Source organism: Phacochoerus africanus, chromosome 6, assembly GCF_016906955.1.
Source record: "Phacochoerus africanus isolate WHEZ1 chromosome 6, ROS_Pafr_v1, whole genome shotgun sequence".
NCBI lineage: Eukaryota > Metazoa > Chordata > Mammalia > Artiodactyla > Suidae > Phacochoerus > Phacochoerus africanus.
The window spans coordinates 5,659,064-5,803,242 of NC_062549.1; positions in this window are offsets into that span (position 1 = coordinate 5,659,064).

Here is a 144,179-nt window from a genome sequence, read left to right on the forward strand (position 1 = left end):
GGGGCAGTCAGGGATCCTAGTAAAATGTTTGTGTTTTTCCTCTGAGTAACTAATAATCTTTTCTTTTTCTTCAGTGTTTTTCAATTCATCTTTGTTCAGTTGAGCATATAGGAATGAGTTACCTGCCACGTGCTAGAAAATAGTGATAAAACCTAGGCGATATAGAGCTGAATAGTTGCTCTGGGTTTTGAGTACTGTATATAAAACCTATGGGCCAGAGAGAGAGATTGGTGCATCCTGGCTCCCATCCATCCCCACTCACCCCATCGCCCATTTGCATTAACTGCAAGGGAAAACGACAGAAATACAGCCTATACTGCTTATCACTTAGGCTCACTGTCCTCTGAGACTCCCAGCCGTCAGCTTCCCATGGACACAATCAAGCAAGCACCGTCTTCCTCACTGGCCGTAGATGAACACTTGCCTGCTGTGGCTAACAGTTCCCTCCAAGAATCCACAGCAAGCTCTCAGACACGTGGTAGGATAGGGATTCCAGAAACAGGTTGCTTGGATTTTGTTTCAAGCCACACCGCTTTCTCGCTGTACATCCCTGGACAAGTTAGTTTATATCTTTATGCCTTAGTTTCCACATGTGTGAAATGATGACAGTAATATTTCCTGCCTCAGAGTTACTGTGAAAATTAAACAAGCCATTAACCATGAAGTGGTCACTTCCGTGGTTGTCCATTTATAATAACAAATATTATAATGATAATAATGTTCTCATTATCTTACCTGATGTAAGGTAAAACCTGGTGCCATTCACATCTTTCTCACGCACTTTCTCACTTCTGTACCTTGAGTATATCTTTGTTTCCTATCACCAATGTAGATATCTCAGTAGCAATGATGTTAATACACTTAATAATTTTTTTTTTGTCTTTTTGCTATTTCTTTGGGCCGCTCCCACGGCATATGGAGGTTCCCAGGCTAGGGGTCGAATCGGAGCTGTAGCCACTGGCCTATGCCAGAGCCACAGCAACACGGGGTCCGAACCGCGTCTGCAACCTACACCACAGCTCATGGCAATGCCGGATCGTTAACCCACTGAGCAAGGGCAGGGATCGAACCCGCAACCTCATGGTTCCTAGTCGGATTCGTTAACCACCGCGCCACGACGGGAACTCCCACTTAATAATTTTATCAAATGTTTCCCGTGAACCAGACACTGTGATGAATGATGAGTTATGTAATTTGGGTCTCACAATATTTTTCTTAGGCAAGTCATACCATTAACCACATTTTATAGATGAGCCTTGGAGACGAGATGAAGTCCAGCTAAGGCACACTTTTTTTAGAGAAGTGAGTGATGGTTCAAGCCCGCTCCCAAAGTCTGTTGTTATTTGTGAATGTCCACCACCCCTCGGAGTTAGGTCCTTACATTCCCAGCTTGCGCTGTCCTGGGCCTCTCCCGTGTGGTCTGTCTTCCTTCACTTCATCCTGTGTGAAGTGGATGTTGAGTAGATTGTCTAAAAGCAGATCTAACGGTATCATCCCCAAGCTTGAAATACTCTGATGAGTGTATCAACAGAATAAAGTTTAAACTGCAGAATGTGATCCAGTGGCTCCTTGTATCTGCTGTAATCCAGCTAGTGCATTTCCATCTCTTCCCCCGCCCTAATGTTTAATTGCTGTAACCCAGGGCGCTGCTGGAATATACCTTGATATTTTCTCCCTCCGCGTCTTTAGGTGTCTGTTATCTTTTCCGAGTTTGTTTCTACTGTTCTGCCTGACTCCCTTTTCCACTGTAAAATCCCTACTTAGTCTTTGAGGCTTGACTTTATCAACCAACGGTGAAGATTTTCTGACCTACCTGAGATGAATCGAATGCTTCTTTATTAAAACTTTCAGTGTAGTCTTTTCTTCTTAAAAAAAAAATCTAGAGATCACGGCATCTGGTGCCCCCCCCCCCGCCCCCCAGTATCTGGGCTGTGTCGTTGCTCGATACAGTGCTTCACTTCTCCTGATAGCACAGAGTTTGGCACACAGTGAGGTTTAATCAACGTGGCCCCTCTTGAATTATGTAGCTGTAGCAGGATGAACTAAAACTGTCACTGCTGCTCTTGGGGGCGGATAACTTATGTGAGACTTTAAAACACGCTGTTTGAACAGAGCACACCGTTAACACCAGACGACCGGGCACAGGAAGGAGCACGCCGTGAGTCACGGTTGTAATTTCGTGAGCAATACGGTGAGGCAGGTTCATAGGACGGATATGGATCTTCCGTGTAGACTGCAAGGAAACTTATTCGATTAAATGAATTGTTTCTACTAGAAAATAATTTTAATGGTCGAAAATTGTGTTTTCTTTTATATTTTTTGGAGGAAACGTGCTTCTCTGTCACTGGCAGAGAAGTAGGTTTGTTGCCAGGAGATGAGAAATGTTTAAACAGAACATTTCCTACTGAACACCCTCCCACATCTGAGGAAGACACTATAAGACGTAAGAAGGGACCAAGTCCAGGTCTCCGTTAGGTGGCGGAGAGACCTTGGCAGGTCCTGTAGAAGGAAAAATGACTTCCAGGAGGCAAGGTAGGACGAAGCGCTAGGCAGGAGCTCAGCGAAGGGGTGATATTCAATTAGTCTACTCTCCAAGTGCCTATAAACAAGAATCAGATCAGTTACAGTTACTGTATCCCTTTTAATGGAAGAAGACGACATTGTGTTTTAGGTGAGGGATTGTAAGCAAGGAGGTATTCAGAAAGTGGATTCTTCTCTGTTCACCTGATAAACGCTACCTGATAAATTAGAAAGCGAAACATCCCTAGGCATTGACTTAGACTAAGATGGACAGACATGTGTGTATGAAACCTTCTTCCCTTTGTGGCGGTTCCAGCACCAAGAGCAGTAGCTGTGGACTATATTTCTTGTCTAGAAATACATGGCATCGTGCACCAGCTCCATGGATTTTATAAACAGCGTGGGGATAGCGATTAAATACTAAGGATAAGAACATCTTCCGTGTACTGATTGTCTCTTTTGCCTGATACCATGCTTCCTCACGATAATATCTTCATTTGTTATATACAGGTACTACTGTCAATATAATTCCAGCATTCCCATTGTGTAGGTTAATAGATTAAGGTAGCCTGTTACTGAGCTGACTTGAGACTAATTTTTGATACAGTGGCAGAGTTGATATTTGAATCACAATCTATTTGGCTCCCAAGCCCATAGGTTTTCTCAGTCAAGTATCCTTTGATTACTAAGCAGTTTTCTGCTGGTATTCATAGATGGTCCTGTCTTCCAATAAAGAGGCAAAAGGCATTGCTAGATTGAGGAAGGAAGTGAGGAAAGGAAGTATGTTTGCCTGGAACCATAAAAAAGGAAGGACCAAAAGGAAGAAAGATGACAAAGAAAAGAAAAGGATAAGTGAAAAGTTTCCAACTAAGAACCCAGGTTTCTCACCAGATGGTTCCTAAGAATAAAAGGCCTAAAACGACTTAGAGAGGATTTTCCATGAGGCAAAGTTATGTCTCCTAAAAATTCTCAGCTTGGTGAGTGCAAATTAAATATAAAAATAGGCATTTTTCATAACATCCCCTATGTAATCTTGTACATTTCAAACTTCAAGAGAAAATTGGATAAAATTGAGTGGAACTGTCAAAATGTATGGGCCTAATCTGATGCAGCCATCACTAAGACAGGGGATTTGCTGGTTGGAGCTCAAACACTTCTTTTTGCCTTTAAAATCATCTTTCACGGCTCTGAGCACCCACCTCCTGTGTCCCTAGACCCAGCGCATCTTGCCTTCAGGGACTGTGATGGCTTCTTAGCATCTACTGCCTAAGCTAATGCCCAGCCCACAGCTGGTTCTCACTAAAGTTCCTATTTTTCTTCAAATCCAGCTTCTGCCACTTACTTTCTGTGTCATCTACAACAGGTTACCTAATCACTGTAACCCTCCTTGTCTCAGTTTCCATATCTGAGTTCAAATAGCAATGGGAAAAAAAAATTTGTCTCAGAGAGTTGTTGACAGCAGTGTTTGAAATAACATGTAAAATGCATGGCACAGTAGCTGGCTCTGTGCTGCAAAACAGACTCAAGGACGGAGCTTGGAAAACACGCAGGAAGGAATAAAATATTTCCACTGATTTCAGAAAATCTGTTATCCAGCAGGAGGGGGGGTGCATTTAAAACAAGTTGTTTCAGTAGAATGAGCTCTAAAGTCAGGCTTGGCTTGAAACCTGTTTTTTTTTTTTCTCCTTACTGGGTGATCTTAGAATGTTACTTAAAATCCCTGTACCTCATGGTCAACTTAAGTAAATGGAGGCCATGGTACTTGTCACAGGGAGGTGCCATGAGACTGAGAGATATTGTGGGTTAAGGACTTTGCAGAAAGTGGGGTGTACTGTAGGTACTCACAAATCACATGCCTTATCATCATCATTAATTCAAATAGCATGAAGTCATGGAAGCAGTAACCCAAGGATGTTTATAAAACACATACATTGGGAGTCATACATGTATATATAAGATGCTATGATAATTTAGGAGAAGAGAAGGTGCATTTAGTTGGACACGGGAGGGCATAAAAAATAGTAAGATTTCAAGCAACAGGTAGAACATGGGGAATATTTTAAGCAGAAAGAATGTCTTTAACAAAATGATAGGTTCAGGAAGCTTGGCCTGAATTTATGTAACAATAATTTGTTCGTTTTTAAACACGGAATAGGATGCATCATAACGAAAAAGACTGAGGTTTTTATTGTGTTTACCCCATAGGTCATGGGGAACCACTGAAGTTTTGAGAGCAGGGACAATTGCTAGTGAAGATGTTTTGGAAGGATAACTGCAAGCAAGCTGCAGATTTCAAATGTGGGGAAATATACCAGGGGTAAGAACAGTTGAAATAAGGTGTCAGCAGTCCAGCTAGCAAGAAAGCAGTGGTAATGGCTACCATGATTATTTACTATGTGTCTGGTAGGCACTGAGTACTCTACCTGCATTGTTTTCTACATCCTCACAATTATGTGCCGTTGTAATCTGTGTTTTGTAAGTGAGGAAACGAAGGAGTAGAGACATTGAGTTAAAACTCTTAAGTCATTCTTCAGCTGAGTCATTTGGGGCCTAGGATTCAAATGAAGCATGTTTCACATCAAAATCCATATTCTCAAATGGTTTCACCCACTGGGTTACATTTTTAAAATTCCACAGGAAGAGACCATTTAAAACCCATTGTCCATGAGGACACTGTCTGGCCATTTAAAAGAAATGCACTGTTTTGTGGTTGCATTTGTCTCCCTGCTTTGGGACACAGCTTTGAAAAGTTAAACACATGCTGATTTACTGCATAGTAAACACATAATTTTATATATGTCAGTATGTTTATAAAAACATATATTTATATATGTATGTGATTTGTTTGTTGAATGACTGAGTGAGCTACCATGCATCTTTTCTGCCAGACCTCTTAGGCACGGGAGGTGCAGGCACCAATATTCAGGGTCTCTCCCTCAGCTAGTAGTTCTTCCATGTCAGTGTGTGGAAGAGGCGTGATACCAGGCATGTTCTTGGAGAGTGACATGATCACTCTTCCTGTGTCTACTTTGTTCTTCAAATCCTGCAGTGACCTGACAGTGGTCCCTTAAGATTAAGGTCGACCTCAGGAACATGGCAGAAGAAGCCCTTTTGGCAGGGACGCTGGTTAGCTTTCAAGACTTAACCTTTTCTGCTTTTGCCTTATGCCTGGGGCCAGCACACTGAGTTTTTAGAAGTTGCTAAAACATGTCATGCTATTTCATGTTTCCTTAGCTTTTTCTTGTCTCTTCTTTGATCCGGAGTCCTTTTACACGCTTTAATATGGTTTTTCCTGGCAAATAAAGTCCTCTCCCTCTGCTGCCTCCCAAGTGAACTCTCCCTGGGACTGTGCAGCTCACAGCACATGGTTGGTGGCTCTTCCTTTTCCAGCACGTTGCCCTTCCCTCCACTCTCCACCCCCGCCCCCCCCCCCCCACTGTGCCACAAGCATCTCTTTCCTGCTTTCTCGGCACCCAACACTATGCACAACCCATGAAAGTGAGACAAAATATTCATTGAATTGAAATACTTATGACACTGAACAGTGATGATTTAAAAATATTTAGTTGCCTATATATATTTATTTTCTTCATCAGAGAACTATAAACTAATCGAAGACAGTTACCTTAGTATCCATAGTTTGCAGCTGCTTAGAACTGTCTGTTCTCTAAATGGATAATAACTGTTTGGTCCTAAATTAAAACCCTACTCCGGATGTACTGCTTGTTCACTTCATCTCACCACCACCCTAAGCACGGTCATTAGACCACCACCATCAGAATTTCACCATCGAAACCAGCAAATCATCATCATCAGACTAACTTTTGTTTGGAGGCCAAATTATAAATGCTTTGGAAAAAAGATACAAGGTTGAAATCTGACTTACCAGTTACTAGCTTCATGATCCTGGGCAATTTGTTTATTTTTTAAATATGTTATGAAGTCCAAGCTTGTACTGCTTACCACACGGCAGGCCAATAAATTGAGAGGTGGGTTTTTGGGGCAAGGAAGAGTAACTTTAGCATATGAGAAGAGGTATCCCAAAGAACCATTTAACCAAGTTAAATTCAGGGTTCTTTTATACTAAAAGGCGAGGGGGTATGGTTGATTGGTGCAGACTTCCTGGGGTTGGGTCCTTTGTTTTTGCAGCTGTCCACCTAGGTCAGGTCCCAAACCTCCATCAAGACAAATGTGATTCTCTGTTCTGCAAATTTTATCTCTATGTAAATGGAAAAGTGTTATACCTTTAAAGATCAAAGACTTTAGAATGGGCTCTTCTGTATATTTCAGGCGTAGGCAATATCCTTAACTTGTAGCAAAAGCAATAGGATGAAAAGGTTATATAATAAAAGAAACAGATCCAGTTTGGGTCAGATTTGTTCTTCCCAATTACACGTAGACATAATAATGCCACATTATAGCCATATAATGGTGATTAAATTAGAAAGGACTGCAAGCGATACAGTGATAAGACCAGAATAAGGGGTAAATGCATGGTATTTAGCATTTTGCATCATTTAGCATTACCCTGGTGACTCAGTGACTTCAGCACCATTTCATGTACTTATCGGCCATTCATTTTTCTTTTTGTATAGTGTTTATTCAAACTCTTGCCCATTTTTATTACTTTTAATGATTAAATTGTAGGAGTACTGTATACAAGGTATATGTGTGTGTATTTCCTCATTTTATGTCATCTCATTAACTTTCTTTTTTTTTTTTTGTCTTTTGTTGTTGTTGTTGTTGTTGTTGTTGTTGCTATTTCTTGGGCCGCTCCCGTGGTATATGGAGGTTCCCAGGCTAGGGGTTGAATCGGAGCTGTAGCCACCGGCCTACGCCAGAGCCACAGCAACGTGGGATCCGAACCGCGTCTGCAACCTACACCACAGCTCACGGCAACGCCGGATCGTTAACCCACTGAGCAAGGGCAGGGACCGAACCCGCAACCTCATGGTTCCTATTCGGATTCGTTAACCACTGCGCCACGACGGGAACTCCCTCATTAACTTTCTTAACAGTAATTTTTGAAAACCAGAAATTTTATTTTTATTTATTTATGTTAAATTGAAGTATAGTTGACTTATACTATTATAATAGTTTCAGGTGTACAGCATAATGATTCAATATTTTTATCGATTATGCACCATACTAAAAGCTTTATTTTAAAGATGGCAAATTGATATATTTTAATGTCTAGATTTTTTTTAATGTCCTAGTGTGGTATTGCCTACCTCAAGCTAATAAAAGACATTCTGCATTGTTTCCATCTAGAAACTTTTTGTTTCTAACTTTGAAGTTTAATTTATGATGCATTTGGAATTAATTTTTCTATATGGGCTGAGATAGAGTTTAAAATATTCACTTCAGATAAATGAAAGTGTGTGTCCACAAAAACTTGTACAAGCATATTCATAGCAGCATATTTAAAATAGCCAATAACCAGTAAAATAACAAGTGTCCCCCCAAACAGAAATTAATAAACAAAGAATGTGTCACACTGACACAGTGGAATACTGCTCAGTATTAAAAAGGGATGAGCTACTGAAATATAAACACTGTGCATGAATTTTAAAACCATTCTGCTGAATTTTAAGAAGCCAGGCACAACAAGAAATTAATGTATGATTGAAGTTTGTTTCAATTTGTGACGTTCAGGTGCATACAAAACCAACCCAGTGCTAGATATCAGAAAATATTTAACCAAGGAGGTAGAATTAATTGACTGTAAAGCATCAGTGGGGGGGACTTTCATTATATGTCATATTTTAGATAGTGATGCATGAGTTTATGCAGTTCTTGAAATCAACAAATAATATAAAATCTACACATTCCATTTCAAAAAGGTAAAAATTAACTAATTAATTAAAGACAGGAGTTACTGGTTACCATGGTTTTCTGCATCCACCAGCCAGTTAATGAAAGAACTGGTGCTAAGATTTCTCCTTCCTTCAGAAGCTCCTACTTCCTCTCCTCTGTTTTGGAGGAGGTTTACTCTTCACCTTGGCTCCCTGCAAGTCAAAATCCCCCTCCTCTGGGTGTGCAGCCACAGCTCTGCTGCCCCTGGTCTTGCATGAACTGTGGAAGGATGCCAGATGTCAGGAAACCCGCCCCATCCTTGCCCTCCCCTTGTAAACTCTCATTGCCACTGATCCAGCTAGCTTCTAAAAATTAAAGTTATGAATTTAGTTTATTTATAAATTTTTCATGGAGGAAACAGAAGCTCAAAGAAGGTCAACAAGTTTCAAGATTACAGAAATGATATTTTTAAGCACTAAAACCCAGGTCTGTGTGAGTACAGATATGCTTGTTCCGCTAATGCATGACCAGAGGACAAGAGTCATCTGGAACAGAGTTGCATCTGGAGGGAATGGTCCAATAGCATCTACCTGTTCAAAAACAGAGCAAACAATTTTAGCCTTTCAAGATTTCTATGTGATCAGTACAGAAAAGCAAATGCATTCCTGTCAATTAGAGGAAAATTATGTTAATTTACTGTATATTAAATATGTTTTTGTCTCTAGGTCCCAAAGTGGTAGTGAGTTTCGTGTGTCCAATGTCACTTCCCTCTTGTTTATGTATTATTACTCAATAAATATTGATTAATTCATTTATCATCTATCAAACATGAATATGTGAAAATCCCACCATGACTGTATAGAAAAAAAATATGTAAAAGTATAAGAGAGAAGTCCATATTCAACACATATTTTGTTTATTTTCTTCTTGCCTAACTTTATATATTCATAACATATAAAAGACAAAATCTCATTCTTTGAGCATTTACAGCTGAGTTTGGGGAGATAAAAACATTTCTTTTTAATGTATTTTTTCACTTTTACACTACTTTATCAACATGTTTAAAGATTTAAAAATAACTAACAAAAGCCAAAAAGGAACCGTAAAGACAAAATTAACAAGCAAGTAAAATGATCTCTGTATTAGTCAACAGAAGTCTCAAACATAACTAAAGAAATGTAAACAGGAATAATAGTAAAAAAATAAAATTAGAGGTAGTCTTGTTCACAAAATATATTTACCATTTCCTACAAACTTGCTATAGTTTGGCAATTAATTTCATTCTGCTTTTGCTGGTAGTCCCATCTAAGAGGGAAATACAGTATTCTGCAGTTCCATTTTAAGAGAAACAGTTGCTCAGTAGAAAACAATTATTACCAAGACCACTATCTCTTAACAAATAAGACTGCCGTGTAATGAAAAATATTGTCAGTTATATTGGAAAGAGGAATACTTTTAATTAAAATATTCAAGAAGATAGACAAAATAGCACCAAGGCATAAAGCATAAATACTAATTCAAAAAAAAATTTAGCTGTGACTCACATCAGTTTCAAATATTAGTAGAAATATAATTTATCCATTCTCAGAGCAGCAGAACTGTCTTTAAATCAGCTGAAAAATAAGTCTTTATAACCGCTGGACACCTGTACATCAGAATTTGTGACAGATACCGATAAATTTTCTATCTGCAACCAAGATTTTAAAATTCCACCAAGACAGATGATAACTCTAAGAAGATTGTAATAGGAATTAAAAGAGGCAAAGACTTCTGCTTCTGGCTCTGGAGGACTAGATTGTATCAGATTAATATTCCCAAGGAAACAATTTGAAAACCTGGATAAAATTTTTTAAAAGCATATGTGTTTGAAGCCACCGCAGAGCTACAAAGCTTGCAGAAAATGTTCTATATGTAAGGAAAACATAGAAAGATAACCCAATATGTATGCTGATTTTCCATATTAGGAATTTACTAATTCATTAGCCATGGCTGAGAGGTTGAAATGTAGAACGGAATTGGGGGAAAAACTGAAAAGCCAAAATGACTGTTCTGAAGGTCTGGGAAGATCCAAGCTGGGTGACAAGATCCACCAGGAAGAGGGTCCCTAATAACCATGTAGCCTCTCACAGGGGCTGTGAGACAGTAGCCAGACTGTGGAAGGAAAGAGACTATTCCATCAGAGAAGTAAAAATAGCAACCCGTGTACCCTTTAGCGGACTGACCGTTCTCCGCGTCTTGTCATTGCCCACCCAACCCCGAGGGCGTGCGGTCAGGTCGTGGAAAATTGGAGAAGCCTTGTCTTCCTCTCTAACACTCAAAAAAAAAAAAAAAAAATCCTGGTCATGATATTTTTTCAAGTTTCAAGTAGTATACATTTGTATGTCCTTTAATACAGTCAAGTTTGTATTTCCTTGAAATTTTTAAAGACTATTTGAAAAATACATCATAACAGTCTGTGGATAAGTCCTCTTCTGGGAAGATGGAGGAGGTACACTATTCTTTGTTCCTCCTGCTCAATAAAAGCTTTGGGCATTATGTGTACATCAAGTAAATCAAACATAAAAATCTCTGAAAGATGGGGAGAAGAAGGCATATCGCCTAGGGACTATCAGGTCCTAAGGAATGACAAAGTCCCTGACTTTGCTTTTGACCTCACGTGTCCCCGACTTGGAGTTGAGGAGGCCAGCAAACCAGAAACACACACACACACACACACACTCACACACACACACTCTCTCTCTCTCAAGTTGAGGAGGCCAGCAAACCAGAAACACACACACACACGCACGCGAACACACACTCTCTCTCTCTCTCTCAAGTTGAGGAGGCCAGCAAACCAGAAACACACACACACACACACACACACGCACGCGAACACACACACTCTCTCTCTCTCTCAAGTTGAGGAGGCCAGCAAACCAGAAACACACGCACACGCACACACACACTCTCTCAAGTCTGTTGTTTCTAAAGGACCAGGAATGGACAGCCTCACAAGGCAGAAAATCTTTTGACAAATAACTCTCAACTTCAGCCAAACTGAAATACCTGTGTCCCGCTCTGATTTACACCTGTAAAGTCCCTGTGAGGAGCCTTGACTTCTGCACTGGCCCAGCGAAACTGAGCAGCAACCTGAACATTAAAACCCACCTATCAGCAAAAAATGCATCACAGAGTTAACTTTGAAACGTGAAAGTTAGTTTTTGGAACGGCACATAAGATAAAATTCTCAGCATGTAGAATATCACAGATGTTCTTAGATTTGACACCCCAAATCATGATGCATAGAAGAAGAGGTCATAAATTGACCTTTATCCTAATGAAAAAGATACGCACTATGAAAACTCCTGTTTAGAAGATGAAAGCTCAGGCTGCAGACTCAGAGGAAATAGTTGCAAGCCTCATATCTGTAGTTTCTAGTCCTGTAAAAACTCTCAAATCTCCACAGGGGGGGAAATCCAGTTAAAAAATGGCACAGGATATAAGCAGCCATTTTCCTGAAGAGGATATAGAGATAGCAAATAAGAACGTAAAAACCCTCTTACAATCATTAGCCACTAAACAAATACAAATTAAAACACAATTATTTACCCCTACCCTTCCTTCCATCAAAATGACGAAAATAAAGATACGGTTACAACACTAAATGCTAGCAAAGATGTGGAAATACTGAATTATTTGTGCATTGCTGGTGGGAATGCAAAATGTTGTAGATACTCCAGAAAACAGTTCCGCAGATTTTTAAAAGACTAAATGTAAAAACCCCCATATGATCCAAGAGCTGCCCCTTTGGATATTTACCCCACATAAAGAAGATGTTACACAAATCTGAACACAAATGTTCATATTAATTTTGTTCATAAAAGCCCCAAACTAGACAGGACCCAGATTCCTGCAGTTAGCAAATGATTCAGTAAATTGTGGTACATCAGTGTCATGGAGCACTACTCGGCAATAAAAAGGAAGAGGTTATTGATTCACCCCACACCTGGATAAATCTCTAGAGAATTCTGTTGTGTGAACAAAAGTCAAATTCAAAATACTACATACGGTAGGGTTCCATTTCTGTAACATACTGGAAATGAGCAGACACTTGTCAATATTTTGGTCTATGATTTTAGAAATCAGGAACACATTCTTCACTTGACTTCCAGTGAAACGGAACGTTTGTTGGGCATCTCACAACATAACTTCTTTAGAGAAGGAAATGAAGTCTAAAATGTGCGAAAAAATCAAGAGTGTAAACATAAGTTGATATACATCCAGTTGATTTTAGTTACTTTGTTCCATTCAAAAGACACATACATACATTTTTATTTCGTTTATTTTTGGTGTAAGTAGTATGTTCACATGGTTCAAAATTCCAAGTGTTAAAAAGCGTTTGTAATGCAATGAATCTGTCCCTCAGTGTTTTCTTTTTTGCTAGACAACCTCCTAATTTATTAATTTGTTACATATCCTTCAAAAGTGTTTTTGTCCTATCCCTAGAGCTTCATATAATTTTAATTTATCTATGTTTATCAAGTAAGTCTCCAGATTTCTTATTTCTTTCACCTGCAGCACTTCAAATATTTTCTTTTTTTTCTTGCTCATAGTCTTCTCCTTACAATACCCTTCCCATATCAAGTGAGGTGACATCATATTGCTTACTTTCTGTTTAAAAAACTCTCCATTTTTTTTTTTCCTTTTACAAAAATAAATGAAACCTAAACTAACAATGGCATCTACTTCATGTAATTTGCTTCCTGCCCTTCCCTCTGGCATCAATCCAAACACTCCCCTCTCTTCAAACACAAGGACTTTGCTATTCCCTCTGCCTGGAGTCCTCCATCCCCAGATCTTCTCATAGCTGGGCTTTTCAGGCTTTCAGAGCTCTGATGAAATAATCACTTTTCTGTAGAGGCCTTCTTCTTTTTCCTTCCTTCCGTCCTTTTTTTTTTTTTTTTTTTTAATTTTAATGGTCACATCCACAGCAAATGGAAGTTCCTGTGCCAGAAATTGAACCTGAACTGCAGCTGTGACCTACGCTGCAGCTGTGGCAGCTCCAGAGCCTCTAACCCACCGCATGGGGGCAGGGATCAAACCCCCACCTCTGCAGTGACCTGAGCTGCTGCAATCAGGTTTTTCACCCACTGCGCCACAGTAGGAACTCCATGGAGGCCTTCTTTATGTGCGTCTGACATTGTCAGCCAGTCCCCACCAACATCCCCTGTTCACTCTACCAGATTATTACACTTAATTTTCTTTGCAGCAGTCCACCATCTAAATACTCTTTTGCATGTTGGTTTACTCTTTTTTTTTTTTTTTTCAATCTGACTCATCTCAGAAACATATGTCTGATCAAGATCAGGATAGGAAAATCACTTGCCTTGTTGATCACTGTATGTTCAGATCCTAGCACAGGACTTGAATACCAAGGGTAATTGAGAAAATATTTGTTGAATGAATAAGTGAATAAATAAACCACTAGATAATTACTACACAAGTTATAAGGCTACCACTTAACACTACTTAGACAAGTTATATAACCTCTGTGGGATATTTTTGTTGTGTCTAAATGGGCAAAATGCAATATTACTCAGAAATTCATACTATTCCATGATATATTTAAAAAGAGATATTAAGCTGGTTCTAACTCTTTTCTGCCTTTCTTCCTAAGATCCTCATAGATAGATCCTAGGGGAAGAAGAGGAAGAAGACAGAGGCGGAGGAGGAGGGGAGAGGGAGGGCAGGAAGGGGAGGCGGGAGATGGAAGGGAGGAGAGAGAGGTACAGGGAAAGAGGAAGAGACAGGCTAAAATCTGAAGAAATACTAAATATAGTCAGTTCATGGGGTGTGCAAACTTTCATTCAGTTATTCAACCACATAGTGTTAAATGAGGGATCCTGCCAAGGTAATGTCAGAGTTTTCACAAAATTTGACATACGTACTTTTGTAAATTACGAGGCTTATTTAATCACAAAGAGACAGTTATTTTGAGGGGTGAGTTAGGCATTTTTTACAGAAATAAAGGAACAACCACTGACTGGTTTGGAGAGCTCTGGTACCTAGTCTGTGTATTTCAGACTACAGGCCAGCACAAGTTAGCACAAAACAGACTGAAATGATGTAGGTGGGTCAGGTTCTTTTTGCCAAAGTGTAAGTCAACTCAATTTGGAGACTATACAAGTTGAGGACTGATTTTGGCTGCATGTGACAGAAAAATGAAATAGCAGTGGATTAAAGATGACGACACCTCTCCATCTACTCAACCCAAAATGCATCGCAGACTTGCATTAAACTTACTACATCAGATTCAAACTCTAGGGTCTCCGAATGTCATGGGAACTTCTCCATCCAGTTTGCAGCTGACTCTTTGCCAGCTAATGACTTTGCAGAGAAGAATCATTTTAGTATAGATAGGCTTCTGCTTTATAGACTTGAGTTTGCCATTTATTAGGAAATGCCTATTCCTTAAAAACTTAGTGGACAGCCAGCATGTTTTTCTATACTTATTTTTTGTGCAAATAACCTCAGTCAAAGATGTTGTCACAACAGTGATTTCAAATATGATAATTTTTGCCTCTTAGCCTTGAACCTCTCTGGTCCATTCCTCCTTTTCTTCTTTTAGTAGCTTACGGCCATTTGATACTTTTGGTTCAAGTGAGAAATCCACTGACTCAGTGCTGCTCTTCCCAAAGTCTAGGGGGAATGCTTGAAGAGTTGGTGGGGCCTTTGAAAAAGATTTTGTGCCACATTCTTTTTTTTTTTTTCTTTCTTCGTTTTGGAGCCACACCTGTGGCATATGGAAATTCCCAGGCTAGGGGTCAGATTAGAGCTGCAGCTGCCAGCCTACAGGTGCTCTGGTGGCCGTTCTCCAGTGATCCCTTATGATTGTTTAAAGTTTCTATACAAAAACATTTTTTTCCGACTTTATAGTGCTACAAATAACATTACTCTCAATGAGCTTAGAATACAAGCCACACACATATAGCATATCCCTGAACACGGCGAGGTTTCCTCCTTGTCATGCTGCAGAGTGGCGTATATGATATGATACGAGTTGATCTCCATCTTGCACAAGTTGAACATGTATTCCATTTCACTTGGTCCTGACTTATACTTCTTGTCCAGACTTATTTATTAATAGTTCTCCCTGTTACTGTGAAAGAGTCTGAGTTTGGAAGATAAATTATGTTTACTTTCCTCTTGTCTGACTTTGCTGAGTGGATCCAGAAGAAGCTATATACAGATCACCATTCTAAATGTTTTCTGTAATGTTGCCCAAGACTCATCCTTGGCCTTCGCATGGCCTGAGTCTAGAGATAAAGCAGACAGTAATTAGGCAAACAGTCTGAACCTGTCTGAACCTTGACAGGTCACAGGCTCTGCAGACTGCAATGGCTAGACCCTTCTGCCTGCTGATAAACCCTTTCCACTGCGTTAATACCACATTTTCGATTCTCATAGCAATAGCATGCTCTGTTTTACACCAAATTCTCTATTAGCTAGTGATTAACTTTGTGTTTAAAAAATACCTAAAGGAGAGTGACTTACACAAAAATGTTCACTTATTTCAGCACAAGGAGGTTGAGTGGTGTTATCTTTCCATGCTAGGCTAATGGTTTTCAAAGTGCACCCGTGGACCCAAAGATCCCCACGACCCTTCCAGTGGGGTGATGAGCCTGCACTATTTCTATAACAATACCAGCAGACTGCGTGCCTGCGTGCCTTTCGTGAGCGCGGGCATTAATGATACAAGAGAAGTGGCTGAAGTTGTTGGCATCTTGGTACTAATCAAGGCAGTGGAAGTACCTCTGCTAGTAAACATACATCTTTTTATTGCCTGATGCTTAAACATGTAAGGAAAAAAGTCTATTTTGCTTTAAAATTCCCTTGATAAAGCAACAAAAGTGTTAGTTTTATCAAATTATGAGACTTGCATACTTAGAATATTCTGTGTGGCAAAACCAAAAGTACATGGAAGGCATTTCTGATGCATTCCTTAGTGGTTGCCTCAAAAAAATGTTGTGTGTTTGAATCTTAAGCTGAACTATATGCCTTTCTCTGGAACACTATTTTTACCTGAAAAAATAACTTGGAGACAGACTATTTGTTTTTAGACTTAGGTGTGTGGCAGATTTTACCTCAGGAACAAACTAAGTGAATGTGTCTCTTAGAAGAAGTAGACAATTGATACTTTGTCACCAGTGATAATATTTGAGTTCATGAATGAAAATAGAATTTTGGAAGAATTGTTTCTCCTACTATGAGGTTGATTGTTTCTAAATAGACTTTTCTTATGGAAATATTGGGAATATTAACAAATTTGTTTTTATGTTTTATAATTAAATATGTCAACAGTAGGAAGATCTATATACAGTGAACTAATATTTTTAAATGGCTAGTGCATGTTGCAAAATCATGGATGAGTAAAAGACCTACTCAAAATGCAAGATAGACTAATGGATGTTTATGTAACAGAATACAAAGTTTTTAATATAGATTTTAGATTCCGCATTGCAATTCATTTTTAAGAAACTTAACACTAATCAAGTTTGGTTTAGGATCAACAAAAACATCCATAATTATCTAAAATGGTTATTAAAGTCTAACTGCTTTTCTGTCTGAAGCCAGATATTCTTTATTATATTTAAAAAGTAAAATAAAATAAAAGCTTACAACAAGTTGAATGCAGCAGCTGACATGTGAATCAAGCTGTCTGTTATTAAGCCAGCTATTACAATTTTCTTTCAAAAATCTAAAGCTAATGCCACTGTTCTCCCAAATACTTTAATTTAGAAAAATATAAACATGTAAAGCACATTTTGAAAATATAAACACATAAAAACATGCTATTCATGTTAACTTGTGATTAATAAAGCTATTTTAAATTAATAAATAATGAATAAGTAAAATAATGAGTATATAAATAATAAGTTGGTTTTATTAAAACTAATAAATACATATTTAATTATTGCTTAATTTAGAATTTCTAATATGCTGATTATCAATAGATATAACCTGTATAAGCATACACTATTTGAAAATTCAGTAGAGGAATCTTGAGGCCAAAATATTTGAGGGATTCTGTTTTATAAGGCAAAGAATTACAAACTGAAAAATATGACCCTACCTTTTTTTATGAACACATAAGTAACTACAGATTGTTAAAACCAAGAAGGTTAAAACAGAAGAGAATATTTTGATGTCTACTGCTACCTTTTTAAAAGACTGAGAACCAAAAATTTTTTTAAGTTTTCCCCAAAGTAAAAATGTTAAGAGATTCAGGCAAGGGTCATTAGAATGGCCCATTTTCTCAGAAATGTATTCTTTTAAGTTAGAGAAAGTAATAATTATGGCAAAATTCTATATCTTACATGGTAATAAAATGGTTAGAGTAACTTGACAAAAAATTAATTTGGGTGTCAAAAGAGCTTTTTAAAAGAATATATCTTTTTTTGGAGGGTGAAGGAGAAAAGGATAGTTTTATTGCTTTGCCAACAGCAGGCTAATGCGTTAAATACTCTGTTCTCCCACTGGGGGAGATTAGGAGGCAGTGGTATAGTTTGGGGAGTAGAAGATAGTACTGCAGATAAGGATCAGGGTAGAGGCCAAATCGCATTGTTTCTCAAAGCTGGAGTTTGGTGGCTCCAGGACTGGTTCTGGTGGGCCTCCTCCTTCCGGGAATGAAGACTGCTTCATCAAATAGTGCTTCCGTTTGTTGGGGGTTTTAGTTCTGCAGAAAGGCTCAGAGTTACTGTTATGTACATTCCTTGGGGAGGACTCATGACCCTGCCCCAAGGCTGCGCTATTGTCTCGTGACTGCTCCTCCCTGGTCTCTGGATCCTGTATTTTGACTAAATAATCTTAGTTGTAAGAGTCCGGAATGATCAAAATATGACTTGGAAGTAAATAAAACTGAAGCACCTAAGAATTATAAATGCAGGTATGTTTATCATAATATCATTTATAATAATAATATACTAGAAACAATGTATATACCTGTGAGTAGTAGCAATGGGATGAACTGTAGCTGGAAAAAGCACCTTAATGAAGTGAACGTGGATACAGAACGACTTACTGTTGGGTGTGGTCATAGGACGAGACTGCAGATTGACTCAGGAGCTGGACTGGAGCAACCGGAGGCTCCGCAGCCCTTCCCTGTTCCTGGAATGTGTGCACTCCTCCGTTTTTTTTTGTCAACAGCAGGAGCTGTTCCAAGGATGCAGCTGTGAGAGGCATGTCTGCTGGAGACCCTCTGCATGGTGTACGTCGCTGAACCCCACTGAGACGTCTCTATAAACTTTTCAAGTTCTAGAGGATGGGTGGAAAGATCTACGTAACTGGTGACAGGCCTGCCGTAAAAATCCGCTGCTTGTTCCACCTGCTGCGTACCAGCCTGGAGTGACCAGTTTCTTTCCTCAGGCTCCCCTTGTCTTCTTTGCCAACAGTGACATTAGACAGAAATAAAGACACAGCTAGAACAGTACTGAGGTATGTGTAGTTTTAAATACATCTCTGAGGAAACAAACAAACAAAAGAAGCATAAAATAAATTACACATTAAATTCAAGATGTTGGAAAAGAGTCACCTAGCCAAACCCAAAGGAAAAGAGACAGGTACTAAAGACAGGGGCATGACGTATAAAGTAGAAAATACAGCAACCAAAACAATAGCACATACTTATACATTAAGAAGTCATACTTTAGAAGTAAATTAGATAAATTTTTGGTCTGGAATATTCATTGAGAAAAAGAGATACATCGGAGACTAAAAATTAATATTATGGACCACTATATACTAATAAGTTCTAAAACTAAAGGAAATATGTAACTTTATAGATATTATATGTCAAATCTGATAGAAAACAAATAGAACATTCATAAGCTAATATGTATTAAATAAATTAAATTAATGGTCAAAAACCTTTCCTTCTACAAACTCCAAATAATAGTATCAATAAATGTTCACACTATGCCATACTTGTCTGTAAGAGTTAAATTGTTCAATAAAATAGAAGGAAGAAACCTAAGCATATGAGCTAATGAAATTATTATTTGATTAAAAACCAAATGAGGAAGATGCATAAAATAAAAATTAAGTTCATATATCAATATACAATCAGAAATTGTAAGTAAATATTAGCTACACAAGTTATATATTGTATTACTGCTCTCAGGAAACAGTAGAATTAAATTAGAAATTGATAACAGAAAGATAACTGGAAAATCAAAAATATGTGGAGATAACATGTTGAACAAATGAGTCAAAGAAAGAAAATATCAAGAGAAATTTTTTTTTTTTTTTTTTTGCTTGTTGCCTTTTCTAGGGCCACTCCCGCGGCATGTGGAGGTTCCTAGGCTAGGGGTCGAATCGGAGCTGTAGCCACCGGCCTACGCCAGAGCCACAGCAATGCGCAATCCGAACCGCGTCTGCAACCCACATCACAGCTCATGGCAACGCTGGATCGTTAACCCACTGAGCGAGGCCAGGGATCCAACCCGAAACCTCATGGTTCCTAGTTGGATTCGTTAACCACTGAGCCACAACGGGAACTCCCAAAATTAAGAGAAATTTTTAAATATTTTGAAATAAAAAAATCAGGCTTTGTGAGAGTCACTGAAAGCAGTGGTTAGGGAGAAATTGATAGCACTGAATGCATATATTAGAAAATAGAAAAAGATCTAAACTCAATAATCTAAGTTTCTACCTTGGAACATTAATAAAAGAACAAATTAAATTCAAAATAAGTAGAATTAAAAAATAGTAATATCAAAAAAGCAGAAATCAGTAAAATTGAAAACAAGAAATCAATAGAGAAAATCAATGGAAACCTAAGCTGGTTCTTTGAAAATATCACTAAAATCAAGAATAATTAGATTAAGAAAATAAGGGAGAGGAAACAGATTGCTAATTTTTGAAATGAAAGAAGAGACGTTGTTACAGATCCTCTAGGAATCAAAATAATAAAAAAGGAATATTATGAACAGTTCCAGGCCTAAAATGTGGAAACCTAGATGAAATGAACCAATTCTTTGAAAGACACAATCTTCCAAAACTCACACAAGAAGAGGTAGACTATCTCAATAAGCCTAAATCTATTAATGAAATTAATCCGTATTTAATAATCTCTCAAAACAAAGTACCAAGCCCACGTGGGTTCACCAGTGAATTCAAACAAACATTTAATGAAGAAATTATACTTATTCTCTATAATACCTTAGAGAGGGTAGAAGCAGAGGAAGTACTTCCTAACTCATTCAGTAAGGCCAGCTTTACCTTAATACTGAAATGAGACAAAGATGTCGTAAGAAAGGGAAACTATAGATCAATATCTTTCGTGAACATAGACGTAAAAGTCCTCAAATATTAACAAATTGAATCCATCAATATGTGAAAAGAATTATGCACCACCACCAAGTGGGGTTTATCCCATGAATGCAAGGCTTATTCAACGTTCAAAAATCAATTAATGCAACAGACTAAAAAAAAAAAAAAATCACAAGGTCACATCAATAGATGCCAAAAAAAATTGACAAAATCCAACACCTGTGCATGATAAAAACTTAGTAAACTGGGAATATCAAAGGGCTCTTCTTATGCTGCATAAAGCCAGCTACCACAAACCTGTACCTAACATCATACTCAGTAGTGAGAAACTCGAAAGTTTCCCACTGAGATCAGGTACAAGCAAAAATGTCCTGTGTCTAAAGGTATCATCTAACCACTCAGGATGAAATGGACCTCAGGTCTCACCCCTTTATGATTTAGAGGATATTTAAGATTGAATTGATTTTGAAATGAGTTAAGACTTTGAGGCTGTTGGCATAGAATGAATGTATTTTGCATGAATTTGGGGGTACCAGAAGCAGAATATTAGGGATTGAATGTATGTGTCCCCTCAAGACTCATATATTAAAGCCATAACTACCCCCCCCCCAGTGTTATGGTATTTGGGAGTGAAACCTTTGGCAGATAATTAGGGTTAGATGAAGTCATAAGGGTGAGGCCCTCAGGATGGGATTAGTGGCATTATAAGAAGAAACACAAAGAGCTTACTCTCAAAAATCTCCTGAGATGCAGGAAAAGCAGATCATGTGAGTACACTCTAGATGGCAACTACCTACAAGCCAAGACATGAGGCCCCAGGATGAAACCTACCTTCCCAGAATCTTGATCTTGGACTTCCCAGCCTCCAGAAGTAAGGGAAATAAATTTTTGTGGTTCAAGCCACCCAATCTTTGGGACTTTGCTATAGCAACTCAAGCTGTAGGTTTTTTGATTCATACATAGAGTGACCATGAACATATGTGACCTTGAGACTTGTTTCCTGGTCTAAAACAGGAATAGCAAGCAAACTCACTTGACTGTTATATAATTAAGGATATAAGTATGATATAATTAAGGATGTCAGGATGTGAGCTATGAAACTAGAGTCTCTAGATTGACTCTCTTTTTCATAATTTTATAACTATAAATATTATGGCAAGTCAGGCAAACTACTTCTCTCATTTGCTTCCTCATCAGAGAATTGGGCATTATAATAAAACCTTCCTCATAGCATTGTTGTGAAATTACAGGAATAAGTGGTATTTGTTACAGTGTTGTGCTACGTAGTATGTGCTCAGTCCATGGTACCTGAGGAGAAGTGTACATTCAGATAATATTCATTTTCTTTACTTGGCTGTATCTTTACATGTTCAACTTTTGTATTACATCCTTCAGCCTCTGACCCACCTTCTTTCGCTCCCAGCCTTCAGGGTCCTCTAATCCAGCCCCAGTTGTAGAGTCTTAGAGCAACTCTCCTGCCCACAGGAGATGTTTGGCAGCAGCAGAGTGCAATTAAAATGCAAGAGAGAAACATAGGAAATATTTAAAAAGGGGGGGAGCTGCCTCTAATTTTAGTTTGCCTACTAATTAGCAAAGTAATTAAAAAGCACATGAGCTAAGTTGACAGATCTGCAATGTGGGAGTCCTGAGTAGCGGCTCCCTGTGGTGAGGAGGGGTGACTGATGGGCCCGCCCTTTCTTTCTTTCTCCTTTGGGGGCTTTGGCAAAGAGTGTGTGTGTGTGTGTCTGTCAAAAGCCCAGATCTCAGTGTCTGCTTCAATTTCAGCCGCAGCACTGCTGCTTCCCACTACTACATTAATTTGCAACCCAGGAAGACATTCAGATACGTAAATTTAACTCCCACAAGAGCCTTGTGAGATTGGCAGGGTGTATTTTCCCCATTTTACAGATGAGGAACTTGTATTCTATTCCAAATAGACCATGATCTCCTTAGGAGAGGAGGTCCTATTATATGTACATGGGAATTCTCCAACATAGGAACCTGGCTGGGGAAGGCGTGAATGAATTAGTGAGTGCAGGCAGGAGGCACACGGATGTTTCAGGGCTGGCGGGTGGCAGACCTGTGTGTCCAGTAGCAGGCTGTCCTACGGGCTTCACCAGTTACCTGCTTTGCAGCCGTCAGCAAATGACTGTCTGTCTGAGGCCTTGAGGGAGGCTTAATAGAAAATTATTAAAAACGCCTGGGACAGAGGAACTGCACATTAATGCCAACAGTCTTCACCTTCTGCTTCACCTTGTTTCAGGACTTACCGATTTTAACCAGCAGTGTTGGCAGCTTGCCTGGTGTAGAACATGAGTTAATGTGATGGCGAGATGTGGAAATATCCTGTCAGCAAAGAGGAATTTTGATTTATTAGCTCCTTGTCATCCAACACATGGTATCATGTGCAATTGTCCAGAAAATGTAAACTACCTCATTCAAATTAAAACTAAATATTTTAGACCCTGGCCTCATTTGGCATAAAAAAGAAAGAGCATATTTGAAGCTACTACTACAAATGAGCAAGCTCAATAATTCTTTCCACATATATGCTGTCATTCAGTCTAGTCCAGCCTGGAAAATGGGCATTGCTAACTCTAATTTGACAAATGTGTACATCAAGGGTCAGAGAGGATGGGTGTTTTTCCAAGGCACATAGTTAGAAGATGAGGTTAACATTTAACCAGAAGTGTCTTTGCTTCTCATGTCAACATACACCTGTACACAAGCATGTAGTGTGTGTGTGTGTATGTGTGTGCAGATACTTACTGTATGCCAGTGCTTATTTGTAACTTTTTATCATCTTGAACTATTTCCATAAAAGTAATCTCAGATGTTTCTTTAATTTTGTTCACTGGGTTTCATGCTTCATTTTCTTTTTCTTTTCTTTCTTTTGTGTTTTTAAGGCCGCACCTGTGGCATATGGAGGTTCCCAGTCTAGGGGTCAAATCAGAGCTGTAGCCACTGGCCTATACCACAGCCTCAGCAAGGTCAGATCCAAGCCGCACGTGTGACCTACACCACAAGTCACGGCAACACCAGATCTTTAACCCACTGAGTGAGACCAGGGATCGAACCTGCATCCTCATGGATGCTAGTCAGGTTCGTTTCCGCTGAGCCACAGTAGGAACTCTGTCTGTTACGGCATCTACCCAGCAGCCCTGTGCTGCAGCGTATCAGCTCTGGCGACAGCCCCATGGCTGTAGGGTACCAGCTCCGGCAGCTCTGTGGCTGCAGTGGATCAGCTCTTTTACCCGGCGAGACGCCAAGGGAGCACTCGGAGAGGTGGAGAACTCAGGTTTATGACGCCGGAGTTCTCTGGAGATCGCTCTCCAGAGTCTGAGCCCGGAGGAGGGGTTTCCCAAGGCTTTTGTGGGCTACGTCTTCCGGGTCCAAGCTTGGCTTGTTGGACCGGAGTGACGTCAGGCAAGGTAGTAGATGCGGAAACAAATTGACAGAAGCAGGTGCGTGGGGGAGGGGGGTTGGGGCCGTTGGCTGGACTTTGCTTAGTCATCATGGCCGGGGTCTCTCCTTTGTACATTTTCATTGGGACATTTTCTCCTACACATCATGCTTCATTTTCTTCTAAGAATGATATATCCCTTGCAGCAAGTATATGAAAATATGTTAATCTGGCTATTTTCTGTAAAGGATGTATAGTGAATCACACAGTATGATTAATAGAACAGCCTTAGGGAGGGCTCACCTGGATTTCTCTTCGGTCAAATTCTCCTGAGCGTCTCCCTGGGTTCTGCTAAGTTCTTCTCTGCATGGTGTGAACATTTTAATGTGGGTCGGGGTCTGGAAGAGGGCACTGCAGTCAAGGAGCATCTGTGGCTGGAAGGCAACAAAATGCCCCCTGAGAAGCTGGTCAAAGGTAGGGATGCATGATTCAGGTGAGGAAGCAGCAGAAGGATGCTGTAAGGTCCCTTATATTTTGTGGATCTTGTTAAAAAAAGGGGCATAATTCCAGCTCTGTTGCTTGCTGGCTACACACCCTTGGGAAGGATACTTAACCCTTTCAGAGCCACATTTTCTTATCTACGAAAGGGATGGAGAAAATGAAATGCATTTTGAGTGTTGTTTTGAGAATTATATATGCCTGATGTACAAAATCAGGGCTCAATAAATGTTCTCTATTTCCACAGTTTTTATTAACCACAAATTTCAATATTTACCTTTTATTGTGAGTAAAACATAAAAAGAAGGTAAATGACATGCTCAAATTCACCAAAATAAAAAATGGTAGTTTTCATAATATGTGAGTCTAACATTTACCTTCGATACCATTTTCCATCTTGGCCACTGCTACCAAGACCAGCTCAGCAGGATGGGGCTGAAGAACCCGTGCTGTGAAAAAAGTTAACATAAAACAAGACACAGAGGTATTTATCTTAAGTAAAGGTGGGAACGGGGCACTCAAGATCTCAGGGACCAAGAGCCCTGCCTTAAGAAACCACACTGCTTTTATTGTGCTCTTGAGGATTAAGTCAAGTGAGAAGGGGGCTATAGGTAGAGGATATAGGGTTTTTTTTTTTATTATTTTATAAGTTCTTTTATTATTTTAAAAGTCACTTAGCTGGTAGATGGTTAAGCTTCTACTCTGACCTTTAGGTATTTAACAATCATTAGCATTTGAGTTAGCTATCTATGCACAGCATTTCAGAGAATCCTCACTGTGCTTCCACAAAGGGCTTGCCTATTTGCACCTTGGTTCTCTTTGCTAATGCATATTCTGCTAACCGCTCATAAACCACTTGGCCATGAGGTTCCTCTTCCTCTTATTCTTTAGAGGACATGTCATGCTTGTGCAAATGGTGTGCCAATCTGCACAGGTCGGCATGCCTAGACCAACGCATTATGTCCTCATTCAGCTTACCCGATGAATAACTTATGCCTTTAGGTCTTTGTTCTTAAACTTAAGGCATTTGCCGGCACTGTGACTGTTTTTCAAGCAGGAAGATGGGGTAAAGTAAAGCAGGACAAGAGGGGGTTTTCAGCAAAGAGGCTAAGAAAAGATTGTAGAAGCATGTCTCGCGACACACTGCTACTTATCTAACCTTGTTTTTCACATTTTCTTGATCTTGATCATCAGTGGTCCATTGTCCTTCCCTGTTTTTTTTTGTTTTTGTTTTTTCCTGCAGGCGCCTGTCACTATCAAACATACTCCATATGCTAGTTGTTTGTGTTTTGACTTTCTCTGTCTCCTTAAGAGAGTATTCAGCTCCATGAGGGCAGAATCTTTTTTTTCCATTGCCTACCTTTTGTGGCGGGAAAAGTGTTAGGCAAGTAATGGAAACCCAGTAAATATTTGTCAGTTTAATAACAGACAGATGTACAACTTCTGAATGGTAGAAAATAAAGACAAGTTCATCTTACTGCATAGGGTAATCTAGGTGAAGTTTTATTGAAGAAATGTGGGCGAAGGAGCAAAAAGACATTTCTGGCAAAGACTCGAATAGGAACAGAACCATGAGCGTAGGCGTGGATCTGTGCGTGGACGAAATGTTGCTTTCACCAGGGAAGATCAGAAAGACCTAAGATTGGCAGATGAGAGATTCTTCCCATTTTGATTTTTGAAATGTGCATTTCTTACAAATAGTCATACTTGATCACCCGATAGATCTGAAACTAAAAAAAAATTTCTAAACACTGTTTCTCCAAAGTTGAATAGGAAACATGTTCTTTTTCTCTTTAGTAAGGTTAAACAGTTGGCTATATCAATCAAGAACGTTTTATGAAACGAGAGATGGTACAGCATAGTCAGGCCTGATGTTTAGTGAAAGAAGGCACTTGCTTAGGCAAGGAACTGGAGCAGAGCTGCCCTCCTCACCACCCCAGCTTTCCACCTGCACCTGGCGCCCTTTCTTCCCCTGAAGGAGCCTTGATCTGCTCATTAGACATGCAACGAAGAACTAGCCTGTGGAGCATGCATTCATATTCATAAGTCAGGTCTGCTGGAATTTTCTTTTCACATTTTACTCTCTGGGAACTCATGGTAACAAGGACCAAATAACCAAGCAGCACAAATGGGACCCATATGTGGGTCCTTGATTCAGCCTTCCCCAGCCCTGTCTCCACACTGCTGTGTGGTGGTCTTTTTTAGCAAAATAATAGGACTGCGTTCCTCCTCCACTTAAAAACCTTTCAAAGGCCATATCCTCTGTAGAATAAGGTGTAAGTTTGTTTGTTTGTTTGTTTTTAATATTCCATTTTAGGAGTTCTGCTGGTTGCTCAGCAGGTTAAGGATCCAGCTATTGTCACTGCAGCAACTTGGGTCACTGCTGCGGCGTGGATTCCATCCCTAGCTTGGGAACTTCCATATGCTGTGGATGTGGCCAGAAAAATTATTTCATCTTATTGTGTAAGGATCTCAATTACCTAACCCACCACATTCAGATTTTTTTCTTTGTATTTCCATGAGTACATTTTTAATAGACTCCTGGTGGTATAATCTATACAGAATCAACTGCACATATATAAGGTATATATTTGGATAAGTTTTCACCTCTGTATATATCCTGGAAAGCATTAGGATGGTCAGAATAATGAGCATACCTCCATCATCCCTACAGTTTCCTCACAGGCCTTTCTTATCACGTCCCTTCCTGGCCTCATGAAACCACTGACTAGCTTTCTTTCACTAAAATTTAGTTTCTATTTCCTAGAGATTTTTATGTCTTTTCCATTTCTACCTTTTCCTTGGTTCTCTTTTCTTTTTTAACTGACAAATAGAACTGTAAAAAAGATATGCTACTACAACAATTCACGGGATGTGTGTCAATGTCACTTCAATAAGAAGTGACAAAGTAAAAAATCATCTAAAAAGAAGTATTCATATGAATCATCAATAACAAACCCTGATATTCATTATGACTTGATAGTTTCTAGAGCATTTTGTATTCATTATCTCATTAGACTCTCATACTGGTGAGATTGTTAACATTATCTTTTAGAGATAATGAAGCAGGTCATCTAATATTGGACTAATTTCGCCATAGTTTGCCTTTCCCGTAATGTCATTTAAACAGAATCATACAGTGTGGAACCTTTGATACTGGTTTAGCCCGGCAGCACATCTTTGAGATTTATCCCTGCATCTATAGCTTGCTCTTTTTATAGTTGCTTAGTATTCGGTTGTGTAGATATACCCTTTAATTTGCCCATTCACCCGTTAAAGGACATTTGGGATGTTCACAGCTTTGGCAGTTTAGAGCTGCTAGAGAAACGTTGTAGAAGTTTGTTTGACTATAAGTTTTTATTTATCTTGGGTAAATACCTAGAAGTAGAATTGATGGTCAAATGGAAGAAAAATATGCTTACTGAACAGTTTTCCAAAGTGACACTACCATTTTGTCCCATCAGTCGTGTGTGACGATTCCAGTTGTTTCGCATCCTTACCAGCACTTGGTATTGTTGTTTTAAAATTTTAGTTTCGACTTTGTTTGCCATCCTCATAGATATGTAGCAGTATCTTATTTTGGTTTTAAATTGCATTTCTCTAATGGCCAGTAATCACAGCATATTTTCCTGTGAATATTTGCTATCTCTATATCTTCCTTGCTGATGTGTTTGTTCAAGCTTTTGCTAATGTTTATTTTGATTGGGGGATTTTTTTTCTTATTGCTGAGTTTTGAAGATTTTTATGAAAATGAGGGAGGGATTCCCATTTGACATATGACTTTGGACTTCAGACTATATACTCTCCCCCCTCTCTGACTTCTTGACTTAACCTAAATCCCCCAATGTCATCACAATTCCCATTATGCTTCTGGATATATTGCCCAGGTCCCCTGTATGAATATCACCTTTCACTTTAAGCCAGTTTCCAAGGATCCCTCACCTGAATAGAGACCCCCTGAATGATGCCTTTTCCAGCTCATACGGAACTTGGAGATGATATTCAGTTAAAATAATGCTTTCATAGCAGTGGACTATCAGAAAGTAGGGCAGAAGGGTTGAGTATCAGTGACGCGCTGTTATAGCTGGCTTACACTGTACATCTCTCTGACCCTGGTTACGTCATGTGGGTAGCTTGACATTGGTCATCGAGGTGGCATTTACTCCCGTAGAGATCTGAAAATGTGACCAATCATAGCTCGTTTAAATGGAGTGCTATGGGCTGAGTTGTGTCCCCGCGAACAGTATAAGTGGAATTCTTACCCACAATGTGACTATATGAGGAGATAAGGCATTTGCAGAGGTAATTAAGTTAAAATGAGGTTACTTGGGTGGGCCCTAACCTAATAGGACTGGTGTCCTCATAAGAAGAGGCGATTAGGACACAGCCATATAGAGATCACGTTAAAATACTGCGAGAAGACTGCAATCTACAAGCTAAAGAGTGCGACATTAGAAGAAACCAGCCCTGATGGTATCTTGATCTCAGAATTCTAGTCTTAGAAACAGAGAAATCTAATTTCTATTGTTTAACCCACCTGGTCTGCAGAACTTTGTTCCAGGCAGCCTTAGCAAACTAATACAGAGGATAAGTTCTTCAGATTTATCAGCACATCATTGCCAAAAACCCTTCAAAGAGTATTAAAATGATTCTGCTAATAATAAACGTCACCTTTAAAAACAATGATGTTGGCCATTTACTGTGAGAGAGCTCGTTAAATGCCAGCTGCTCTGCTTGAGGCATGCTGTCACAATAATGACTGTCCCCCCTCCCTCCGCAGGGGCAAGGTGGGTGGGATAAGAAGTGGGTACGAGCAGGAGGCCCGAAGCGATAGCAGAGAAGTAAAAGAGGAATACAATGGGCTTCTGTCCTTTTCCACTCATTAGCTGTGCAGCACGTGGCTATTCCTTCCACTCTTTGGTCCTCACATTCCTTCTCTGTAAAGTGGAATTGTGAGATTTCACGGGGCTGGGACCGCATGCACCTACAAGCCCATTCATCCTTATCGTTCTTTCAGTCCATGTTTCCGTGATTTTAAACAAGGGCCAGTTCTCAGTAACACCTGGTACAGGTAAAAGGCATAGCTCCTTCTCTCACGGTACTTACAAATAATTGACAAATAATAAAATACTGATGGCCATGCCTTGGGAAGTAGTATGAAACACGCCGTCAACAACATTATGGAGACAAGCAGCCTTTGGAGTCCCTTCATATCTTTAACCAGCTCTCCTCCTCCGCCGGTGGCCACATCTGGTACCAATCACAGAAGCACAGAAAGCACAAGGCAGTTTCTTTCGCTCCCTTGAGCGGGGTTACTGTCACCTACTGCCTGGTTTCCCAGATTGCATTTCTGCCGCAGCCATCTCCCAGAACACTAGTTATTGGTTGCTCCACTGGGCTGCAGAAATACAGCATATCCCACTTCACTGCAAACATGACCTCAGCCTCTGGGATCAAGGAGGTTCTGCCAGAAGCAAATCTGTTTCTTTTTCAACCATACACCATTTCTCTGGATGATGCCTGCCTCAATTCACCATTTCATTCCATGTCAATTATTTCAGAAACTGCCTGGTTGAAATACATTCTGCAGGGGTGGGTGTGGGTGTGTGTGTGTGTGTGTGTGTGTGTGTGTGTGTATCTTTCGTTCTTCTTCAAATTTTGTATTGGTTGAGCCTGGCTCTGAAACTAGGTTACTTCTGGTAAGCCTCTAGAATTTCATCCAGGGCTTATTTTAGACTGTCGAAGCTATGAAATTGGACTCCACTCTTGTGAGAACTGCCATCACCAATAGAATTTTTAGTAGTTTTATTTTGGGTCAGATGCAAAAAAATTTTGAGGACAGCTTGTCTGTTGGCATCAATTCTGATTTAATACTGAGGGAGAGTCACAAACATATATTTTTTAATGGAATAGATATGAGTCCTCTAATCATTCTATCACTGTATCAATCCTTTATTTTCTACCATGTTCCAGGCACTGTTCTGTGTCTTTATTATATAAAAATAATTGTGCCACCATCACTTCTTGCAAGTAAATAAAACTCATATCAGAAGTATAGATGTATAAATAATCACATGTACATGTTATTGATGCATGAAGAAAAGGGCGTACCCTATTATACAAGAGTAAAGGGACTCTTTATCTATAATGTTTAGGTGAGTCAAATAAGACTTCACAGAGAGATGCCTTAACAGATGTTATCATTAGGTTAATAGCATAACATAGAAAATAAGATGTGTGGCATACTATCCTATTTTACAGATGAATACCAAGACAATCGTGGCATAAAGGCAGGAAAAGAGCATTGGTGTCAAGAAGACCTGGGTTCAAATCCCATCTCTACCACTTACTGATACAGTACTTCTCAAATTGGGTTGCATGATTGTTAGGATGGTTTACTCTCCCACAGGGTATGGTGTCATTACATCTCCAGAAAGTGGAAAAATGCAGCCCAGCGGGGTGGCAGTGGTGTACAGATCTGGGATGCTATTCGCAGGTCACCTCAGCCCTTTGGTACCGCACATGTTGCAAAGGGAGTAACTGCCTTTCACCTCTGTTCAGTCAGCATGTTTTCCATCCTTGCCTTTGATTCATTTCACTCCTCTAAGCCCCCCTTCCACAGCAACTCAACCCCTCCTCAATGGGAGTTTTGTTCTCACAATGGCTGGGAATACGGGGACCCAGTCATGCGGGACGGGCCACACATAACTTGAGAGAGCCAGATTCTGATTCTTTTTCCCTGTGACGTTGTACGTGTGGTGGTGGATTGCATTATTGGCAATGCAGCACTATTATAACTTAGCTCTAAGTCTTCAAACCAGGTAGAGCCTCCAACTTTTTTCTTCTTTTTCAAAACTGTTTTATTAGCCTATGTTCCTTGCATTTCTGTGTAAATTTTTAAATCAGCATGTCTTTATAAAACATTGATAATTTTGATAGGCATTGCATTGACTCTATATCTATGTTAAAGTTGAGAAGAATTGACGTTTTAACAACTTTAGCCTTCAAGTCCAAAACATGATATATTTTCCATGTGCTTAGAACATACTTTCAGCAGTGTTTTGTAGTTTTCAGTTTAATGTCTTTTGCATATAGATCTATGGAAAAGAAGTTCTGTACTAATGTATACCTTCTATGGATCAGTTCTAAGTATCATTCACATTCCTTGACTCCCTAGAACTTCAGGCAACACAATAGCATTTTCACTTGCTTTCTTTGCTCCTATTTTTTGCTGCTTGTCCTAAAAAGAGAAAACAGCTGCTAATAGACAAATTAACGTTAGCAATTAAAAGCCAGTGAAAGTGCAAATATTTTAGCAAACTTGAGAAAATGCATTAGCACTGGTCTCATGCCACCAAAAGTGCCATACATTTCTTAATCTTCCGGAATTTTTAGAACAATATGTTAAAACATTTGCTTTATTTTGAATTTTCCAAGAGAAACTTGTATTTTCTGCTAAGATTCTTCTCCTTCTTCTTCTCCCTCTTCTTCTTCCAGCTTTGAGAAGTGATGCATATGTTTATCCTCTTGACATTAACAGTAGTTTCATGGGTCTATACTTATCCCTAAACTCATTGAATTGTATACATTCAATGTGTACAGCTTATTTATATGTCAATCATAACTCAATAAAAATAAACACAAAGATAAAAACTATCTTTTAGAAATACCTATTCAAATATTTAAGGATCAAGTAATCCATCGCCAGCTCCAAGGTGATATGAGATGGGCACTGGGTGGAGATAGAGAGAAAACATGGTTTGCGACTAGGTGGTAATTAATGAATCTGGGTGAGGGACGTGGTAATTAATTCTCTCTAGTTTTGTTACGGCATCTACCCAGCAGCCCTGTGCTGCAGCGTATCAGCTCTGGCGACAGCCCCGTGGCTGTAGGGTACCAGCTCCGGCAGCTCTGTGGCTGCAGTGGATCAGCTCTTTTACCCGGCGAGACGCCAAGCGAGCACTCGGAGAGGTGGAGAACTCAGGTTTATGACGCCGGAGTTCTCTGGAGATCGCTCTCCAGAGTCTGAGCCCGGAGGAGGGGTTTCCCAAGGCTTTTGTGGGCTACGTCTTCCGGGTCCAAGCTTGGCTTGTTGGACCGGAGTGACGTCAGGCAAGGTAGTAGATGCGGAAACAAATTGACAGAAGCAGGTGCGTGGGGGAGGGGGGTTGGGGCCGTTGGCTGGACTTTGCTTAGTCATCATGGCCGGGGTCTCTCCTTTGTACATTTTCATTGGGACATTTTCTCCTACAGTTTGTGTATGTTTAAAGTTTTCTACAGTAAATTTACTGAGTTCTCAAAAATATATACAACACATGGTTCTTAGTACAAAAAAAAAAAAAGAAAAGAAGAGAAAAAGGCTTCATAAAGGAGAAAAAAATTGATAAGTGGATTTGAAGGATGCAACCACAGAGGAGAGAAGAGGACCAAGGAGCCCTGGGGAGACATTTAGTTTGCAGAACCCATATTTTATTTGGCAGCAGCCTCAAAGGTTTTGTTTTTGTTTTTCTTATTTGATGGGCTCTTTAAGAGCAGGTGGAGTGGGGAGAAAAAAGCAAAGAGAAAAGAGACATGGTTAATTGAGGAGTAGCAAGGACCTTGCAAAAATAGCTGCATCAGAAATTGGATTAAGCAATGTGTCCTCGAAAAATGAGATCACATTCAGATGAATAAAGCTAGATGACAAGCCCTCAGTAGACTAATTAAGAGAATGGGTTAATAAAATTACAGAGTCATTTAAAGTTACTTAGGAAGTGTGTGGTATAACTAGAAAAACAGAAGAAAAAAAAAGAGCAAGAATGACTATGCTAAACACGTATGTTCGTATACATGTGTGCACATACACGCATACTCATACAGCTTACCTGATAGTGGGTGTCCTCGAATCAAATTGACACTTTATTTAGTCTCTAGGTTGGTGATATCCCTTGTTGATCAAGTTCAGAATTAGTAACAGCTATTTCTTCATTACACATGTTTTCTTAAGTGTTGGCTTTTTTATCAAAATTGGAAATCAGTATATCCTCAATTATTGTGTAAAGGATTTTAAATATTTTAGAAACAAATTTTGCTAGATTAAATGGGTTTTGAATTCATCTTTTCATTCTTCAAAGCACAATTTGTTGACCTTAATATTGAATTTCCTTTCTTTGCATTTATATAGTGGAATATTTTTTTCTGAGCTTGAATCCCAGCATCTTTTTAATAAGTTACTTACCAAAATGTGACATGATCTTAAGAGGTTTTGGTTTTCTTTTATAATGTGCATGTACCGAGTATGACGACTTATCGTTTTAGTGTTGGAAAGGGTAACAAGGAGGCATCAGGGCGGAAATGAGAGACACTGGAGAAAGTGAATGAGAACAAAAGGCTGGAAGAGGATGCAGGACCCTTAACATAGTAAACCCCTAGCCAGGTGTTCTCAGCCTGTCTTTTCTGACGTATAGCTAGCTCAGTTCATCATTCCCATTTCACGGATGAATAAAATGAATTCAGAGAGGTAAGTCCATTTTCACGTACAGTAATAGAGTCCAAGTCAGAAATCAGGCATGCCATGTTGACTCCACCCTTTCAGCCTTTTATCAAAATTAAACGATCGCTTTTTTACTATAAACATTATTTTCCCAATCAGACTAATAGTACGAGTAATCTGTAAAGATTCCATTTTCTCCTGCTGCTACTTTGATTTTTTTTTTTTGTCTTTTTGCCTTTTCCGGAGTCGCTCCCACGGCATATGGAGGCTCCCAGGCCAGGGATCAAATCGGAGCTGTAGCTTCTAGCCTACACCAGAGCCACAGCAACGAGGGATCCGAGCCACATCTGCAACCTACACCACAGCTCACAGCATCGCCGGATCGTCAACCCACTGAGCAAGGGCAGAGATTGAACCCGAAACCTCAAGGTTCCTAGTAGGATTCGTTAACCACCTCGCCACGATGGGAACTCCCTCCTGCTGCTACTTTGAGATTGCATGCCCTGATTCGTGAAATGCGTTGATCTTAAAATCCCTTTAAACCCTAGAATTTTTCAATATATGACTCCAAAAATTTGCAAAAAATTTCTGGGTGTTATTTTGTGTGCCTAGTAGATCTGTAGGAATTAATCATGGTTTTTTGCCAGCCAAGATATAATTAAGAAAACTTTAAGAAGCACAATAATAGTCCAGGCTGTCGGCCACATGCTGGGATATAAAAATGAAGGACATCACCACTGCCTTTCACAAGTTCATAGAGTTACAATGAGAAGAAGGAAAAGAAAAAACAGGTGAAGAAACAAATTCGATGTCAGGGGAGCTCAGAGAAACAATGACAAAACTTACCTCTAATTATGTTCAGGTTGCCGTTAAAATTAAATGTTTTAAGTATTTAAATATGTCATCACAGTAAGTCTTGGACATCCAGGGTGTGTTTTATACTTACCAGGTACCTGTCTCCTTTCAGACTGGCCCTATTTCAAATGCGCAGGGGCCATATGTGCCTCCCAGATTGAACAACGCAGCTCTGAAGGTTTGAAATTATATTTACCATAAAGGAATAGAGCAGTTCTATTATGAAAAAGGTCTAATTATTTTTCCATAGCAATAAATAAAGCTGTAATTCTCCCACGTATTTCTTGAGTTAAGAATTAAATTTTTCTCCTACTTTAAGAATACCCAGGGGATCGTGATTGGGAATGTACTTCCACACGTGTGTGTGAACAACACGGGACTGAATCAGGGTCAAATGTTAGTGAAAGCCTAGGTTTAGGAGTCACCGCTCTATCTAATACAGTTGTCTTTAAATTCTGTTCCATTAGGCACAGTGATAAAGAAATCCGATGACCAGATGATGGGGCAAATTTTAAAAATAAAAAAGCGTACATTGTTGTCAGCTCCTGCTTCTTTTCTTTCTCCTCCATTTGGTGTCTCCACATCCTACTGTTTAGATTTATTTATAGATGCCACCGAAATTTCCAAGCCCACTATCGTTCCAAGGCTGTAATACTGAGCTAACACGTGATGTACAGCACTCTTCTGCTTACCTTCCCAACACCGCCTATCAAAATCTGTACGTCCTGGACTAAATCTTACCTACTGGTATTTCCTTATTACGTTATGTGAAAGAAGGTGGTATTATCCTCATTGTTGTTACTGTGATGAGAGTAACATGATGACACACAGTTTAGGAGAATTGTCTTTGCATAAACTGCACACTGCTTATAGGAACGCATTTCGTTTCCTCTACTTATTTTTTTAAATGCCCCCTGCTATCCCTCACTTTCATGCTTGGCGCATTTGATTGAATATTCTTTTGCTAACTGGTAATGTTTCGAGGCCCATCCCATGTGTAGTTTGTTCCCTCCCACATTTGATACCAGTCAGGGAACAAGTCAGAAGAGGAGGAGGCCCTTGTTCCGGGATCCTTTAGAAGAAGAGAGCTCAGACAGCTCAGTCTCCCTTCTCTCTTTCTGCCGTGTGAGGGCATAGCAAGAAGTGGCCGTCCATAAGCTAGGAAGAATCTTTACCAGAAAATGAATCTCCGAGCACCTCCATCTCAGATTCCCTGCCACCAGAACTGTGAGAAGTAAATTCTTGTGGTTTAAACCCCGCAGTCTTGCTCATTTGTTACGGCAGCCTGTGTCGACTCATATGCCTTGTACCCATCCCTCCTCCGTATCTAAGTCTCAGTTTCATCATCTATAAGGTGGATGTCGGCCACTCTATCACATCTTCCTTGTAGGGCTGTGTAGAGAAACTGAAAAACAACTAAAATCATGTCCTAAACATTGCTTTGCAACTTGTACAGAAACTATATAAGTGAAAAGGCTGACCATCAGTGGTGTTTCAGTTTATCTTGTTTTTCCTCGGGAATTCCCATCTTCCCACGCTTGGCCATCTGCTCCCATGGTCACTGCTTATTAAGGAGTGTTGCGACATTAAAGTAACATGATCGGTGATCAGAACATAGATTAAAGAGCTGCAGGGGCACCACTGGCCGAGTGGTGTTTAAACTGAATTAGCATCCCATGGGCAGCAGGAGCACCACAGAGAGTCCACACAGCCCATCCGTCAATGGAGACTATCAGCAGACCTGGGTCGGAAGCAGCCCAGCACTGATAACCCTGTGTGACCTTGGCCAAACCACTTAGCGTCTCTGAACTTCAGTAGTAAAAGCTGCTAAATCATATTAATAAGAGCTCTTATCTTACAAGCCTGATGTGAAGAAAAACAGAAAACCTCCACAGCCCTGACAATTCATTTACTTCATGGAGAGGCCATGAACAATGTTCTATTAGGAGAAAGGGGAGGGGCAGCGGGGGCCCAGACCTTGGGGAGGTTCTGGAGCCCATGTCAGTGGACGCACATCCGAGGCAGGAGTTTTCCACTTACTGACGCATCATTCATGCACTTCGTTTAACAAACATTATGAATTCTTTTTGGAGGTGGGGTTGCAGAACAGAAAATATTCTTATCCTCATGAGAACAAAACAAAACAACAAAGTCTATCAAGTAATCTATTCCATCAGATGTAGGAAGTACTATGGAGGAGACTCAAATAATAATGACAAATATATAAATGATGTGTGAAAAGGAATTTTGCAGGATCAGCACTAGAAGCCTTCTAAGAAAGGAAAAGTCAGTTGCAGGAGCCCTGGCAGAAAAGAATGTAATGTTTAAGAAGAAAAGCAAGAAAGCTGGTGTGACGGGAGCACATGGTGTGAGGCGGGTTGCGCCAGGAAATAAGCGAAGGCAGTCAACTTCATCAGCTTTGGACAGATTCTTATACATTTTAAATACACTTCTGCAGAATTTTGTATGTTACGCTTAACAGACTGGGGTTTTGTCAGGATACCATGGAATTCTGTATGCAGAAGCAAACTGCATCCTGAAATTATAAGAAACCTTTTAAATGGTCAGAAGACAGCTGAGCATGCCTCCTGGTTCCAGTTGCATTCTTTTCGGATGAATAACCCACCAACTACTCTTCTACTTTACATCTCTGAAACACCTTGAAAGAGTCGTGCACATTCAGGCCCATGTGGAGCATAATGATTCAATATCTTTATAGATTGTACACCATAAAAAATTATTATACAATGTTAATTATATTCCCATGATGTATGTTATGTTCCCGTGACTTATGTGTTTTATAACTGGTGGTTTGTACCTCTTAATCCTCTTCACCGAGATCACCTCTCCTCCTAAACCTCTCCCCTCTGGCAACCAGTAGCTTGTTCTCTGTATCTGTGACTCTGTTTTTTGTTTTGTTGTATGGTTAATTGGTTTTGTTTTTTGGAGTCTGCATATAAGTGAAAACATAGTATTTGTCTTCCTTAGTCTGACGTATTTCACCATGCATAATATCCTCCAATTCATGTTATTGCAAAGGGCAATGCTTCATCTTTTTTATTACTGAGTAATATTCCTGTGTGTGTGTGTGTGTGTGTGTGTGTGTGTGTGTGTGTGTGTGTACACCATATCTTCTTGATCCATTCATCTGTTGATGAATGCTTATATTGCTTTCATATCTTGGCTGTTGTACACAATGCTGCTGTGAACATTGGGGATCCTATACATTTCGAGTTAATGTTTTCATTTTCTTTAGGTAAATACCCAGGAGTGAAATTGCTAGATATAATGGTAGCTCTATTTTTAATTTTTTGAGGAACCTACTTTCTATAGTGGCTGTAACAATTTGCATGCCCCACCACAGTATTCTAGGGTTTCCTTTTCTCTACATCCTCGCCATCACTTGAGGTTTCTTATCTTTTTGATGACAGCAGTTCTGACAGGTGTGAAATGATACCTCATTGTGATTTTAATTTGTATTTCCTTGATGAGAGTGATGTTGAGCATTTTTTCATGTGCCTATTGACCATCTGTATGCGTCCTTAAGAAAAATGCCTGTTCAAGTCCTCTGCTCATTTTTTTTTTTTTGTCTTTTTAGGGCCTTACCCGTGGCATATGGAGGTTCCTAAGCTAGGGGTTGAATCAGAGCTGTAGCTACCAGCCTATGCCACAGCCATAGCAATGCAGGATCTGAGCTATATCTGTGACCTACATCACAGCTCATGTCAACTCGGGATCCTTAACCCACTGAGCAAGGCCAGGGATCAAACCCACGTGCTTATGGAAACTAGTCAGGTTCATTAACCACTGAGGCACAACAGGAACTCCCCCTCTGCTCATTTTTATTTATTTATTTATTGCTTTTATTTATTTTTTTATATAATAATTTTTATTTTTTTCCTTATAGCTGGTTTACAATGTTCTGTCAGTTTTCTGCTGTACAGCATGGTGACCCAGTTATACATACATGTATAGATTCTTTTTTCTCACATTATCATGCTCCATCATAAGTGGCTAGATATAGTTTCCAGCGCTACACAGCAGGACCTCATTGCTTATCCATTTCAAAGGCAATAAATTGCATCTATTAACCCCAAGCTCCCAATCCATCCCACTCCCTCCCCCTCCCCCTTTGCAACCCCTCCAAGGCCATTTTCTTTTCTGTGAAAAGGTTCATTTTTGCCATATGCTAGACCAGATATAAGTGATAACTCTAACCCTAACCCTAACCCTTTTTCTTTCTGACTTACTTCACTTAGTATGAGAGTCTCTAGTTCCATCCATTTTCCTGCAAATGGCATTATTTCGTTCTTTTTTATGGCTGAGTCGTATTCCATTGTGTATATATACCACATATTCTTAATCCACTCATCTCTTGATGGACATTTAGGTTGTTTCCATGTCTTGGCTATTGCGAATAGTGTTGCAGTGAACATGTGGGTGCGTGTGAGTGTCTTTTTAAAGGAAAGTTTTGTCGGGTATATACCCAAGAGTGGGATTGCTGGGTCATATGGTAGTTCTATGTATAGTTTTCTAAGGTACCTACATACTGTTCTCCATAGTGGTTGTACCAGCTTGCATTCCCACCAACAGTGCAGGAGGATTCCCTTTTCTCCACACCCTCTCCAGCATTTGTTATTTGTGGACTTATTAATGAAGGCCATTCTGACTGGCGTGAGGTGGTATCTCATGGTAGTTTTGATTTGCATTTCTCTTATAATCAGTGATGTTGAGCATTTTTTCATGTGTAGTTGGTCATCTGTATATCTTCTTTGGAGAAATGTCTGTTCAGGTTTTTTGCCCATTTTTCAATTGGGTTGTTGGCTTTTTTGCTGTTGAGTTTTATAAGTTGCTTGTATTTCTAGAGATTAAGCCCTTGTCACTTGCATCATTTGAAAGTATTTTCTCCCATTCTGTAAGATGTGTGTTTTTTTTGTTTGTTTGTTTGTTTGTTTGTTTTTGGTAGTTTCCTTTGCTGTGCAAAAGCTTGTCAGTTTGCTTAGGTCCCATTGGTTTATTTTTGCTTTTATTTCTGTTGCTTTGGGAGACTGACCTGAGAAAACATTCATAAGGTTGATGTCAGAGAATGTTTTGCCTATGCTCTCTTCCAGAAGTTTGATGGTTTCTTGTCTTACATTTAAGTCTTTAAGCCATTTTGAGTTTATTTTTGTGCATGGTGTGAGGGTGTGTTTCAGTTTCATTGATTTGCATGCCGCTCTTCAGTTTTCTCAGCAATACTTGCTGAAAAGACTGTCTTTTTCAAATCAGGTTTCTTTTTTGATGTTGCATTGTGTGAGTTCTTTATGTATTTTGGATATTAACCCCATATCGGACATCTTGTTTGCAAATGTTTTTTCCTATTCAGTAGATTGCCTTTTTGTTGTATGGATGGCTTCCTTTGCTGTGAAAAAAAATAAATGGGAAGATAATGTGTTCACATATTGAATGAATTAATTTTGTTAAAATTTTCATACTACCCAAAGCAACACACAGATTTCAATATCGAAATATCCATGGAATTTTTCACAGAACCAGAACAAATAATCCTAAAATTTGTATCAGACCACAAAAAAACCCAAACAGTCAAAACAATCTTTAAAGATGAAGAACAAAGCTGGAGGTATCATGCTACTTGACTTCAAACTATACTACAAAGCTATGATAATCAAAAGAATATGGTACTCGCACAAAAACAGAAACATAGATCAATGGAAAAAAACAGACAGCTGAGAAGTAAACCATGTACCTAGGATTAATTATTAGTCTATTACAAAGGAGATAAGTCTATACAGTGGGGATAGAGATAATCTCTTCAATAAATGGTATTGGGTAAACTAAACAGCTACATGTAAAAATATGAAATGTAGACCACTTTTCACATCATATACAAAAATAAATTCAAAATGAATTAAAGCTTAAATATAAGTCTTGAAGTCTTAAAACTCCTAGGAGAAAGCATGGGCAGTATGCTCTTTGACATTGATCTTAGCAATGTGTTTTTTTTGGACCTGTCTCCTCAGGCAAGTGTAACAGAAGCAAAAATAAACAAATGGGGTCACAGTTGGTTTTTTACTTAAGAATAAACTTGTGATTTTCTTCCAGCAACATCATTCTCCAAAAAATGAAGTAGTATTCTACCAGTGTCTGAATTTTCACCATCGGTGTTTTTGATGTATCCAAAAGTACATTCTATGCAGAGAAAAAAACACTGAAAGTTTATTTTGGCTTTAAAAATTAATATTTAATGCATCAAAATCACAAAATCAAAAACCCCATTTTTGTGCTTTTGAATTTACAAATTTAATTTATAAATAATTTTATTTTCTTTTATAAATCTAAAAAAATTAAAAAAAACTTTTAAGTCAGCCTTTGCAACTTAAAGTCCATTGCATGTTTTAAACTTTATCAATTGAATGTGTTCCTATTTATTAAGTACTTCAATTCTCTAGTAAGCTAAGCTTCCCACTTAACTAACTTCTATAAATCTCATAAATCAAAAGTGTAAGATATTCTAATACTTTTCATAGATGTAGTAACATTTTCTTAGACTATTCAACTTAGAATGACAAGCAAAATCAAAATTTCAGTTCCACATTTTAAGTTGGAATGAATTTAATCTGCTAGATACTCTACAGTGTCAAATTATACTTTAATATGCCAAATTCTCCTAAATTATAAGTGATTAAAATGTCAAATAAGCTCATATTATTTTCAAACTTAACATGAAAATATTAACACCCTGAGTTGTAATTCACATCATCATTTTCAGAGTTAAGTGTGTCATTTCCTGTGGTTAAACTACTCACTCACGCATCAATACATTCCTACAACCATGAGTACTTACCATGTGCCAGGCACTACTTAGGATGCTGGATCTAAAAAAGAAATATCTCCAACCTCATGCAACATAAATACGAGGGAAATGCAAAGGCAGAGAGACTAACAAAAAAAAAAAAAAAATAACTGGATTAACATGAGAGAAGGATCACCATGAACAAAAAGGCCTTGGGCAGGGAGTCCCCGAGCTACCAGGGTGGCACAAAAGATAACAATTAGGAAAAAAATTAAAGAAGTCAATTTGGGACCTGAGGCCGGTGGATTCCTGGTGGAGGGACGAACAGAGGCGGAGGTTCTCAATGTGACAGGCATGTAGGAGGACGGCCAAGGTCAGTGCGGCTGGAACAGGTGGTGGCAGGAGAAAAGGAGGGGCTGGGGTCAGGGAGGGGACGGGGTCCAGGCTGTGTGGGGCCCATCTGGCCAGTTCTTCTGAAGGAGAAGGAATCTCAGGGCAGAGTTAAGGAGTGTCACAATGTGACATGACATAGCAGGATGCCTCTAGTGCTGCAGTAAGACAAGATTGAGTAGGTATGGAGTGGGGAGTGCCAGGGCAAAAGCTGGGAGACAGCTGAGAGGACTATGGGCAGCAGTGTTGCAGGTGAACCGCCATGGTGGTTTTAACCACAGTGGAAACAGCAGAGGTATAGAGATTCTAGGTACATTAGAAGGATCTGCTGGTACTTTAGGGGTGAAAGTGAAGAATGACTTCAAGATAGTAGGCCTGAGCCACTGGCAGGATGAGATGGAGGAGACCACAAGAGAAGGGAAGGTGGAGGGCTCCATGTTTGGGGCATGTCAGGTTCGGGAACTGAGCTGAACATCGGGTGGAGAGGCCTTATCGGCGGTTAGATCGATGAGCCTGGACAGAAGAGGTTCTGTGCTAAGCAAATTTGGGAGTATCTGTTTACCAAATGAACTGGAACTACATATTAACCCAAATTTTCATGGGAACCTGAGACTTGGAGCTTCAGATAGTAGGGGTGATTTTATTCTCATCCTCTTTCTCTATGTGGATGAACGTGGGAAAGACCTCTAAGGCCGTGTCCTGCCAGTGGAGTCTTAGATCCCATGGATTCAGCTTGTACGTAAGCTAATGCTCAAGCCAGTTTGTGTGTGTTTTTAAAGCCATTCAATAGAACTCAATTTATCTCTTTATTGTCTGGCCCTGTTTTGAAATCTTTTTTAGGTCCTTCCCCTCTGACAGGGCCACCATTCCTATGGATATTTATTTATTTTTTATTTTTTATTTTTTTTGTCTTTTTGTTGTTGTTGTTATTGTTGTTATTGTTGTTGTTGTTGTTGTTGTTGCTATTTCTTGGGCCGCTCCCGCGGCATATGGAGGTTCCCAGGCTAGGGGTTGAATCGGAGCTGTAGCCACCGGCCTACGCCAGAGCCATAGCAACGCGGGATCCGAGCCGCACCTGCAACCTACACCACAGCTCACGGCAACGCCAGATCGTTAACCCACTGAGCAAGGGCAGGGACCGAACCCGCAACCTCATGGTTCCTAGTCGGATTCGTTAACCACTGCGCCACGACGGGAACTCCTCTTATGGATATTTAAACTGATGTGGTTGGATTCTCTTTCTATCTCATGATCTTTCTGGAATTAAGGTCTCATCTCTAAAAACAGCTCAACAAAAAAATCACCCACATCACTTTCTTCTTTTTTTTTTTCTTTTGTCTGTAAACCCTGCTTTCTCCAGAATTCTGTATGAAGATGCAAATACTGGGAGTGGGGCAATACTTCAAGATCAATCACACTTTGTTTTTTTCTTGATCTGAGAGAGCTAAGGTAGAGAAAAAAAATCTTTGAGCTTTTCCATGTTTCGTGTGAATCCACAGGGTGTTCAACGTTCGCCATGCTTATTTGGAGGAGAATGAGCTTTTGCAAGCCGTGCGTAACATAGTAGGAACATGTATCCTCTCTCTGAGCTTAGTCACCTGGCTACTCAACCACCTCCACTGTGAGCCATGTAGCCAAGAGGGAAAAATGCTTTCCTAAGTGTCTAAGTGGTGTTATATAAATCCATTGGTACAAACCTGTGCCTTTTACTTAAAATACATCCACCCCCAAACTCCCCATAAGGCCATCTTGCCACAAGTTTACGAAGTCCCTGATGATTAGAAGAGGGAGAACTGTTGGAGGAAGGGCTGCTGGAGCTGGAGGGGAGATCTGAGCAAAGGCAGAAAGGAGAAAACTTAAACACAAGACCCCACTTAGAGTCACGATCAGACAGTATGGGTTCCTTCAGTGCATTAAGAAAGGTGAGCTTGCATTTAGTATCACTTACATAAGAAAACTGAACCAGGAGCAACCAAGGTGCATATGGTAAAACAAATCTAGTAAAAAGTGGCGGAACAAGTTTTAGTCCTGAAATGAGTACATTTTCAACCATTTGGAAAACTATTTTCTAAGGATTCCAAATAACAGAAGTTTTGCTGTAGAATAATACAATATTATTTCTAACAGAAAGCTTCAACATCATTTACTTTAAGTGGAAACAGGTCCAGAAAGAGTCAGTGATTTTTCCAACATCACACAGCTTGTTAATGTCAGAACCTCAATGAAAATTCAGGAAAAAAAAAAATGTCCAGGATGGAGTTTTATTCAGTCACTTTTCGAGTTAACATTTAACTTTCTATTCTTTTTTTCTGATTATTGTGTGATTTTTTGCTTGATTATAGTGTGATTTTTAAAAAATAAGTGAAAATGATATTTGTGTGATTTTTTGCTTGATTATAGTGTGATTTTTAAAAAATAAGTGAAAATGGTATTTGTCGTTTTCTTCATTTACTTCATAAAATGTTTTGTTTTCATTTATTTGTTATCATCTAGGTCAAATTTTATCTATCAAGGAGCACATGACCTGAGGCCAATTTTGAACGTGGCTATTTTTGCCACATCTTTAGTGTTCTCTAATGAGCCACACTGCTTTCTTTTCTTTTAAGGCCTGGTTGTAAAGGCGTCTTGTATGCAACTTTGTGCATTTCCCCATTAAGTAAGTCTGTCTTCTCATTGGCTAGTTTTACTGCATTTGCACCAGTCTCTCAAGTGAACAACTTCAAAACCTTCTTTCTTTTGACGATGCCCTGTACATCTTAGTGGGTGTGTATTTTCCTACATTTGCATTCTCACTCTTTTATTCTTAGTATAAACTTTTCTAACCTAGGGATAAATTTAGGTATAAAAAAATAAGAACAGGGTTCTTGTGTTTAATTACTACATCAGGACTTTATTTTTCAAGTAGCTATCTTGTTTGCCAGTGAAATATGTAATTACTATAAATCTAACATTTTCCCGAACATTTTGTTACATTTTATTTTGGGAGTTTGGAAGGCATCTTCCTAGAACATTTTCCTGTTCAATCTTAAAATAACCTAGTATAATAAACACCATTAGTTTAATCTGGAGGATCAAGGACTGCGCACTACGTGGCAGTACTGAAGACCAAACGCATTTCTCACTTCCTCCAAAATGTTCCAGGGTTCTGTGTGTGGACCAGTGGTCATATCTGTCTCAAGCCTCTTCCAAAGACAGTAATTATGATGAAGAATTGATAGAAAAAGCATTCATTTTTAGTGGATATTATCTATCTACTAAAAGTCAGTTGCTTGAGGGTTTTTTTTTTTTTCCCCCTCATTCTGAACATTCATGATGTAATTTATAGGAACTACACCAAGCAGTACAGGTATCTTAATAAAGTGAGCTGCACATTCTGTCACCTTTTTGTGACACCTCAAGATCACCATCATGAACAGTAATTATCAAATTACTGTGTCTAACTCGTGTGTCAGCTCCACTTCCAGTCATTAAAACTCTAGATAAGATCACCTGAAATTCCATTCTATACATTGTGGGAGCTTTACTGTTCTAACCAAAACTTATGCAGGTCAGAGCCATGAGTTCCTCCTTCTTCCGAATTATCATTTCAGGTGATTTGTTTTCTCTACAAGTTACTCCTCCTCATTCTTCCTTCCATGAACTGCAAGTATATATATATATACACACACATGTATTTTATATATATATAATATAGAACACACATATATGTGTGTATAAATATATAATATACACACACACACAGACACACAGACACACACACACAGACACACACACACACAGACACACACACACACACACACACACACACACCAGAGCTGAGTTTGAGTTTGAGCGCAGGAGCTGAAGCGAGCTGAGTCCTCAGAGTAGTAAGTCTGTGCTCTTGCATCTGCTTTACGGGATGCAGCGGGCTGAAGGAACCCGAGTCTTTTCCCCACATTAACACTTTCTAGAGCGGAGGAGCCTTTCTTTTGGTAGCATGTGGTAGCACTCATGGGTACTAGCATTTTCAAGTTTAACAAAGAAAATCTTCCAGTTCCCAGCTTATTTTCCTCCATTTTACTTTCTTATCTAAGGAGTCGGTTTCTCTGCTACAGTAATTTCCAGATTTTGTGATGCAGAATCTGGCTTGGGGAGAGAAGGGCAAGACCAGATCTCTCGTGTTAATTATCTCATTTATACATCCATGGGTCTTGCCTTTCTTTCCTATGAGTGCAGAGCCACATCTGTTTTGTTCATTTTTCAACTTCCCATGCCTAGAATTGTGGTCAGCATATAGAAAGAATTTAATAGTGAGAAGTATATTTTTCCATTCCATTTTTTTATACAGTAATTACATGTACGTTGTATCCTAACCATGAGCGTGGAGAAAATCAGTTTGCCTGAAGAAGGAAAACAGGATGGCAGAAGGATCTATCATTTCTTCTATGCCCTCTAGATTTCAGGCACTGTGTTAGACATATTATATTTACCTAAATGTGTAATTTAATTCTCCTAACTTCCCAATGGAGTAATCACATTTAGAAATAAGAAAACATTAGCTTAGCTATGTTAGGTAAGTACTCCAAAATCTCATAGATGGTAAATTGCAGAGTAGATAAGAATGCAAAATCATTTTTCCTGATTTATATGGTTTTCTCATACTGATTTTCTAATGTGATCAACATAACAACACTGCAATAGCATGTATCTATTTGCTGACAAAGAAACTGAGACCAGGAGAGGAGAAATAACCTCTCCAGAGTCGCATGGCTGGCATGTACTTGAACTCTGATTTCTGGTAGAGGCAGACCTCTAACGATAGGTTAGAGCCCCGTTCCTCAGCTTGGGGCAAACCATCAGCATGAGCAGCAGCACACGGTAGCTTATTGAAATGCCATATCTGAGGGTCCACTCTAGGAAGGCTAGGAATCGTCCTAGGAATTTGTATCTCAAGATCCAAATGAGGTTTCTGTAGGATGTGGATCCAGTAGGCCACATAACCCAGATCGTATCTGACAAGAATGCCAGCTCCGCACACCAGCCTGAAACCTTTCAGTCATTTGTGCTGATTCCTTAGAACATCACCAGTTTAAACTTCAGAGGTGGTGTGAAGACCCTGGACACATCAGAATGTAATGTTTGGAAAACCTTGGCATGTAGCTTCAGGACCAGACACAATGTATCACAGGAATCATCATTTCCCTGTGCTTCTTCTCCATCTAAAATGAGATAAAAGACTGATGGAAGATGCTCCTGGCACTCTCTTAATGGATGCTAATTCCAGGCTTGCTTTGGACAAAAGGAAACAGATGAAGAAGGCAAAACACAATAGAACTCACAGATGGGCTTCTGGAACAAGCAAGGTGGGCTGGAGAGGGCTTTGGTGATTAAGACACAACACTATAGAACTTGCAGCAGTTGAAGCTGTCTGTTTCTCTTCTAGACACAGTGTGAAAGTAATTATTCAAATGTAAATTGTATGATTTTTTTTTCTCTCTTAAAATGGCCTTATTCACGGTAAACACAAATTCTGACAAATGAATCCAACTGAACATTATTCTGTAGATTCTTCTTTATTTTCTTATCTCTCTTTTCTGCTTTTAATGGCACTCTCCTTTTAGATGTGACTTTGCAAATAAAAAAACATGTAACATCTGGAACTGCTTAAAATCAATTTCTTTTCTCCTTTATTTTTTTCTGTTCTATAACTAAAAATGGACTTTCCAATTTGCATCATGCTTTTCTCCTCTTTTTCCTTTATAAAATAAATAAATAAATGCCATCTGGTCTAACAGCTCAGTTGCCAATTACCAGCCTGAGGCAATCCAAAACTGCCAGATAGTCAACGCAGAAAATATGGTTTCAAGAAGAAATGCTAACAGAGCCCTTGCTGTAGTATGGCTTGGCACCCTGCCAAATTACCACCCCATGCAAACACCATCTTATCTCCTAGCGACTTGCAAGAAATCCTCGAAATTTGCATTATGGTATATCAGCACCTTGACTTAGCCTAATGAAGATGTCTTAGAAACTCAACTGTTTCATAGTTAGTGAAACATCTTGACAGCTCGGAAAATCAGATCAGCATTCTTCTGACGAAGCTGTGAAGTTTGCAAGTGACTACATTTTCAGCTTGTTAATTTTCCTCAGATCACAGTGTCTTTTTGGTCAAGGCCATTGGGAAAGGCAGCTCCTCCCTGTTGTATCCAGTTGAACTGATGTCGCTGGGTCCACAGACAGTAGTCAGTCTCATCAGGAAATAATCACTTAGCTACCTGATCTAGGTACTAGTTTGGCTGTTTAGTTAAATTACTTCAATGGAAGGTTTAGAGTTACCGCTGAGCCTTCACTCCCCTTTATCCTGCACATCTAAAGCCCGATAACTCCTAGAAAGTCTACTCCCAGTACTGACCCCTTCCTATCCATTGTCTTTACCGCTATCTAGATTCAAGCTATTAAAATCCTTCTCCTGGTTCCCATTCGAAACCTTCTGCCTGGTCTTATAAAGCCTGTTCTCTCTCCATCATGGCTGTGGCCTTTGGAAAATATACATCACCTGCTTAATATGAGGGAACGTCTTTCCATTGAAAGAATAAAATCCAGAATCCTGAAATTGGTGAAAGGTTCTCTATGAACTGACTTTGGCTCTTAGACCATCTCAGTCCTTTCACTATTTTTCTCCACAGATTGGCCTGTTGGATCCAAAGCAGCAGATGCTGTTCTACTTTGTCCAACATTCTCAATTCAGCCCCAAACAGTGCCCGGCACTCAGTAGTCATTCCACATGTGTTCTTTGAATTAATTCAGATTGACTGTTTGTTCTTACTCACTTTGTAATATTAGACAACGACAATTCTTAGCCAAAATTATCTTATCTATAAGACAAGACAACCAATTACTTCTTAGAGTTTTGTTGGGAGAATTAAAGGAGAAAGTGCTGGGAAAGCTCAGCTAACGTACCACATTCCAAAACGTTGGTTGAATAAATTAATATTAGACCATCCTTTAATGCTGCATCGTCCATCTCCTACCGCATGACTTTAGGCAAATTCCCCTAAATGTTTCAGGCCTCGTTTCCTTTCTATAGAGTGTGATAATAATATCTTCTGAAGATATTTGCTTGGCAGGATTAAATGAGAAAAATGTTGGTAAAGAATAGAGACTGGTACATGGCAACGGTTCCATAAATGGAATAACCATGGTTGTACTGCTATTAATTTATGGCCAGAAAAATACACAAAAATGTACAAAGTCTTTGTTCCACTAGTTTGAGAACATTTCACCCTTAGAGGGTATTTCCCCAGGAGCAGTCATCCGTCTGCCTCTGACTCCCATCCATCATCTCCACACAACTGCAGGTCAAAAGCCTTGACTAGTACGGTGTGGAAAACTTGAGGAGCCTAAATTTGTATTTCTCCAAGAAATCCTTATTTTGTTGTTCCACACATATGCCCATCATTTTCTGTTGCTCTTATCCCCCCTCTCACCCACCACTCATGTCCTTTACTCAGCACACACCATTTTTATCCCTTGCCTCCCAATCTGAATCAATACCTTTAATCCGTGCTCTCTTTGGGGCTTGTTGTCTTGGTTTTACCTTCAAAGTCTCTTCAAATTATGTCTTCTGACATCACTTTAGTAACTCCAATTTCCCAATCTACCTTAGGTGTCAGATATGTGTTCTGTCTTTCCTTGACCCTGGCACACGTGACGCTACACAGGTATGCTAAGATCCTATTGAGGATAAAGACTCCTTCTACGTTGTCCATCCAGCCTAGTGCCTGCTAAATAACTCATAAATAAATATGTCTTAAAACCACGAATTTGAGATACCCCAGCCTCATGTCTCAAACTACCTATGTGGAATATTCCAGTTCTGTCTGAGCCAGTCCTTCTTACACCTGATAAGACACATGTTTAAACACTGGGGAAAAGCAAAACAAAACAACATCACCTTTTACATGAAGAGGTGAAGATTGTAGCCATTCTTCCTGTGAATTATTAAAAGAAGAAGGTGAGGGACCTTACATAACTTCCCAGGGCATCATGTCTTCATCCAAGTAATAGAGTTAAAAGTAGCCAACACATACAATTATGTGGATTAAATCACCTGTACAGTACTTATCTGAGAAATGTCCATTAATTTCCTTCTCCCATCTTCTTATATTAGAATGTAAAGACAGTATCTTACACAAAGTCGCAAAATATGCCAAAAACATTTTAAGTAGACCCATTGGTCTCCATACGCCCATTTTATTACAGAACAAGTTTAGAGTTCCCCTTCTCCTTGAAATGCTGCAAACCTTCCACATTATACTGTACCTCCAGGTCGAGGCGAAGGCTGGGAGGATGTCCTTCCTGCCACTCACAGAGAACTGCTCTGAGCTTTAGGCGCAAGACCCAGTTATCCTTATTGTCTTCCTTTGCATAGATAAAAATGTTGTGATTTCACACAAAATTAAATAGTATCCTCTGCATTCTGTCAACATGGATTGGCTTGATGACTTAAAAGGATTTGAAGGATAAAATGGAAGATGAGAGATGTAATGAATTACATGCAGTGGTTATCATAGCCAGGAGTCATGTTTTCACACTCCAGGTGTTACGAGGAGCATTTTAGTATACCATAAAGCAATAGAATCATAATTATAGTTGGAGGACTTGCATTATGTTTGTTCAGTGGTTTGGTTATCATAAATATTATGACTTTTTTTCGTTTCACAACCAACCAAACCTAAATTATCTGTTTCTTCAGGCAGCGATGTCGCTGTCCATTGTTTACTGGGACGTCATTGGCTTCATGAATACGGTGCCTTCCTATGAGGCAACTATCCAAAGCACAGAATTATCTTGTTCATTAAGTTGTAACTGGAGAGAACATCTGTTAGAGTTGTAGAAATTTGAATGAAAAAAAAATAGGTAATGTATTATTTGTCACCATGGTTTTCATGTGCATATTGCTACTTCAACCAACAAACTGTTTTGACTTGAGTCCATTTCACGGACCTTCTTTACCGGTGAGACGAACATATATCAGTAACTCATTTCTTCAGAATATTTTTATGGACCTACTATGTGCTAGCCACCGTTCTAGTGACTGAAGATACAGAGATGGATTAGTCATTTTCTTGGCAAAAATGGTGATGTTTACTTTAGAGCTAATATGCACATTGATAATCATGCATATAGTATTATGTAGTAACTTCTGTAGCAGAAGTGCTAAGTAAGAACACTGAAACGGCATAGTCATGCAGGAGGGCCCCAGAGACCTTGGAGTGGGGGAATCCGGAGAGGGGAGGTTTTTAGAAAGAAGAAAATATTTCTACTGAATCTAGATAAGAAATATCAGACTGATCATGGGAAAGTTAAAGTGGCGGGGCGGGGGGAGCGTATGTTAAACAAAAGGACAAATTATTTGGAAGGCATGGATGTGTGGTTATGCTATTTTCAGGGAATTTTAAGTCACTTCTTCTGGAAGTAGAATGTTATATTTGTAGTAGAGCATGGCAGAATATGGTACTTGATGTAATACAGACAAAAATCATACAAATGATGAAGGGCCTCCTACATTAAGGGAGGGAATTGGGGTTTGTGTTTGTTTGTTTGTTTTCCAGAAAGCTATAGGGAGTCATCCAAGGGTTTTTAACAGAGAGGAGATGATACTGGATATTTGTTTGAAATGATTAGTTGGACAGATGTGTGGAGGGAGAATGGGGGAGATCCAGGTGAGAGGCAGAGGCCAGATGGAGATACTGAAGTAGCTCAAGCGGGAAATGATGTCTTTCAATATAGGGATATGTGCATTTAGGAAATAGACCCCTCATGGTTTGGACATTAATCAGATGTGATATTTGGCAAGGCTTGGAATTGGACAACTAGATGGATGGTGTTACCATTGTGAAGTGTAATGAGTGTGGCAGATCTGGATCACTGAGTTGAGGTTAAATATTTTATCTGAAGACATGCCTTATGGTATTAATTATAGTTGCAATATGAATTTTTTAAAGTAAACCGTGCTATATCTTATCCACTCATGAAATCATTGGGTTCTAAGGTATTGCTGTTTTGCCTTTGGTATATGAAGGAATTAGTGATTTAAGGGGAACTGAGCCATCATGTACTCCATCAGCTGCATTTTGCAGATGAGCAAAGGTTCAAGGGGAGAAAAAAAAATAGATCCAGCTTCCAGGATTCCTGAGATTAAAACTCAAGGCTTCCACCAAACTTAAAACTGACCAAATTAGCTGCAAATCCAGTGTCCATTAGAGATCACGGAAGCCTGTTTCTGATTCTTTACCTCTTTCTTCACCTCTTCCCGATACTCTGAAACCAAAACTACGCACGGAGTCTTCTCTAGTTCTTACCTCAGGCCCTGAATCCATCTCCCAGCCTCGAAGAAAGCTGGAAAAAACTAAACAAAACAAACATGTTATGTGATTTCCCAGCTCAAAATCTGTCAACGGACAGAAGGCGACACTTCCAAGTGTGCCTGGAGCCCCACTAGGATTTGTCTTTGGCTGTGACCTGCAGTGTTGCATTTTCAGAGATAACCCTTGCTTCCCCAGGTTTCAGCCACAAGGCGTTGCTGGCTGTGAGGTTCAAATAGGCTGGAGTTCAACTTCCTGGGGTGACCTTGGATGAGGTCCTTAACTTCTCTCAGTCTCAGTGCCCTTTTCTATACAACAGGGATAATCAAGGGCCACACCTCTCAGGAGGTGCATTTGAGACAGTGGAGATGAAATGGCATGGACTTTGGAGCATGTAAATCCCCTCCTCGCACGTTAACACTTTTTTACTATTAATAACTTCCTAAGATTTTCTTTTTGTCATTGAGCCCCCAAGTTTAGGTTAACCCCTCTTTCTCTGTACCCCTCTATTGCCCTCTTTCATACCTGTGATACTGTGATGTCTAATAAGAACTGCACATTAGGGCATCGATCCCATTTCTAACAAGGAGCTCTTAAAACCCTAGGTGTTTTTGGAGTTCCTGTCGTGGCTCAGTGGTTAACGAATCTGACTAGGAACCTTGAGGTTGCCAGTTCGATCCCTGGTCTCGCTCAGTGGGTTAAGAATCTAGTGTTGCTGTGAGCTGTGGTCTAGGTCACAGACGTGGCTTGGATCCTGCATTGCTGTGGCTCTGGCGTAGGCTGGTGGCTACAACTCTGATTCGACTCCTGGCCTGGGAATCTCCATATGCCGTGGGTGTGGCCCTAGAAAAGATAAAAAGACTAAATAAATAAAAATAACTAAAATAAAAAACCTTAGGCATTTTCAAAGTGAAGAAAGCCATAAAGATACCTTGTTCTTTTAATTAGGTAACTTTTGGACCACACCTAAGGATGGTTGCCAGGAGAACCAATCACGTGATTGGAAGGTTGGAACTTTCAGCACCACCCTTGACCTCAGAAGGAGAGAAGTGCTGGAGGTTGAATCACCCACCAATGACCAATGATTTAATCAATCATGCTTATATAATGAGGCCTCTATAAAATCTCAGGACTGGGTTTGGAGAACTTCTGGGTTGGTGAACATGTGGCTCATTTGAGGGGAATGAGGAACTCCCAGAGGGCATGGAAGCTTTATCCCTTTTTCCCCAAACCTCAACCTGTGTACCTCTTCCATCTGATTGTTCCTGAGTTATGTCATTTTATAATAAGCCAATATTCTAGTAAGTGTAATGTTTCTCGCACTTCTGTGAGCTGCTCTAGCAAATTAATCAAACCCAAGGAGGGGATTAGAGGAACCTCTTGTTTATAGCCAGTTGGTCAGAAGCTCGGGGACACCCTGAGCTTTCCATTGGCACCTGAATTATGTAGGGCTTTAGTCTTTATGACCAAGTCCTCAACCCGCAGAATCTGATGCTGTCTCCAGATAGATAGTGTCAGAATTAAGTTGAGTTATAGGATGTTCATCTGATGTCAGAAAATTATTTGGGGATGTGAGAGAAACTCTCCCTTCCCTCAGCTTCCAAGTTGAAATTGGGTCCAGGAACTCAAAAGAATACCCTTACTGGGTACCTAGTAGACTTTCCTGCAGATGCGGGTTATTGGTGGTTATGTACGGTTGATGGATATTGGTTATTGGTATTGAGTAGCTGTGCCTGGACACTAAGTTCCCTAATGACCACTGAACTCATCATCTGGTGGTCTCAAAATGACCCCAAAGCCATTTTTATTCTGATTACAGAGCCTCAAAAGGTCTCTCTGGCCAGATGCTTTAAAAACGTTCACTAAGTTACCTCTCTTTAATCCATATGCTGTCTTTTCTTTCTGTTGCCCTTGGAATAAAAACCCCTCAGCAAGGCAAGTCTCATTCTTCTCGCCTCTGCTCCAGACTTCCTTCTGAGACCGCCCAGCTTGCTCACTGTGTTTGAGACACTCAGGCTTTCTCTCCAGTCCTTAAACCTGTCATCATTAGGAGAGTCTCAGAGACACAGGGGCTTGCTCTTTCCTCCAGCAGGTAGGGAGCCCCCATATATGGTCCCAACCCCACTGTAGCCCGTGTGCCTCAGACGTCACTACCCACCACACTCTGTTTATCTCCTTGCATTATTCGCTGCAGATAACTTTTTACTCTCTGACTTATTCAGTTTTCAGTAATACTTGCTTTGTTCATTTACCTGTAATTTACTTATTTATTTATACTGTCTATTTCTTTTTCCTTTGGCATGACGGCTTCATGTGCAAAAGGATTTAGCCTGCTTCAGGGAAGCAGAGGTGTTAAACACACAGACACTAGAGTCACATGACCCAGGACAGATCCCTGGTCTCACCTCTTAGTAGTTGTGTAGTTTGGGGTAATTTGTTTAACCCATTTCTCTTCTGAAAAAATCAACTAATTACAAAGCCCCTGCTTTAGTATTAGTGTACCTAGCACATCGTCCATTATCTGTAAATGGTGTTATTATAAGCGTTACTGTCATCCCCTCACCTATAAGAGGGATAGGCACAGAGAAGGCACTCGACATTAGAGGCCCTGGCACAGTGCCCGAACCACAACCAGTGTTCAGCAGTGGAGTCTGCACATGTTACTGTCAATAATAGTGCTAATGAACATATAATAATAACCCCGTTGTTCAGCAGCAGCAACCTTAGCAATGGTGAGTGTCGGGATTTTGAAAAGATCTGTAGAAACCAAGAGCTGTACTACTCTTGCTTTATTTTCCGTATTTTCTTTCTCTTCATACACAGATTTCAGTGCCTATAAGCCATTTCTAAAAAGCTGGAAATAGAGAGGTTCGTAAGCCAGAGTCCTTGTCCACAGAGCTGACACTCCAGTACAGACACAGACATTTAAAAAATCACCCTGCTGTTACAGAAATAGGGATAAAAGTGCTTTGGAATCTTGAAGGATTCCCCATTCTTCCTAAAGGGGGCAGAATGTTTTCACAGAGTCAGCACCAAATGCATTGCAGTTGGAATAAAAATGAGGAATTCTTCAAGTAAAGAAGACAGGAAGGCAATTCCAGGAAGATAGAAAAGATTGTGATGGTTTAAAAAAACCACTATTCAGGGAAGCATGAGATATTAGGAGGAATTGCAACCGTGTATAGGGGGTAGAAAACAGACTGGGGTTCAGTTGCTGTTGAGGTCAAATAAGCAACGGTAACAGTTTGGGGATTGAGTTTTGTATTACAGTAGGTAGGGACTATCAGAGGTTTTTAAAATATGAACGTCAAATGGTCATATTTTAATTAATTTATTACCTTAAATTATTATTTTAATTAATTGTGATTAATTAAACAAGAATAGTGGATAGTGGAGGTCTTTCGGATGAGTGAGGAAAGAGTAGCAGTAAGAATATCACTGTGAGGAGTTCCTGTCGTGGCTCAGTGGTTAATGAATCCGGCTAGGAACCATGAGGTTTTGGGTTCGATCCCTGGCCTCACTCAGTGGGTTGGGGATCTGGTGTTGTCGTGAGCTGTGGTGTAGGTTGCAGACTCGTCTGGGGTCCTGCGTTTCTGTGGCTGTGGCATAGGCCAGCGACTGCAGCTCTGATTTGACCCCTAGCCTGGGAACCTCCATATGCTTTGGGAGTGGGCCTAGAAAAGAATTAAAAAAAAAAAAAAAAGAATACCAATGTGAAAGCTTTTATGATATTCATAATTGGAACTGGGCTCAAGCTGCACTGGTGAGGAAGATAAAAGGGAAGCAGATTTTAAGAGTATTTAGGCCAGAGGATCAAATAAGCTTGGCAGCCCTGGGGATATAGTTATTAAGAGAGAGAAAAAGCCAAAGATGCTGTGATATATCTGTTTTGGAAAATAATGTCTTTATGCCAGTCATGTATGTAGGGAATACAAGATTAGAAATAGGTCAGTGACATGCAAGTCTGAATTTGGGAATGTTACTTTTGATTTGCAAGGCATTGATTTATACATTTTTAATTTTAATTTGTTAATAACTTATTAACTATTTGCTATGTGAATATATTTGTGCAAGGTTTTATATGTAGGTAACTCTATCACTTTGGTTAGGACAGGGGTGGTTTTTGTTTTCATTTTGTTTTGTTTTGTTTTTGGCCGTGATGGCAGCATGTGGAAGTTCCCCAGTCCAGAGATCATCAGGCATGGAACCTGCACCACAGCAGCAACCTGAGTCGCTGCAGTGACACCACCAGATCCTGAAGCTGCTGTGTGTGACCAGGAACACTACTGCTGGCTTTTGACTTATTGTCCTGGAGGAATTATTAATAACATCCCCTTTTCTTCATTAAAGTATCCTGGTTTGCATTATAATTATCTGGTTCCTAAGATAAAAGGAAATACATAGCTTAAGAACTGAGAAGTCAATAGACATTTAGAATCTAGTGTAGACATGTTTGAATAATTTTTTTTTTAATGCTGCCAAAATGAAGGAAAACAGGAATAAAAGTATCAAGATCCCAAAGTCAAGAGCCACTTTTATTTTCTATCCCAGCTTTCTGGGCAATGCATTTTTTTTCTTTTTTTTTTTTTCCAGGGCCACACCTGCGGCAGGCATATGGAAGTTCCCAGGCCAGGGGTCAAATTGGAGCTTCAGCCACTGTCCTACGCCACATCCACAGCCAGGAGGGATCCAAGTCACATCTTTGACCTACACCACAGCTCAAGGCAATGCCGGTCCCCGACCCACCAAGCAAGGCCAGGGGCTGAACCTGCATCCTCATGCATACCTGTCAGATTCGTTTCCGTTGTGCCTCAACAGGAACTCCCTGGGCAATGATATTTTGATGTTGAGTAAGTAAATGACACTTTTTACAAGAACTTCTTATTATTGTTCGAGGAGGATGGGCTCCAGAAGGGACAAGCATGATGCACTAGATACCCTGAGAATCCTCCCAGAGGTAGGGTGATGTAGGTCTAACTGTCCCCACTTAGAGGTGAGGAACCCAAGAGACTGGGAGGTCACATAACTTGTCCCATGGAGGCAGCACCTGAATTTTCCCAGCCTGACTGCAAAGGTTGCTTTCCTTGTGTGCCACCAATTTTCTTCTACCTCGTCCAGAGAAGCCAAGTGGAGAGAAGCATGCGGCCAGGCCTCGCATGAGAGCCCACACACCGTGTCAGTGCGAGAGAGGAAAAGATGACTGCTGCCAAGCAGACACAGTGAAACCCACTCAAAACGGGTTCAGCTGGGCTGACATCACTGCCACTGTTATCCAGGAGAGGGTTAGAAGCAACAGTGTCAAAAGTAGCATTCAGATCAAGCAAAATTAAAATACTCAAACTGTCAGACGTGACTGCGTTAACAAACCAAGATGAAGAAACTCAGAAAAGGCTGCCTCTGCCATGAGTGAAGCCACAAAAAGCTGGATTTAAATTTCTCAGGGAGACCGTGTCCCTTTCTTTGCCGTAACCTGCTACCTCCGGCTGTGAACGTTCCTGATACAAAAGAGCACGCAGGTCTGGTACCTGATCGAATGACTACCCATCGCCCCGTCATTTATCGCCCGAGACTTTGTTGTCCCCTCCAAAAGAGTGACGGGCAAAATCCATCCGCTGAGCAGTCACTTATTGATTCTTGACTCAGACAAGCACGGTAGCGAGCGCTGTGTGTGCAGAACACGCCCTCGCCTCAAGGTGCTGACAAACCTCGTTATTAAACTTGGTAGGTAATACAATCTTTCGTAACAAAGGAGTAAGGACATTTGAAAACACTGAAGAAGGACTGGATACGGGCCTTAGAACTCCCTTTGAGAAGAAAGGGAAACAACAACGCAGCCAAAATTTCAAAAGACGCTTCCGGGGAGGGGTCCTACTCGGTGAGGCGACCGTGGCGCTCACCTCGTGTCCTAGCTCCCCGCTGCTGACCGAAAAGGCCACGAGCGGGGCCTGAGGGATCGCAACCGATAGACGCATGTTCCTAGAGTTCTGGACGCTGGAAGGCGGGGGGCGAGGTGCCAGCACGGTCAGCTTTTGGTGAGGGTCACTTCCAGATTCGGAGGCCGTCGTTCCGTTCGCCCCTCGCGCAGCCGAGAGCCGTCTTTCCGCGTGTCTTCCGCAGGCAGGACGGGCTCCCTGTGCTGCCCTTCCGGTGAGGGCGGGAACCTCATCCCGTCGCCTCTCAGAGGCCCCTCTTCTGACACCATCACGGTGGGGGTTCCGACTTCAACATACGACTTTTGGGGGAAACACACACTCAGTGCAGAACATCATCCAAACTGGACTCTGAAGATAGAAAGGAGATGTTAATGCTCACAGTAGGGCAGCAGACACACTGGCACTGTCCCCAGTAGGCTGATGGGCAGGACCCCCTGTGAGTCATTGAGTGTGAGAGACCATCAGTCATTCTCCAGGGAGAGAGTTCTTTGGGTTTGTCAGGTCAAGGGCGGGTCCCGTGTACGCCACTCAACTTGTCTTTTTCTTTGTCTCAGACCCTGCTGTTACACTTCGATGGAGTTGAGTACTCAGGTCTACCCTCCTCTCAGGGTACTGTTCTTCCTCAGCCCCTTCTTTTTTTTTTTTTTTTTTTGGCCTTTTTCTAGGGCCGCTCCCACAGCATATGGGGGTTCCCAGGCTAGAGGTCAAATTGTAGCTGTAGCCACCAGCCTACACCAGAGCCACAGCAACGCCGGATCCGAGCCACGTCTGCGACCTATATCACAGCTCATGGCAACGCCAGATCCTTAACCCACTGAGCAAGGCCAGGGACCGAACCCGAAACCTCATGGTTCCTAGTCGTATTCATTAACCACTGCGCCACGACGGGAACTCCCTCCTCAGCCCCTTCTAACTGTGATAGGATGTAGGAGGAGATTCCGAAGGCTGCTTGCATTAAAGCCATGATCCTGTTATAGCCCTCACTTAATCCATCACTGGCCTTCCCCCCAGGATTTTGGACCCCCAGCCAAAGGAATTACCGGCAGATTCTTTTGCTGGACCAAAGAAGTACTAAGAAACCCCCTGCATTCGTTTCATACCGTAGCCGGTCAAGACATTTTACAATCTGGATTCCGTCTTCCCAGGCTCCTTCTACATTAATGCCTAGTATAACATGCCGCAGTAATAAAATTATGCTTGCATATTATAGTTATTATGTCATTTCTGTTATCCGCGTCACAATGATATGTGAAATTGACACAATAACATTATGTGAAATTATGGCTTTCTTTTTCTGTTAGCGTTGTCAGGAAATTTCTGGGCATGAGGAACTTGGGCTCAAATACAAAGAAGTTGTTTAGGATGTGGAGGGCAGTGTCTGTAGAACCACTGGTCCTCAGGTTAAAATCAAATGTGGTCCTGCTACATAGAACCTGTGTTAACCCTGGAGTGTAACCCATGTAACTAACCTCTGGCAACATGGATATTTATGAGAGTGCTGCTCCGAGAAGACTAGTCCGAGCCATGACTGATGGATGTGCCACCAGTTCAATAAAAAATTTAATTCTGTATCATTCATAAAACCCATTCTTATTTTGGAGTTTAAAAAAAAATCCTTTCCTGATGTATAAATATTTAATAACTCCTTTAAATATTAAATGGCTCCTCTCAGTACAACATATTCCAAAAATGCACATACTTCAGTGAAAATGGCCTGAAATTTTTGCCTGTCTCCTGAATCCTGTTTTCAGCAAACCTGTCTCGTATTTAGCTGTATCTTTCCCATAACTAAGACCCGTGGTGGTGAGATAACTTCCATGGCGATACAGTGATCCCTACAATATCCAGTTATTTCAACCCTATGGATCTGTTCCTTCAACCACGGCGTTTCTCATCCGGATGCTCCCTGTGGCGGTTTTCAATACAGCCCGAAAACCCTTTGATAATGAGTAGCTGGTGAACTACATCTGTCCCGGGCTTGGGTTACAGGGTGAATGTAAGCCTGGTGCGCTCATGAGATGGGACTTTGGGGTTCTTGGGAGGGAGAGGGTTTGCTTTGCGTTTGAGAGGCACGTAAATAATGCATGGCCGGAGGGATGACTGTGGATGTCTTAAAACGTGGCCTCAGAGTGCTTTGATGATCGTCTCTGAACAGATGGGTAAGGGTCCCTCCCCTTTGAGTCTGGGCTCTGTGACTGATATACCAACAGAATATAATAGAGGCCACGAGCTTCCACTGTGGGGGCCCATGCCTCTGGGAACTGCTCGCTCAGAACCCAGCCTCCAGCCTGTGAGGAAGCCCATGGAGAGGCCAGAAACAGGGGCCCAGCTATGAGCTAATAGCCAGAATCAATCATCAAGTGATTCGTCCTCTTGCCTCTGAGTCTTCCCAGATGAAATTCTAGGTATTATGGGGCAGATATAAGCCCTACATGCTGTGCCTCATCTGCGTTCATGACCCCGAGGAAGTAGGAGAGACAAACAATTATTTTAGATTGATAAATTTTCAGGCAGTGGGTTGCATAGAAATGATGAGAATACTAGTGCTAACTTATCTCAAAAGTCTCTTATCTTCCAGAAAAAGAAAAAAAAGAAAAAAAATTCTATTATTTCCACCCTTTGGTTCTCAACCTTCAAAAAGCTTTCTTTACTTCATTGGCTCGAAATCCTCCTCCAGCTCTTTATTTTCTGTTTAATAATGTGGTGCCACAGATAACGTGCTGTTTACCAATCCGACTGTAGCAATACAAACTATTGAAATTTGGTCGTTTTACTCTTTTAGCCAATCACAGCGGTTGCTCATATAGTAAATAATAAATCTGAATTGAATAGATGAATGAATAAATGAATGTGTGATCTGAGCCACAAATTTGTGAAAATCCTTTTTGTAAGAGTAAAGTGAAATATAAAATTTAGACATTCTTTTCAGTAGTTCCACCATTGTAGTAACACAGTATTTGAAATAAATAAATAACTTTCATGAATTATGTATATTTCTTGGTTTCTTAGTATAGAAGATACCTACCTGAGTACACGTTAAGTCTGATCCTTCAATGTGCTTTAATTTTAAACATATCCTTTGTTTAAACCAATGTTCTGACCTGTATCTTTAAGGCAGTGTTTTCCATTTTCCTTCTTTTCCTCCTCCCTTCCTCCTTCCTTCCTTCTTCCTTCCTTCTTTCTTCCTCTCTCCCTCCCTCTCTTTCTCTTGCTTATTTTCTTCCATTCTTTCTTCCATTTTTCTTTTTTGCTGTTGTTCTTTTAGGGTTCATCTCAGTTAAAAACTCTGGGTGTGCATTTTTAATTAGACTTTTTATCTTGGGATAATTTCAAATTCACATTTACTGGTAAGAAATCGTATAGAATGATCCCATGTCCCCTTTACCCGATTTTGCCCAGTGGTTAACATTTTGCAAACGTATAGTACATATTGGACACGGGGGATGTTGAATCATGTCCTCCAAGCAGAGAAGGAACTCAGACTGAAAAATGAAGCGGGCACCTCCACCAAGTGCAGTTGTGAAGTTTCCTGTGGCTAATCTACACACACACAGGATGGGGCAGACAACAGTCCAGAGGCATCTGCAGCTGTACTCACCCCTTCATCAGGGGCTGCAGGGGGACTTGATGGGGCCAGAGCTGAAGAAAGAATCTCACTACTAAGGGAGAAGCCCGTCCACATGGATGGGAGCTGGTTTTCCCCCCACTCCTTGGGAGTCTCAGGACATTTATTCCTCCAGGGTCAATAAGCACCTGCATCAGTAAATGACATTCTTCCAGCTTCCTTCTCAGATGATAGGTCACTTACCTGGCTTCGGCACCTTCCTTGCGAGTGGCCTAAAGCTCTGTCACGTAGGAAGGGAGGGGTTAGGACTGCCGGCCCAAATGAAACTGACGGAAAGCAGTGTAGTCCGTGTGGTGCAGCCACACAGTGCCATAGCGCAACTGGGTAACTGACCCAGAAGAGTCAAGCTGTGAAGCATTTCCGACACCACAGGGATCCCTCATGATACCCTGGTTCAGCCATTCGTTCCTCCCTCCAGCCCCATCTTCTCCTTAACCCTTGGTAGCCATGAAGCTGTTTTCTGTTTCTATAGTTCTTTCACTGGAATGATAATAATAATAATAATAATAATAATAATAATAATAATAATATTCTATAAATAGAATCGTTTTAAGATTGGCTCCTTCACTCAGCATCCTTCTGTGGAGGTTGTGGCATTTGTTAGTGCTTTATTCCTTTTTATTGCTGCGTGGTACTCCATGGTATGGACATTCTACAGTTTAAGTGTCTAAGGACATCTGGGTTGTACCCAGTTTCTGCTGTTACACATTAAGTTGCTAGAAGGAGTTGTGTGCTAGTTTTAGCTTGAATAGGTTTTAAGGAGACTGCCAAATGGTTTTTCACAGAGACTATGCTCTGTTATCTTCCCATCAGCTGTGTGAGTGATCCAGTTTGTATTCCCATCAGCTGTGTGTGAGTGATCCAGTTTTCGCATATCAAATGTGAAAGCATATGATACAATCACTAATTTTTATTTCAGCCTTTCTGATAGGTGTGTTGTGATATCTGATTATGGTTTTAATTTATGTTTTTAATGGCTGATGATATTGAAAAATCTTTTCATGTGCTTATTTATCCTTTGTATATCCACTTGGGTGATATTCTAGATACTAGTCTTCAAATATGTGATTTGCAAACATGTAACTCATCTTTGCTCTTTTCAGGGTCTTTCGTGGAGCAAACATTTCTAATATTGATGAGGTCCAGTTCCTCTATTCTATCAATCGATTTGTAATATTCATGTTATTTTCCACATGTGTTTGGTAGAATTCTCCACTGAAATTATCTCGGTCTGAAAGATTCTTCTTTCAGAAGAAGGATTTTGTAATTACAACTGTATGATAGCCTTAATAACTATAAGGCTGTTCAAAGTTTTTATTTAATTATTTAATAATTTTATTTAATTCTGCTTTTCAATAAAGTCATCCATTTCATTTAAGTTGTCAGGGTTTTTCATTTTTATTTTCATTCAGTTCAGTGCATTTAAAACATCAATCAAGGGGAGTTCCCGTCGTGGCTCAGTGGAAGCAAATCTGACTAGCATCCATGAGGAAGCAGGTTTGATCCCTGGCCTCCCTTACTGGGTTAAGGATCTGGCATTGCCATAAGCTGTGGTGTATTTTGCAGACATGGCCCGGGTCCTGCGTTGCTGTGACTGAGGTGTAGCCCAGCAGCTACAGCTCTGATTTGACCACCAACCTGGAAACTTCCATATGCCGCCAGGGCAGGCCTCAAAAAGACAAAAAAAAAGTCCATCAAGGGATTGAGACTTTGTTTTCATCTCTTGAAATATCTAGAATTGTGGTATTGAGTCTCCAGTGGTTTGGTATTTCCAGTAAATTTTCCATCTTTGCCTCTAGTTTATTTCCAATGTCTCGCGTCATCCTTGGCATCAACAGTCTAGTCTTTTTCCTGGAGGCTGAGAATCTCCTGATCACTTAGCTGTTTTTCTGGGGTTTTTTCTTTCTCCCTCATCTGGGTTATAGTTCTCTGTCTTTTCATTTTTATAGGTTTTTGGTGTGGTGACCTTTTTACAGATAATAGAGTTGTAGCCTCTCTTACTTCTGGTGTCTGCCCCCTTTGTGGCTGAAGTTGGTATGGGCAGGGCTTGCTGTGGGCTTCCTGATGGGAGGGACTGGTGCCTGCCCACTGGAAGGTGGAGCTGATTCAGTCCCTCTGGTGGGTGGGGCTTAGTCTCTGGGTGAGATTAGAGGCAGCTGTGTGCCTGGGGGTCTTTAGGCAGCCTGTTCACTGAGGGGCGGGGCTGCGATCCCACCTGGGTTGTTGTTTGCCCTGGGGCTTCTCAGCATTGATGGGTGGGGCGATTTTCCCAAAATGGCCACCTCCAGAGAAAGGCGGCTGCTGAATATTCCCGAGAGCTTTGCTTCCAGTGTCCTTCCCCCACAAGCCACATTCACCCCTGCTTTCCCAGGAGGTCCTCCAAGAACTACAGTCAGGTTTGACCCAGATTCCTGTGGAGACTTTGCTTTGCCCTGGGACTCAGTGCACGTGAAAGTCTATGTGCGCCTTTTAAGAATGGGGTCTCCGTTTCCCCCAGTCCCGTGGAGCTCCTGCGCACAAGCCCCACTGGCCTTCAATGCCAGATGCTCAAGGGGCTCTTTCTCCCAGTGCCGGATCCCCACACGTGGGAGTTTGATGTGGGGCTCAGAACTCTCACTCCTGTAGGTAAGTCTCTGTGAATCAGTTACTTTCCAGTCTGTGGGGCTTCCCACCTGGGAGGTATGGGGTTGTTTATATCGAGTAATCAACCCTCCTACCTCTGGATGTGGCCTCCTCTTTGTCTTGCGGAGTAGGATATCTTTTGGAAAGTTTCCGGTCTATTTGGTTGAAGACTGCTCAGCATGTGGTTGTAAATTTTGTTGTTTTTAGGAGAGAAGTTGAGCTCCAGTCCTTCTACTCCACTATCTTAATGCCACCTCCCTCCAGTGCTTTGGTGTTTTCCTTTTATCTTTCTGTGATTGATTAATTTCTAGTTTGATTGCAGCATGGACAGAGAATACATTTTGTATGACTTCAGTTCTTTTTAATTTGTTAGGATTTGCTCTGCCTCCCAAGATATCACCTATCCAGATAAACGTGTCCCATGTGCGTTTGAAAATAAAGTGTTTTCCTCTGTTGTGTAAAGTAGTCGATAAAAGTAACGTAGATCTTTTCAGTTGATAATGTTTATGAGTTCCTTTGTATTCTTGTTGACTTTCTGCTACTTGTTCTATAAATGGTTTAAAAACAGATGTGGAAATCTCCAAATATAATTGGAGATGTCTGTTTATCCTTTCAGTTTTATCTGCTCTTGCTTCATATATTTTACAGTTATGAGAATTGTGTGTCACCCTTAGGATTGCTGTGTCTCTTGAGGACTTGACTCTTCTATAATTTTATAATATCCCTCTCTGTCTCTGGTGAATTTCCTTTGCTCTGATGTCTAGTTTTATTTGATACTAATGTCTACTGCTGCTTTCCTCCATGTAATATCTTCATAATATACCTTTCCCTGTTCTGTTCCTCTCGGCTTTCCTATATTGTTATATTTGAAGCAAGTTTTTTGAATACAGCATATTGTTGGTTATACGTTTTAATCTACACTGATGTATAACTTTAAACAGTAGCAGAGTAGCAATTGAAGAAACGCTTTATTAATATCAACCAAATAAACCCCCAGACAGGGTGCCCCAATATGAACTGGACTGGAGCACACCTTGAAGTTAAAGTTAGAAGTCAGGTCTCCTATTACTATTTCAGCTAAACCAGCTAGGCTCAGGCACTTCAGAGAAGGAGGGATGGACAGACTCCAGGCTGATACTCTTTTCACCTTACATGTAGGTAAAAACATGGAGAAAAAGTGAACTGGATGTGTCTCCTGGGACAGACCGTGCCCCAGTCCCTTTAGGAAGAATGCTGATTTCCAGGGGATCAGAACTCTTTTTGATGATAAACTTGGTCTCACGAATGACCTGGCCCTAGCAATGAAGTAACTGCTAAGTCGTGGATGATGGTGTACAGACTGATGAAAGGAATTTAAGAATCTTCTAACAGGAAACCTTTTTTGTTATGGCCGACTTTTCAAGCTAAACTTCAGAATGTTACATTTTCCTGTTCCTTTTCATCTTTTTATACTTCGGACTCCCTCTAGAGGTACTAATTCCGGTAGATTTTCCAGTAGATTTGGGGTTTAGTCATCTTCCTTCTCTGCTTTTCCCTTTTGCACATGATGTTCCAGGGCTTTCCTGGGACGATTAGGTGCCCATGCTTCCTGCTCACGGCAGAGAGTGGCCTTCACTAAAAACCCCACCTGGGCTGCATCACAGTTGCATTGTGCTTGAGGCAGTTGGCAAGGGCTCTTCCGTCGCTTCCACTTAGCTTGGACACTGCACAACCAAGCAGTGGTAGAGACTGAAGTTTGTTTTATCACTGAACATTCCCTGGGTGATCCAGCCCCACTTGTCCAAGGTGGAGACCAGCAAAGTCCCTCAGACAAGTCTGTAATGATTCTGTGAGAACCAGTTAAGTCAAGATCAATTTATACCAAGAGCCAACTGATCACATTGGGGTATCTCCCAGGAAGTATTAAGGAGAAGCACACAGTAGAAGACAAGTAAAAGATTATCTGTAGCATCTGTGATAAATCAGTGATTAGCTGATCAGAACAATCCCAATTCAGATATTCATTCTGCACCAGCTGTGGTGATTCAGGAATACTCCAAAGAAAAAGGGACACCATCCTATCTCCTGAAGCAGAAAAAGTCACTCCATGACAAGTGCATTCATACTTAAAGATTTTTAATTACCTTTATTAGAAAACTAAACTTGAACCTTAGAATGGCTATATGAGAGGGACAGAATGTGAAGTATTATGATGTAATGAAATTAAAGTATTAAATGACTCACTTAAGGCACAACTGTTTAGGATTGATAGTGACTGAATATGAACCCATACTGAACTTCAGCTTCCATGCTCTGCATATGTCTGTTAAAACTGTGTTAAAAAGGGGCAGTGTTGGAGTTCCTGTCGTGGCGCAGCGGTTAACGAATCTGACTAGGAACCATGAGGTTGCAGGTTCGATCCCTAGCCTTGCTCAGTGGGTTACAGATCTGGCGTTGCCATGAACTGTGGTGTAGGTTGCAGACGCGGCTTGGATCCTGCGTTGCTGTGGCTCTGGTGTAGGCCAGTGGCTGCAGCTCTGATTTGACCCCTAGCCTGGGAACCTCCATGTGCCGTAGGAGCGGCCCTAGAAAAGGCAGAAAGACAAAAATAAAAAATAAAAAAATAAAAAGGGGCAGTGGAAGGAAGGGGGGCGCTCTTCTTGCTAAAGATCGCTCAGTAAGAAACACATGGGAAGATATCAAAGGAAACATCAAATTACAAAGAAGAGTGGAGGAGTTCCCTTTGTGGCTCAGCAGTTAACGAACCCGACTAGTATCCATGAGGTTCGAATCCGTGTGGGTTCGATCCCTGGCCTCACTCAGTGGGTTAAGGACCCAGCATTGCCATGAGCCATGGTGTAGGTTGCAGACTCGGCTCAGATCCCCCGTTGCTGTGGCTGTGGTTATGACAGATTTGACCCTAGCCTGGGAACCTCCCTATGCTGCAGGTGTGGCCATAAAAAAGCAAAAAAAAAGAATAGTGGAGTAGGCAAAAGAAAATGGGGAGAAGCAGAAATCATGACTCACACACAAAGTTAATGAGTAAAATGTGAGTAAAAATTACTATGTTAAGCTTTGAAAGTATTTCAGGTGTCATATGAAGTTTATAACTCTGAGGCACCCAAGATAGGAACCACAGTATATGTAGAGTAACAGACTGACCACGTTCCCCTGGTTTAACTGGGACTCTTCCAGGTTTGGCGCTGACATCTCATGTCCTGGGAAGAAGCTCTGCAGTCTGGTGCAAACCAAGCCACCTGGTCAGCCTAGGCAGTAGAGAAAGACTGAGGGTTCACAGAGATGCTTGGATCTCTATTGCCAGTTCCAGTCCAGGACAGACATGCATATTAGTCAAGTCATGTCAACCCTCTATCCCTTTCCTTATCTGTCAAAGGTAGATCACTTTACCCCGCTCAGGTGTTGTGAAAGTTAAATAGATCATCTCTGGGAAAAAGCTTTCATCCAGCAGCTCAGAGCTTTTGTGTTTCAAGGCTGACAAGAAAAGTTGCAGGGCCACAAAAGACCCCATATTTGGGAGGTGATGGCTTATCAAGGGGAAGAAGAGAGCTCTCCCATGGTAATCGCTGGGGAAGAGAACCTTCCTTCCTGGGAGCGAGCGAGGTGAGGTAGTGGAGGTGACGGCAGGTGAGAGGTTTAGGAACTGTACGGACATGTGCCCCACTTGCCTGCTGCCCCCCCCCCCGCCCCCGTTATCTAGGGGATGACTCTGGATGTCAGCACAGGCCTGCAGTGAAGACCTGAGGCCTCTGAGAGCTGGGCTGAGGGTCTCTGCCCAGCACTGAGAGCTGAGGACTTAACTACAGTGCATGGTGCTGGACGACGCCAAGGCAAGGATGGGGCCCACAGTGAATTCCTATTTAGGGGTGTGGCCTTGGCGCCAGGAAAGGTGGGGATATGACAGATTGAATTAGCCACTGCCTTGGGCAGTGGGGACTCAGATCTGATTTGACTTAAAACACATAGAGTGACTAAATTTCCATTAATCTAAACATTCTAAGACAGATTTTTGTAATCTACTCAAAGAAAAATGAGACATTTTTCTGGACCACACATGTGCTCAGAGAATAGTTTAGGAGGTAGACACATGTATAGTCAATTACCATGTAAGAAGGTGAAATAAGATGTGTCAGGGGACAAGGGGAATGGGACAGCTAAGGGGGGAGAAAGGGGTACCTGCTTATAAGTTTCCAGAAGGAAAGGTGGCCAAAGCAGCCCTGAAATGCTCTCCCATGGTAATCACAGGGGCAAAGGACTCTTTGAGATCAGGTGAGCCAGCAAATAGAAGCCATGAAGAACAGGCTCCAAATGCCATCTTTCTGCATAAGAAAATAAATGCTGATCCATAGAAACAATGTTCCCTGAATGTTAATCTTTCCATCTCCTGCAGAACTTCCCTGCCAGGATAGAAGAGGAGAGAACAGCTCCCTCACAGAACACTTCGTGTAAGTAACGCTCTGGGATGCACCAGCCCTCCTGATCTGAGGAACAAAAAACAACTACAGACCCATCAAATGTCAGAAAAGTCACTTTGTTCCAAATGGGCTACTTTTAACCACATTTATTATAATCTATTGCTAATTCCACTGAGAGTGTAAGAATTAGCTTCCCCTTAATTGGCAATTGCAAAGAAGTCTCCCCAGGAAACTTCCTTCTAAGGGAAAATTTTAAATTCCATTAGTGACAATGACAGCACTATAGCTGAGAGGAGGTAGGGTTGGTCTAATCTTTTGTTTAAAATGTTCAGAATAATTGACATCAGAGAAGGGCAGGGAGGGAGGGAAAGAGACAGAGAGGGAGCCTGTGCCTGCATTAGTTGAATGATTGATAATGGAATGTTTCTAATTACATCAGCCCTTTCCAGAAGAGACAGGTCATGGGGAACTTATAGATCCACAGCTACAAGTTTAAGAGTTTTTGACAAATAGCTATAATTTAAAATACAATTATTAAAAGATAAGACAGATGTGAACAGCTTGTTTCTTTTTTCATGCGTGAGTCAGATGGGGCAGAGAAATTTTCCTCCCCTGATGGAACTAAGAGTTGCAACTTCAGTGAGTGGTTTGGTAAAGTTAGATTACTAAAAGTTGAAATTGAGGTTACCTTTAACTTCACAGGGAGAAAAATGTATGTCTTCCTATTTTTCATCCTCTAGAGATGACTTATTTTAAAATAGTATTATATTTTCTGGCTGTAAATGGCATACACTCTCCTTATAGAAGTCAAAATAAAATGAAATAAAGTAAAAAATAAAATATAGGCCACAATCAATCCTCAGAACTAACTACTGCTATGGCTTTTTCCTGAGTACCTTTATATAGTTGAGATTTTATGTAATCCATGTAGAAACTTGATTTTATTCTTATTTAGTATTAAGATACAAATGTTTTGCAATGCCATTAAAAACATTTTCCACATATAATATTTCAAGACGTTTGAATTTTCAAAGTCTGTTTTCAAATTTTATAAAATTTAAAAAGTAAGCTAACAAAATTTACTTCCTAAGATTTCTATGGGGCATTTCATTTGTTTACTACTGCAAAATAATTCTCTGAGAAATTAATTTTAGTGAGTAACATTAGTTTTGTCAAATTGCTTTCTAAAACCTCTGTACTTGTTCTGTACCTTCCCCATATCGTATCAAGCAAAAATTAATTTATATGTTTCTTCAACCCAAGTTCCCAGATAAGTTCTCCATAAAGGTGAGTTACTAATTAGCAACAGCACATTTAGGTCAGGAAAAACGTCTCTCTTTCATCATGTTTGCTGTTTTAATCCTATTCCTCTGAAAATTCCGGTTTCTCTGTAAAAGCTTTCCCATGCCAATTGTAGGGGGAACAATGGCTCTTGGCCTTACCTTAAATCATTGACAGTTCTTTCCATGGTCAGTCTAACTGTAGTGGGCTTTTTTCTTTTATTTATGGGTTTGTTGTTTTGGTTTTGATCATTGTATACTCTTGGAAGAATGGTGATTGCTAACTCATAGACCAGAACTTTTCACTGCTAGATATCATTTTTGCTAGTTATTAATACAAGGAATGGCTAAATTATATTGTGTTCACTATATGCAGGCACCATGCTAAGGAATACATACATGTTTTTCCTCCAAAATTACTTCTCACAGCAAATAGTGTTATTTCTGGTTTATAAATGAAGAAGCTGTAACTCATAGAGGTTGAGCGCCTTCTCAAAGTCACGCAGCCACAGGAGTAGATGGAATTTAAGCCAGGCGTTGTGACACCAGCAATCATGCCCTTTTAGCAATGTAGAGTTTGAAATACAAATTCAACAGTTGCTATTTCAGTAATGTTCTGGATGTATAAAAGGCATTTCTTAGACTTTTATCTCTAAAACTGCCCTTGGCCATGGCAAGGAACAAGGAAAGGGGGGTAGTTTTGCTCTTGTATGTCTTAGATGTCTGTTCTGAGTCAAGGATGTGACTGTTTGGGGTGGCTCTTCCTCCTATCCAAATCCTTATGTTCCTTCTACCCATTGGTATCAATTCTTTAAACAGTAAATCTTTGGGAATCTGATTATCTCCTCAGTAACCAACTGGAAGGTGAGATCTGAATATATTCATTTTTAGGAAAATAACCACTATTAATAGGGATATGGTACAGTATAAACAGTTGAAATGTTGGTTCTACCAAGCCGAGCCTTGATAACTTTGGCTCAATCCCTGTACCTCTCTGTCCTTCTATTCCATACTCTGAAACAGGAGGACAGGGGTAGATTTCTCACAAGTTATGAGGATTTTGTGAAATAATGGATATGCGTGTGTTTTGTAAAGCATAGTGGCCTGATAAACACCTGTCAAAAGACGAGACTGTCCTGTTCTCTCATTTTCTGGTAGAGAAGGGAAATAAAGCCTAATGTTTGTTCTTACCTAGGCTAAGTGTGCTGCACATGCTCTGGCAGGGAAGCCTCAAAACACTCTCTGAAATAGATCCTTATGTAGACAGGGAATCTGAGATCAGATTAAATCAGTGCCCCCCGTTCATACGTGTCCTGCATAACCTGTTCCGTATTTGAAGCCAGTCCCTCCCTCTCTAGAAGATTCACACTCTGCCCCCATGCCCACGGTTCCCTTTCTTCATCCCAAAGGCACTTTCTTCTGCATTTGACCACCTTCCACTTCTGACCAGGCCAGTTCTTTGGTGTCTCTCAGAAGGCAGTGCAGCCCCCACATTCAAGACTCGTTCCCCACGCCCTCGGTGTGCATCTCCCCTTGGTGCTGGCTCTTCAGTCCTGTTCCAGTTGTAGAAAACACCTCCTTGGAGAGGTCTCCTCTCCCTCCTGCGCAGAAGCTCTCTGCATAGTGGAAGATCCCAGCAGTGTAGGTTCCCGTGATGTACAGGATCCACCCCTAACCACAGATCGCTGGGTGTAACTAAGCGTAAGGAAATGCGTGAGTCAGGCGGGCCCTAAAGGAGTTTCTCTCCCATCGCCACCCCCTGCATTCATTCTCTCATTAGACAATTGCACTTGCTCTTTCCATAGGCCCAGTGCAGTAGGTTAAGTAAAATTGATTGTATTTAACATACAGCTTGTATTTGAAATCCAAATAGCTGCTGTGGGTGAAAGGGCTGGAGAAAGGGGACAGAGACAAAGTCCTTACTTTCCAAAACACTACTACTTCCTTGGACTATGTAGTCCAGACCTCTAGATGATCGCTGTATTCTTAACGGCATCTTTCAGCAACAGCACCTTTAATAATAACTCAGCATCTTGTCACCCATTTGTTCATCTAGTCAGTAGATAAACCCTGACCACATGTGTGCCAGGCACTGTCCCCTGTGCTCAGGATGGATCAGTGAGCCAGACAGACACGGTCCTTTCCTTTCAGGATTGGTACCCCAGCAGCGGAAGTAGGCACTTCATTATCCATCATGATACCTGTCTCGATTCTATGGCGTGTTGGGATGGACATGTGAATCGGGGTACATGGCATCATGGGTGGCTTGTGCACCAGTTGACAGGAGTACATGGAGCAGTCATGCGAGTCTAATTAAAGGGGCGAGGGCTTGAGCAAAGGCTTGATGGGGGCAGAGAAGGAGATTCGGCCAGGAGGGAGCGGGGAAGAGCACTTCTGACACAGGAAGACCAGGGGCAGAAGCCTAGAGTGTTTAAGAGTCCATTAGGAGATAGCCGGGACCACAGAGGGACCTGTAAGACTTGCTGCGGGGACCACTAACGATTTTTGAGTGGAGGACTGATGTGAGCTAATATTCTATTTAATGAGAACTCATTGGTGCTGGACTGCTGTGGACCACAGTTCATATTCTGAAGCTCCAGCCTCGGTTGTGATGGCATTAGGCAGTGGGGCCTTTGGGAGGTAGTTTGTTTTGGGTGAAGTCCCCATCATGGAATTCGTTTCTTTATGAGAAGATGAAGGGACCAGAACTCTCTCTGTCTGCCATGTGAAGAAATAGCAAGAAGTCTTATGTCTACAGACCAGAAAGTGGAGTTTTACTAGGGACTAAATCAGCCCGCATGTGGAGCTTAGACTTCCCAGCCTCCAGACTGTGAGAAATCAGTCTCTGCTGTTTAAGCCACCTGGCATGGTGTTTTTGTTACAGAAGCCTGGACTAAGACACAGGCCCCAACCCAAGTCATTTGTATTTAATTCTCAACAACTCTGCAACAGTAGCAGCTCCATTCTACAGAGAGGCACACAAAGGTTCTGAGACATGGAATGCCAAAGTTGTGATGTTTAAGAAGGCGCAGAAGTTATTGCTTCAAACCTCAGCAGAAACCCATTACCCACACCCCATACCACACTGATTCTTACCCACATAGACTCCCAGACATCCCCACTCCTACCTTCCAGATTTTTCTGGCATCTTCTTATCTTTCAGAGCTGAGCTTAAGTGGAATGTCTTGGGCAAAGCGAATCTTAAATATTCTCTTCGGTGCTGCAACTTGCAGCCCCTCCTTGGTTCTTCCAGAGTACATATCACAGTCTGTATCTGTTTATTTACTGATTCATATTCTACCCGCTGCATTGACTATTAACTAAATCACTGTAAGTGATTTGCGAATATTTGCCAACCTAGCACAATGCCTGGTATTTTGTGGGTGTTAAATAAATATTTATGGAATGAGAGAGTGATGAACACTTCGAACAATATAAAAACAAACAAAAATTCATTTTTTTGTTATTTTTACAAATGAAACAGACATGGCTCCTCCCTGTCCACAGAACCAAAAGCTGAAGCCTTCCGTGCGCTCCCTTCACGGTTTGGCCAGCGTGTGTCTTCTAGGATGGCCTGCCATCAGTCCTTGGTCGTCCCACTAGAAGGTATCTCCAGGATGTCTGGGCCCTTATTTATCATTGGCTACCCTGAAAAAGCATATAATTCCTGCTGTATTACTTCTCTCACTAGAATGAAGCTTCTCAGGAGTAGAATCTATGGTTTAATTTATAACCTCAGATTTCACTTACCCAGTGAACATTAAAAACAATTCTTGGGGAGTTCCCATCATGGCACAGTTGGTTAATGAATCCGACTAGGAACCATGAGGTTGCGGGTTCAATCCCTGGCCTTGCTCAGCAGGTTAAGGATCTGGCGTTGCCATGAGCTGTGCTGTAGGTTGAAGACACGGCTCGGATCCTGCGTTGCTGTGACTCTGGCGTAGGCTGGTGGCTACGGCTCTGATTCAACCCCTAGCCTGGGGAACCTCCGTATGCTGCGGGAGCGGACCAAGAAATGGCAAAAAATAAATAAATAAATAAAAACAACGCCAATAGAATATGTACATGTATGTGTAACTGGGTCACCATGCTGTACAGTAGAAAAAAAAAATTGTATTGGGGAAATAACTATCAAAAAATAATAAAAAATAAATAAAACACAAAAAGCAAAACAACAAAAACGACTCTATACCTCACCATGTAAAGAGAGAATATGAAATTGAAATGTTTGACTGTATAAAGATAATGTCCGTGTTGGTTATTCATGTTATTCTTCTGTTCACTCCACACTTGGGTCCGGCCGTTAAGTATTATTTAAGTCACCACTGCACCACCCTAGAGTCCTCTGCTGTAGATGCCCTGATTCTTATCTTGTTTTAGGAACAAGGAAACTGAAGTGCAGGAGGGTAAAGTCACTTGTCTAAGAAGACTTAACCCAGTGAGGGTTTGAATCAAGGTCGTCTGTCTTAAGAGCCTGGGCATTTGAACCCAACAGAGTAGCTGCCTCCTGTTACGCAGAGTTGATGGTATCATTGCCCCTGTTTTCTGGATGGGGGGATCTGCTTGGAAAAGGTAGACAGAATACCAAAGCCCACAGTCTTTCCATTACATAAACTTGCTTGTCCCAGGTTTAACTTTGTTATTGAATGTCTCTGGGAATTGAGGGTCCTAGAATCCCCAAGGGTAGTTAACACTAAAATTTCCTCACCAAAGGGAGAAGCAAATGCAATGAATTCCATGCAGGTGTGTGCAGCCGAAAAAGCCATCGCATGTATCCTTCCTGGGAATTCCCAGTAGAATTGAGCATTGTTGGGCTAAATGGGGCCATGGTTTTAGAAACGAGAACTCGGACGCCCACAGAAAGTCCGACACGTGCTCCACATCACAAAGAATGAACCTGCCCCTCCCAGTGGAACCCTGCTCCTCTTGACTTCGTCCTGAGCTGCTAATACCACTCCTTGAAAGAGCCAGGTTGGTGCCAGGCCAGACTGAGTCATCTCCTCTAAAGTGACATTAAAGAGACAGACACGTGCAAAATGTCAAGTGACCCAGTTGAAGCAGAGACCTCACTTATTTGATTATTATGATAATACTGACAGTTGTAATAATCCTTGCCACAGAGCAGATGCTGGCTATTCAATAAAAATTGAATAATGTAGCACAGTTTTTTGACATTGCTGCCCTGCTTAATGGAAGCAGCACGTAGGAACACAAACATATATCATTATGTAGGTCTGGCTGAGAAATTACTGCAAATGTGGACAGTTGAACAGTACGTTAATACCTATGTTCAGCCTTAAAGGATCCGAGGAGTATGAGGCAGCGGGGGGTCCGCAATGCCCCCTACCACTCCTAGTGTGAGAAATCTCCTGTGAAAAGATCCATAATCAGCATTAGGAATACTTAGTATCCCCTTCTGTCCATAGCTCTTGGCTACCTCAGGAGACCCCTGCTCTGCCTTCACAGGTGTCTGTCAGAGCCTCAGTGGGGGCTGAGGAGGGGAAGCCAGACCTCCAGGAAAGGATGAATCTAAGTGGACACAGCCAAAAAAATATATGGACCACGGCCATGGTCTGTAATGAAACCACTAAGGGGAATGCTGAGATTGCAGTTGCTCAAGGAACATTATGTGAAATGTAAGAGAATGGGGCAGAGACTCAGAAAGTATAATTTCTCAATCATTTTTAATAGCAGAGCCCAGCATCAGCTTTCCATAAGCCCTTTCCTAGGTGACAGATTGAATATGAAAAATTAGGTCTCTGTCTTTAAGGGTACTGCTATATATAACTGGTAGAGAGAAACATGAACAAACAGTTGCAATGCAATTTTTTTTTTATATAAAGATACTGCTCTGTGGGCTCAGAGGACCCCCTTTCTGCCTGAGGGGAGCAGAAAGATTCAAATAGTGGAGGAAAGATGTCAAGGAGTTGAATACAAGCCTAAGTCAGAGAAAGAGGATGGTTTTGAATGTGAAAAAGACATAGGGGTGGAGGTGAAAGGTTACAAAGAGCTGCCTGGTACAGGAACAGAAATTCGGGGAGTATGGCTGGTGATTGGGCCAAAGAGAATCCTCAGAGAAGAGAGACTGTGTGTATGTGTGTGTGGTGGCAGGGTGGCTGTGTGGTCACAAAAGGGAGCCTGAACCTCTCTGGAGAGAGTGAGGGTCCAGGGGGTGCTAGAGAGACCAGGCTAGTTTTAAAGGGGAACTTGAAGGACACAGAACAGTTTTAACACATGTGCTTTCGTTTTATAGAATGAATACTTTAAATGGCTCCAAGTGTGAAGATATAAGACTTTTTCCAGATGACATGATTTTCATTATTTTTGGCAATAGAATCATGCCATGATGGAAATATTTCAAAACACTGCATACCATATGCTCTTTTAATGATTTTTTTTTTAATGGAGAAGAGATTAATTACTAAAATGTCTTCTTTTTCCTAAAGGGATATGGCTGTGGGTATTGCTATGGATATGGAAAGAGTATAGAGATTCATATTTGTATCAATATGTATACAGATTTATAGATATATTTAGCCATATATCTACTTATACAGATATTCATCTACCTGTAAATGCATATAAATATATGATGATAGAGAGTTATAGTGAAAAGACAGATAGATGCATATAGATTATAGATAATGATAGAGACAGCTCTTGCATAGATATAGATACTCCATCAGTCAAGTTTCTCCAGAAAAATAAGACCAATGCACACTCTCTGTGGCTTAGCATTTTGTAAAGTGGCACTGGTCACAAAGGGCATGCTGGGGACAGGGAGGTATAGAATAGGCCATTGAGATGACCTGGGCAAAATAGGTGATAGAGCCTGGAATGAGGCCGAGGCAGGTGGTCAGGTGGCCGTTGGAAGCTTTACCTAATGAGCCAGCATATTGTGGCTGGCTTTAGCCTGTGTTTGATAAACTCCGTCTCTGCTTCAACTAACATGTTGACCTGTGGATTATGCTCATGGTAGCACAGCACAATTTCCAAAGCTTCTCAACACTTGGTAACTTTCCGAAGAGAAAACTTTCTCCCTCTAGTAGGGGGTACCAGAACCAGGAGATGCTCACCTGGTGCTTGGTAAAGCATGGTGTTGGTACCTTCTATGAGGACTGCCTCCACCTGGAAAGGCTGCTGGTACAACGTTGAGCTCTGAGTCTAAGGAAACGGCCTCTGCTCTGGCTCTGCCGTTTGTTAGCTGTGCCAGCTCGAATGAGTCTCTCCTCCTCCTGGGACTCTGTTTCGTCTCCTGGCACGGCCTTCGCAGCGCAGTGAGGCCTCCGTGGGCTGCTGTAGGTGGTGATGTCGCTACACCCAGCACTCAGAGTGTGCTTCCCACCCCTGACTCCACTTGCATGCCCCTCCCTAAACGTTGCTGATGAAATATGGGTGACCTCACCCGATGTGCTTAGAGTAGAGAACTAGTAGAGTTGCACACGCTACACATAAGAGCAGAAATTTGCTAGAGAGTTTCTGAGACTGCAAATATACATCTTAATTAAACTAACACATTCCCATTTATGCCAGCCTAGCCCTGGACTTCACCTGAACCCCATTGCCCCAGCCCAGAGAGACAAACTAAGCAGATAGCTCTTGACAGTTTTTCTTGTAATTGCAACAAAGCTTCGATGTCAGCGTCTCAGGGTGACCTACACTCTGAATATTAAATATACACAGCCATATCTTGTTTTACTGCGCTTTGCAGATACTGTGCTTTTTACAAACTGGAGGTCTATGGTTACCCTGCATTGAGCAAGTCTATTGGCACCATTTTACCCACAGCATTTGCTCACTTCGTGACTCTGTGTCACATTTTGGTAATTCCCATATTTCAAAGCCTCCACAAGGAAAAAGACTACAACTTGCTGAAGCCTCGGAAGACAGTTAGCATTTTTTAGCAATAAAGTATTTTTAAGTTATACACATTGAATTTTTCAGACATAATGCTATTGAGTGCTTAATAAACTGCAGTATAGGATAAACATAACTTTTACATGCACTGGGAAGCAATTAGTGTGACTCACTTTATTGTGATCCTGACTTTATTGTGCTGGTCCAGAGCTGAACCTGCACATATCCCTAAGCTATGCCTGTAGTTTGAACCGTGTAAACTGCTATTTGTGTGGGACAAAATAGTCAACTATTAGCAATATCTTATGGCTATCTTGATACCATCTTCATGGTGGATAGTCAAAGTATTAAAACTTAAAAACTATTTATTAAACTAAACGTGTCTTTTCTTTTTCCTGCCATTTGGGTTGGTTTGATAGATATTCAATGCTGACTATGAGCCAGGCCCTGGCTGTTTCTTACAAACAGAAAAATTAGAGACGACTGTTACTTCCAAGGAATACACAGTTTAGTGGTGGAAACTGAGGGTTAAACGTCTGCTCTCTGGACACTGAGGTCCTAAGACTTAAGTAGATGGAGGTTGAGCTCTGTGGGAGCAGTTTACCAAGGACAGCTCGCCTGGGGGGCCGGCCCCCTTGCAGATGATCACAACCTTGTGCAGTGGAAATGGGCTTGTATTTTTTTTGATGGGTCAGTAAACGTGTTTCAGAGTTTTGGTGAAATCTCTCATCATTTAAGTCTTGGTGGGAGAAGAACTGTGACCCTCACTATGGAAGACAAAGGGAAAAAAACAGTCCCCTTCTGTCCGGAAAGCAAGCCCATGGCCACAAGATCTGAGCTCGACAATCAGGTGCTTCAAGCTCGGGACTTGCTGCTGAGTAGTTGGCATAAGAACAAAGGGGCAAGTTAGAGTCCATGGGATAGCGGGCAGCAGCGGTGGTGGTGTCTAGCAGCCGGGTCTGGCAGTGACTGTGCTTTGGAGAAACAGTGATGATGGTGTCTTTATCAGCTTCCTAAAAGAACGCTTCTCCCCTGGGCTGTCCTTCATGACCCCAAGTCCATCTGGTTCCTGCTTGGTTAAGTAGCGTGGTTTTCAGCCTTCCCATAATACTGTCAGCTCCTAGATACCCTTCTGCTCAGTAGCTTTCCTGCTCACCCAGGGTACTGGATTGCTGCTCATCTACTCTGTTGCTTGCAACCTAGAAACATGATGATGCAAGTTGTTTGCTGAATGTCATCAGAATGTGGCCACCAGTGCACAAGGGCCTTTACCTAAGTATATATATGTATATTTGCATTTAGTCCTCGCACACAAACCCTGTAAAGTGGGCCTTACCCCCACCGCACAGGAAGAAAATGGAAGTTGAGAGATTGTGTTGCTTAGAGGTTAGGGTTGTGGTCTCTGGAGTGGAACCTCTCAGAGCAGAGTGAGTTACCATAACTTATCATTATCTAAGAAATGGAAATAAAAGTAGCATTTATCTGAAGGGGCTTGGTGAAATTAATTGTACACACAAACCACTTAGATCTGTGCCTGGCAGTAAGAACTTCTGTCAGTGTCGGCTGTCAGGACTGCTGGGTAATTTAGCTCAGGTCTTTTAGCTGGTAACTCTCAGAACCAAGGTCCGAATGGACTCAGGTCTTTTAGCTGGTAACTGTCAGAACCAAGGTCAGAACGGACTCAGGTCTTGGAGCTGGTAACTCTCAGAACCAAGGTCCGAATAGACTCAGGATGTTCCTGATTCAAATGCTGGTCTCCAGCCTTGAAAATATACTTAGAATGCTTTTCTGAACAAATCCCTTCCCTCCCTGGAGTTAAAGTTCAGGTGAATGACTCATGTTCCTATTTCCTTGATTTATCCACATAGATGGCAAGAACAGGAAACGTTTGATAAAATATCAAAAAATGATAGTCAAACACTAAAAGAAGCAGCTCACATTTATTCACTGGTTCTGTGTATCAAGATGCATTAGAGATATTCACTTAATATTGACAATAACACAATGAGGAAGATAATGCTTTCTTGGAGGGGTTGAAGGAGTTGGTGCTGGAATTCTGCTTTGCCAAAACTGCGTAATTGAGGTATATAAAAAAGAAGTGAGACTATGGAGCTCAAAATAGACCATTATGCTAATAAATCTAATATTGAAAAATATATGCAGATTTCTTCATGAAAGTGGACTTTCTTACACTGAGCTGCAGAATTAAACTGACGTACCAAGCAGCAGCGGATGATAGAAGGAAACTTGAACTTGGACCCATGCAGCTCTAGACCCTGAGTTCTGACCCTAATGGCACACTTCTGGACAACTGCAGCTGCATGGGGCCTCGCTCAGAACACAGTCACAGACAGAAGACTGTGCTCGAGGAATAGCCAAGCACACACTTCCCTACACAACCGGGGGCCAGGCTTCACTGCCCCTCCCTGGTCTTCCGCCTTCAGCTGATTTCCATATGTCGCCTTGCACACAACCTGAGCCAAGGTACTTCTTGTGTGGTGGTTTCCCACACTGCACGTAGTTTGAGCGCCACTGCTGAGTGCCCAGAGAGACACACAGTTGGAAGCCTCAGCCGGGGTGGGAGTAGGACCCTTCGAGTAGGATGAACAGACGGTTCGGATTCAGGCCAGGTGAGCCAGGTGCCAGAACTATGCCTCAACATAGAGCCTGTGTCAGATTATGAAAACTAATTCAGCTGGTGGCCTGAAACCAGAGGCAAGACATTGTGTCTGTGCCTGAGAAGAACTTGGAAGGTCATGGTTGACAGATCTTTACATTGTCTTTGCCTGTCGTTCTCACCTTTAGTCCCAGATGAGCAAGAAGCAGGGCTCTCTAATCCTTACGAAGGTAAAGTGTGTCTCATGGCAGGTGGGCAACCTTTCCAACCTGATACACTTATTTATAGGCAGAGATGATCATTTTCTGGATAAGTAAATGCATTAAAGAGGTCAAAAGAAAACAGACTCTTCAGAAAGTTCTCCATCAGCCAAGCCAGGCCCATTCTGTCATTTATAGCAATACAAAAGAAAGCATGGAAAATGTTTCCCTGTGGTCTTCTTAATTACCACTGTTCTTTAAAGAGTTGGAAACCCAGGCATTCGCTGGACACTTAATTAAGGTGCCTACCTAATGAAAAAAAAAAATTTGGAATTTTTATTTTAAGCCAAAAAAGTAAGGGGTTAAAGGAAAGATTTCTTTATGTATGTGGAGGGCTCCTTGTAAGTGAGAGACTAGCTTTGTCATCTGACCAGTCCAGATGGAGTTCTGACATCAGCTTAGAGGTTGTAAGTGGTGCAAATATTATGTCACTGTATAATTTTACTCTGCTTATGAAGTAAATGGTGTTTTCCTGTTATTCTCATATTATTAGGATACGCATGTTCTTTGGGACACTTATCAAAATGAACTGTCACTCAGTGGACTGGGATGCTTCCTACTTTTCCCGAGAGTTTCACAGTGCACGCCCTTATGTCTCTCAGGAAAAAACCAGCCTCTTGGTTGCACATGTCTTAGCCTGCTGCCCTAAGTGCCCACATGGCTAGGTTGCTTTGACGAGCACAACTGTCTCCATTGATGATGGCAGCCATGCCCTACTCCAGCCAGAGGGACAGGTCATTTGCTTCCTGCCTAGAGAATTAAATCCAGTTTGTATCATCATTACTAGTGAGAACAGAACTCAAGGATGGCTTGTGCCACAGGACTCTCAAACTGCTCTCCAAGACATGGATACTTCTAATAAGTAGATGTCTTTATGTTATGTTTACATTAATTCTGCCGGGCAGCTGCCAGTAAGAAAGAGAGAGGGAGAGAGGGAGAAGGAGGAGGAGAAAAAAAGAAAAGAAATGTGGATGGGGGAGCAGAGGAGATGGAGGGGAGAGAAGGGAGAGAAGGAAGGGGAGAGGCAGGGAGGAGAGAGGAAAGGAAGAGAGTGGAGGGGAGGAAGCAGGTGTTTGCTGTTGCCTTGCCAGCCTGCTTCCCGGTGGTCAGATCAGTCAGGCCCTCGCAGCTGTCACAGAGCTAGGCAGCACTCATTTTCAAGCTGGCCCTATTACTGTCCCACATTCTCTCTTCCTTTAGTTTTGTCTCCAACCCAGACCAAATATAAATGGTGAGGTTATAAGAATTAGATTCAGGGGAAGCCAGACACTCTTCTTGGACTTAAGACTAAGCCACAGGTGCCGGCCCTGCCTTTGCAGGACCCTGCAAGGGGGTGTTGGGAACGTTCTCCTGTGTTCCAGTAATTCTTTAATTTCCGCCTCGCTGCCATTTCTTGTGTCCATAACTCCCTCGGGAAGCCCGCAAGTAAGTTGTTGCCGCAGTAATGTTCTGTAACACAGTAGATGAAAGGCCAAGGCGTAAAACAAACATGATTGATTCTGGATCAAGTATTTGCTGGTCAGCTTGGTGTCCAGCTTCAGACGCAGCTCTGATCTCCCCCATGTCTTCTCTCCTCCTGGGCCCAGCAGCAGCCCTAGGCAGGGGTTCCCACCGTGAGAGCAGAAGGACAAGAGATGCAAACACAGCCACTCGGTGCTTCTTCAGCCTTAGTCTTGGAACTGATGTCCAAAATCTCATGCAAACCCACCTTTAATGAGATGGCCTCTAGTGAGAGGAATTGCAAAATCACAAGGCACAAAGTTCCAATACTGGGAGGCACAACATATTGGAAACAATAAGGCAATCCACCGTAGGTAGGGCTCAGGTATTACTAACTGCCAATGGTTACGCCACTTAAAAATGTCTAAATTAGGAGTTCCTGTCGTGGCGCAGTGGTTAACGAATCCGACTAGGAACCATGAGGTTTCGGGTTCGGTCCCTGCCCTTGCTCAGTGGGTTGACAATCCGGCGTTGCCTGTGAGCTGTGGTGTAGGTTGCAGACGCGGCTCGGATCCTGCGTTGCTGTGGCTCTGGTGTAGGCTGGTGGCTACAGCTCTGATTGGACCCCTAGCCTGGGAACCTCCATATGCCGCGAGAGCAGCCCAAGAAATGGCAAAAAGACAAAAAAAAAAAAAGTCTAAATTATACCCCTTTCCTAAGATCAGCATGTAGACTTAAATGCTGTCATTCTTAACCCCCTGGAAAAGCAGGTAGGTAAATAAACTATAATAAAACCTTATCTACCTCTTAATTAGAATTTCATTAAAGGTGAAAACTCGGCCTTACCTGCTGTTGCAGCCCTAATGTTTGACATGTATATTCGGTGAGAAAATAAAGTAAAAACTAATTTATTAAACAGTTCTAATCCTTTTCCTAAACAGCTTTTCTTTTGAAATAGCCAATGAGCAACATTATTGGATAAAACTGGACAGTATAATTTTTCCAGCTGATACAGGTCCTGATTGGTAGTAAAATAAAGGAAAGCCTCCCGTGAGCTTGACCAGTATAAGAAGGGTTTTGAGTGATACATAATAGCTGGGTAATCAGAAACATCAGAAGGAGATTGGACAATGTTAAATGAAAACTTCATAAAGGAAAATTAAACCTCTTTTGATTTGTTGGCAAGGGATCTGGGAACTATTAAAAGGAAATTAATTTCTTCAGAAATCTAACTTTCTAGCTCACGGCATTGTGCTTTCTTTTTCTGATCACTGTTGAAAAAACTTATGGCATTTGGAAGATGGACACCTTTTTTCTTAAGAAACAGACTCGATGTGTAAGAGGACTGTGCCCATTAGAAACAACTAGAGGAGTTCCCGTCGTGGCGCAGTGGTTAACGAATCCGACTAGGAACCATGAGGTTGCGGGTTCGGTCCCTGCGCTTGCTCAGTGGGTTAACGATCCGGCATTGCCGTGAGCTGTAGTGTAGGTTGCAGATGCGGCTCGGATCCTGCATTGCTGTGGCTCTGGCGTAGGCTGGCATCTATAGCTCCGATTGGACTCCTAGCCTGGGAACCTCCATATGCCGCGGGAGCGTCCCAAGAAATGGCAAAAAGACAAAAAAAAAAAAAAAAAGGAAATGATTAGAGAATAGAAAGTGGGCTCTGGTGCCATTAAGGACATCAATGTGGGGAGTTCCTATCATGGTGCAGTGGTTAATGAATCCGACTAGGAGCCATAAGATTGCAGGTTCGATCCCTGGCCTCGCTCAGTGGGTTAAGGATCCGGCGTTGCCGTGAGCTGTGGTGTAGGTTGCAGACCTGGCTCAGATCCTGCATGGCTGTGGCTCTGGCATAGGCCGGCAGCTACAGCTCCGATTCTACCCCTAACCTGGGAACCTCCGTGTGCCGTGGGTGTGGCTCTAGAAAAGGAAAAGAAAAAAAAAATCAATGTGGGAGAAATTTTAAGGGCATTGTTAAGAGAGGAGCAGGCGTAACAAGACTTTACCAACTATAGTTAGATTGTAAAGTTGGATACAACACAAGAGATACTGGATCTGGGAGAGAAGGAAAAAGTACTATATAAAAATTCAGATTCCTCTAATTGAAAAATAATCCACTAAGGACTTTAGCTAAAAGCGCTTCTCTTCTCGTGTGATTTAACTCATGGTAGGATGCTAGATGGAGAAGTGGTCTCCCCAGCGGAAACCTGGGGATGCTGCTTGCCGTTTTCCCTCCCCTACTTCACAACCAAGAAGGCCCATGCTATTTAAAAGATTTCCTAGACTGAGCATTTTACATATGTCCTCTTTGGTTACAACTGGGGATTTGAACAGGGGGCTCTGTCTGCACGTGGGGATCAAAAGTGTCTGTTGAGAGAAGTAGGAGGATGCTAGGTAGGCATTCGGAGATTTCTGAACAGAACGGATCGCAAAATAGTTTGTCGCAAGGAGTGGTGGTCATCCAGCAAGGGAAAGAAGAGTTGTCACAGCCATTTGGGCTTTTACACGTGTATGTGCATTGTCGGCTCTGTTCAGTAGCCTTCCAGACCCTGTGCTGGGTCAAAGACTTAGGAAGGTTCATGGTTCCCAGGTGTACCTGGGCCACGCTTGTGGGCAGTTCCTGTTTGATGAGGGGAACTAAGAGTCAGGACTGAGCCTGCCTCTAGGCTTCTACTTCCCTTTCCCTGGAGCATTGACTTTAGATAACTTTCAGATATGAATTTGGCCTGAGAAATTTGAGATATAAACTTCTCAGCCTCTTGCCATTTTTCCTACCCAGTACTGTGTCTTGTACTTTGAAATATAATCATTGAAGGAGAGCCTCCCTCCCCCATCAGGTCACTGTGGGAGGGTAGGTGCCTGAGTTTGATGGATGCAACTAACACTTGATAAGCTCAACACATTTACCAGCCTCTCCCTCGGATTCTCTGGTGCTTTCCCACTATCTCACACATGCACTTTAAAGCACTTTAAAAACCTGCTGCCTCTATTTCAGTGGAGTTGGGTCTAACCTCTCTTCCCCATTGCAGTAGCCTTGAATAGTGTCCCTTTTCTAATGGTCTGATCAATTTTTTCCTTGACAGGGGATGCTATTAGTGAGCAAATTTGTTCTTGGGTAATCCACTAAAAAAATGCTGTGTCTGGCACCGAAGCCATGATTGACTCTGGAATGCAATAAAGAGAGGAAACTCAGGGATGAGAGTCACCAACTCGGAGGCCAAGTACCTGAAGAAGTAAGAGGGTGTGAAGGAGGGGCATATAGACGGAAGGTGACCTGTGGGCCCACTGCAGGGCAGCTGGGGAGCTGCTTCTGTAAACAGGGTGCATGTGTTACTTCGCTGTGGTCAGGGTTGGCCTTGATGGTTGGAGAAAATGCACCAAATGACACTGACACTGCAGTAGATGTGAATGAAGCGGGGTGGGGGGTGGGGTGCTCTTCCGACCCAGCGGAAACTTCCCATCCTTCAAGGACCTCTGCTGCTCCGCCCAGGGGAGAAAGGGCATTGACATCTGCGCTGCTCCCCAGGTGGAGCCCTCAGGCCTCCTAAAGTCTCCTCTTCTTGCCCACCTCGGTGGCTCCCTCTTGCTCCCCAGTACAGCCTCAGGGAGAGGTCAAGACTAGGAGATCAGAATCGTTCTCCTTGGATTATGCTTTTTGGGCTGAGTGACTCATGGATGAAAAGGGCAAAGTTCAAGTTCATAATTCCGCAGGCTTTCCTTTCACTTCTGTGTTAGGTTCCCCTCTTGTCCAGAAGCAAGGCTAGAGCTAAAGATGTGTCCCTCCCTCCTCCTGCTCGCATTCTTTCTGGCCCTGAGAGAAAGGGAGGGAGTTTGAACTTTGTGAACTTGTAGGAAGCTCTTGTGCCCAGGCTCGAGGGATAAGAGTTTGTGTACATCATATAATGTGTTCCTCTGGCCATCCCGGGAAGGAAAATTACCTCGTGTTCAAAAAGGATGACATTCAGACTCAGAGGACTTAACTTGTGAGGGATCCCAGAGTTGTCAGAAGCTGAGTCAGGATTTCAAAGTAGGTATTCCAGGCACCGCAGCCAGTACATTGATGAGGACCCTAAACTGCAAGTCTTTTTCCAGGGTAATCCCTCCTTCTCTTGCCTCACAGGGAGACCTGGGTTCATTACGATGCTGGACCTTTACCCCCGGGGCTCAGTAGGCATTTGAGGGCCGTGCATTTGTCAGCAATTCCGGTTGGCTTGCTCTTTCTAGTAAAATTCTTTCTAGCAAAATCCGTTCCTCTTGCAAAAATTCAATAAAAGCAGAAAGGCGGGGGAGCAAGATTAGAAAGGTTGAAAAGGGAAACTAGATAACGAAGGAAGAACAGTCCCAATAAGCCCGTAATCTTTCTCATCGGAGAGTTTGTGAAAGGGCCAGGTTGGCAGGAATAAAAAGGAAAATCCTTTTTTATTAAGCTCACCTGTATAGTATTATCTCTTCAGAGGTGTTTATGAAAACATTCACACACGGTAAAACTTGCCTCCCTAGACCCAATTTTATTGAATTTCTGCAGCTCTCCATCAAATTTTAAAATCCCTGCCTATTACTCCATCTCTACATAAGTCATAGCCCATGTCCATCAGACTCCAGCTTTGATGCTGTTCTCTCCAGCTCCTGGTAATTTGATACAGACTGTGCCTCACGCTGCGAAGGTGCCTGTATCCTGGGCCTCCACATCACCCAGGGTGCATGGCAGTTGCCTTGTTTCATTTCTTGGGGGGAAATCACCCAGGATCCGGAGGAAGGAGTAAGAAGGCCGCTTGCACTATTATCCTACAGACCCTCAATTTTTCAAGCGCCAATGACCCATCCTCCAACTTAAAACACCATCTCGATCCTGCTGTTTGATGCTCAGAGCCTGTGCTGGGCTTTGTGTTGTTGGTCAGTCCACAGCCCTTAGGGAGGGGCAGCCAGCAGATGTGAGAGGGCATGGAGAGGTAACAGGTTGTTTTCCTAGTGAGTGAGGGGGGTCTTGTATGGAGGCTTCAAGGAGGCAGTGCAGGCATCCTGTGGATTCCCGGAGCCAAGAGCTGAGGACAGCCCTGGCCTTCATTTGCCCAGACTAACTCAGATTCTATTTTGAAGGGCTTTGATGGCAGACAGTGAGCTGCTAGTCTTCAAAGGTTTACAAATTTAAAAAAAAATACTAGAATATTCCTCTCCCAGCCTACTCTCCTCCTGTGCTCATTCATTCATTCATTATTCATCGATTCAGAAAACCCATCTTTCAGTCGTGTAAGTCAGCATGAAACAAACGTCACCAGTGTGCCCGTGGAGCGTAGGTGTTAGGTACAGTGGCAGAAAAGACAGACATAGTCCTTGCCCTCATGTCCTTGTACTCCAGTGAAGAATGCATCCAAGAGAAGAATTTGATGTAAACTCATGAAGTCCAGCAAGCGCATCTTCAACAGAAAGTCGTAGGCAAGGCCAGTATGAGAAAAACTTGTCAAGGCTTTTAAGTTATACCCATGCATTTCCCTTCTTTGGATAGGCTGCAGATCCCACACGGGTGAGGTTCTGTGTTGGCCTGTGGACTGACTGTCTCCACCGAATACGTGCATCCTAACAAGCACGTTAATTCACTGGCACAGAGATCCGATGAGTGCGCTGGCACAGATCGCTGATACCTCGCGTCGAGCTGGCCCTGTGCGGAGAGGTGGGTAAGCCGTTATACATCAAGAACCTGTGTTTCCACTACTGGAAAGGCTCCTGGAAGTTCTGTTTGCCCTCACTTTCTGAGTATTCTCTTCTAGTGTAGTCATTCTCTGTGGGAATAGGAACATCCCTGTCTGCGGATCCCTTCACGACAGTAGTCGCTCCCACTCTATGACCCTTTCATCTCCAGAAGCTCTTTTCCGTAGGAATGCGTCTCTCCTTGGTCACATTCCTTTCTAATGCTTTCCTGCAGTTTCCCCCACCTCGGTCTTCTTTCCTGCCGTGCTGTCTCTTTTGAGCCATCAGCCCTTGTCCTGGGCTCCTGGATTGACAAAGAGCTTGCTCACTGGTTTCTTCCTGCACCACTGCCCTGGACTGGGGCCTTTTCTGCTCCGTTCCTTCTTTCTACTCGCTGGGGGATGCTGTTTTCATAAAGCTAAGGTTACAAAGGACCCTGAAGCAGAGGAGAGTGGCTCTTTTTGGCTCTCGCAGTCACTCCCACAAAGATGACAGGATGGCTAGAGACTAGCAAGAGGGGCACCTCCAAAACCCAGAAGTGATTGAGTGGAAGATGCTCAAAGGAGAAAGGAGATTAATTAACCACAACTCCGAAGCAGCTCAGGAATGGATTCACTCGGAAAAGGGGTTACTGAGTTTAGAAATCAGGGTTTAGCCAGGTGGAATCCAGGCTTTGCCCACTTGAGCAAAGTTGAGCGTAGTGGCCACAAGCAATGTGGTCAAGGCAAAGGAAGGTATTTTCTGTTGTAAGACAGGAGTTTTTGGTTTTTTGTTTTTTGGTTTTTTTTTTTTTTTTTTTGCTTTTTAGGGCCACACCTGCGGCATGTGAAAGTTCCCAGGCTAGGGGTCAAATTGGAGCTGCAGCTGCCAGCCTGCACCACAGCCACAGCAACACAGGATCCAAGCTGCATCTGTGGCCTATAACATAGCTCATAGCAATGCCGGATCCTTAACCCACTGAGCAAGGCCAGGGATCAAACCCAAGTCCTCATGGATACTAGTCAAGTTCATTAACCACTGAGCTACAACGGGAACTCCAGGAGCCATTCTTTTGAGGACTTCCAGAGAGCTTGGGAGAATACTCTTACCCTATAGTTGTTGACAAGGTGGTCAGCTGGGCCCATGCTGGATCCTAGCCTGGGCTGAGACCCCTGTTCTGGCCAGGGAGGTCCTTTTTCTGATCGGATTCACACAGCCAGTAATAAAACCATACTGAGACTAGAACACCCCAAATTTTATTCAGCACCCAGAAAATGGAGTAGTGGGAATCTAGTTCACAGATCAACTTTTCAACCCAATTCAGCCGGAGACACCAAAGATACAGGATGATCAAGGTGAAAGGGAGCACATGGGAAAGAGTGGGAGGAATATTCATGAGTCACCCAAGACAGGGGTTGGCTTGGACCTGGACGGATGCATCTCTCCTTTTCAGTCCTTTCGTGGGCTGGTCTGATTGTTGTCATGGCAACCACCAGCTGTCCTGAGGTTGGGTCATTGCACTGCCATTACAATGAGCTTATAATGAGACCCAAGCTCTCCTGGAAGTCAAATCCTCCACCATACTGGCTCTAACTAGTTGTTTTTCTTTTTTCCCCCTCTTTGACACTTCCTCCGAAACCTTAGAGAAGAGTCATTGATTTCTGTTTCAGGGAGGGGCAGGGGTATGATTCTGGGGCTGGGACGACAGCCTTGATGACATAATCACCAAGAGAAGTAAAGGGCACATCACTGAGGACCGTTATTCCTAGGAAACATCACATGCAGCATCTCCTGCAGTGCTCGCAGCACCCCTTCACACTGAAGCCATTCTCCCCATTTTACAAACAGACTTCACCCGAACTCAGGAGGGCCAGAGTCGTCCAGCCATTTACCCAAGCAGCCAGGTGAAAGGGTTGGAATAGGAATTCAGGCTGTGCCTTACCCCAAAACTTGTGCTGTTTAATTGCTGGCATGATATCCACACATCTTTACTTCACAGCTAGTATGTTCAAGGGAGTTTAGATATAACATATCGTCTACTTTTTAATTTTTCTTTTATTTTGCATTTTAGGGCCGCACCCACGGTATATGGAAGTTCCCAGGCTAGGGGTCAAATCAGAGCTACAGCTGCCCACCTACACTACAGCCACAGTAATGCGGGACCTAAGCCGTGTCTGCAGCCTACACCACAGCTCATGGCAATGCTGGACCCCCACCCACTAAATGAAGCCAGGGATCAAACCCCAGCATCCTCATGGATGCTAGGCAGATTCTTTTCAACTGCACCCCAATGGGAACTGCCTACTTGTTGTTGTTGTTGTTGTTGTTGCTATTTCTTGGGCCGCTCCCGTGGCATATGGAGGTTCCCAGGCTAGGGGTTGAATCGGAGCCGTAGCCACCGGCCTACGCCAGAGCCACAGCAACGCGGGATCCGAGCCGCGTCTGCAACCTACACCACAGCTCACGGCAATGCCAGATCGTTAACCCACTGAGCAAGGGCAGGGACCGAACCCGCAACCTCATGGTTCCTAGTCAGATTCGTTAACCACTGCGCCACGACCGGAACTCCCCTACTTTTTAATTTTAATTCTATTCTCAAAATAAAAATAGTCAGGAAATAGAAAAATTTCCCGTTTGACCAGAAGGGGAAATACACTTCAAAGAGTTCAGTGAATATGTCAGTTCAGAGCACTAGCAGATGCCGGAGCTAAACTTTGAATTTACCTCATGGGATTATAGAGAGGATTACGTGAGGTGGTGAACACCGGACGTTAGCAAGACACGTGGTAGGAACTCGGGAATCGGCCACTGTTGTTAGGGTAGTGCGCTCACTTAGGCTGCTTTAATCCACTTTTCTGAAATGCTTATCTTGTCCAGCTCAGCCAGTGATCCCCTTCTTCGCTCTCTAGGCCCGACCGCATGGCATCTCCACCTGTGAGCACTGTAGGGTTTTTGTTTTGTTTTGTTGTTCCTTGGTTTTTGTTTTTAATTTTCTTTGAGTACAGTTGATGCGCAAGTTGTGTTCATCTGTTGCGTGGACATCTCCGTGTGGGGTGTGTGGTCCTGACCATGACAGTGACGTGGGCTGTAGGTTCAAGCCTGTCTGCGTGGGCATCCTGGTTCCATTCACCAGCTGTCTGATCCTAGGAGAAGCCTTGGACATAAAATGGAAATCGATACCTGTCCTGCAATATTGGTGAAAGTCTTAAATCCCAAGGGACCCACTTCAAATTTGGTGAACAGGGACTAGGTAATTATGTTACTTCCGTTCTCAGCCCCCTCCCAGCTTGGAAATCATAAACACAGACCAAAAAGCAGTGTGGTTGCCATGGAGTCATTGGTGGTTGTAACCTGATTTTCCAGTTCCCCATCTGGGCACAGGGCTCTTCTCTGTCTTTGAAAGTCTGCCTTGGCCGTGTGGCTGGTGGTGGCCTGGCAGGTCTATCCATTCTCAGTGGAAGCTTCACACCGTTTTCACCAAACCCCCTTTCCTCCGAAGAGGTACCCTCAAGGTGTATTTCAAATTGGAGACACTGACAGTGAATGCTTGAACGACCAGAGTGAGCTGGACCCCTCAGTGAGCTGGGCCGACATGAGGTATGAGCTAAAATAAGGCTTTTGTTGTGATAAGCCATGGAGGTTTTATTCAACCGCAGCGTAACTTAAATATCCTGACTGATACAGCAAAGTCTACCTTGACCTTCCCTTCCATTTTATTTCTTCACCCAAGAGGCTGATTTAAACTATTTTTTTCTGTTTCCTGAGAGGCCCAGAGGAGCTTGGAAGCAATCTGATCATGTAAGTGAATGATTTATCACTCCCGTTTGGCCCCAAGCAAGGCTTTGCCCTGGACCATTCATCTCTCCAGATATAATTGGACTTAAAATTAAAACTGCATTACCTTCCAATTCATTGAGAGGAAACTGGTGGTTTTGACTTAAACAGCAGTTTCAAGCAAGGTATCTATTAGGAGACTGTGAAAAATTGTTCCAGCCTGTTATCCTCCGAGCCAGCATGAGAAAAGAATTGTTTTTCAAACAGTACCTGATTGAGCTTGGGTTCCTGAGGACAGAATTCAGGATTGGCAGTAGTGGTAGGTTGGGCTCCGTGGCGCTCCCTACTTTAACATAAGCTGCTTCATATGAACGTATGTATTCATTGAGCTCCATCGTGAGATTTTGTTTGCAAAAAACCTTTCATTGGTAATGTGAGTCCCTGCAGAATTCACGAATGAAGAGATTGGGATCCAGGAAAGTGCAAATGGACTGAGGTCAGAGCAAGCTTCAAAGGGTCCTGATAGGTGAGAGTGGTGGTGTAGACAGGCTCAGCTCTTCCTTCTCCGTGTTTCAAGTTCATCTTGATTTGTCCCTTGAGTTTGGGAAGATGGTCAAAAGAGAATACACTGGAAGTAGAACAACTGGCATCAGCTCCTTCAGAGTTTGGAAGCCACGATGTGGACAGAATGACTTTTTACCTCCTTGGTACTCAGGTGGACCCTGAAGGGGGTGACACTGGTGGCTGCCATTCCCCTACATTCCTCACAGCTGGGCACATCCCCTTTCCCAAAGAAGGTCTGAGCAGTAGCCTCCATGTCAGCCACAGTGGCTCAGAAGCCTCAGCATCACCTGGGCCATGATCAAAAATCCAGAATCTCGAGCCCCATCCGAGACATCCTGCGTCAGGATCGGCAGTCTAACAAGATATCCAGGTGGTTTGTTATCCAGGGTGTCAGAAGCACAGAATTTGATCCAAGGAATAAAAAGAAGGTGGTCTAGGTTCTATGGCTGGTCAGAAAACTAGAGTTCCTAGAGGTTGTGTTAGATCGAAACTTGATTGAAGAATTCCTTACAAAAGTTAGACTGATAAGACCGCTGGAGGAGCTTGCTACATGTGCAAGCCCCAGACGTCAAACCCAGAGACACTGAGTTAGCACACCTGGAGGGATCCCAGAGCTCTGCGTGTCAGCACATGCCCAGGTTATTCTGGTAATTAATCAGTTCTTTAGCCCTTGGCAGACCCTGACCTGTGCCTGGCCTGGCCGCATGCTGTAGCTCTAAGGCTTTGGACAAATTGATTATACTTTTAGTGTTTCAGTATTTTCAAATAGAGAAATAGTTCCAAATGGTTGTACTGGGCATAAAGTGATAAAACTTTTTTTCACTTTTCTCCTATTAAAGAATAAAATAAAGAATTAAAAACAAAGGTAAGTTTGTTTTTCAATAAGAAGAGAGAGGGTCACTCAAACAGTGTGTTTCATCTGGTCTCTGATGTTGAAAGCATAGTGCTAGATAAAGAAGCAAATATTTGTGGACTTACTAATGATGGCCATTCTGACTGGTGTGAGGTGGTACCTCTTTGTAGTTTTGATTTGTCTTTTTCTAGTTATCACTGATGTTGAACATTTTCTCATGTGCTTGTTGGCCATCTGTATATCTTCTTTTGAGAAAGGTCTATTCAGATTTGTTGCCCATTTTTCAATTGGTTTGTTGGCCTTTTTGCCATTGAGTTGTGTAAGTTGTTTGTATATTTTAGAGATTAAGCCCTTGTCCGTTGCATCGTTTGAAACTATTTTCTCCCATTCTGTACATTGTCTTGGGGTTTTTTTGGTTTGTTTGTTTCCTTTGTTGTGCAAAAGCTTGTCAGTTTGATTAGGTCCCATTGGTTTATTTCTGCTTTTATTTCTGTTGCTTTGGGAGACTGACCTGAGAAAACATTTGTAAGAGAATATTTTGCCTATGTTCTCTTCTAGGAGTTTGAGGATGTCTTGTCTTTAAGCCATTTTGAGTTAATTTTTGTGCATGGTGTGAGGATGTGTTCCAGTTTCATTGATTTGCATGCAGCTGTTCAGTTTTCCCAGCAATACTTGCTGAAAAGATTGTCTTTTTCCCATTTTATATTCTTGCCTCCTTTATCAAAGATTAATTGACCAAAGGTGTCAGGGTTTATTTCTGGGTTCTCGATTCTGTTCCATTGGGCTGCATGTCTCTTTCGTACCAGTACCACACTGTCTTGATGACTGTGGCTTTGTAATAGTGCCTGAAGTCTGGGAGAGTTAGGCCTCCTGCTTGGTTTTTGTTCCCCAGAATTGCTCTGGCAATTCTGGATCTTTTGTAATTCCATATAAATTTTTGGATTGTTTGTTCTAGTTCTGTGGAAAATGTCATGGGTAATTTGATAGGGATTACACTGAATCTGTGGATTGCTTTGGGTAGTATGGCCATTTTTACAATATTGATTTTTCCAACCCAGAAGCATAGAATATCTTTCTGTCTTGTATGTATGACTGGGTCACCTTGGTGTACAGTAGAAAATTGATAGAACACTGTAAAGCAGCTATAATGGAAAAAAATAAAAATTATTAAAAAAAAAGAGAGAGAGAGAGAAGCAAGTGAGGGAGCCAGAAGAATTGCAGATGTGAATTTCTGATTGGTTAAGGGTAGAGGATTGAGGGATGATTTTGGGACTGGCCATTGTCCTAAGTCACAAAAGCACTGGCAAGCTTTACAAGGGGGTCCAAGAAGGTCTGAGGAACCCAGGGTTTTGTGAGACACGTTTAGATGCACATGCTTGGTCCTGAAATTCTTTCGATGGTCTTGATGCAAACTCATGCGAACACTTACATGGTGTCAAGCCTTGAGATAGATAGGTACCAGCAGTGCTATAGAAACCCCTGTGTCCTTGCTGTCGGGAGCTCGAGGCTTAGGAAGCAATGGCTAGAGGTAAGTGCAGGCTGTTATGGGAGAGCCAGAAGGCATCACAGAGAGAAGAGGTAAAGAGAATAGACTATAAAGCCACACTTCTATTCCTGAGCGATGGCTCGGATTCTTTTTAGCTAAGAGACCATAGGCAAGTGGCTTACTTCTTTATCAAAGCAACATCACCTGCAAAATAGGAATAATAGCAAGTCTATTTCATAGGACTTTTACGAATACTGAAGGAGCAAGTTTACATAATCACTTAGAATAGTGCCTGGAATAGGGTAAGCATTCTTACATAGTTGTTATGCTAACAATTACCCATTTATTAAATAGAACATAATTCAGTCACTTTAGATACCTCGGGAATATTGCAGGTTAAGGGAGTCCACGGATGTAATTCCAAGTGAAGCATAAGACAAGGCTGGATACAAAATTGCAAATATTAAGCTTCGGGAAGTGTTAGCTATTATTATTGCTTAAATCAGACTGAGAAAGTTGTCTCTGACAGGTACATAATAGGGGCTCCTTAAATGCCCATTTCCCTTCTTTGAATTTAAGCATTAATTTTCCTGACTATCTATACATTGCATTTAATGCTCCAGCAACACCAAACCACTTTTTGTCCCCATGATATACCCTATGCTGCTTTCTCCTTCCATGCCTTTGCTCATGATTTTCTGTTCCCGTCAGTACCTCTGATGCTCCCTTATCTGGAGGTGAATCCTGCCTGGTTATTAAGACCCAGTGACAGCATAGCACTTGTCAACTTTTGCTTTCCTGACACTCACCATGCAATGTTGTAATGGGGTCTCTGAGATTCTGTGTCCACCCACAGACTATAATCGCTCTGAGGTCAGAAATAGAGTCTTCCACTCTTGCAACTCCAGGGACTGCTACTGGACTAGTCTATAGTAGTTTCTCATCTATAACTTTTCTTAAAAAAATTATTTACAATGTTTTAATTTTTATGATCACACCCATGGCACATGGAAGTGTTGGGCCAGGGATTGAATCTGAGCCACAGCTGCGACCTACACCGAAGTTGTAGCAACACCACATCTTTTAACCCACTTTGCTGGACTCGGGGGTCAAACCCACACCTCTGCAGTGACCTGAGCCCCTGCAGTCTGATTCTTAACCTGCTGCACCACAGCGGGAGCTTATAGAATAGATGCATGAATCTGACTTCATGCAGGCTGGCCATGTGCTCTTTCAGTCTTGCTAATTTCATCTGTATCTTTCCCTCAGTTAATTTTTCAGCCTAGATTACTCTACTCTTCCTTGTCTCTCCTGTTCATTTCAAACCCAACCCTTCCTTAGAAAGTCAGTCCATAGTCTGTTTCTCTATGAAGACAGGCCTGTGAGACAAGCAGGTAGTAATTAAAAGCTTGTGTTCCCTGTTCTTGCCAAGTCGCCTTAGACAAAGCTGCTCAGCCTTCTCTCTCTCTCCTTAGTTTTCCTCTGTGGGGAAAGTAAGGAAGAAATGAAAGGGAAAGATAATTTTTAGAAAGGAAACGGTGTACCTATATCACCTAAGGAGAACAAATATGTAACAGTGCAGTGTCCGACACAGAGTTTGTATTTGAGCAACAACTGAAATTCACTGCTGAAATGGTTAATCTGCCGTTGTTTCCCACAGCATGTCCAGGACCGTTCTTTCCCCTAAGCTCCCTGTGCATATCCCTGCATAGCTCGTGATGACCTCAGATTGAACATGTCCAAAACTGCACTCATCAGCGTTATTCCAAACCAACTTTTCCCAGTGAGCTCATGCTGTAATCATTTTCCCTGCTGCTCAGACTTGACAACTAAGGTATCTTAACACTCTCCCTCTCTATTGGTTGCAGATAATAGTGACATAACAGGACCAGGCATCTACGGGAAGAGTCTGCCCCAGGGAGGAGAAGTATGTTATCATTGAGCTCATCTAGAATCACTGGGCACTTGGTGGTTATAAAAAGTAGGCTAACTTTAGTTCTCTTGTGGCCTAGTGGGTTAAGGCTCCAGCATTGTCACTGCAGTGCCTCAGGTCATTGCTGTGATGTGGGTTCGATCCCCTGGCGCATGAACTTCCACATGCTGCAGGCCAAAAAAAGAAAAAAACAAAAGCAAAACCCAAAAGTAGGCTAACTTTTTGTTAAGTGTATAATTGAATTTTAAATTATTTGCAAATTAGCATTCCTCCTTATGCCCTGTACCTGGTGCCGACTGCTCCTACCTCTCTACCCGTGAGAAGTGTGCTGTTCTTAGGGAAGATCTGAGAGCTCACAGACTGTCTGTGATGGCCATAAGGTTATAGCTAACCTGGTCTTTCAAGAACAACACCCACCACGATCTGATGTGTGAGGGGATGGTACTGCCACAACTCCAGTAGAGAGCTCTTCTGCTGCAGTCAGAAAGTAAGCAAGGTCACCTACTTCCTCTGATCCCAAAGCCTCTCTGCTTCATGTCAGGGATGCTCCAGTGTCAGAGGAACCAGTGTCCTGAGCCCAGTCTGCATCCCCAAGGAGCTCACTTCCAAATCAAAGACCTATGGAGCTCATTAAACCAGGACAACCTAAGTCTCACGGCTGTAGCCAAGTAGCACATGAAGCCGTGGAATCTCACACACACACACACACACACACACACACACACACACACACACTTTGCATGCCTCTGTGTTAACCAAAGCTGCTACATGTTGGAACTGTGTCCCCTTACTGCACAGTGCCCTGGAACTGCATGGAAATGTGCAAATTGAGGACATGCCCCCTCTACGTGAGCTTCCATCAACACACAGTAGCCTGCTGAGGTGAGAGGTAGCTGCACGAATATGTTCTCTGGGACCATTTACAAGACTGGTGCCACTGAAACACAGGGCAGTGGTTCATGAGATTTAAACATATACCAAAGATGGGTTTCTACCACATCCTCCCAACATTTTTTGCAGTTATGTCACACTCTGTCAATTTTACCTCTTTTCTGTTCTTCTCCTAACACCTCAGGTCGAGCCTTCATCACCTCTTGCTGACCACTGCTGTGCCTCTCTGTCTTGGTCCCTGCATCTCTGCTTCCAGAGTAAATTTCCTAACACGCGACTGTGATTATGTCCTACTCTCAATGAAGTGACTATGCATCCTTCGTGCGATCTGTGTCCCAGACTTTTGGTGACACCTTATTAGTTTAAATAGATCTCCCTTAATTCAAGAAAGGAGTGGTGTTTATTGTAAGGATTATTGAGGAGCTTCCTGAATAAAAAGAATGAATGAAAATTCAAGCATCAAAAGGTAGAAATTAGTGTGATCCAAGGATCCCAACGGTCTAGAAAAAGAAGCTAGGTGGTCTTTGAGTCCACGTCTAGCTCTGGACTAGTTTAATGCTTTTTCTCTTCACCCTTTAATCTGTCTTATTAAAGATTGTCTTTTTCCTCAGGACAGGTGGACCTGGTCCCCAGAAGCACTTGGAACATAGATCTTTGGTTATAATTGCAATATCCATTAAAATGATAATATCAAATTCTTATAGCACCATTTAAATACTTGTCACTGTTTTAAGTTGTTTACCCATGTTTATTCATTTAATGCTTACCAGATTTTAGAAGATAGATAATATTATCCTCACGTTACTCTAGGGAAACTGAGGCATATGGAGGTTAAATGGATTTCTCAAGTCGCGAACAACTGGGCTCTTGTATTCCAGACCACCATTGCTTGTTCCAAACCACCTCACTGTGCTGCTTCTCAAGGGCATTCATTGGCCAGATTTAGAAGTCCTGCCTTCTAACCCAGTCATAGGCATAGTGAGTACTATTACTGAGAAGTGGTTGGCTCTCGTTAGAATACATGTGGGACACGTATGAATATACACTTCCTGAAAGAGGAAATTCTTCCTGAAAGAAAAGAAAGGTCCTGAACAAACACATTGTAAGTTCCATACATCAAATGTGTTAGACAAGTCCCTAAACGCTCTTCCATCTCTAGTCCACCCATTCTCCTCACTGCCCCTTTTAATGGCCTTCTCGTCCATCTAACCCTCTGATCCTGCCCCAGAACAAGATCCTCATCTTTCTGGAATGCCACCCTCACACCTTTCTGCCTGTGAGGTCCCTTTCCTCTTCTTCTTCGATAGCCACATTTCACTGGCTCTTCACCACTAAGTCTCCTATGGCTTCATGAGTGGACTGAGCAAGGTTGGTACCATGTTCTTTTTGCATCTTGCACGTCTAATCCCAAGGCATTGTTGTTCCCAGTTCTTCCACTGGACTGTGTCCCCCTGCCCAGAATTGCTCATCCCTGAACCTCCAACTGTGTGACCACATCAGACGGTTAAATAAAGAGATGAAAAAAGAAGTCAAATTGTATAGTACCTGTTCAGTAAAGTCCATTTTATTTTATTTTATTTGTTTATTTATTTTTTATCTTTTTGCCTTTTTCTAGGGCTGCTTCCGCAGCACATGGAGATTCTCAGGCTAGGGGTCGAATCGGAGCTGTAGCTGCCAACCTACGCCACAGCCACAGCAACGCAGGATCCGAGCCACGTCTGCAACCTACACCACAGCTCACGGCAACACCGGATCCTCAACCCACTGATCAAGGCCAAAGATCGAACCCACAACCCCATGGTTCCCAGTCGGATCCGTTAACCACTGCGCCACGACAGGAACTCCAAAGTCCATTTTAATCATTGGTTTATTCTTTACATGTCAGGGATGCTGGAAAGGTATCCATTATGCATATTCTCAATTCTGTACCACTGTGCAAACTTTAAATTAGCTTTATTGAACCTTCTCTGTAATCAGCAATTTATAGATGGGAAAAAAATGAAACTCAGTGAAACTAAGAAAGTTTCCGTGGATATACCCTTGTGAGTCATAGATATACAATTGAATTCAGGTCTAGACTCCAAGAGATGATTTCATTATATGATACTGCGTTTTACACTAGAAAAGCCATGTCTCCTTTAAAGAAAAGTGACATTTATGAACTGAAAATCTCCCAAACACTTTAAGCATATCCAACAGAGATAAAATATGACCATCTATTTTAGCCACTGTATTGATTAACCAATTGATAATCAAGAAACCACACAGCAAACCCATTAACGTGGACATAAAAGCACAAAGGAGGGCCTGGTGTTTCCAGAAATGTTGCTATTGATTAAGTCATAGTCAGTCTGGCCTCCGAAATGCGTGAACGTTATGTGTGAATATGGAGCCACCATGCTCCGAACAGTAATGCTGTCAGAGCACTCAAAACCCCAGGTGCGATTACAACGCTGACACCCTCGGCCGCCAGGGCTCTTTGGTGCAGAAAGAGTCGTTCGGTTCCTGGGGTTTGTTCTTCTAGTTTTCACTTAATCAGTCTGCCTTCTTGTAGTTTCAAATAAGCTCTCATCTCTCTTTTTGTTTCTTCCATTGTGTGTCTTCAGTAGAGGAACTCACCCCACAAGGAATACGCTGCTAAATGAACCTGCTGTTAACAATACCAAGTCCGGGATGGGTCCTGTTTTACACTGGCTTTTATTTATTTATTTATTTATAGGCTACTGCAAGCACTTGCTGTGCTGCTAGAAGTAAGTAAGAGTCCAGGTGTAAAAGTACAAAAGCTCTACTCGTGAAAGTGCTGGAATAAGAACTTTTCAAACTGGAATAGGCAGGCAAGCATAACTAGTAAAATTCAAGGGGAAAAAAAAAAAAACTCCATGAGTCAACTGAAGCAAAAAAAACATCTGGTTGCACCAGCTTCCGCCCTTTAACAGAAAATCTTATTATGCTTCTTCCATCAACAAGACTTAAGATGCAGACGGAGGAGGAGCATCCCATGCTCAGAGATGAGGGTATAAAGGCAGAGCTGCAGCCATCCATCCCCACCTGGCCGATGCTGGGAGATGCTTATGGGAATCGGGAAATGAGGGGAGGTCATCTGATGGATTCAGGCATGGGGGAGGGGGGGAATACACCTGTTTCTCTGTGTATTTTCTGACAGCAGTGTGAGCACAGGAGTTCAGCTGAGTGAAACTGGAGGCTGGCAAGTGATATTGGCAGGGTTAGTTGAAAACAATATAAAATATCCGGCAAATTTAAGAAGGAAAGGTACTTATTAAAGGAAACTAAAGTATCTAACATATTTCTGGAAGGTTCAGAGTCTCTGCAGTCAGGAACAAAGATTTCCTTACCTGCCCCCAGACTTCCATTCTGACTCACCCACCACCATCCCAGTTGTAAAGCTGAGAGTCTCCTGTCCTGGGACACCCCTCCATCGCAGGCTATCGTACCAACTCCACCCTGCTGTCACAGTGGAACTGAGCCGGTGAAGATACCACTGTCAGTGAGCATAGAAACTATGGGTTGCGCATCTCTGATGTGGGAGTAACATCTGCTCCTAGAGCCTGGATAACCATTCTTCCCAGACCCAGTTGGTTGAGTCCCCTGCAGCTATGTCATCACCACAGTGTTGAAGGGTCCCTGCTTTCCACTCTCCCTAGCCCTTGGTCAACAAGGTCTACCTCCATACTAGGTCCCGTGATGGCTTACTGGAGTTTTCTGTTTAAGAGGGCTCTCTAAACACAAAGGAGGATCAAATGTTGCATTTCCCTAAAACAAGGACAGCTCTCAACTCTGGTAGCTCTTGAAGGGGCTCAGACAGAGATGGTGAAAAGCTGAACTAAGGCTTGGAAAGCATATCAATTAATAGAGAAACATTTAGAAAGAAAATTGTAAGGTCAACTCGGTATGTGTAGCTAATGACAAAGAACTAATTGTTATCCCAGGATTTCTAGATGCGGTAACTTAATGCCTTTTGTTGCAGTCAACTAAAATTAAGACTTCAGGAGAAACAGAGTGTATATATAGAGAGAAATAATGAATGTAGGTATATATAGAGAGAAGTAATGAATTTAGGTTCCACTGAGTTTGAGGTGACTCTGGGACATGCAGGTGGAAAGACCCATTCTGCCAAAGCTGGCAGAAGTGAGCCAGTTCCTAAGAGAGGAAACTGTCCTTAAGGACAGTGTGTAATGTGGACAAGATAGTATTTATACCCAAATCTGATTCCAGGTCCTTGCTCTTTCCAGTACTTCTTACTGCTAAGGTGATTTATATATGTGTGTGTTCTATGGCTTAAATGTACCTTTTCTGGCTTCAGAAGAGGAGAAGGGAAGATAACAAATAGTTAATAATTGTCTTGGAAGAAGTGACACTACGTAGTAACCATCTAGAATGAATTAAAGTGAAATATTATTTTACAAATGATGAAAGTGCGTTTCCGAGAGATGAATTTGCTTGACATTATACAGCTGGTAAACTGAATTCAGTGAGCTTTTCTTTCACTTTCTTGTCAAGTGTGAAGAGCTTATGGCTTATCGTGGTAGTTCTAGGAATGTGGACCCAGGACCAGCAGCATCAGCATTGCCCGAAATCTTCTTAGACATGCAAATTACCTGGCCCCACCCACATTCTATTGGATCCCAAACTCTGCGGGTGGGGCCCCCAAATCACCTCTCTGGGGGATTCCAGTACTGCTCAAGTTTGAGAACTACTTGGTTATTGTATCGTTCCAGATATGAGAAGGAGAACTTTAAAAACTTTTTTCCATTTTTGGATGAGATAAATAATTTAAGTGAGATACCATTTATAAAGTCCTTAGCAGCTGTGTGCCAGGTATGTATTAGATTCTCAATGACTCTAATTGAAATATGATGAACCTAATAATTCAAATAGCAGAACAAACTTCACCAAAGACATTTTAATATCCTAAAAGCAAAAAAAGCTTTAGTTGGAATTTATAATGAATTTATATACTTTACATATTTTGACTCTCGATTTGTTTTTTTAATAAAACTTTCATGGCTTCAAATAATTTAGAAATGTTGCATACCTCAAATTATTTTTTTAAGGTTTTTTTTTTTTTTTTTTATCAAGTCTGCTAACAACAGAAGTTAGGAAGTTAAAACTGGGCTGTCTGAAGGTGATTTGAGGCAATGAGATATATTTATTCCTCTCTCTGTTAGTGTTCTGATCCCAGCACACACTCATTTCTCTTAAAATTAGAAGTTAAGCTCTCAGAAGTAGCACGTTTCTTGTTAGTGAAGATAGTTTTTAAAAAGGCGTAATGGTCATTGCATGCTAGTAATCCAGAGGGGATGTACGAATTGAATATAAGAAAGTGCCAAAAAAAAAAAAAGGCAACAGCAACAACAATAACAACAAAAGACAAAAAAAAAAAAAGTGCCACATCCCTTCTTGGCTCGCCTCCGGACTTGAGGTTCCAGTTTTCAGTGAAGCATGTGTTAGAACCTCAGGGACACTGCTCAGTCACATCTCCCACGTTCACAGCTGAGTTCTGCTTCTGTCTATGTGGGAAGCCCTTGGGCGATAACTTAGTGTCTCTACTCCTCAGTCTTTCTTTATGAAATAAAATGCTTAGGCAGCAAGACAGCAAAGATTCCTGCCCACACTGGCGGGAGTCTGGAAAAGATTTACCAACTTGCAAAGAAATATTAGATGAGGAGAGGGAGCGAAGCCATTGACTAGTGTGTTGCACTTTCCGAAAGAGTGTAAGTTGTTCCCCTGGAGATACAGACGTTATTCATTACACTGTGGATAAATTCGGAAATGTAGTTTACCCTGATTTAGCATTATGCTTAATTGTTTTGAAGACTAATGTGATGCAGTCGTCCCTGCGTGCTGCTTTGTTGTTATATTTAAAAATAAATGCTGCACTGATTTGCTGTGAAGTTTCTCTACAGGAAGAACTTCAAGTTTGTAGCCTCAAGACTCAGAAATGAAAGCATCACCACACTAGGGGATCCAATTATAAGAGCTATGGTTTCTGTTCTGGTTTTTTGTTTTTTGGGGTTGTTTTGTTTTGTTTTTTCTTCTGGCACATACTTTGGGCCAGCCAAGTGCTAAAAGTCAGAAAGCTAATGTATTTTTTCTAATCCTCAGAAAAACTGTAGAGAATTTAACAGTCCATATTGCACAGTAAGACACCTATCTCCAGGCAGAGGCGTGAGTTGCTGTGTGTGCCCTGGGAAATAAAACGTGGAGTTTGGATCCAAAATCATTTCCACTTGACTCTTTCCCCAAGAAAAACAAACAAGCAAGCAGACTTAATTGAGCATGTACTCTTTGTTCAACACCAAGTCTTTTATATTTCTTTAGCTCATTAGCTGCAGCACCTCTCTGTAGGTCTATTGTTAGCCCCATTCTACTTCCTAGGAAGCAATTTGCTCAAGGTCACAGACGTTGATCTGAGGGACGTGACTCTGCACCTAAGGGCTGGAGTCCCAAGCCCACGCCCCTAACGCGGTGCAGATCAGATACCGAAAATGAAGAAAGAGCACTGGTAAACTAACAACTGACATCACCATGAAAATCAACCTGCCTTCATCTGGCTAAGCAAGGATAAAAATGGTTCTGTAACTCTTCTCACATATCATGACAATTTGCAATGTTAAGTAGTAATAAATCTTGGGAGTAAATCCTCATTATATCCTAACAAAAATTTCTCAGAAGTGCTCTTAGGGTTGGCTGCCAGTCTCTTAGCTGATATCAGGTAACCCTTCTCCCAGGCACACAGCTTATGCTTCAGATAAGAAAAGCACTTGAGGAGAGATGTCTTGCCTCTGTGCTATTTCTCTTCTGAGCCCATCTGTTGAGAAACACTGAACACCATTCCACCTCGTTTTGAACAACAGTGGTCAAATACCATTAGGGAAAACTAAAAACCACCGACTCCCCCTTTTTTAATGGAAATAAATAAATTAGATAAAATTTGGGTTTTTCATTTAAAAGTGTATCTTTTGAGGAGTTCTCATCGTGGCCCAGCAGAAATGAATCCGACTAGAAACCATGAGGCTGCGGGTTCAATCCCTGGCCTCGCTCAGTGGGTTAAGGATCCGGCGTTGCCATGAGCTGTGGTGTAGATTGCAGATGTGGCTCGGATCTGGCATTGCTGTGGCTGTGGCTGTGGCGTAGGCCAGCGGCCACAGCTCCGATTAGACCCCTAGCTTGGGAATCTCCATATGCTGCAGGTGCGGCCTTAAAAAGACAAAAAAAAAAAAAAATGTATCTTTCGAAGTTACTGTTGAGATTATTGGGATAATACAATTTTGGGTCTAAAAATTGGGGGTCTGTTCCTTCTGCACTGATGCAAGGAAAATGGCTAGATCAGCTATCCCCGGGTCACAAAACTAGTTAGGAGTTAGGCTAAGAAAGGGACACACATCTCTAAGTGTGAGCTTCTTGTTCCATTAGAATTGACCATACCACAGATTGGAGTATTACACTGCAGTGAAACGAAAAACACCACAGTTCAACTTCCAACTTCACTCTATAAGCATTTTACCTACAACATCGAACTATTAAACTGTTAGTTTTTCATTAAGATATGTGAATAATACACTCCTTATAAGTTTATGAAGATTAAATAGATCATGTTTGCAATATTTCTAGCATGACAAAAGAACTCCTAAACTTTATTTTATTTTGTCTTTTTAGGACCACGCCTAAGGCATATGGAGGTTCCCAGGTTAGGGGTTGTATTGGAGCTGCAGTGGCCGGCCTACACCACAGCCACAGCCACATGGGGTCTGAGCCATGTCTTCGACCTATTCCGCAGTTCACAGCAACGCTGGGTCCTTAACCCACTGAGCGAGGCCAGGGATCGAACCTGCTTCCTCATGGATACTGGTCAGATTTGTTTCTGTTGAGCAAGAATTCCAGAACTACTAAACTTCTTTGTTCTTCTTTCCATTTTTCCCTCTAGGCCACAAATAGTTACAAAGAGTAATATCTAGCCCAAATAGCAATCTGAGTCAACCATGGCACAGGCATGCAGCAAAAGCTGTTATTTTTAAATAGGAATGTCTCCTTGTATTTGAGGAAAAATCTGTGTAACTGGTGTCACAATGGAACGATGAAAGCAAAGCACACAGACATTGGGCAGACTAGATGTTAGAGAAGAGTAGACAATAGGGAGAAAAGAACTGTTAATATTTTCACTTTGTCAGGAAAGGTTCAGATACTCTATATGGCATAACTTTGTGCTCTTCCTCCAAATCAGACTCCACCTCCTTGTCTTATCCCACCCCAAGTCCCATTTTGACTCTTGCCCCATCACCACCATGATTCCCAATTTCGTGAGAGCTCCATTTGATCAGAGGTGGCCACGAGTAAGTGGCGCTTATACCAGCTGATGTAGGACAGAATTCTGACTCCTGAGATATCGACTGGGATTCTAACTCTTCCCAGCATTGCTAGACCTGAGTAAGGTGGCTTACCCAACGTCTCCTGTAGGAAGTAGGGGATAACCCACAGACATGCAGAGCAGTAACCCTGCATCCGAGGTTACAAAGGGATCTCGTAGACAGAAGGGGACTCAGAGATCGATCCTGCCCTCTGTCCTTCCCAAAGCCAGCTCCTCCTGTACTGGTCAGGATCTACTCGAGATACTGAAATCCCACCTGCAGTATTGACAAAAAAAAAAAAAATATATATATATATATACCATGAAGGTTTCTCAATTAGATAAAAGTAATTGTATTCCTCTGCTTGGGCTACAAGAGGAATTGTGTTCCTCTGCTTTGCCATCTCAAAATATCAGACTGGGTGAGTTAGACAACAGACGTTTACCGTCTCTAAGTTCTGGAGGTTGTAAGTCCAAGATGCAGTTTCTGGCTGATTTAGTTTCCAGTGAGAACGATCTTCCTGGCTTGCAGACAGCTGCCTTCGTGGTAAGTCCTCACTTGGAGCTTGCAGGGGGCAGGCTCCTGCACATCCTCTCCCCAAGGCCATAATCCTATCCCATCACCACCCCACTCTATGGCCTCATTTAATCCATGTTACTTCTCGACTCTAAATGCAGCCACCCTGTCTGTCTAGGACGGCCTGTTCTCAGACCCTAACGTGGAACCAGCTGGCAAAGGAGAGATACAGTTTGCAGAGTCTGGTCCCCCAAAGCACAAGCAGGGAAAAGCAGAGTAGCTTAGAAGCTGGGAGACAAGAAGTTAATTATTTGCAGAGTCTATCCTTTGGGATACGCAGCATCCATATGTACCCCTCTGCACAGCTTTGGACTTCCATACAAAAGCAGACCGGCTCTGCTTTTACCTGACAAGAGGCTGCTAGCCCCTGTCCCAGTGTCCGGGCTGGCCCATACTCCCCCAGGTCAGGAGACACACAGTCTTGGCAGTCATTGTGTTAATTGCTGACTATATTATTTACTGCTCAAATTAATCACAGTCCCATTAAATATTCTAGTACTAAGTTATACAGTGAAATTTATTCTTCAACAGACTTGAATAAAGGGAAAGAAAAATTAATGTGTAGAAATAATTATGTGCACAAAACTAAAGAGAAAACAGACAAATTGCCTAGGGCTCTCGTTTCTGCAGTGGGCACTAAGGTCATAGTTGACGTTTGTGACGTCCCTCTTTCTCCTCTTCAGTCCGCATTTCCACTGCCTTCAGCCAGGAACTCATCTCACTAATGCTCTTCACTGAGGGAATAACCCACGCCTTTCTTTCCGAAGGGCCTGAATATTTTATGGTCATCTTATTTTGCTCATGGCCATTTTCCACTAACTTCTGCTATTAGCAATGGAAATATTAACCATCCCAGAATATCCTCTGGTTTTCTGACACAGCTCTCCTTATCTCAATGTGTAGCCACTACCTAGTGTCCTCTTAATAATGCGGATCAATCATTCTAGTCAATATAGTAACTCCCTTCCTTATTTTTTAATTTAATTGGTTATTCTTCCTTTTGGTTCAATGGCATAAGGACCCCCAGGTGGTTAGAGGTCAGTCTCAGCTTTGCACTCATTGGCTTATTGGTGTTATTGGAAACATTTCCCCCTTTCAAGCTAAGGCCTCCAAACTAGCAGTGTTAAAAATTTTTTTTTTTTTTTAAATATTGCCAGGATTGAAATCAGAAATTCTGTGTGGGTTATTATGTATAATAATGACAAGAGCCACTCCAGTGCCTCCTTTTTCAGTCTCATCTATTTTAGCTATAAGAAAGAAAGCACCTTATAATATGAATCGGAATTGTTTTAAGGCATATATGGTACTCTGTGATAAACAAGATTTCAATTCTGTTAGAATGATGTCTCCAAACTGGTACTATAACTGATTCCTCAGTGAGCCAACCCTGTCTCTCCGTCATGCCAATACTTCAGAATGATGGGGTGTGTAATGAAACCACTTAATTTCATGGACATAAACATTGCTGGACTTCCTTTGTTGTGAAATGACTTTCTCCATTAGAAGTAATGCTATGCGGACTCTTATCACCATGAGTGAGGCATTCTTTCCATCCGCAGATGCTAGTGCTGAAGAGGCATTATGACCAGAAAGACAATGCTGCATTCAGAATGCGTGGCTGTTCCCAAAGAGGGAACACTCCAAGACATGTGAGTTCGTGCATGGCGGGAGGTAAAGATGGATTGTAGGAAAACTTAGCTCATGGAACCACACTGCAGGCCTGCATCTCTATGAGGCTGTCAGGATTCTTCTCTCTGTGTAATTGGTAACTCATAAAAGAGTTTAGACAAAATGACATCATCACATACTTATTTCAGAAAAAATCTCACTGGCTGTTCTATAAATAAAAATGGATGTGAGCACATAATAATTAAAACAGAAGCAGAAAAAGACGATTGCAGTCATATGAGTGAGCCTAATGGTACCTGTAACTAAGGGAGGCCTGAGGAACATGGAGGGCCAAGTACTTAAAATCCAGAGATTTTAGAAGATTAAATCAATAGAGCTTAGCAACTAATTGTGCATATAAAGTGTGAGGGAGGAGGGCCAGAGTAAAGGATGAATAATGGATAATGACAGGTGTCTAAATTTACTACTTAGAAGCTGTAAGGCAATGAGAATTATCAGAGAAGTTTCTGTGTTGGAGATGGCTATAACCTGGAGCTCTAAACGCCAAGTGTCATTGATTCTTTATTGGTTTTCCTGCAGCTGAGTGGTTCGTTGGTTCATTGCTAGCTCATTGTAAGCTCGCTAAGGATAAAAACATTACAGTAAACCCTTGGGACAAAGCTTCTCCTGAACAGTGGTCTTTGTTTTAAATTTTAAGTTAAACAGAGAATTCAGGAGTCAGGACTACAGAATAGAGAATTAGAGAAGGCTAAGTGGACTTTCTAGAGCTTGTGTACAGGTGATAGGACTCAAGAAAGTAGTGAGCTGTGATTGGCAAGGTGTAGAGTCAGGGGTTGGATCAGGACTAATCAGATTTCAATGCTTGTTATGCTCTTTTATCTGTATTAAACATCTTGTAAGTCAAAAAGGCTATTACAAGTTTGTAATACTAATATCATTAGCATGCTCAACACAGGAGTGCCCACATGTATTTCCAGGAATTGTAGGCATGTCGCAGAAAGGGAAAATGATAGATTTTACTTGCTCCTTCTTCTTCTATCTCTTTCATGGGCCATGATTTTTATAAATGGATAAAGCCTTTCTTTGTATAGCCCATCAGAAGTGGCCAAGTTAGTCAGCAAAGCTCATGCACTGAAGAGGCATCACTTACACAAGAATAAGTCACGGTTCAGAGCTGATTAATCAAATCTAATTAGGTGGCTCACTAATTGATCCCAGAGGCTATCACCATTTGACCTCTGGTAAAAGGGCTCAATATATTCAAACTCCTCTGGAGACAAATGAATAGAAATTCCTGTTGGATGAAACCACATAATTCAATTAACCTACTTAGTGACTTCAAGGGTTGGTAAAATCATTGAAGTGTATGTTGGGTTTCCGCAAGAGATTGAATTGGAATTTACCCTTTTCTAGTGTTTTGGTGAAGACTATCTGGATTGCAGCATCTTAGGTGCAGGCTTCAAGAAATGATAAAATATGGTTGGTCACTACTGCTTTGGAATCTATTCCTTATTTTCCTTCTTCCCTCCCTCTCCCCCCCCTTCCTTTCTTCTTTACTTCTTTTCTTTCTTCTTTCATATTCGAAATCCCACAAATCCAGATTCTTTGGTAATAGAACAAGTCTAGATTAATCCATCAAAGAAAAAAGTGGTTGGAATCCATAACCACCCAAACTTATAACATAAAAAGGTAAATTACAAATTGCCAAAGTATCTGACAGACACTGAATTACTTAATATATGAAAACCCCTTTGCCAATAAATGAGGAGTCATAAACATATGATAGAAAAACGACTAAAAGGTATGACTATTCCAGTCAAGAAGTAGTATGTGGAAATAAATAGCCAGTGTAAACATGGGAAACAGTCTTTGAAATCCTCATTAAAGAAACGCAGATGAAAGCATTAGTGAGGCCATACTGATGTCAAAGGGCTAACTCACTGGAAGCTTCTAACTCACTACCTTCTGGAAAGGTTGTGCTTCTACAGGGGCGTTGATAATACACAAAGTTAAGTGTGTGTGTCCATGAAAGGTATTTAATTTTTATTAGTTTAAAAGTATGGAAAAAGTACGTTAAAATGAGACTACAGGAGTTCCCGTCGTGGCGCAGTGGTTAATGAATCCGACTGGGAACCATGAGGTTGCGGGTTCGGTCCCTGCCCTTGCTCAGTGGGTTAACGATCCAGCGTTGCTGTGAGCTGTGGTGTAGGTTGCAGACACAGCTCGGATCTCGCGTTGCTATGGCTCTGGGAGCAGCCCAAGAAATAGCAAAAAGACAAAAAAAAAATGAGACTACAGAATACAATAGCATTTTGTTAATTAAAACAAAAACTCAGATGTGTAGGCTAAAAAGGTTCCAAAAAGCTAATAGTTGTTCTTTCTGAATGGTAGGAGTAGAGATCACTTTTACTTCTTCTGTTTGTTTATTTCAATTTACTACAATATTCTAAGTGGGTGCTACTTTAAGGATTAGAAAAGTTATCTATTTTATTAGAGCATTTAAAGAGAAAAGTCAATGGCAATGCTGACAAACATCTCCATGGAATTTTACCCTCTCTTCTCCCATCAGAATGTCTTATCTGAATCTCTAATTTTCCTCTTCCTTGACTGCCCAGTTTCCACTTGTCTCTGTACAAGGCCTTTGATTTTTTTCCCCCTCAGATACTTATAGATTTTTTAAAGTAAAGTTTCAATGTAACGATCACCCATGAAAAATCCTGGTCATTCCTACTCTTCTTTCCTTCTCCCCTGGGATTCAGTAAAATTGACTTGGTCTCTTGACCAAACAGTGAAGCATCCAACTAAACAACCTGAAGAAAAATATAGAAACTGAGTGCCAAGGAAGAAAAACAAATTTAATTTACTTTTCCGACTCTACAGAGAGATACTTTGCCCTGGTTCTCAGAGCAGAACTTGCATTAACAAGTAAAAGGTAACTGAGTAAGGTTCAGATTTAGTATAAACATTTTCCTCCATAAATCAGTTTCATTAAACTAGAATAAATTGCCTCAAGAAATTCAGATGCAACACATATTCCATGCCTACTCTACTGGGGATTTAGTTTGTAGTCCTATTTATTCCTTACAACCATCTGGTGAATTTGGGCCCTATCTGCAAGTATTAGCCCAGTCAGTGGTGCTCAGAATTGAGAAGTGATTCTTTAGGGTCACTGAATAAGTGGCATAGTCAGAATTTTGGGGGGTTCTGAAACCCTGCATCTTTCTCCTACTCCACAAGTAATTCCAAAATTACTTGTCAGTATCAGCACGGTAAAAGTGAAGCCTACAGAAAGCAGAAAAGAATAGATAACCTCAAACAGAATAAAAGTAAGGGGAAAAATAAAGGTTCAAGACTTTTACAGCAAAAGCAGTAAGAGTGGGAGTGATGGGATGGCTTCTCAGAAGAGAGGAGAAGAGTGACTCTTCAGGGCCCCCGCCCATGACACTACTGGGGCTGCCATAACAAGAACTACAAACTGGGTAGCTCCAACAGCAGCAGTTTGTTTTCTCACTGTTCTGGAAGCTGGAAATCTCAGATCAAGGTGTCAGTGGGGTTGGTGTCTTATAAGGTCTCTGTCTTTGTCTCGTAAATGTCCATCTTCTCACTGTGTCTTCATGTGGTCTTCCTTCTGTGTATGTCTGTGTCCAGACGGCCTCTTATAAGACAATGATCATCCGCTCTAATGACCACATTTTAACTTTAATGACGTTATCTCCAGATACAGTCCCATGCTGAGGTTCCAGCGGTTAAGGATTCAACAAGTGAATTTGAGGGGAACGCAGTTCAGCCAAGAGCATTCTCCTCCTGGTGGAAAAGGGCAACACTACCTCTAATATTTTTCTTTACCAAGGAAATTTTCTAAGACTTCATCCCCAACATTATAGTCAATGAGTCAGTCCCTCATTGGCATAAACATTTAATTATGTGCTGTCTTCTATATGGATTGTTTCACTCTGAATCAGTATTATTTGTTTTCAGTCTTATCAGAATTTCAGTTCCTTAAGGATAGATCCAGTGTGTTATCTTTATTACCTAGAGAAGTGCAAGTACACACACACAGTGCACAATGAATGGTTGTGAACTAAAGCAATAAAATAACTAATTCGTAGGAAAACAAATGAAAGTCTATGGAAAGGCTCCCAAGGAGTCACTAAGCCCCTCTCTGAATCAGACTCTCCCTGTGTGGAGACAGGCCTTAGAAAGCTAAGAATGGACCTCAGAATGAAGGATAACCATCGGTAGAAACTCAAAGTTGAAGAGATAGACCCTGTATGAGACACACAATTCAGGGACAAAAATAAACACTCACAGCCTAGTAGTATAGGTCATGGAAAATGGCTTGTTGAATCCATAGATGAATGAGACAATGAATTAATCGACAAAAGCAAAACAAAAACAAAAAACAGTGAAAGAGAGAAGAAACAGTCAGAGACATATAGGACAATTTCCAGGAAGGTAGCACCAAATCACATCCCCCTTCTGTGATCTGTTACTAAGTTCTCCCAAATAATTCTGATATATAGACCCTGAGTCCCCTAGATCTTCTTTGCAAGTGTGTTTACAAGGTGGATGGCTTAATTATCTGAAAGCCCGCCTTGCTCGTCCCCCTTCTTTTGCTCCTACAGACCAGCTCTGGCCGCCAGATTTCTGAAACGAGCACCTTGGAGGAGTTCCATGGCAATCTCCCTGGAGACAGAGGGAGGATTATTAATATACCTTTGGAAATAACAGCTCTCAGACACTGTAACTCACATTAATGTGCAATATCCCGGCCGCTCACTCTGTGGATGGGAATGCAATGTACTCATTCTGGTTTATTATAAAAGCATTAAAATGGGCTCTGTTGCTTAATCATGATGACACTTTCATCTGTTTGGGTGGGGGTTGAGTTGTTTTTTGTGGGATTTAATCATCCCCTTCTTGAATTTTACCTTCTGGAAATGAGTCTGAGACATGTGGGGCTGGATCTAAGCAATGCATGTCTTCAGCATATGTTTTTTTTTTTTTTTTTGCAAATTGGAGCCTCAATCAAAACTCCTTTCAGAATCATGGAACGTTATTTAATCAGTGTGCACCCACTTGGTGCTAGATAATGGGGGGGGGCATATGTGGACCTTGACAGTATAATCTCTCATCTAAGCCTCAAAACAACATTGTAAAGGGAAAGAAGATTTTAATGCATCCATTTAAAAAACAAGAAAACTGAGCTTCAGGAAGGTTTATACATCAGCTGACATCACTGAACCAGTTCCTGCCATCCTTCTCCTTCACTCTCTTGATTTCAAGTTCTCCATTAGGTGACTGGGGCCTACTGTGTATGCCAACTTTGGCTTTTTTTGTTTTTTTTTGTTTGTTTGTTTTCTGTTTCTGCTTATTAATGCTGATAGAGCATTTTTAAAATTCTTTTATATAATGATTTTTATTTATTGACATAGTAATTTTAAAATGAATAATAATTTTAAAGTAAAAGGCCAGGAAAAAGTTTAGGTGTGGGACTTAATTCTTTGGACATTGCCATTGAATTATAAAGATATCTTGAAGCATGTAACACTTCATAGATTCTCTAATATCTCACCTTACCCTCCTACCCCCTGTCCCCTACTCCCAGTTACTATGTCAACTTAGAAGTTAGATTTCAAAGTGCTTTACATTCTATTTGACCCTCAGGGCTTCTTGAAGTCGACAAGATGGACAAACCCTCCCTGTATGATTTAGTTGAAGAGCTGAGACTCAGTGAATTTCAAGCAATTATTCATGGACACAGGGAGAGAGGTTCAATTTAGTAGTGAATGCCCCTTTTCAGATTTAATAATCAGAAAATATTATTCAAATTGCCTACATATAACAGGCAATGCTCCAATCCAGGGGTGAAAATTCTAAATGCATGCCTGTATTAAAGAACCTTCTGATTTCAAACTCTTATGTAACCACTGATACCTGGTATCAACAAAATCTTCTCAAAATTTTTTTTTAGCTTTTTATTATTTATTTTTTTTCCTACTGTACAGCAAGGGGATCAAGTTATCCTTACATGTATACATTTCTCCCCCCACCCTTTGTTCTGTTGCAATATGAGCATCTAGACATAGACATAGTTCTCAATGCTACTCACAGGATCTCCTTGTAAATCTATTCTAAGTTGTGTCTGATAAGCCCAAGCTCCCCATCCCTCCCACTCCCTCCCTCTCCCATCCCAGCAGCCACGAGTCTTTTCTCCAAGTCCATGATTTTCTTTTCTGTGGAAAATCTCCTCAAATTTTTGTGTAATTGATCATTTAAAACACTGCCAATATTTTCCTAATGGAATAGAAATTCATGTGTGTATATAATTTTAGGTATTCAGCAAATGTTCAACTTCAACATCTTGGGTGATAGTTGCTGAACTGGGCCCGGAGGTCTTGTGACAGTTGGGTCCGTGCTGTTAAAGTCCTTCCAGCCGAGGGGTGGGCTCTCAAGGATGAAATGTGTCATGGAGAGAGGTATCTTTGCACAGATTTTGATAAGTGTTGTGAAGAAAAAGAACAGGAATCTATAGGAAAGTATAATGTACAGAAGATGGAGAATGGTTAGGGAAAAAAAAATCTCTTTTAGGAGATCTCATCTAAACTAAGACTTGAAAGGTCAGTAAGAATTCCCTAGTTAATTACATAATTGTATCATGGAGTCAGAAAATGCTCTTGGGACCCATGAAATACATGAATTTAAATCTGCCTCTGTTAACTTAAATGCCTCCTTAGTTTAGTTGAGATTCATATGAATTGACTGATTGTTAAAATAATACTGATCCTGCCTCTCTCTGTGCCTTGGTTTCCTCACGAGGTGAAATGGGAGTAGCTGATTCTTTTTTCTTTTCTTTTCTTTCTTTTTTTTTTTTTTTTTTGGTCTTTTGTCTTTCTAGGACCTCACCCCCAGCATATGGAGGTTCCCAAGCAAGGGGTCCAGTTGGAGCTGTTGCTGCCGGCCTACACCACAGCCACAGCAATGCAGGATCTGAGCCACGCCTGTGACCTACGCCACAGCTCACAGCAACGCTGGATCCCTAACCCACTGAGCAAGGCCAGGGATCGAACCAGCAACCTCATGGTTCCTAGTAGGATTTGTTAACCACTGCGCCGCCAAGGGAACTCCTGATTCTTCTCTTTCGAGTGAGGATTATGGGAGTTAATACATCCCAAGCACTTAGAACTCTATCAAGGTTATTTTAAGCTCACTAAATGTTAGTAGTTATCACTGTTGTTATCTTTATTAATGAATATAAATCTTCTGCCACATTTCTCTTATACATTTATTGTTTGCACTGAGAATAAAGACATAACTTTTCCAGATGAGTGAGACAAAGTCAATGAATTAACTTATACATATGATGCTCAGTTGGACCATGTCTCTTCTGCTGGTGTGGTCTGATTTCTCTCTCTCATGCCAAGAGTCAAAGCAAGCATTACACGGGGAGTGGAAAGAGGACTTGGTGAGTCATTTCGAGCAAGTCAGAGTGCATCCGTAGTGAAGAGTTTCAGAGTACCTCGGGCGAATGGCAACAGGACTGGGTCCAGGAAAGAATGGCAGATTGAGCAGTCCAGTCCATCCTCAGGGGTTTGCAAAGTCACATGCATGTGCAGCAGGCTAGACAGTCAAGAAGTGAAGCTACTTGGAAATCGGAGAGTTATTAGAACAAAAATTAAAAACGGAAATAGCTCTAAAGTGATTTTCAAGGTTTGAGTCAACAACACCCATTTGCCATGTGTGAGTCTAATGTAAAGAGCTCCACAAGAAGTCAGGTGACAAAACATTTGTAAGGTGGATGTCAGAGAGTGTTTTGCCTATGTTTTCTTCCAGGAGTTTGATGGTATCTTGTCTTATATCTAAGTCTTTAAGCCATTTTGAGTGTATTTTCGTGCATGGGGTGAGGGTGTGTTCTAGTTTCATTGCTTTGCATGCAGCTGTCCAGGTTTCCCAGCAATGCTTGCTGAATAGACTTTCTTTTTCCCATTTGACGTTCTTGCCTCCCTTGTCAAAGATTAATTGACCCTAGGTGTCTGGGTTTATTTCTGGGTTCTCTATTCTGTTCCATTGGTCTGTATGTCTGTTTTGGTCCCAGTACCACACTGTCTTGATGACTGTGGCTTTGTAATAGTGCCTGAGGTCTGGGAGAGTTATGCCTCCTGCTTGTTTTTTTTTTCCTCAGAATTGCTTTGGCTATTCTGAATCTTTTGTGGTTCCGTATACTACTCAGCCATAAAAACAAAATAATGCCATTTACAGCAACACAAATGGAACTAGAGACTCTGATCCTAAGTGAAGTGAAAGACAAATACCATATTATATCACTTACATCTGGAATCTAATGTAGGGCACAAAATAACCTTTCCACAGAAAAGAAAATCATGGACTTGGAGAATAGACTTGTGGTTGCCAAGGTGGAGGGGGAGGGAGTGGGGTGGATGGGGAGCTTGGGATTAATAGATGCAAACTATTGCCTTTGGAATGGATTAGCAGTGAGATCCTGCTGTGTAGCACTGGGAACTATGTCTAGTCACTTATGATGGAGCATGAGAATGTGAGGAAAAAAGAATGTATACATATACGTGTAACTGGGTCACCATGCTGTCCAGTAGAAAAAAAATTGTACTGGGGAAATAACAATTTTTAAAAAATGAAAAAAATTAAAAAAATAACTCAAGCGATGATCATGGGGAATAAATAGATAGACAAAGGGCAAAGGATGGATTGGAGAAATCATTTTAGGGGTATATTATAGCACAAACCAAACCCAAGAATGTGAACAAAAGATAGCAGTCAGAGAACCCCACGTAGCATGGAATTCCTGGAGTATGTGGTACACAGAGAGGAAGCAGACAGAGATGAGGCTAAAGAAGCAGACGGGGGCTAGATACTGAGGTCCCTATATGTGATGCTAAGGATCCTACTAGGTCCAGCTGTGAAAACACCCTCTTGAGGATTCAAGGGTCAGTTTTCTCTCAGAGTGACTCCAAGCTCCTCATTCAGATGGACAGGAAGAGTTGAAGATGGTAGAACTGTAGTTTTCCCCGTCTCCTAGGAGACAGCTACAGGGACAGCTAACAAAAACTGTACTATTGCCGAAATATCACAATGTGAACACACAAATGCACGCATGCACGTGCATGCACATGCACCCCCATCCGGCCGATTAACCATAAAATGATAACTCTAACAATGGCCAAGGAACAGAGGGAATTAGTTAATTAGAATACATTTCACAAGATGTTCCAGGTTTTAGGCTTCACATTTGCATCTTTCAAAGGTGTAATTATGTCAGATAATATACCCAGTGCCAGAATTTTTACATAAACACTTGTGGTCTAGTTCAGAGTTATCTCTACTGCATGGAACAGCTGTTGGGAGAAAAAATATGAGCTATTAAAAGCAGTTTGAATTAGATGCGGTTTACTTGCTTAAAATATACAATGCCTAGTCACTTATCAAGCAGAGGAGTGAGTTACTATTTATTTATTATGCAAAATGTGTGCCTGGATAAGGTATACAAATTAAGTGGCTTGCAGAAGAGTGTGTCACCAGTGCTGCAAGAAGCTTAATAGCAAGTCGCTTTCAATATGCATTGCAGTCCCAGGTAAAGTCTTTATTCACAGGCCCACAAATGAGAAACAAATATTGGAGGCCCCAGACCAGAGAATGAAGCAATGGGAATGTCCTCCCTTCTCCCACAATGGTCTTTTAATTTTACTTGGTGATCATAAGCACGGTTGCCCTGCTTTCACCGAAGCAGTCTTTAGAAGATAATGTAAAAGGTATTTTTACACCCGTTCAATTACGGTTCAAGCGGGGTAACAGAAGTAGTATGTGTATTATGGAATAAGAACTTTATACCAGGAAGTAGATCTTACACAGTTGTAGGAGACACTGGGGAATGAATGTTCTGGAGAGAATCAGAGAGTGGCCTCAGTCAGTTCTTGGGAGAACGAACCACACTTCCCAGGAAGATGGGCACCTGCAGCCGCAGGAGTGCAGCCACGAAGGGCAGGTGTAGAAGTTGGTCGGTGGTCAGTGGTTGTCATGGCTCTTCTGTGGCGTGACAGCTGAGCATGTGATGGGCTTGGCATTGCTGTGGACCAGCACAGTGGAGTTGAGGGTGGATTGCTGGATGGAGGCTGGGGAAGGTAAGGATATTCGCCACTCACTTGTTCTAAGAAAAAAAAAAAATCATAATTTTCAAGTATTTTTTTAATTAATAGAATTTATTTTTTAAAGCAGTTTTAAGTTTACCCAAAAAAATGAGCAGAAAATACAGAAAGTTTCCATATACTCCCTCTTTCCCACCCCACACTTCCCCTGCTTTAAATATCTTGCTTAATGTGGTACATGTACTAAATTGATAAACTTATATTGAGTATTATTATTAACTAAAATCTGTGTCTACATCAGAGCTCACTCCTTGTGCTGTGTGGTTCATGGATTTTGACAGCTGCATAATGCAATGTACCCGATATTATGGTATCATACAATTTAGCTTCACCACCCAAAATCGTCTCTGCTCTGTCTATCCATGTCTCCCTGCCCTCTGCCCTGGCAACCACTGATCCTTTCACCGTTTCCGTAGTTTTTCCTTTTCCAAAAATACAGCCTTTTCAAGCTGGCTTCTTTCATCTAGCAATATGCATTAGTCTTTCCTTCACGTCTTTCCATAGCTTGAGAGCTCATTTCTTTTTATGGCCGTGTAATAGCCCACTGTATGGATGCACCACCATTTGTTTATCCATACAGCTACAGAAAAGCATCTTGGTTGCTTACAAGTTTTGGCAGTTATGAATACCACCTTCCCATTTTAAAGGCTAATACATCACTTCTACCACCCAAATCTCACACACTTTTTTTTGTATGGCCAGTACTAATTCTGATTGATATAGGAAAGGGAATTTGGGAAAAGTTAGTTATAGGTTAGCCAAGTTAACACAGTACAACCCCCCCACAATCTAGTCTTGTTAACTTGCTATCCATATATACCTGTTAAGCTAGTTAACTCCCAAATAAAGATACTAGTAAACTTGTGCTTTCATCTAACAGAGGCGACTTTCCCTCTGGGCTATTTATATCCCTATAAATAAAAACATGCTAATCCTCTCCATTAAAGAAAATATCAAGTCTCACATTAGTTTATTCATTGTGGGGTACTATTAATTCCTTTTCAAGCTGTGTCACATTACCTGTTAGATCTCATTTAATGTAAATATTGAGATATAATGTTAACCACTAGTAACACATCTATAATTAGCAGATGGGAAAGTGAGAATTTAATATATTCACAAGTGTATCCATGTTAAAATCAAGAAGTAGTACTGGTAACCAGTGTATTGCATATTCCTGTAACTGGTCACATGTTTATAACTTATAATCTCCTTGTGTCTCTACTATTCATATTTCCTTTGGTCTCATCAAACACATTAAATATCCGTGGTTCCTTAACTAGTGGTTCCAAATCTTAGTTTCTAAAGATACTAGGCTATTAGCAATCCTGTGTGTATTGGCTCATGTAGAGTTCCGTTAACTTTTATCATGAGAGATGAAAGTATTAAGAGGCATCCAAGGAGACTGCCTGCATTCCAGAAATAATCTTCTCTATCATTATTGTATAGAGCCACCCAACTCTCCTTTATCCTTATTTTGTATAGTTAGGGCCAATCACCCCAGCCAGGACAATAATTCCATTTTTTGGCTTTGCTCTCTTGCCTGAGGAGTACAAAATGAGCAAATGACACCCTCATTTTCCACAATAGACTATTGCTGTGTTCCCGATGAGAGCATTCCTTTTTTTAGTAACAAAGATCTTCAAACCAGCAGATTCCAAGGCTGTGGAGGTAAAAATCACTAATGAATCTTTAGTATCAATAGTGAGAGGATCTACTCCTATTTCCTCTTTTTGATTTTAGACCCACGGGTCCTGGCTAGGGGAGCTATAGCTCCATATACTGCTGGTCGATTTGGGAATATATACATCCTAAGGATATTACGTCAGCCTGTAAGTTATTGCCTCTCAGCTGGCAATGTAATTGAGCCTCCAGAAAGGCCATTCAATTTGTTCTCAGGCCCTCTGCTTGCAGGTGATGGGGAGCATCAAAAGACAAGTGAATTACACGAGCAAAAGGCCATTGTTGCACTTTATATTCTATAAAATGAGTTCCTTGCCCATAAAGAGTCCTATGTGGGATACAATGATAATAAATAGAGAATTCTGTATGTCCAAAGAAGGTAGATTGACATAGAATTTTGGGCAGAGTCAGTGCCCAGAGTATGTAGTAGAATAAACTATCACTGCCCATAATAGGTATGGTCAGATATAATCAACCTAGCCTGAGGTGACCCACCGACCCTTCTGGGGCATGATGTTGGTCTGTGGCATTGGCAGGTTGGCCACTCAGTAGCAGCTGGTGTCGGATCGGCCTTGGCAAGAGGCAGCTGTGTGACTGAGCCCATGAATGTCTTCTAGTGCTGTCGTCATTTCCATTTTGACCATAAGCTCATTGTGCAAGGACATATGTGCCTGGGAAAAGAGGTTGATTCATATCCACAAGATGGATTAATTTGTCCAGTAATGATTATTTTTTTCTGAGATTTTTCTTTGGTAAATATATGTATATTTCTTCATTTTGTTTACATTTTAAAATGTATGTCTATATATGTGTTATCCCTACATCTCCACATAAACCAATTTTCCAATTTTATTCTTTCCAAGTCATTGACATTAAGCCAAACCACTAGCCACTATGAATCAGTATACCCATACTTCTGGCCGCCTCTCTGAAGAGGAAAATTAGAAACCTGTTCACTAGACCTAGAGCTGTCTAGCTTATCCTTAGAAACAGGTTCAGCAGACCTAGAGCTGTTTAATTTATCCCAAATATTAAAACTTTAGTAGGATGCCCACTACTTTTTGTCTAGGGACACGAAGATCAATTAGTCAATACCAAAGACCTCTGCTGGTCAAACCACTGGTAATCACCATGTCATGTGAGCCCTTTGGCCCATTATGGTAGCTGTTTCCACTCTTCTCTTGCTCTTAGAGGATGCCATTTTGCCCCTGAAGAATATTATCATCTCCATTGAATTCAGGGTGCCCAGGTTGAAGGTGGCACTTCCTACTAGCTTGCTGAGAACAACTGCAGCACTCTTCAAAAAAAATGTGTGCTCTCCACACCAATGTGTCAAAAAATAAATAAATAAAACCATGTGGATTTTTAAAAACCTTTTTGTATGGTTGTGGCTTTCTGAACTACGAAAATTGGATGCTGTAAAGGTAGAGAATGACTCCTTTTTTTCCCCCAGAACTATTTTTTCTTTTCATTGTAAGGGTGATAGACCTGGAACCGTGGGTCTCCTTTTTGGTGTAAACATGTACTTTCATTTCAAAGGCAACACAACTTTTCTTATATCCCTCAGAGCTAAACACTTACATTCTGAAGCAGGGACTTTTCTCTGCTTTCTCCAGAGAGGACCTGTGTACCTTAAAGAGCAAATGTTGTTCTCCTTCTCTCTAGATGTGAGGAGGGGTAGATACATGGCAGCTCCTTTGTAAACTCTGAGTTTCATAATTTTGAGGTCTTCTTGCTGTAGTACTAACCCCTCTGTATGTGAAGAGTGACACCTCATCATATCACCCCAGAGAAGCACTGGAGCATGGAGAAACTGCACGGGATAAATATCCTGTAATTAAATAACAGATCTGACTCTGACCCAGTTTACTGCCAAGATAAAATAAATAACTGTAGATGTAAGAACGTATCAAAATGTACCTCTCAAAGTCTTGGTGAAGGTCTCTGATAGATACATTGGTGAAGTCAGTTGACTTCGCTCTATAGGCAAGGCAGAGGTCAACAGATCTTCTATAATAGATCTTTTTTTTGCTTTCTGATCTCCCTAAACCTTTGAATATCTCCCTATACAGTGATCAATAAAGTTCTGTAATTTGAAATTCATCTCGTATAGACCAACTTTGGGTTCGGGTTTTGGTCAACCAAGTAAGCACACTCTAAGTTCCACTCCGAGCCCCTCAAGGGAACACACTGAATCCGGTATCTCTGTTTAGTGCATCCATATCACTAGCTATGTCTGATGAGTGTTTGATTCCTTCCCCCTGAGCCAACACACTTATATTCCATTCCCATGCAGGACTTCTGTTGTCTTTGAGTATAAATTGGCAAGATTGTGTATATTTTTGGTGTATTTTTCCCTCTCACTTTGTGTGCCCCACCCCCTGCTCCAGGGAGGGTATTCAGAATTGACTGTGCTTATAGGTGTAGAGCAGTGATTGGTGGCGGAGCAGGTCCCCAGGCCTCCCTGCCTGGCTGCTGGATCAGAGGAGGCTATTGCAGGTTCTCCAGGAGAAGGGTTTTACTTCTACTGGCAAAGGAGATTTAGTGAAACTTAAGGTTAAAACCGTCTCACGTCATCAGAATCTGTCCATATATCTCTGAACTGATTTTAGGGTTTTATTTCGCTCCAAACAATGCCCTTTCTTTAACATAAGAGAAACTGAACCTCTGTGAATTCAACCTGTATTGTAATTCAGGTGCCACCCACCCAAGAATGAAATTTTGGATTTTGCTTTCAGGAACTCTCAGCCCTGTGGCTACAAAAGAGAATATTTCTCTTAGGGCAGTCCAAGAAAGGGAAGGAACCAGGTGTTGAGATTAGGGTTTAACTATCTGGGCTAAATATTTTCTCACTCCAAGTTCTTCAGCATACCAGTGAGCAATCCAGAACTCCATGTTACTACTTATTCTGCCCAAAGTGTTCTATGCTGCTAAGTCCTTGGACAAGCAAAAGCTTGCATTCTGTGAAGAATTAATTGTTTCAGAGGAGATATTTTATGTCACATTCCGTCACTATCAGTGTCCCTTTATCACTAGCAATATGGGCATCACCATATTTAAGTGTCACACTATCAGAGAATCAATTCCAAATTCTCATCTTTAAATTTCCCTTTTTTCTGGAAACACTTTTAGGACTAGTAATTAAATGAATAGAGCCCGCTCAGAGAAGTGAAATAGCTGAACATTATACTACAAGTAACAACATGAAATTTAAACATTGCACAATTGTGAGAGGAGCTGAGGAAATAAAGGTCAGAAAAGAGTAAGAAAAATGGAGAGCAGACTTGTGGTTGCCAGCGGGGGAGAGGGGAGGGAGTGGGATGGACGGGGAGTTTGGGTTGGTAGATGCAAATTCTTACACTTAGACTGGATAAGCAATGAGGTCCTACTGTACAGCACGGGGAACTATGTCTAATCTCTTGCGTTAGAACGTGCTGGAAGATAGTGTGAAAAAAATAATGTGTGTGTGTGGAATGGAACTGCTAATGGCAGGTAAGGTTTAACAGGTGTCACCTCTGATCCTCTGAATTTAGAAGGCCACAGCCAGCAGTGCCCTCTCGCAAGCCTGGCACTGTAGAAGGAGAGCTGGGTTTGGAAACGGTGGGTGGTAGAAAATCACTCACGTATAATGTGGGCTTAAACAACACTATCAATCAATTTGGTCTAATTTGTTTTTATAGGACATTCTACACAAGGACATAGAATACCCATGCTTTTCAAGTGTATACAAAACATTTACCACAAACCCCCATATTCTCAGTTATAAAAACAAGTCAATAAATTTGTAGTGATTGAAATAAATGAAGCGTGTTCTCTGACCACAACTGAATTAAGTTAGGAATCAATAAGGAAAAAAAAAAAAAACCTCCAGAAACATATTTAAATACTCTAAATACTCTTATAAATACCTAAAAATTTTTATAAATAATCCACGGATTGAAGGAAAACTCAAAAGAGAAATTAGAAAATAAATCTACTAATGGATAAGTAATCTCATCTTAAGAACACCTTCACAGAACATTTAGAATAATGTTTGGCCAAGTATCTGGGTACCACGACCTAGCCAATTTGACAGATATAATTGTCATAGTGAGTATTTAACCTATAATCAACTGCCAAGTTATTTCCAAAGCACTGTTTTAAACACCCATTTACAATATATGAGAATTCTTATCCAGTGGCTCTGCATCCTTTACTAGCACTCAGTGTAGTCATTTAAAAAAGTGTATGGGTTTGTATGTAAATTATTCCTCAATAAAGTTGTTTATAAGTTTTTTTTTTTTTAAAAAAGTGTATGGGTAATGGTGTCTAGTCATGGTTTTCAATTGGATTTATTTGATGAATAATTACATTGAATTTTATGGTAGACTCATTAGCCATTTGTGTATCACATGCCAATGTTTTTGCTGTATTTATTAGTAGTATTTTTATTTGAAGCATTTTTCAGCTTCATAGTGGTCACTGTGCCATGGACCACAGCTACTGTTACTCTCACAGAATGTGCTGTTTTCGAAATCAACCTACACAAAACTCAGCTATAGACTTTGCATTGAATAACACATTTGTATGACTGTGTGACAGAGGCATGCTTATGTGTGCAGACATGTGTCTGAAACATGCAGCATCTCTTTCAGCATCCTCCGTTCCTTAACACCCAAGCATGGCCAGTCTCTAAACTCTGGATTCGTGGCTGAGATTTCTTAGAACACAGAGTAAAGAGTAATCCTATTTCAGATAATTGGTGAATTTGGAGTCTGCATGAGCAGCTGCCATTGACATAGTTTGAATCTAGTGGATACAATGGGTATATGAAAGGCACATTTTAGAAGGCACACTCTGCTATTGTAGTTTCTAAGCCTCACTACCAAGAAAGAGGTTTCTCTATAGAAATAGTTTGGTAATTAATGTCTCCTAACGTTATTATGCTATTTGCAGTTAACATATTTTTGTATCTATTGTATTACTGTTCTCCCTATTTTATAGAAGGAGAAAAACCTCCAACAGTTCTAGCAATGTGCAGAAGTAGATAGTAATTCCGTCCTCCGTGATGTACATATTTTTGAGTAGCTGCTGTGTCTGTGTCTGAGCCGATTAGGACCAAGAGTCCAGTAGTGATGGCTGTGGTGTAGCTCTTTTCCCCAAGTAGCTCTGAATCTGCTAAGAGAAGTAGGCTTGTGTAGGTCCATTTAGGGAACACAAAGGGCAGAGACAAAGCGTATAGCTTTGCTTGGCAGATGTAATTATCCACATTTTACAACAAAGAAATCAAGGCTCAACAAGGTTAATTGACTTGTTCACAGTGCACAGCGTGCTGGCACTGGAAGACGAAATAGAATTTATTTCTGATTTTTGGAAAGACCACACATTTTATCTGTTCCTTCCTCTCACTCTTCCCTATGTCCATTCTTCCTAAAATCCTAGCCAATGGCTAGTCCCGACAGGGTCGTGGGCTCCTTTTGCATTCTTGTCTTTCAATTAGATTATACTGTTCTTAGGGTGTAGCGCCTTTGTTTCTTGTGAGTATTTGATATTACATGATTTATGCTAATTCTGCTTCTCCTGTAGCACTAGTGCTGAATGTATGGCTGACAGTGAAAGCAGCTGTATTAAGATAGGAAGATACACAGAACAAACAAATGAAAAGCTGGATTAAAGGCCAGTATCCCCATGGGAACTACACAGACTATTTGTAATGTCTTTGATTTTATTGTTTCCTTTCAAAAAATGCAGCTAGTACCATTTGATTCGTAACAAAAATGATGAATACAGTGCCTCTGGCCTGTCGTCTCTACATCACATGGTATTTTTGGAGGCTGACTATTTAATTATTATGAGACTTTGGTCTATTCTCATTATCTCTAAGAATTTCAATTTGTCCAATCTGTAAAGTTGGAGAAGGAAAATCTCCTGGCCAGGGTTGTTTGTAAATTAAGGAAATTAGTATTAATAAAGTGTTTAGCACCTAGAAAGCATGAGCTTGGGTAGACCTTCCTACTCCGTCACCTACCTCCTTTACGTAGTGGTTGAGGTATTCACATGAAAAAATATTTATAAAAGGCTTTACAGCAGGTAAATTGCTATCTGCAAAACCCGTTTGTTAATTAGGAAAATATCTGAGCCTAGCCAAGATGGGGTAGGGGTTGTGAATAAATTCCAAAAGTCATAGTGTGTTACTGTGTTTTGTGCTGTGAGTCCCATAAGGGTCGTGCTCCCTGCCTCCTGAGAACAGACTCTTGCAGGAGATTCTCAACACTTCCCAGAATAGCTCTGGACCAAAAATAATTCTGTAACAGTTGGTTCTTCTGAAACTACTCCCAGTGGGAAGGGGAGGGCAAGAAGCAAATAAACAAAGTACCTGCGAACACAGCATATCCCTTAAAATATGTCTGTTTGGAAATAAGTTTTCCTGTTGTGTGGCAATATACACGTTCTCTGGCCATTTCAGTCAGAAGGCTCACTAAACTCTGGCTCACTGACGGTCACCCGATTTTTCTTGAGACAGAAATGACCCCCTGAAATAGACTCTAAAATTGACAATTGTATTTTTTTCTTAAGGTTGGTTGTTTTAATCAGGATTCAAATAATATTCATACATTGTTATTGCCTGTTTTATCTCATAGGTGTATTTTAATTTGTAGATTCATCTGCACATCTCTTTAATTTTTTAACTTTTAAAGTTTATTTTTGGAAGAAATCAGGTTTTTCTTTATAGAATTTTCCAGAGTGTGAGTTTTACTGGTCGCATTCCTGTTGTGTCATTTATCATGTTCCACTGTTCTCAGTATTTTCAGCAAATTGGTTCTTGGGTCTAGAGGCTTGGTCAGTCCCAATCTTTCAAGCAAACTTCCTTCATCCAGCAGGAGGCACACCATGTCCGATTGCCTCTCTTATGCTGAAGTCTGCAGTCATCAGTGATTATTGGCTAAATCCATTCATTCATTAGGACTTTCAAAATAATTGTATTCTAAATTTTTTGTTCCTCCTTTGTCTGAGGGGTAGTCATTACTGGTCAAAGAGACACAAGCAATTTCCTCTGGGGACAGAAGCAAGATAGGCTTCTAGGTAAGACACCCCTTCCTAATTAAAAGAGGCAGGTGCCAGAGGAGTGTGTACTTATTAATACCTTTCCATCAGGTGTTGCCTTATGAAGCCCCAATCCTTGGAGCTGTCACAGCCATCTTAACCATGTCTTAGAATCTCTGGAGACATTGCCAACCGAGTAAGGAGGCAGATTTTTTTTTTTTTTCATCAGAACAAAAACTGGAAATTTCATGACACTTTTGAGTTATGAACCAAATCTCAGAACTCACTGTTGTCTCATAGAATAACCCATGTTATTTTAAGCCACATTGATTCAGTTATTATCTTACCTGCAGCCAGAAGCATGCCGAGTAATACAGTTTCAGAGGCAGACTGGTTGTATTCTTACGGTGTCCTGGTACACGGGGACACTAATGCCCATCACTCACCCACCCCGTGGTAATCCCCATGGCATATACTCTTGGACTGGAGTTATGTAAGTGGAGCCAGTAACTAACCCCATCTGTATCAGTTCAGACCCTCGCCATGAACACCTTTGGCACTTGAGTCATATCGTAAATTACAAGCATCTTATTTAGAGCCAAATGCCTTATTTGGACCCAAAAGATATCAGGAGATGTGATCCTCTCATTATACAGAAGAAGACCAAAAGAACAGAATGATGGCATCCCTGAGTGTGGGACCAGTAGGATTACAATGTGGTCATCCAGTGTTCCATATGGTGATAAGAAATGTTCAAACATGGTGTGATTGACGTTGGGTTTGTGCCTCCTTTTAGATCATTTCTTTGCCAAGATGTCTGTTTTTATTGAATCTGGGTCTACCTATCCTCATTTTCTGACTCTGACATCCCATTCACATATCTAAGGCCCAAATACTAACTATCCTATCACCCAACAGATGATCCTCATGGATCACCCTCAGAGGAGAAGAAATTTCTAACTTGATGGATCAAAATTTGAAACTCATTAGATCATGTTTAGCAACCGCAGGGCAGCTGGATCTTAAGGAGCCAGAACAGAAACTCTGCCTCTGCCGCTGTCTCCAGGACCTCTCAGGACCTCCCTCACTCTAGGGCCAGATAACCAGCTGAACCAAAGCCTTGGTCTCCCTAAAGCATAGCTGTTTTCCTTTCCTTCTCTCTTCTGTTCCCTTCCTTCATCTGCTGACCGACACCATGGCACCATCCACAGTCTTAGAGTGAGAAGAGAAATAGAAAGTCAGGTCACAAACTTCCAATATATCACTCAAACCAGACTTTGTGTGAGCTGTACATCATAGTTTGAGCATTTGGGTGTCTCTCAGTAAAAAGGCAGTATGGGGAGTTCCCATTGTGGCTCAGAGGGTTAAGAACCTGACGTAGTGTCAGTGAGGATTCAGGTTCAATCCCTGGCCCTGCTCACTGGGTTTAAGGATCTGGCATTGCCGCAAACTGCAGCATAGGTCGTGGATGAGGCTCAGATCTGGTGTTGCTGTGGCTGCAACATAGGCCAGCAGTTGCAGTTCCAATTCAACTCCAGCGCAGAAATTTCCATATGCCACAGGTATGGCCTTAAAAAAGAAAAAAGGGGGAGAAAAGAAAGAAAGGAAAATAAAGAAAGGAAAAAGAGGCAGCCCGAGTCTACCTTGTGAAGCTTTGTTTGTTTAGCTTCTACTGGAATTCCATGAAGAAGAGGCTAATATTTTGGCATTCCTTGTTCCCTGAGCATAATTACATCACAATAAAAATAAAACTCACCCATGATCTATATCATATTTGTTCAAGACATGGAAGCAGAGATGTAGAAAACACCAGTAGCTGGTCTTCTCTTGTGGGCAGGTCAAAGCTCTGGTATTGGCAAGTACAGATCAGGGCTCTCTTTGGGCAACATCCTACACAAAACTCCTCCCAAACAGGTAGAATGTTGTTAGCGTGGCTAGTAGTTACCCTAAAAATCTCTTTTGGAGAGGAAGAATTTTCGTAATTTGATTTTCCTTGACTGCTGCCTACTCTGGTTGAATTATTTAAATAAACTTTATTTTTAAGGTTAGTTACAGAAAGTTAGGCAAATAATACAGTTCCCATTTACCCCAGACTCAGTTTCCCCTATTTATGGTACACTTGGTAGGATTAACGATATTGTTACAATTACTGATATTGATACATTATCATTACATAATGTCTACACTGTATTCATATTTCCTTAGTTGTTACTTGATGTCCTTTTTCTGCTTCTGTATCTCATCCAAGATGTCTCATTATTTTTCCTTGTCATGTCTTCTCAGGTGTCCCCAGGTTGTTATGATGGTTTCTCAGATTTTCCCGGCTTTAAGTAACCTTGACAGTTTTGAGGAGTATTGGTTAGGTATTTTGTCGAATGCTACTCTATCGGGTTATGTCCGTTGGGTTGTTTTGTTTTTTTTTTTCACCATTAGACTGGGGTTAAGAGTTTTTGGAAGGAAAGCTACAGAGGTAAAGTGCTATTCTCATTAGATCATCTCAAGAGCAGATACTCGCACCGTGGCTTATCCCTGCTGATGTGAACTCGATCACCTGGCTGAGGGAGCGTTTCACAGCCTCTCCACTGCGGAGTTAACTCCTTCCTTCTCCCCTTTCCACACTCTATCCTCTGAAAGGGAGTCACTGCCTACAGCCCACTGAAGGCAGGGGTTGGCCAGGGGTTATGCTCGGCCCCTTGAGAGGGTAGTATCTATATCAGTTATTTGGAATTCACATGGACGATTGACTCTTCTTCTTTATTTCTGTAGTCATATATTTTTATCAGTGTCAACACATGGGTATTTATTTTCACTTTAGATTATAATCTAATGCTACTTTCTTTTGATGCTCAAATTGTTCCAGATTTGGTCATTGGAAGCTCTTTATTTGGTTGCTGTGGTCCTTTGACGTAGCCCCTATTGTAGTTTTGTTTTTGTTTTGCTTTGTTTTATCACCTCTTACCTTTTTGCACTATAAGATGGTTCAGGCTCATCTTGCGTATGTTCCACCCCGGTCACAAAGTGAGTTATTTCTCCAAGGAACCTTTGTGCCTTTCCTTAGAGAACAGTCTTAGAGATTTTTGAAACCAAGATCCGGGTGCTGGATTTGCTTCCCAGTTACAGTTCTCTCTTGTTTCAATCATGTTTTCTCTCCTGACTATTTTCATGTTTTTACTTAATGTTAATTTAAAAAATTAAGTTAGAATTTAAGAAATCCTGCTACTTTCTCTTTTATTCTGCTTCTCATTCAAAATTAGACTTGTGAGATGTAGCAATTAAAAATACAATCTGCCAAGACTGGAACAGACGTTTTTCCAGAGAAGACATACAGATGGCTAACAGGCACACCACAGGATGTTCAGCATTGCTAATTATTAGAGAAATGCAAATCAAAATCAAAATGAGGTATCACCTCACACCTATCAGAATGGCTATGATCAAAAAGAAATTCTACAAATAGAATTGGCACAGCATTGAAAATCAACTATACTTTAATAAAAAATGTTTTAAAGTCTAGATATAACACATGCTGGAGCGGATGTGGAGAAAAGGGAACCCTCTACATTGCTGGTGGCATTATAAATTGTTGCAGCTACTATGGAAAAGAGTATGGAGGTTCCTTAAAAAACTAAAAATAGAACTTCCATATGATCCACTCCTGGGTATAAATCTAGAAAAAAAAAACAAAAACACTATTTGGAAAAGATGCATACATGCACCTCAGTTTTCATAGAAGCACTGTTTACAACAGCCAAGACACAGAAGCAAGTCAGGTGCCCTCAATGGATGATTGAATTAAGGAGAAGTGGTCTATATATGCAATGGAAAATTACTCAGCTGTAAAAAAAGAACAAATTATTGCCATTTGCAGCAACGTAGGTGAACTTAGAGAACATTTGATTTAGTGAAATAAGCCAGACTAATACTGAATTATATCACGTATATGTGGGATCTAAAATATAATGCAAATGAAAGTATAAGCAAAATAAAATCAGACACCCTCAGATATAAAAAACAAACTTATGATTACCAAAGGAAGGAAGGACAAGGTAGGGTTATGAGATTGACGGATTTACTATATGTGAGCAGAAGAAGCAACAAGGGCGTTGTGTACCACACAGGGGTCGTTATCTCATAATAACCTATAACAGAATATAATCTGCAAAAATACTGAGTCACTGTGCTGTACATCTGAAACTGACAAAAATTATAAATCACTTATATTTCAATTTTTTAAAAAAGGATATAAGAAAATTTTAAAAATATAGTCTTCCAGCTAAATTTGAATTTTAAATTAAAAAAAAATTTTAAAGAATAGATAAGTCCCGGAGTTCCCGTCATGGCACAGTGGTTAACGAATCTAACTAGGAGCCATGAGGTTGTGGGTTCATTCCCTGGCCTTGCTCAGTGGGTTAAGGATCTGGTGTTGCCGTGAGCTGTGGTGTAGGTTGCATATGTGGCTCAGATTCCACGTTGCTGTGGCTCTGGCACAGGCCAGTGGCTATGGCTCCAATTTGACCCCTAGCCTGGGAATCTCCATATGCCGCGGGAGTGGCCCTAGAAAAAGGCAAAAAGACAGAAAAAAAAAAAATAAGAATAAGTCCCATCCATTTTGGGATTCGTGCTTTTAATTAATTAATTAATTAATTAATTGTTATCTAAAATTCAAATTTAAATGTCTCCTATATTTTATTTGGCAACTCTGTTCAGAGTTGCAAATTCCAAGGGGAAACAGGAGGTACATTCTTGGACTGCCGCAAAAAGAGTGACATGCACCAAGTCCCAGGAACTTAAATTCTGAGTCAAGGTAAGATTTGAGGAACAAGGATGTGGTTATGAATGTTTTGCTTAGGAGAAAATTGACAGAACACTGTAAACCAGCTCTAATGGAAAAAAATAAAAATCATTTAAAAAATGTTTTGCTTGAGGGGTAGGACACTGCTGTGGTTGAGTGCAAACTGTATTCAGATAACATAGTTTCTTTTTTTAATTGAAGTATAGTTGATTTACAATGTTGTATCAATTTCTGTTATACAGCAAAGTGATTCAGTTATAAATATACACTCTTTTTTAATATTCTTTCCCATTATGGTTTATCATAGGACATGAATATAGTTCTCTGTGCTATGCATAGGACCTTGCCGTTTACCCCTTCCATGTGTAATAGCTTACATCTTCTAACCCCAACTGCCCACTTCAACCCTCCCCCGACCTGTGTTGGCAGCCATAGATCTGTTCTCTATGTCTGTGAGTCGATTTCTGCCTTGGAATAGATTCAATTGTGTTATACGTTAGATTCCATGTATAAGTGATATCATATGGTATTTGTCTTTCTCTTTCTTACTTCACTTAGTGTGATATTCTCTAGTTATATCCATGTTGCTGGGAATGGCATTATTTCATTCTTTTTTATGGTTTAATAGTATTCCATTATATGTATGTACCATATCTTCTTTATTCATTCATCCATCAGTATACATTTAGATTGTTTTCATGGCTTGGCTATTGTGAATAGTAGTGCTATGAACATAGAGGTACATTTTTTTTTTTTAATTATAGTTTTATCTGGATGTATGCCCAGGAGTGGGATTGCTGGATAATATGGTAGTTCTATATTTAGTTTTCTGAGGTACCTCCATACTGTTTTCCATAGTGGGTGTACCAATTTACATTCCTACCAACAGTATAGGAGGGTTCCCTTTTCTTCACATCCTTTCTAGAATATGTTATTTGTAGACTTGTTAATGATGGCCATTCTGACCAGTGTGAGGTGATATCTCATTGTAGTTTTGATTTTCATTTCTCTAATAATTAGTGATGCTGAGCATTTTTCATGTATCTATTGGAAGTCCCAGCCATAGCAATCAGACTAGAAAAAGAAAAGTATCCAAAGTGGAAGGAAAGAGGTAAAATTGTCATTGTATACAGATGACATGATACTATAAATGGAAAACCCTAAAGACTCCACACAAAAACTACTTGAAATGATAAACTCATTCAGCAGGGTACCAGGATAAAGATTAACTTACAGAAATAGGTTGCATTTCTTTACACTAACAATTAAATATTATAAAGGGAATGTAAAAAAAGCAATAACTCCTAAAATTGCACCCCCCCAATTAAATACTTAGGAATAAACTTGACCAAGGAAGTGAGAACTGTAAAACATTAATGAAGGAAATTGAAAATGATTTAAATAAATGGCAGTATATCACATGCTGTTGGATTGGAAGAGTTGATATTGTTAAAATGGTCATGCTAACCAAAGGAATCTACTGAGTTACTGTAATTCTTTTTTTTGTCTTTTTGCTATTTCTTGGGCCACTCCTGCGGCATATGGAGGTTCCCAGACTAGGGGTCTAATCGGAGCTGTGGCCGCCAGCCTACGCCAGAGCCACAGCAACGCAGGATCCGAGCCGCATCTGCAACCTACACCACAGCTCAAGGAAACGCCGGATCGTTAACCCACTGAGCAAGGGCAGGGACCGAACCCGCAACCTCATGGTTCCTAGTCGGATTCGTTAACCACTGCGCCACGACGGGAACTCCTGAGTTACTGTAATTCTTATCAAATTACCCATGGCATTTTTGACAAAACTGGAGCAAATAATCCTAAAATTTATATGGAACCATGAAAGACCCAGAACCTCCAAAACAATCCAGATGAAAAAGAGCAAAGCAGGAAGGTTAACCCTCCCAGACTTCAGATAATACTACAAAGCCACAATTATCAAAAGAATGTAGTATTGGCACAAAAACATATGGATCAATGGAACAGATTAGAGATCCTAGAAATAAACCCACACACCTCTGGTCAATTACTGTTTGAGGAAGGAGAGAATAATATACAATAGGAAAAAGACAGTCTTTTTCAGCAAGTGATGTTGCAGAAATTGGACAGCCACATGTAAATCAGTGAAGTTAGGACACATCCTCTCACCATACACAAAAACAAACTGAAAATGGTTTAAAGACTTAAGCGTAAGGCATGGCACCATTAAACTCCTAGAAGAGATCATAGGTAAAACATTCTCTGACCTAAATCATACCAATGTTTTCTTAGGTCAGTCCCCCAAGGCAATAGAAATAAAAATAAAAATTTAAAAATGGGAGCTAATCAAATTTATAAGCTTTTGTACAGCAAAAAACACCATAAATGAAATGATAAGACAACCTACAAAATGGGAGAAAATATTTGCCAGTGATGTGATTGACAAGGGCTTAATTTCCAAAATAGAGAAAAATAGCTTATACAACTCAACCACAACAACAAACAACCCAATCAAAAAATGGGCAAAAGACCTAAATAGACATTTTTCCATAGACTACAGTTTCTTACTTAGCCTCTGACATTACAGACATAGGAGGCTGAACAGCAACAGCTCAAAACTCAGAAGGCCTCCGTTTCTTGCGAGTAGAGGAAACATACAGAGCAGCATGATTGCAGCCCTGATGGGAGTACCCTGCACTGGCATTAAATCCAGAGGACGTGGGTTGGGGGCTGATTAGGATCTAGGAAAAGCTGAAAGCAAGAGAAATGTCCCTTTTACTATTTTTTTAAAATTCTGTGATCTTCAGAATAACATTGCTGTCTTCCCTTTGGCTTTGCCTGGTGAGAGTAACTTCTGCTGGGTAGTGGTTTTACTTTGGAAAAGCATTTGTAGTAGGGTCACATTTGATTGAAAATGATGTGTGTGTGTGTGTGTAAGTTTTGTGTGGTTTTGTGGGTGTGTGAATATACGCATAAGTGTTGGAGGTTATTTGAAGGTTCCTGGACCCAATTCCAGCATGGAGGTGGTGGGTTCTCCAATAACAAGGAGCAATTCTCTGTAATATGATCTGAGTGTCCTGCAATTCCAGTCCATTCTGACACTGTCCACCCGGAGACAGCATCAGATTCCACAATACAGGGCTCAGGACTGACCCCTCGCCATGCTCCCACTTCAGTTACAAGCCCACGTTGTCACCTGTACTTCTGACCAACGGGCTGGAAATCAGAGATTCCCATGACTCCCCTCCTTGGGTTCAAATGATTGGCTAGAGTGGTTCACAGAACTTGGAGTAACATTTTACTCCCCAGAGGACTGGCTTCTTACAAAAGGACAGGACTCAGGAACAACCAGATTGAAGAGGTGCACAGGGCAGGGTATGGGAAAAGGGCAGAGGGCTGCCACGCCTTCTCAGATATGCCACTCTCCCAGCGCCCCCATGCGTTCACCACCCCAGAAGCTCTCCTAACCCAGTCCTTTGGGGTTTTGTGGAGGCTTCGGTACATAGGCAGGTCTCATTAGGTCATTGGCCTTTGGTGTGTGTTTCCACCTCCAGGTCCTCTTGCCTCCCCCAAGGTCAGGGTGTGGAAAGGAAAGTTCCAACCCTCTAATCATGTGGCTGGTTCTCCAGGCAACCAGCACCCATCCTTGGAGGGGCCCGAAAGTCATCCACTGACAACAAAGGAAATGCCTTTGCTGCTCTCATCACAGAGGAAATTTCAGAGGATTTAAGAGATCTGTGCCAGAAACAAGAATGGGGACAAACACCAAGTCTATATTTATTATAAATCATAATATCACAGCGGTGAATAAAGAGGAAGTTTGTGCCTGTGTGTCTGTGAGTGGGGTTATTTGTGGTATCCAAGGTGGCAGGAGGTGTTGGTGTCTGTGTGTGTGTGGGTGTGTGCGTTTAATGCAGAGTGGAGGTACGCAGGTGTGTGGGCTGCTGTAGGAGACTGCATGGCAAGCAGTGTGATAGTGTTTTTTCCATCTGATCTTTTGAAATTATTGAAGAACAGCTTCAAAACTTCACAAAAGAGTCTCTCCGGTTCTCCTTGGCTACTGAAGCTTAATTAGAATTTTATTGAAAAATATGATTCGTACTCCTTCTCTTCTGTCTGGTCTTTGTGGCTTCAGCCTCTTTCTTCTTTTATTGCCCTATTCTATGAGCCAAACGTTAAACATATAAAACCAGGCAGAATAAGACCGTCCTGACAGATCGTGTATTTTATCTGAAGAAGAGATGTGGTTAGAAAGCATGTTCATCCTAGAAAATACGTGCCTTTTGTCTGAAGTTTTGTGACTGAGGCAGGAGGCTCTGGAAAGAAAGTCTGATATTAAATCGTGGAGTCATTTGGACAGGATACACCAGGTACCTTCAAGCTCCAAGCAACTCAGCAGCCAGCTCCACACACATTTGCCACAGAAAGTTAGTATTTAGGTAAACACACAGACCTTTCATCACTCTTTCTCTTTCATTTTCCTCCCCTTTGAAATCTTCACAAATTTGAGGAGGCAAAAGATAATACGGCTCTATCTGAAGGACAGCTGTAAGTTGATGTTTATGTCACTTAGAGTGCATAAGACCAAAACATTAGTTATTCGCAGTATAAAATATAAAGTGTTAATATTTTACTTTCTGTCGAGCACCACGTGGTATGTAAACGGCAGGTGCTGCAATGAGTTCCAGAGGTATTTGAAGATGGCGTGTGATATTCAGTACCAACAGGAAGCATGTGTTGTCCTTTAAGCACAAAATACCCATAACCCAGAAGAACTGGAATCAAATTTACAAAATACATTTAAAGGGCAATTTAAAGTTCTTTTAATAGCTGCTTAATTCCTAAGTCTTCCTCTTGACACTGGATGGGATCATGCGCTGTGCAAAGCTGGGGCGGGAGTGGGTAGGACTGTCAGGAGCAGAGACGCCAGATGAACCAGAAACTCCAACTCAGAGGCAGTACAGGTACCCTGTCTGCAAACACAGCCCAGTAAAAGGTAGAGAAAATATTAGTGAAGGACTAAATTGATTTAGAACATAATTCTCTGAAGCAAGAAAAATATCAAAATCTGAAGTAACAGAGTAAATTAAATTAAGAAGTGTTTCATACAGTAATTACATAATTTAATTCATATTATTTTACAGTTTTATATATTGCAGATTACAGAAGATGCTTGGAATAACTTCTCATAAGAAGGCCTATCAATGGTTTAGATATAATAAATTCCCTCTTCTCTTACACGTCTCCATCCACTACAGTAAGGATGGAGATTATATTTTATCATCTCTATCCTTGCTTCATGCGTATGTCTATATATGTTATGTAAATAAATAAATACGTGTTTGTTTCAAGGATTTATGTACTTCATTTTAATTGTGTAATAGACAATTATTTTTTTTAATTGCTTTCAAGTAGGCTAAAATTTGAAAATCTCTCTGGTTAGTGTTTACAGCTATAGTCTATTTTCCATAATTTTTTATGATAAGGATTAATGATAGTTCATATAAACTTTCCATTTGAGTAGAAATATAAAATGATACTTTATCAAATTTCAATCCCAGCAGCATTTTTATGAGACTATGGATATCAATTTCATCAACTTGCCAACAACTTATATAGTTCAATTTTTTTTAAATGTGCCAATCTATTTTGTAGAAAAAGTACGTCATAATTTTAATTTTCTTAATTAGTAGTTAGGTCAAGATCTTTTAAAATGTTATTTACAATTTGTGTTTTCTTTGCTTTGAAAGAAAATTTAAATTGTGGAACTTTTAAAAGTTATATGTTTTTCAGATTTATTTGAAGTACTGTACATACATATTTTCGACAACTTCACATAGTCTAGCATATATTTTCCCTCAGCATTTTCCTTGTCTTTTAATATGTGTTTATGAGATCATTTTTCACAGAAATGAAGTTGTTTGATTCAATTGACTTTTTCAGTTTTTTTCCTGTATTGATTTTGCCTTTTGTGTCTTTTTAGAAACAGCTCCTTTTACCGACATTATAGTCATATTCTCATATAATTTCTTTTAACTTTTTGAAGTTCTTTGCAAAGACCGTGTTCCTATTTCATTCATTTGTTTTAAGTATAAAGTGTTGATCAGTTTTATTTGTTCTTCAAACATGTGGCCAAATGATCCCTAAACCACATAATGGACTAATTTACTCCTTTACTATGTATGGCTCTGAAAGACCTTCCTTGCGTTACCCTGCAGGTAATTCATGGTGCACCTCACTAGGGGGCACCATGCACACAGCCTTCCACGTGGACTGCGCCTCTTAGGGCTTGTGTAACCAGTATCTCCCTCTTCAATGCCTGCCATTAACAGAATTAACAAATTCAAGAGAACTTACTAGTAGACTCTTTTACGTGTTTTAATGATCCACGTGTATGCAGTTTATAGTTATATCACTACCCTATAATTATTACTTAAACTTTAAAATATTTTATTTCTGATCAAACTAATCCCATTTTTGGTTGAAATATTAGCTAGCTTCTATTTTTTTATTGAAATATCATTGACATACAACATTATATTAGTTTCAGGTGTACAACATAATGGTTTGATGTTCGTATAATTTAGAAAATGATCATCACGATAAGTCTAGCTACCGTCTGTCATCTTTCACCATATAGAATTACAAATATTTTTTTCATGTGATGGGCGCCTTTAAGATTCACTTTCTTAGCACCTTTCAAACTCGTAATACGATATTACTGACATTAACACCAGGTTGTAGTGACATCTCCATGACTTACTTATTTTATAACTGGAACTTTGTACCTCTTGATAGCCTCTGCTATTCTTAAACAATTTCTCTTCCTTGTGAATGTTAAAACACTTGTCAAACTCCATGAAAAATCCTATTGGGATTTGAATAGGATTGCTTTTGATGTAGGGATCAATTTAAGAAGGAAGAAGGTCTTTACGATATTGATTCTTGTCATCCTTAAACTAACTAGATTTCTTCATTTACTCAAGTATGTGTTTTAACTCTCTAGTTAGATGAGAATATTTTGTTTTTTCTTCCATGATATTTTAAGGAGATGAAATACACCGGTGCATTTTCTAATGTGGAATCTTCCCTACATTTTTGGAATTGAAATTGTTTCATTTAAGCTTGGTTTTTATTGCTTTTTAATATATTGCCGGTTGTGTTATCAATGCAGGGACACTCATTATCTAAGCATTCAAAATGTGAGTCAGCATTTGAGGTTGCCTAGAAAGAACCAAAAACAAAAGAAAATACTCCAGTGATCCGATGAATTGTATTAATCCCTATTGAACCATCCCTCTCCGTTTAACAATGGATTTCTATCATTGCTCATATAGTAAAACTTATTCTGTCTCTAGCGATCGACAGTCTAGTCATCTAATAAGTACAATATGAATGTAAACAGATTGCAAAATAAAATTTCAGAGATGATGTAGACATTTAGAGTTAATAAAAGATTGGTAGAATGCCCATATCATTAATTCATTCAATAAATGTTAATGAATCAACTACTATCAGGAATCATTAATTTGTCAGGGTCAAATAGTGAAACCAAATGAGTAAGATCCCAGCACCTCGTAGGGATTATATTCTACTGGGAGATAGAGATAGTACATTAATTATTTAAAAAAAAAAATAGTTCTTGTCGTGGCTCAGCAGAAACAATCTGACTAGCATCCATGAGGACGCAGGCTCGATCCCTGGCCTTGCTCAGTAGGTTAAAGAACTGGCATTGCCATGAACTGTAGTGTAGGCCACAGATGTGGCTTGGATCCTGCATTGCTGTGGCTGTGGTATAGGCTGGCGGCTACAGCTCTGTTTCTACCCCTGACCTGGGAACCTCCACATGCCGCATGTGTGACCCTTAAAAAAAAAAAAAAAAAAAAGACAAAAAATAAATAAAGTACCAGTTAGTGATGGATGTTAAAAGATCTACAACAGCAAGTAAAGTCAAAGTAAAGGACGAGTGTGAAGGTGAGAGGGGGCTACTTTAGAAATAATAACTGGGGCTACCACATAAACACTTGAAAAACATTTTCTTCATTCAACTAGATGAAAAATTAAAGGGAATGGATGATGAATGAAAGATAAATATTTTAACATCAAAATATTAAAAGGCCTTTGGAAGGAAAGTGTTGAAACTCTGAAAGTGTTCTGCCAAAAATATGCCCTTCCCCCGGTGATAACTTCCAGCAAGCAAACATGGAGTGGACAGAAAGTAGAACCATGGCATGTTGTGGCTTTAGGAAAATGACAGTGATAACAGCAATAATTAAATCATTTTGAGTTTTAATATTTAAAATAACTATAATGGCGTAACAGTAATCATACAAATTTTAAGTATATAATAACATTAAACCATATTTATAAATGCAGATGCCTTTTTTTCAAAGTAAAACCTAAATAAATTCAACTTTATGGTTTTCTCTGAAATTTTGATCATTGTTTTAATTTATGGCAATTTTGTAGCATTCCTGAGTCCCTACAGACTCAATCATGACGGTCTCTGAGTTTTAACTGGAATTTTTGAATTTGAATTTGTAACTTACATTGGTTTATGTTTCCCTTTTTGCTGTTTTATTCCAGTGTGGGCATTGAAGCTTTGCAGGTCTTGTAAAGTGTGCAGTGGAACTTTTCGTTTTTTCTTTCATTCTAAAAAAATGTATGTCATCTAGGATACAAATATTTTAACACTTGATCCTATAAACCTTATAACCTTTTTGGGCCTGGGTCACTCAAGGTATTAAAAATTCACTAAGTTTTTAAAACTTTTCTTTTTTTCCCCTGTATTCAAGTGTTCTACTTTGAACTGGGTAACTCTGGTAATATTTTATTAGCATAATGCAACTGACTGGGTAAAAGGTAATGCTATATTACTGTGCGTGTTATTATCTTAAAATACCAAACTTTTTAACATTATTTTTTCTTTCTGTGGTCACACCTGCAGCATATGGAAGTTCCCAGGCTAGGGGCTGAATCAGAGCTGTACACCACAACCTACACCACAGCCACAGCAACACCGAATCCTGGCCGAAACTTGTGGCCACACTGGACCCTTACCCCAGTGAGCCAGGTCAGGGATTGAACCCACATCCTCACAAAGACATTGTCAGGTCCTCAACCCTCTGAGCCGCAATGGGAATTTCCATAATCCAAAATTTTTAAAGTAAACTTTCTACACGTTGAAATGCACACATCGTAAGTGTGTATTCTCAACAAATGCATATACCCATAAAATCGTTCCCTGTCTCAAGATATAAAACATTTCTGTGCTGTCTCTTCCCAGTTAATTCCCATTCCTCCTGATAGGCAGCCACTTTTCTAAATTTTTGTTATGTTTATTCTAGAACTTCACATTAATGGAATCATCAAGAACGTACTCTTTGTGCGAGGCTTGTTTGATTTCACGGCAATTCCTATGAAATTCATCCACACAGTTGCTAATTCACTGGCCTCTCTCTCTCTCCAAATAGCAGCTGAAGATTCTCTGTTCTTTCAGTTTCCACCTTCTGTGTCTTCACTGGGTCCTTTGACCTGTCCCAAGATCGCTGATGGGTAGTTTCTCCAGCCAGACATTATGCATGGGGTTTTAGCATTTCTGCCTTGTATCTCTCCTTCCCCTTCACCCCCTCCCTTCTGAACATCCCTCTGTCCTTCCAGACTTTAACTCTTCCCTTTTCACCACAAGTCAGTACGATTTTAACATTCCACCACCCAAACAGTGTATGTAGACTGAAGAATAACCTCGTGCCAAAAGAAAAAAAAAAAAAGGCCAGGTACTGTCACATCTACCTTGGTACAGTTGACAGACATCTCTCTCCAGTTTCTTCCTGCTTTTCGTTACTTTCAAAAAGTGTTGTTGTTATTGTTTTAATCTTTTGCCCAGATTTTATGTGTTGCTTGTGGGCACCGCAGTTTGACCAAACCACTTTATCATGCCTAGAAGCTCTGTGTACATTACATTATTTATAAAATCTTCTTTGCGGAGAGTAATCTGTAAATGTTTCCTCTCCAAGTATCCATCTCTTTGACTTTTTGTTTTATTTCCCAGGGGCTTTCTTTGAATTTGTCTTTAAACTGTTGAATTGATATTTATTCCTATTTCGGATGATATTGTTCTCGTTTTATAGAAGCAGTACCTGCCCCAATCTTCCTGGGGACATCAATTACTTCTGTAGAAGTTTTATTCTGTATTACACATAAATATTTCACATGAGAGGCAGCATGCAATGGGAGGCTTGGGAATTCAACCTGGGCCTTTATTTTAGTTTTACCTCTAAAAATCTCTGGGAATTTGGGAAAGCTGCTGTATGAATCAGAGCCCAACCAAACAAGATAAAATATGAGCCATAAATAATGTAGACGGGTTTTGCACAGGGACCTGGATTCACAGGTGATGAAAGAGGTGGTGCTCAAGGAGTGGAGACTGAGGCAACTAAGGGACTAGGGGGAGAGGAAGCTTCTGTTCCCTCGTGGTGGTACAAAGGAGGGGGGTATTGTTCCCAGAGTCTCTGCAGTAAACCTGAAAGAATGAAGTAAAGCGGACCTGCCTCTGAGAGCTGAAGCTTCACCTTCATACAGCCTGAGGAAGAGAGGCAGAGAGAAAAAGCCCTTGTTTTCCTGTTGTCTTGCCTTTCAGTATATTCTAGTGCCTCCTGTTGGCCAAACCTGGAAGATATCTGGCACAGCTGCTTGGGAAAGGTGGCCTGAAGACAGGCATCAGAACAGGGGAAGGGCCAGGAACGGATATGAGAGCAAATAGTGCTACCACAGCATCTCTATTTAAAACTTGACTTAGGGAGCTCCCTGGTGGCTCAGCAGGTTGAGGATCCAGCATTGTCATTGCTGTGGTGCAAGTTCAATCCCTGGCCCAGGAACTTCCGTGTGCCATGGGCACAGGCAAAAAATAAATAAATTTTTAAAATTAAAAAAAAAAACTTCTTTTGCTTTGAAGTGGGGATCTTAATACCTACCATTATGCATTTGAGGAAAGATTATATAAAATAACACGTGTGACTTCCTGGCTCAAACCTAATGAGTGATAAAGGTTAGGTCCATTTTCCTCACATAAACTGTTTATAACTGTTTATGTTTGTCATAAGAGGCTATGTATTGTTATTGAAAGCACACTGCATGTGTATCTGTGTTGTAGATTGCAAAAACAAAAAATGACTGCAAATTCCTCCCATTCCATTATGTATACTCTTTTAAAATATTGATACCCTTTCTTTCCAACTTGATCTAGAGGTTGAAAACTTGTCCCAAATAAACATATGAAAAGATACTCAACACCATAATAGGTTATTAGGGAATTGCACATTAAAACAACAATGCAATGCCACCACATATTAACTAAAATGGCTAAAATCTAAAACATTGACAACACCCAGTGCTGGTGAGGATGTGAGCAGCAGGAACCCTCATTCATTGTTGGTGGGAATGCAGAGTGCTACAGCCACTGTGGAGGACAATTCAAGTTAATTCTTTTAAAAAATTAGTTGGCGTTCTGGGGGGAAAAATGTGATTTTACTGTGTCTTTCATCAAGAGTTAAAGTTTGTCTCTTCATCCGTTAAATCTGGCCTTGGCCTTATGATGGGATCTAACCAATAGCACATTAACCAGTGTGAAAAAGCAGAGGTTTGAAATGTGGCCGTGGCCTGGGAATTAGCTTCTCTACTACCAGGAGCTCTGTTACCACTGGGAGGAGACGCCCGGGGTTGGTCTGATGAAGGAGGTGACAGACACCACAGAACAGAGACAGGCTGTCCCAGCTTAGGGTCCTAGACCAGCCAGCCCGTTAGCTGACTAATTCTGCCGAAGTTACTCTAAATGAACCCAGCAGGAAAAACCCCCGGCTGAATCCAGCCTAAATTGATAACCTGTAGAATTAGGAGTAAATGGCACATGTTGAAAGCCACCGAATACAGGACGCTTTGTCACATGCAAATGAGAACAGATACCTTTGCCTATAGAGTCCAGGTCTCAGCTCTTCCAGCAAATTGTAACCCTGAAGAAGTCACATTAAGATATGTTTCCTGGTTTTCTTGATTGCAAAATAAAGCAGCAGAGCAGAGAGCTAGGAGAGGCTGCACTTATTTCTAGTTTTCTTCCAACTCTGAAATTCTGTGATTATGCAGAAGGGAATCTGTATTTTTTTTTCTCATTTTTTTTTTTCCATAAAGTTATTCAAAGATCCATTTTCTCTTTCCAAAGAATCTAGCTTGGAGGATGGTTTATAAATATCTCATTATGATAGCGCAGATCTCCTGTCAATGAAATGAGTTCCAAATGTCCACATTTAAAAATTTACAAGAAGTTCAAAGAACTCTCAGAGCCGACAGCTACATCAATACTAATG